The 144179-nt window shown below is 40.5% G+C and overlaps 2 protein-coding genes across 3 annotated transcripts in view; both read left to right on the top strand.

The window, feature by feature from the left end:
* heatr3 (HEAT repeat containing 3) overlaps positions 1-35708 on the top strand; it is a 59318-nt gene extending 23610 nt beyond the window's left edge. For both annotated transcript variants that reach the window (XM_072279601.1, XM_072279602.1), the window contains 10 exons: positions 6571-6711; positions 7485-7777; positions 10000-10090; positions 14613-14758; positions 21968-22050; positions 22130-22266; positions 33483-33571; positions 34183-34329; positions 34863-35039; positions 35213-35708. In XM_072279601.1, the coding sequence (XP_072135702.1) occupies positions 6571-6711; positions 7485-7777; positions 10000-10090; positions 14613-14758; positions 21968-22050; positions 22130-22266; positions 33483-33571; positions 34183-34329; positions 34863-35039; positions 35213-35326 (1418 nt within the window). In that variant the 3' untranslated portion in view covers positions 35327-35708. The remainder of the gene's footprint in view (positions 1-6570; positions 6712-7484; positions 7778-9999; positions 10091-14612; positions 14759-21967; positions 22051-22129; positions 22267-33482; positions 33572-34182; positions 34330-34862; positions 35040-35212) is intronic.
* A 42974-nt stretch (positions 35709-78682) lies between these two features.
* Positions 78683-138997, top strand: tent4b (terminal nucleotidyltransferase 4B). Its single transcript, XM_072279600.1, has 12 exons — positions 78683-79304; positions 99993-100116; positions 100550-100596; positions 106656-106776; positions 112783-112890; positions 121794-121922; positions 123950-124163; positions 126837-126963; positions 127059-127162; positions 131799-131989; positions 132701-132868; positions 134974-138997. The coding sequence occupies exons 1-12, from the start codon at positions 78841-78843 to the stop codon at positions 135151-135153; spliced, it is 1977 nt and encodes a 658-aa protein (XP_072135701.1). The 5' UTR covers positions 78683-78840; the 3' UTR covers positions 135154-138997.
* The last annotated feature ends 5182 nt before the right edge of the window (positions 138998-144179 follow it).

Raw genomic sequence — 144179 nt, 5'->3', positions numbered from 1 at the left:
GGTTATTTTCTCAATTAGTTTTTGTTCTTTAGCAGTTGTCCCAGATAAGTGGCTGCCCTGATTAACCAATGGCCCAATTAACTGAAATCTATTTTGGCTGTTTGCACTTACAGATACATACTTGAATGGCTTATTGCTAAGCCAATGATAAGCCTACGGTAAGTCAGATCATTTTTGAACTTAGGATGTTAATTCCGGTCAAATGGATCAAGTTGCTAGCAGATGTTCCATGACTTTTCTACATAGTAATATGATCCTGGAAAATATTTTTTGATGACTGCTAACCATTCATGCACTTTTAAGGCCATGTTCAAATACTGATTATGTGAGTCCAAATAATGTTCACCACTTGTAACTTCTTAAAGTGAACTGGGTGTTGCTTAAAAAGTGTTAAGGTTGGTTTCACTTTTCAAAGTTACTTTGCAAATGTATGATTTTCACTGGTGGATACAAACTTCTATTTGTATATCAGATTGTATCGCATGCTGATGCTCTCAGAAACATGAGCAAAGTGGAAAATTGGGTAGAATGCTCAATTAAGTTTTTAAAATAGCTCAAAGGACTTTATATGAAACTTGTCCAGAGTGCATATAATTCTTGAAAATCAAAAACAATCTGTTTTGCTTGTCCACTGAAGGTGGGTAAATCTGTATTGTAACTGCCTCAAGTTTTTATGGGGACAAGAAAAGTTAAATCACCACAACTATGAAGAATGAACTGAGGCACAGAGGTTGGAGTTTGAAATTTATTGCTTGTTTGAGATTTTTTAAAAACATTCTAAATTATACTGTATATTTGAAACAAGCAGAGCATGGTAGTGTTGTGGTTAGCGCAATCGCTTTACAGCGCAATTGGGATTTGATTCCTGCTGCTGTTTGTAAGGAGTTTCTATGTTCTCCCCATGATTACTGGGTTTCCTGGTGCTCCGGTTTCTTCTCACATTATACAATTGTGCAGTTAGGTTTAGTGAATTGTGGGCATGCTCTGTTGGCAGTACAAGTGTTGTGAAACTTGCTGCATGGCTGCCCCCAGCACAATCCTGGGGCTGTGATGATCATTAGCGCAAATAAGACTCATTTCGTTGTCTTAATGTACATGTGACAAATAAAGCTAATGTTTTATCAGCAACTATCAGTGACAGAAATTACTCCTATCTGAACACAGACACATGAAACTGACATTATTTTAAAACTGTTTGCTCTCGGCATGGTGTAGTATCTAATGGCCACACAAGTGCATCTGACTGACACTAGTTAGAAACTGTTCGGCAACAGTGTCCTGTTCCAATTAAGTGGCAGTATCCTAAATAATGTGAATCCCGGTTATTTTCTTAATTAGTTTTTTGTTCCTTAAAATTTGTCCCAAATAAGCGGCTGCCCTGATTGACCAATGGCCCAATTAACCTGAGTCCACTGTATTACCTTTCAAAATTTAAAATATTTTCTAATTTTATGATATTCTGCCTATTTGTTGAAAGTTATCTGGAAAGCATTCAATGTTCCCATATCCAACAACTGATGCTTGAATAATATTTTTAAAAAATGTCTGTGATGTATCATATAGATCAATCTTTGGAATTGCTTTGAAATTTTATATATTTGTGTATATTTTGTGTGTGTATGTGTGTGTGTGTTTATAATATATGCTCAATAGTTTGCTTTGATCCTATTTTTTCAATGCTCTATTATTTTCATAGATTGAAGAGAGATCCTTTGGAGTTGTTGAGTTTCTATTGTTTAGGAAGAATTAACAAGGATTTTTTTCTCTTTCTACTTCAGAGTATTTCTGAATATTTAATCTGTTGAATCATGCAGCTCAAAAGCAGGTCCACTGACAGTCAAGCATCAATCTTGCACTAATCCCACTTTATTCTTTCCACATCCCATCAACTCCCTCAGCTTCTTCAACTCAACTATACAGTAAGGGGAATTTATAGAGGTCAAATAACCTACCCATCTGTGCCACTCTGGAATGTGGAAAATGCACACTCCACAGAGACAGCACGAGAAGCCAGAATCCAACCTGGTCCATGGTGATGTGCCACTGTGCTGTCTGCAGTCAAGACCAGACTAATGAATTTACTCCAAAAGGTCATGTATAAGGTACAAGAATGGGATGAAAAGATAACAATTTACATTTTTAATGCAATTGTTTATCTTTGAGTCATAATTTATTACTGAAACCTCTGACGTGGGGAAAAACACTTTTTTTTGCAACCTCCATTGAAAGCTTTCTGCACTTTTCTGGCTTCGAGTCCAGCAGTGAAGGATGAATTTTCCTCTTTTGATCCTCATGTGGGCCCTCCATTAGTGTTCAATATGATGAAATCCCCTGACATTCTAGCCATTTCAAGTCCATGAAATATTAATCAAGCTATTAAAATCAGATTATTGAAACTTTAAATGTACCAACTGTAAAAAAAAATCTATTAAAATATAAAAATTCCTTCAGTTCATCCCTTACAATTATTCTCTGTGTTGTAAGGAGTGGATCAGGACTCCGCATACCAGTCTGACCAGGTTTTTCCAAGGAGACTTCTTTGAATTAATTCCATGAGGTCGTTGCTGCTGCTTTAGGACATGGTGGGAAATCACTGGTTCAGTGAGATTAGTCTGGCTCCTCAGTGGAAAGGAGTTCTGCTGGTTAACTGTTTGCTGGAAGCCATTTTGTCCATTATGTCAGTGAACTTCTGTTATCTTTTGTTGTCCTGTGTCTTTCTCTGTTTTTAGCAGATCATTTTGCCTCTGATATTTGAATGTCTAGTAAGGAAATTTTTTTGATCCCCTTCCTTTTAGACACCTCCCACATGCTAAAATATACCTACCTGTTTCAGTTCATTTGTAAATTGATTACTGATAGCAGGAGTGGAGTTTTCTGTTCCATTATAAAATAAGTAAAAATCTATAGATCCTGTTGTTTGTTTCTTCATGAATGCAACTAGTTTTGTTTAAATTTGGGGTTATTAAATGGTATGTAAGAAATTGAAGATACGACCTGGTCAAATTTGGAATCATGTGGTAGTATCAAGGGTCCCTGTTTGAAAAGCTAAGGGAACAACTTTTTTCATCCAATAGGTCTGGAAAATTTGGATAGGGATAAAAGTGTAACTAATGGTGGTGCGTCTCAGAAAAGAAAAAGAGAAGCACCATCAGAAATTAATAAGTGTCATATCTCAATGGTTCAAATATAAAGAATAAAATGGACACTCAAAGATTCAAGATTCCAAGTACATTTATTTTCAAAGAATGTATAAATTATACAACCTTGAGATTTGTCTGCTTATAGGCAGTCATAAAGCAAGAAACCTGAAAGAACCCAATTTAAAAAAAAAATAAAGATCAACCCATAATGGAGGAGAAGATGATGGCGCGACGCAGCTCGCAGCAGCCACTTCGGTGGTGATGTCTGTTATTTGTCAAGTACGGTGCCATGCACAATCCTGATTTGATGGAGATGGACATGAGAGCATGGAGGAACATCTGGTGAAACTTCCGAAATGCCTGCTTCGCTACTGCTGCTGCTGTGTGGTCCGGAATCTCCGGCGGAGAAGGCCCCGAGTCCTTGGCTTTACTTGTTGCTCAGTGGCCGGGGCAGGATTGAAGTGCTGGGCAGAGGATGGTGCTTGGAGAGGCTGTGTCAGAGGGTCTGGTCAGGGGCTCGAAGTTTTCGGACAGACTCAGAGTCCGCTACGGTCGGGTGCTTCCAATGGTGCTGCATCAGCGAGTTGGCGGCATTTGGATGTTCATGGCGGGGAAAGTTCCTCCCTTCTGCTGCCTGCGTGAGATGATGAGTCTATCGGGACTTTGAGACTTTTTTTTTTACCGTGTCCATAGTCTGCTCTTTATCAAGTTATGGTATTGCTTTGCATTGTTGTAACTATATGTTATAATTATGTGGTTTTGTCAGTTTTAGTCTTGGTTTGTCCTGTTTTTTTGTGATATCATTCTGGAGGAACATTGTATCATTTTTTAATGCATGCATTTCTAAATGACAATAAACGAGGACTGAGCATCCTAATAATCTATCTAATGCACATAGGAAGAGCAGACAAAACATAAATCATGCAAACAGTAGAAGCAAGCAACAACAACCACATTCAAAACCAAATTGAGTCCTTAAATCCAAATCCCCAGAGTAGGCCCAAACCCTCTGTATCAGTTCATCATATTAATGGGGCAAATCACCGCAAAGTTCACAGATATGAAGCTCAGCAGCCAGCGGCATTCTCTAAGCCTCAGTGTCGCAAAGAGAAGAGTAAACATAGTTGGAGAGTGAGCAAAATCAGCCTGACTCTCGACATCCTGCCTTTCCAGTCTGTTGTTGAAATTGTCCAAATAACAGACCATATCTCGGATTAGAACCCGGGCTCTGCCCCAGTGAATCACTCTGGGCCTAGAACATGCCATCCAGTGATTCACTTTGGACCGAGATTTCACTGCCGATAAAGCCGTTCTCAACCTCTCCAAATTGCTTGGAGTGATCCAACCTCACACTTGGGATAGTTGGACAGCTATTGAAAGTCCTTTGCCTTAATTTCTCCTGTCCGAATCGTTCACTCCAACTATATCTTTGTCAATTTTGCAGTGCACCAGCACAACTCGTCTCCCGGATTCGCTTAGCCTTTGCTCACCTCTTCATTGTTTACAGTGATAGTTTACCACAATTTACTTTAAAAAGAATTGTTATTAGTTATGTTTTTAGATGAATTTCCTTGCTTTGAACTATCAGTAAACTGTTGCACGCCTTCTGTAGCACGATCTTAAAAAAGATTGGCCCTGGTGCAGTATGCTATCATTACAAAGCATTGAAGAGGTTTGAAAAGAGTAAGTGACTTTGTTGCTTTGTGGAGATCCAGCAGGACATTGCTAACTTGAGCCTTTATTTATCCATTTGAGAACCCTCAGGCTCTGAGAAGAATTGGGAAGGCATCTCTTCCAGTTATCTGGAAACTCAGCAAAACTGCTAGGATGAAGTTGGCCACTTTTGAAGAGTAGTTTATGAAGTATTTTATTACTCAGGTAGAGGGATTCTGTGCTTCCAAGAATTACTATTCAAGATTTTATTGATTATTGATAATAACCCCGGGCATCCTGCATTTTAGTCATTATGCACGGTGTCAACCCAAGATATCAACTATCATGTTGCTAAAATCCCTGTGGGTGCTACTCAATACACTTGAGTTCCTCCACTCTTTTTCTATTTTGCTCTGCATTCAAACATCTGTATTTTCTTACGACTGAATTTTTGGTTGTGTTCCTGGCACTGAACACAATAGCAGTGTTTTCTAGCCAATGGATCAAGGTATAATTGCAGCTTTTAAAACATCTTTTTTCAACCTATTGAAATAACGAAAGCAGCAGAAGGCAAGTTTTTTTTAAAGAGAATTTTGGAAGATATTGTAGATGTTTGGGCTGCAAACAAATTCAAACATGAAATTTGCAGAAAATCCAGAGCAACACACACAAAATGCTAGAGGAACTCAGCAGGTCAGGCAGCTATGGAGAGGAATGTACAGTCAACATTTTGAGTTGAAACACTTCAGTCCTGATGAAGGGTCTTGTTCTGCAACATCAACTGTTTATTCCTCTCCATGGATGCTGCCTGACCTGCTGAGTTCCTCCATCCTTTTGTGTGTGTTTCAAACAATTATAAATAGTGTATGGAAGAAACTTTGCCCAAAATTGAATCATGTTTTCCACTATTTTTCTGATAGAAGATATGGAGGGGAAACTGGTGGTTCTTTGCAACCAACTTGAGTTGAGGAGAATCTACCACTGATTTTCTTGAATCCCATGCTGAACAGCTGAGTGATGAGGACCTTATGAAACTGTAGAAGCAGCTGTTAGATCAATGAAAATTTGTAAGGATGTCAACACGAGCTGAATACTACGAAGGAAACAGCTGTAGGTTAATCTTCAGTTTTGTGTATGCATTGGCTTATCTTGCAACCTATGGACAAAATCAACATATTCAAAGTTAAAAGTAAATGTATTATCAAAGTACAGTACGTATATGTTACCATGAGATTTATTTTCTTGAAGGCACTTACAGGAAAAAGAAATAGAGAATTTTACAGAAAGTTATTCATAAACCAATAAAGACTGACAAACACCAATATGCAAAAGAAGATAAACTATGTAAATGTAAATAATACTGAAAACATGGGTTGTAAAGGGTCCTTGGAAGTGAGCCATTTCGGAGTAGAGGTGAATGAAGTTATCCACGCTCACTCAGCAAGCCGGTTATTGTAGGGCAGTAACCGTTCCTGAACCTTGCAGTGAGGGACCTAAGACTTCTGTAGCCTCCTACCTGATGGTAGTAACGAGTGTGTTTGTAATCCAGGGTGAAAGCGTGTACGTGGAATGCATAGCTCATATACTCACTGAATGCATTTGCTTGACTAAGGATGAATGTGGTAGCTTCAGTACAGGGCTCCAATCCATGCAAGGCAACTGAAATGAGATACAAATCAGTATGATTTGTTGACACAGCACTTTCTTTTCTGTTTATATGGTAACTTGTATGCCAGGTGGAATGCAAATGAATTGGATCTATTGCTTCCTTCCCCAGCTTATTGTTTACAGACAGTTACTGAAGACAATACTGAGCTTTTGGCATCCTTAATTCCCCCGGCCCTGCAAGTATTGGAAATGGTGCTGCTATCCTCAGAAGATACCACAGAACATCTGCTCCTGAGGACCCTCGTAGCAGGTAAGAAGAGTAACTGGAAAGCGATTTGAAATCTCAGTCATTTGTTCAAGCAAAGAAAATACTCCATTTGTTTGTCAGCTACAATATACAATCTTGATATATTTGGAAGTACAAATCTGACAAAAAGCTTGTAATACATTTCTTAATCATCACAAGCCAAAATAAATCAGGACAACATTTGAGAAGTGCCTCATTGAATTACTAATTGGGGAAAATTATACTGTGTCAAAGTGAACATAAATTTTGTTAGGAATCTTTGTACAATACACAATCTTGATATATTTGGAAGTACAAATCTTTTATTACAAAGATTATCAGTTAATAACTCCTTTTACTAAAACCTGTTTCTCAGAAATGTAAAGGCACACCAGTGAGGAGAAAAGTAAGAGTTCAGTTGTAGATTAAAAGGATGCTTAATTTTTATTTGCAGGATTTATGGATTTTCCAGTGGTGAGCTGTTGATTCAATTTCTGAAAAGTGTTAAATTTGGGAAAATAGATTCTAGAAAATTACATTTATAGTGCTAAATATTGTGAAATGGAGAAAAAATATATTATTCATAGCATTTGCATGTTTTGCTGGAGTATATTTTAATTCCCCTAGTCTATGCATTATGAATTGTTATTAAACAAAAAGTGTAATTTTATGCAGTACATTGCTCCAGGCAGTGTAATCCTGAGTGATGAGGGACAATGGTGTCTGGTGGTTTGAGTCACTGAAGCATTTTGGTTTATTTCACACTTCTAACGATTGTAACTAACATTTCCCTTTAGGTACAGTATGGAATGTGAAGAACATTGTCCCTTCCAGCAGTCAAGCAGACACAATAAATGCTGTTATAAGGATTCTTGCAGAAGCCTTGGACAAGAATGCAGGCCAGATAATTCTTACACTCAGGCAGGCTGTATGTACAATCCCAAAGGCTGAGGCAGAGATTGAAATGGAAGAGGAAATGAACAATACAGATGAGAATGTTGCTCCCAAACTGGAGGATGGTACACAAAAAATATCTCATCAGACTGAAGCAGAAAATATTGCAAGTGAAGACATTTCAGATTTTCTACCAGTAAGTGAATTGTGAAGATGTACATTTGTTTAATACACCTACTGTACATATCTCCCTTCAAATATATCCCAAGTACTTTTCTGTGATCAGTAATCAAATCAGTAAATGCTGGAAATACTCAGCATGTCCAGTGGCTGCTGTGGAGAGAGGAATGGAAGTCAGAGTCAGATGGAGAAATAAAGCGATGGGTAACTAGAACCTCAGAGTCCCCTTTTGGAACAAATTGGCACCCGCATTGTTTAGCTTCTAACCTGAGCACCAAATGCAGTATGCTTTCCATTATCTTTTTTATGAGCAGAAACCCATGTTTCTTTTTGTTCATTTCATGGATAAAAGTTTTAAAGATGACAGAAATGTATTTGCTTTTATTTGACATAGTTGTAGTCTCAAGCCTTTAAGCTTCTTGATTTTCTTTTTTAAAAAAGTCATTTGTTGGAAGTTGGGCACAAAGATATTGTGCAAAGTTTTTTGGTTAAATGATTTTCGATCATTTGGTGCAAGCAACAGTGGATGAACTTCCAGACTACAAAATTCAAATAGATTCAGCTTAAAGGGTTATTCTTTTCCTGTTGAGTACACATGAATCTTTTGCAGCTTGCAGTGCTAAACATGTTATGGAGTTATTAGTTAATTTAAATTCCCTTAAGTGTGTTTATCAAAGTAGAATTTGATCATCCTGCTAGTTAGTTTAAAATTGAAGTGGTTTACTGTATATAGCAGTATCTCACTTTGGCTGTCTGCCTAAACACCAACTCTTCGAGGAAGGGAATGGAAGGGTTGAACATGTTTATTGATCTTTACCGTCCATGGAAGGCAGAATATTTTCCTTTGCTTTCCTCCTTGTGTTCTCTCCTCTATAGCAAGCTAAAACACTGACCTACGTTTAACTCATAAACACTAATTATGACCTTCGGCACTGAGACTTTAATAAAATGCTAATAACTGCTGTTATAATTAATAATAGACTGATTTACCTTGAGAGTTATTTTATTCTGTAACTAGACAGATGCTATCAAATTACCAGTAGTTGGTCGAGAATGTAACCTGATATTTTTCAATCAAATGTGCTCTTTCGGGTCATTATCAAGACAATTGATTATGCTATACTTCAAAGCTATTCAAAAAATTAGCTTTCCTTTATAAATAAGCTGAGGTTTTACTTTAATTGCATAAAGTATCTGCATGGAATCCGGTTTAATATCACTGACATATGTCGTGAAATTTGTTAACTTTGCGGCTACAATACATGATAAATAGAGAAAAAAACTGAATTAGAGAAAGGACATGTCTATTAAGTAGTTAAATTAAAATAGGTAGTGCAAAATAACAAAAAAAAAGTATGGTAGTGTTCATGGGTTCAATGTCGATTTAGAAATCAGATGGCTGAGGGGAAGAAGCTGTTCCAGAATCACTGTGTTTGTGCCTTCAGGCTTCTGTACCTCCGTCCTGATGGTATCAATGAGAAGAGGGCATGTCCCGTGTGATATGAGTCCTTAATGATGAATGCCACCTTTCTGAGCCACTGCCTCTTGAAGATGGCTTTGATACTATGGAGGCTAGTACCCATGATGAAGCTGACTAATTTCACCACTGTCTGCAGTTTACTTCAATCCTGTGCAGTAGGCCCTCCCCATACCAGACGGTGATGCAGCCGTCTGTGTGTGTGTGTGTGTGTGTGTGTCTGTCTCTCTCTCTCGCGCGCGCTCTCTCTCTCTTCCCCCCCTCCCTCCCTCCCCATTTCTGATCTTTCTTTAAGGTTTGGTTTGTGTTCCTCAATGTGAGACATGTGGTACACAATTTCATTGATAGTCTGTATAAATTTCTTACTCAGGATTTTTGCGGTGGTGTTTGGGGGAAGTGTATTCTTGGTTGTAAATACAAGTGCATCCAGGACAGGATTAGGCACTTCAAAATCGCAAAGGAAAATCCAAGCTTATTTCTCTTGACATTCATGTAGGTGCAAAGTATTTTTTTTTTGCAGACTTGCACAATTACATTTCAGATAGTTTTACATTACTACAGTACTTTGAAGATAATTTATGCCTGATGATTTTTCACTTTGATCTTCCTAATGACACCAATGGAAAAACAAAGTGCCTGCAAAGAATACAGATAGTATTGATTCAAATGATCTTTTTTTTAGTTGAGAAAGTTTTTAATATCTATGTTTTCAGTGCTAGAAATCTTTGAATCGATTTTTGTTTAAACATGTTTTTCAATAGACCCAGTGCGAGGAGTTGAGGCATGCCACTGCTCTGCTTGATGCTCAACAGACTGCCTTGGAGATCATTGTAAACATGTGTTGTTCTGAAGGTATGAAATCTACTTCCAAAATTGTTTTCATCCACTAATGTTTGGGGTGGCTCTTTGGGCGTGTTGCATTCCTCCAGTGAAGGAAGATCCTTGCTACTTTGTAGGTTAAGTGACTAGAATAACTAGTTTGAATGAGGAACTTACATACAAAAATATACATCAAGAAGTTATTAGTCATTGTAACTGAATTCACTGGTTAAATTTTCTTTTGACTCCAGGTGGCTAAATTCAGACACCTTTCCTGTCATGGTTTGCTTTGGTCAAAATGCTGCTGCTGTTTTCCTCTGAAATGATGCTGCACCCCTATGGCCAAATTGTTTATTGCATCACCACTTCGTTGTTTCTTAATGACATGTTATCAAGTTACAAAGTAATTGTTCTTTTATACTTTGGAAGATTCCGACAGTAAATAGAAGCAGATATAGGTGATTTCTGTCCCTTGTGCTTGCACTGCCATTCAAAGTTCAAAGTACATATATATCACCATATACAGCACTAATATTCATCTTCCTGTGGGCATATCCTCTGATTTGCCCTTTTAGCAACATTATATATAACATGTATTTTCCTCTTTCCTGTTGCAGCACAGTATCTGAATTTTGGATTCCAGCTTATTAGCTCCAGCATTTTGTGTGTGTGCTTTGGATTTCCAGCATCTGCAGACTGTTTTCGTGTTTGTGATACATTAACTCAGAGTTGAAGTTTGTGAGCTGTGGACATGTACTGCACGGGTCCAAGTGGTTTTCATTTACCTCACCAAAGTCTGCACTCTGTGGATCTTGCATTCACAAGATGCTGTGCTTTTAATTGGGCCATACACTTACTTCCTTGTCTCTCATAACTTTGTGTCACCTGACTTCGATTCACCAGTTCTTGCTGCTTACTCTATTACCTGGAACACTGAAGCCACCTGTTACTTATGATTTAAAACTATGAGCTCCAGGGAATTTAAATGCAAAACAAAATTGCATTTTTAAAATGGAAATAAAATTTCCCCCTCATTTGCCAAGCTCATAAAACTCTGGAGGCCACTGTCTTCTCTGCCTTTTTTAAAGCTAGTAACAGCCTCCCGTGCTGTTTTTAAACTTGTAGGCTTGACCTTTCAGGCTTGCCAAACTCCCTATCCTCTCCAGGTACTTGGTGTATTACATTTTTCTCATCATCCTCTTGACTTGTTAAATCATTGTGGAGAGAAAAACAGCTAGCATGTCACATCCGTGACCCTTCATTGTATTTATCTCTTCTCAATATTGAAAAGGAATGTGGAGCCATTGTTGGTGTCTGTTCTGATAAGAGACATTAGCCTGAAGAGTTAACAACTTCCTTTTATGCAGATACTGTTTGACCTGTGAGAATACTTTTATCCTTTCCTGATTTGAATCCATTTTTCCAATGTCTGAAGTTTCCTTTTTGATGTGTAAACCATAAATGGAGAATTTGAATGCTTTATTATGCTCCGATTTCTTTGGTCACAATGACGAAGGATAATTTTTTACAGATACTCATTTTATTTCTTTGTTTTAAAGATACCTTTGGCAGTCTATTCTTTCAATTGAAATGCAATAAGATTGTTTTTATTTGTAACTTTTCAACATGAAACTGAAACCTGAGATTGTTTTGTTGATGATAACCTCAACTTCTGTTTGATATCGGTAGTGCAAATCCTGCTTAGGGTATCACAAAGTTTGTAATTTTGCTCACCTAAGAGTTTAGTTGATGTGCTTTCCAACTGGCTGATTAACATTAAACCAGTTCTGTTGAAGTTGCAGAGTTAGGAGTTTAATACAGCTATTGTTGTACAAGTTGTCTTGAATAAACTGTATATTTTTACATCCTTATAACAACAATTTGGATTTGTATAGCACTAAGTTCTAGAGTCAGAAAGTTAATTTGCAGTTTATGAAACTGTGGTTGGGCCTCACCTGAGTACAGCATTCATTTCTGGTCACACTTTAATAAGAAGGATATGGAAGCTTGGAGAGTTTTACCAGGATGCTGCTTAGATTAGAGGGCATGTGCTTTGAGAAGAGGTTTGGACAAACGAGGCTTGTTTTTTCTGGAGCGGTGGAGGCTGAGAGAAGACAAAAGCTCAGAATTATGAGAGGGTTAGGGTAGATGGCCAGGATCTTTTCTCAGGGTAGAAATGTCTAAAACTTGAGGGTGTGCAGTTAAAGTGAAGGAAGAATGTTTGAAGAGGTGCTGGGCCAGTTTTTTTACACAGTGAGTAGTGGGTGCCTGGAATGTGCTGCCAGGGGAGGTGGTGGAGACAGGTACAATAACGTAGATTAAGGGGCTCTTAGACAGGTACAGGAATATACAGAGAATGGAGGGATATGTAAAGTTCTGGGAGAGGAGGTTAGTTTTGTACAACATCATGGGCCAAATGCCTGTTCCTGTGCTCTACTGTTGTATGTCTATATCAGTGACCAACAACAACTCAGGCAATGGATTTAAGGAGTGCCTTGAAGGAGAAGTGGAAAATTGGGTGGAGCTCTGGAAGCCAAGGTGTTGGTGTCCTGGTTGCCGAAGGTATGGCTGCCAATAGTGGCGTGAGAAAATCTGGTTGTGTATGAGGCTAAGTTACAATGCTGAGATATTACACGCAAGGTTCATGCCAGCCTCTGCCATAAGCTCCATTCTTTGACCACAATTCCATTCTTGCCAGCTACACATCCAGCTGAGCCAGGCTTTATACAACCTTTGCATTCTATTTAACCCCCCAAATGAACTTCTAATCCCTATAATCCTCTCCGATAATAGAACGCCTGCTTTTCCCTACTTAGTGTGTCTGTATCCATCCTGACTTCATTCCAAGCACCTGTCAAAGTTGGACTGCAAGCATGTTTCCCTTTGAGAGTCCACAATTCCTGCCATTAGGAAAAATACTTTCCTGATAGTACAGCTATTTGAGATAGCAAACTCCTTAAAGACCAATTTGTAGAATTACTTCAGCATCTTGCCATTAGATAATGGTTGATCTAATTAATTTCTGCATAGTAGATAGTAAGGTTATCCAACCAATGACCAAACACATTATTGAATCTTAAAAGTTAATGTGAAATGCCAGAGGAGTTCTTCACTCTATCTTGAAAAATTTCTTCCCAAGACAATTAATCTGATCAATCGTCCTAGTCAGCCACCCCCACTCCATCCATTGATTACCTCAGTCATTGTACTGTAACACTTCAAGCCACTTTCTTATATTGCTGTTGATATTGCAAATACACGCTAATATATATATATATATATATACACACACACATTTTATTCCATATCTGTATTTTAATTTTTTTATGTAATTCCTTTTTCTTTATAATTGTTGAATGATGTTTTTGTTGCGTATTGCACCAACACATCACAGCAAATTCTTAACACATGTAAGTGTATACGGTGACTAAAGCTGATCATTGATTCCTGAATGCATGGATGCAGCCAGTGAAAGTCTATTGAAAGTGAAGCCTCCTTTTCCCAGGTGTCGCTAACAGCCACTAGACTCAGCGGTGAGAAAATCACCTTTCGAAAGCTGTGTACGTCTAGGGTCGGTATGACTTTGCATCCACCAAAACTGGGAAATTGGGATGTCTGGACCACCCGAGCCCTGATCTGTGTGAATACTATGTAAATACTGCCTCCATACAATTAACTGTCGGCAATAAATAATGGATCGTACACTGCATACAATTATAAAGAAAGTATATTTACAAATTTCAGCTTTATCAAACTGTTAGTAGGAAAAAAGAAAAGAAAAAAATTAGAAGGCCCATTACAGTTAACCCAGTTCAAATGTGCACATAATTTGGAGCTCACCGTGAAGTTGTGTTTAACTCGCTTGCTGGACCTACAGTCTGTGTGAAAGCACATACCATCTTCTGAATGTTGTTTGAAATCCATCACAAACAAACAGGCTCCCCATGGAAGTATTGGTCGTTCCTCCTTGAAGCTATTCATCTGTATGAAGTACTTTGTGCAACAGCGACGGCATCTTCAGTCATCTTCCCTCCTGTGTTCTCCAAGTTCCCGCCAATAAAGACCTCGACCCACACCAGTGTACGCCATAAAAACATCTCTGCTCAGCATTCCCTAGAACCTTCTCCCAGTTCCACCATCCTGATTGCCTGAAACAACATTCCTAGGTTGAACAACATAGTCCCTTGTCTTTAGCTCAAACCCAAACATGCTGAAAGCACATCAGACTGCTCTTAACAGAACGGCTAAAATGGAATACCGACAACATAGTGGTAAAAATCTTAACCAGGGCATTACATAAGTTATCATGAAATTATCTAATGCTTAATATCTCAGAAATTTTCCCAAATGCTGTGTTGTGGGTAAAAAAAATAATCTTACATTTAATTTAATGTCATTCTTCAAGTGAATTTAATTAAACCATAAATATAGGAAATCTGTACATGACCATTACCAAAATGGTGGACAAAATATTTTGATTCGAGTATTAACTTATTCTGCTATTTCTGATTTCCATCAGAATCACCAAAGCCCCTCTTTTTCTATTTGTCCTCAGATCCTTCTGATGATGAGTGGGAGGAGATGTCAAGCAGCGATGAAAGTGATAATTGTATGGCTGAAGGGTCTGAAACACTTTTCTCTCCTCTCTGCCTGTCTGCAGAGGTTAACTCTGCACTCATTAACTACCTTATTCCAAACAAGGTAATGATCAAATCTCCTTGTCATGATTTTAGTTCTTGGGGTAGTTTCAGCTGTAAATTGAAATAGTATCTTTTTGTTGTCGATGCTTTGTGTACCTGAACACTGCACAGTTGATTTCTGACTGTTATAAGACCATAAGACATGGTGCTGACTTTCGGCCCATCGAATCTGCTCTGTCATTTGATCGTGGCTGATCCATTTCCCTCTCAACCCTAATCTGCTGCCTTCTCACTGTAACCTTTCACGCCCTGACTTAGAATCTGTCAGCCTCTGCCTTAAATACATCCAGTGACCTGCTGCAATGAATTTCACAGATTCACCACCCTCTGGCTATAGAAATTCCTCCTCATTTCTGTTCTAAAAAGACATCCCTCTATTTTGAGGCTGTGCCCTCTGGTCCCAGACTCCCCCAGTATAGAAAACATCCTCTCTAGGCCTTTCAACGTTCGATAGGGGTTCAACGAGATCCCCCCTCATTCTTCTAAATTACAGTGAGTAGAGGCCCAGAACCATCAAATGCTCCTCATATGGTAAGCCTTTCATTCCTGAAATCATTTTTGGGAGCCTTCGTTGAACCTTCTCCAATGTTAGCACACTCTTTCTTAGATATGGGGCACAAAACTGCTCACAATACTCCAAATGAGGTCCCAGCATTACATTCTTGTTTTTATATTCAAGTCCTCTCGAAACGAATGCTAACATTGCATTTGCCTTTTTCACCCACCAACTCAACCTGTAAGTTAACCTTCAGGAAATCCTGCATGAGGACTTCCAATAATTCCCTTTGTACCTTGGATTTTTAAAAATTTTCTCCACATTTAGAAAATATGCTTTTATTCCTTCTACCAAAGTGCATAACCCATGCACTTCCTGACACTACTCCATTTGGCACTTCTTTACTGATTCTCTCAATCTGTCTCAGTCCTCCTGCAGCCTCCCTGCTTCCTCAACACTACCTGCCACACCGACCCCTGCAGTCACCACGTCACCAACAGAGTCAGAGAAGGCTCCCTCTATTCCAACTCCTTCCCTCCTGCCAATCGGCCACTGCTTTTTCCATGCTAGTGTCTTTCCTGTAATACCATGGGCTCTTACCTTGCTAAGCAGCCACGTGTGAGGCACCTTGTCAAAGACCTACTGAAGTAGGCATCATCCGCCGATTCTCCTTTTGTCTATCCTGCTTGTTATTTCCTCAAAGAATTCCAACAGGTTTCTCAGGCAAGATTTACCTTAAGGAAACCATGGCTATTTTGGCCTGTTTTATCATGTGCCTCTAATTGCACTGAAACAACGTCCTTACCAATCAACTCCAACATCTTCCCAACCACTGAGGTCAAGCTAACTGGCCTACAAGTTCCTTTCTTCAGCCTCCCTCCCTTGAAGAGTGGAGTGACATTTGCAATTCTCCAGTCCTCTAGAACTATTCCAAAATCTAGTGAACTTGAAAAATCACTACTAATGCCTCCCCAAGCACCTTCTCCCTTGTAATAGCAACTGCACTCACTTCCGCCCCTGACACTTCTGAACTTCCAGCACTGTGCGAGTATCTTTCAAAGTGAAGGCTGGTGCGAAATACTCGTACCGCTTCAGCATCATTTTCCAGCGGTCCTATATCTCCTCTTGCTTCTCTTTTACTTTTAATATATCTGAAACATCTTTTGGTATCCTCTTTGATTTTTTTTTGTTTGGTTTGCTTACCTTCGTTTTGCATCTTATCCCTCCTTATGGCTTTTCTTAGTTACCTTCTGTTGTTTTTTAAACTTCCCAATCTTTTGACTTCCCACTAATTTTTGCTCTATTATATGCCCTCTCCTTTGGTTTTTTTGTCTTTCTCTTCCATTGCCAGTCACAGTTGCATCATCCTGTCTTTAAAATAGTACTACTTTGGGATGTATCTATATATTCCTTCCAGGAGCTCCAGCCATTGCTGCTGTGCCATCATTCCTGCTGGTGTCCCCTTCCAATCAGTTTCCACTCCTCTGTAGTTCCCTTTGCTCCACTGTAATACTGATACATTTGACTTTAACTTCTCAAATTGCAGAGTGAATTTGATCATGTTATGATCATTGGCTCCTAAGCTCTCCTTTACAAGCTCCCTTATTAAAACTGGTTCACTACACGACATATTAGATAAAATCCTTCATGTTTGACTATTAAAAATATTGGTAGAGATATGGAGTCAGATTTTACACCCTATCCTCATTATATGCGAGGGATGTATTCCTTGAAGTTGACGCATAATGTGAATAATTATTTAAATGGAGAAAATAGGGATGCGTTCCAGAGGGCTTCCTAAATATGTTTTATCTGTAATTTATTCACATATGACACAAAAGCAGTACTACAAGACAACATCTGTATTATATTTCATCAATTTAAGGTAATATTCAATGTAAAAAATCATAGAAAGTTAACATCTGAGGGTGTACGGTACTCACCAACAGTGGCAAGTGTGTTCACTCTGGGAAATAAGTGGTTGTTGTGGTGTCAGGCAGCTTTACATAGATAAGGTGGATGGTAGTGGTTGTCAGGATCACATCATGCACAACAAAAGGGTGAAGGAAGCCTTAGAACTGCCGGCAGCAGAAGGTGTTACCGATTTGAATAAAGTGGTGAGGGCTGTTTGCTTGGCAGCATTTCATTTTTAATTTGCTTGTAGGGAAGAAGGGTTGACGGCAGGGAACGACTGAAATGCTGACTCCATTCTAAATGTGGGTCCATGTCCATCGCCATTTGTGCCATGTGTTCCGACTTCCACCATTCCCTCATTGTTAGTAAACTCCCGGGATTTTCAAGCATTCGGGATGCTTGCAGCATCGTGGTAAAAAAAAAATACATACGCCTTGAATATGGATTATACCTTGGTCGAGTGGTTGAATCAGCGATGTTGTGTTAAGTGGCAGGAAACGTACTGTTATGTTAGGATGAATGCTGTCCAAATGTTTAGGATGGGCTGGCGCATTGTCAAGCAACAAAAGAACTTTAAAGGCAAGATTCTGTTCCCGACAGTAGCGTCCCAGAGCTGTGTTACTTTCAGCTGATGCTGCGCTGTTTATAATTTCCAACTTCTTTTCAAGTGTTAAAGCGGTTCTCTGCTGCTCGGCTGACGGCCCAGGGCATGACATCGGATGCTTAGGAGGCATAGTTAAATATTTCAAGTGCAAAATCACTGCACCATAGGTAAAACCAACAGAAGTTTAAGATCGCGCATCCACACCTTGCCAAAACCAATGCGAGAATAGCGGGAGAGAGATTGTGAGGCGCGCGCACCTAACTTGTATTGGCGGGAAAGCAGTGCTCCTCGCATAACTGTGAGTTTTGGATGCATATAACGAGACATTGGTAGAAATAGGTTCCTCGCATAGCTGTGAATCCGCATTGTCTGAAGACGCATATAACAAGGATAGGGTGTATTTGAATCCAGTGAGCTAAATTAATGTATGTAAAGCATAATTGAAATATTTTTGGTACCAATAATGCTCCCGGAAGTGACTTTTCTGAATTGTATTGGATCATATTTGTATTTATAGCTATGAAAAAACTGTTAAAATTTCTTGATCTTCAAGTGGAGCTGAAATAAATAGCTTCATCCAGCAGTTTGTGAATTGATTTGAAAGTATAAAACAGCCTTTGACGGGTAGTTGACTTCAGAGCAGTAGATTGTTCCCTTTCCTTTTTTTATAAGCAGGAAAATGTGCAATAGATTAGATTTAGATTAGATTAGAGTATGAGAACATGCAGTCCTCTTTTATTGTCATTTATTAATGCATGCATTAAGAAATGATACAATATTCCTCCGGTGCGATATCACAGAAACAGAGGACAGACCAAGACTGAAAAACTAACAAGAACCACATAATTATAACATATAGTTACAACAGTGCAACAATACCATAACTTGATGAAGAACAGTCCATGAGCACAGTAAAAAAAGTTCAAAGTCTCTCGAATGTCCCACATCTCACGCAGAGGGGAGAAGGAAGAAAACTCTCCCTGCCATGCCCGACCACAGTCCGACTCTGAGTTGCCTGAAAACTTTGAGCTCTGATCAGCCCTCCAACACCGAGTACCGAGCACCATCTCTATCCGAATGCTTCAACCTCAGCCTCAGTCGCCAGCAGCAGGCAAAACCGAGGATTTTGGGGCCTTCCCTCCGGAGATTCTTGATCGCACAGTAGCAGCGGCAGCGAACCGGGCATTTCAGAAATTTCTCCAGATATTCCTCTGTGCTTCTCACGGCTGTCCCCATCAAATCAGAATTGTCCACGGCCCCTATTTAACAGATACAATATCATTTCACCGGAGAGCTGCGCGTGCTGTGTTGCGTTGCCATCTTCTCCTCCCGCCCGAGCTACTTATCAGACTTTCCTTTTGGTGTGCGTACAGAAAACTACCCTGTCTGTTTCAAATCCTGAAGTTGCTGGGAAATGTTGGCAGCTGCACTTGCCAGCAGTGTTCTGATACTGGACGCTTCCAGCAGTCCATGCTGAAGGTTAAAGACTGCAATTCTGCACTAACTTGGGGACACTATCTGCTCATCCCAAGGATCCCTTTATTTAGAAGGATAGCTGCAAGGGACAGTTTAAACCTCCATGAATTACATGACTGTCTTTGCCTGGTGTTTTAGCTGTTAAAAATTTAATTGTTGAAATGTTTCACCAATATTTAATAGATTTTGAATGTTGTGAATATCAGAGCCATTTGAAATAGTTAACTGGATTGATCCAGCAATTGAATTTAGCTGGCCATCAGTGTTTTTTGCTGCTTTCTTGGCAAGATTTGGCATTTAGACTTGCTTTTACAACTTTGCCATTTGGGATAGGGACTAATGAACGGGAGGTGTCTTGTCACTGGCTGCATGTTCTTACCCAATCATTTCAATATTTAGTCTTGCAGTTCCTGCAAAGTTTTTGGCATTGACAAGTCAACGTGAGAAAAATGTTTAGCAATTTAAACTTCTAGAAAAAAGGTTTAGTAATTTTCCATTATGGACAATATGGCACATCCTCTCCATGACTGACTGAATAAGCAGCAGAGCACCCTTTCGAATGGATTCGTTCTGTTCCGCTTGCACAGTACCGTTTTTGTCAACGTGGAGCAGGGAGCGAATTTGTAAATCTGACAGGAGTATGGATGTTGAGAATGGCGTGGGTGGAGCGCCGTGGGAGGGGTGTGGGACACGTGGCAGAGAAGGATTGCTGGGGTGGGGTTGCTGTGGGTGCAGACACACTCAGCCCTGAGACACCAGGTAAGGTAATTTGATTCCAAACAATTGGTTTATTGATCATTACAGAATATCGCTCTGGTGCTTCCCACTCCCTCCCCATTCCCTTTTCCTTTTCCTGACTGTGATATCTCCTCTCCCTGCCCCCTTCTTCTCACTCCCAGTTCGTAGTAGAGACTCATATCACTCACATAGGTCATGAACTTTGATTTTTTTTGAGGCAGGAGTACAGTGCAATAATAAAATTACTCCAGTCCTGTACAAAAGTCTTGGATATCCTTACTATATATAGGTGCATAAGACTTTTGCACAGTACAGTAGTATTGAAAAATATTTCTGAAAATCAAAGCTTGGAAATTGGAAGATTAGGAGAATTGCACAAGATCTCTGTGTGTAACTGCTGTATGTCAGGAAGTCAGACTAACTGACAATAATGAAGCTATTAACAAGGAGCATTTATTAGTTTGGCAGCACCATCTGTCAGCTTTAGTCGCCTTCATTGTTTGCTGATTGATTCAGGAAAAATTTAAGTAAGGATCAAGTTCATGCTGAAGGCTTTTAATGCATCCTCTTTGGTGCCCCAAACATTGCCCTGAATTGTTCAACCTTACCCTGTGTGTAACCCCACATTAGTTATTGTGCATAACTATGTAGTTGGCATGGGCTGATGTGTTTTTCTTCCCTGGGGTGTATATTCTAGCAGCACAAAAATCAAACTGTTACCTTGTTAGTGTTTCTCACTTACTGTTCAAGTGTGAATCTCCAAAATATTCACATGGAGAAGTTGTAGAGTTGATGAAGCAAAACTTTCTACTTTAAGATTTTGCAGAATGTGTAAGTGTATTTTATATATGAGTTAAATATCTGATACAGTAATGAACCAAGGTCTGGAGCTCTGTCCTTAAAGAAAAATCTATTTGATTAGAACCAATGGAGAATTTCATTCTTTGATTAGCTGTGATGCAGAACAGCCAGGTAAGACACCTGGGAAATGGCCTGGTCTGTTTAAAAAGGTCCAGAAACCATCCGTTGTGTTTATCAATGCATCCAGCCAGTTGAAACTAAATGACTGGATTGGTTTGGAGAGTTTCTGGGATGTCAGAGGAAGAAAGTTTCTGGAGGGAGAAGCCCAGCGTTTTCCACAAAAATTATAACTGATTGAATCTCCCAGCATCTCGTTTATAGAGAAAAGCATTCCAGAATCAGGCTGAATATCACTGCCATATGTCATGAGGTTTATTGCAGCAGCAGTACAGTGCACTACATAAAAAAAATACTGTGTATATGTACGTGTGTGTCCCTCTTCCCTGAGAGTAGCGATAAGCTGAGGGCATGTCCTGGGTGATGGGGGTCGTTAGTGATAGACGTCACCTTTCTGATGCAGGGAAGGCTCGTGCCCCTAATGGAGCTGGCTGAATTTGCAACCCTCTGCAGCTTTTTCTGATCCTGTGCAATGTCCCTTCCATACCAGATGGCGACGGAACCAGCTAGAATGCTCTTCCACGGTACATCTGTAGAAATTTGCTCATCTTTGGTGACATACCAAATCTCCTTAGACTCTTAATGAAATACAGTCATTGACATGTTTTCTTTGTGATTGCATCAACATGTTGAGCCCAGGATACTCAGAGATGTTGGCCCTCAGAAATTTGAAACTGCTCACCCTTTCCACTGCTGATCTCTGGATGAGGACTGGTGCTTGTTCTCTTGTCTTTCCCTTCCTGAAATCCACAATCAATCCCTTGGTCTTAATGATGTTGAGTGCAATGTTGTTGTTCCAACACCATTCAACCAGCTGATCTGTCTCATCCCTGTGCACCTCCTTGTCCCCATATGAGATTCTGCGGTGTAAACTAAGAGTGCTGTGCAAAGATTGGACTGTTCTTTAGTTGCCATTGTTCGTTTCTTGGGGTTTGACAGCACTCTGGGCACTGACAGTTTGCTCTGCTTTTGGATAATGTTTGTTCTAATTGATAAATCCATAGGTTTTGGAGAAGACAAAATTCACGGACAAAGTTACAGTAGATGCATGTATGGAAAGTCCATCTTGGCGATATTTGATTGAAAAGTAAGTAGAAACCTTGCACGTGGGTTAATGCATACAACTGTATTTAGTTAGAAACTTGAACACTGCATTGTTTTTGTAGATTACAGCGAATACAATGTAGAGCCCTGACCTGCCTGCATAATCTTTTATCGGTATTGGATGTGGAGGGGTTTGGCGGACCATCTGCACTTCATTCTCTTTCACAGCATCTTGGAAAACTTGTTTTCTGTCAATCAGGTAAGTTAATTGGGTTATAATGGTTATAAATACTTCAATTTTCATCCTTTCTGTTCTCTATTTTATTACGTGCTGCAAGAACCCCGAGACCTCATCCTTAGTAATATGTTGGAGTCCATTATTAACCACTGAAGTCAGGCTAACTATGTCTATTATAATTTTCTGTCTTTTGCCTCTGGTCCCTTCGTAAAGTATGGATGACGTTTGCAATTAACTAGTCCTGTGGAAGCATTCCAGAATCCAGTGATTCTTGAAAGAGCACTACTAATGCTTCCACCCTCTCTTCAGCTATCTCTTTCAGAATGTTGGTGTGTAGTCTATTTGATCCAGGTGACTTACCTACCTTCAAATCTTTCATCTCCCCAAAGACTTTCTTCTTAGTTAGAGCTACTACACTGACTTCTGCTCCCTGATGCACTCAAATTTCTGGCATGCTGTTGGTCTCTTCCACAGGGAAAATTGGTGCAAAATATTTGTTCAGTTTTTTCATTCTTGCCTCTTATGGCTGTGGAGCGGGAGATCACAGAGAGTGTTGGAGATTGTTCTCTGCTGTGCTGTGACTGTTTTAAAAAGGGGTACCTGTCAGGACTTGTCTGTGGAATGGGAGATCACAGAGAGTGTTGGAGACAGTTCCTTGTGGAGTTTACACGCCAGTTTTTTAAAAGCAAGTGGGGCATGTGGAGTGGGAGATTGCTTGGGTAATTCGTAACTTAGAAAGGGCTAATAAAAAGAAGCGACACATAAGCGAAGCAGCCATTGTATGAGTGGGCCAGTGTTAGTGGTCAGGCTGTGGCTCAACAGGCTTCATTGAGAACATGCAAAGGCCAAGGGTGCTGGGACTTCTGAAGTTGTTTATTTGATTGTACAACTTAAGCTTGAGAATCTAGAACCAAATGTGTAACAAGTGTTGGCAGGATGGTAGCTAGCGGTCTCCCTGATAATTACATCTGCAGGAAGTGCACCCAGTTTCATCTCCTGACTGACAAGGTCAACTCCTCATCGATTAAACAAACACGCGGACACTGCCAGAGAGCGGGCTTCAGGTTGTAGATGGGTGACCACCAGGAGAAGTAAGGGAAGTAAGCAGTCAGTGCAGGGTTCCTTTGTGGCCATTCCCCTCATCAACAAGTATATCGCTTTGGATACTGCTGGGGAGGATGAGCTATCAGGATGCAGCAGCAGCCAGGCCAGAGGCAGTATGGCTGAATCTGAGGCTCAGGAGGGAGGGCAGAGCAATATTGATAGGAGACTTGATAGTTAAGGGGACAGGCAGTGATGCTATTGCTGTGAAAGAGAAGCCAGGATGGTATGTTGCCTCCCCAGTGCTAAGGTCTGGGATGTCTCAGAACAGTTGCAGAATATTCAGTGGATGTTGCTTACTTAGATTTTCAGAAGGCCTTTGAAAAGGAGCCATGCATAAGAACATAGAAATTTACAGCGCATTATAGGACCTTCGGTTCAATGTAGTGCCGACCATGTAACCTACTCTAGAAACTGCCTAGAATTTCCCCAGCGCATAGCCCTCTATTTTTCTAAGCTCCATGTACCTATCTAAGAAGCTCTTAAAAGACCCTATTGTATCTGCTTCGACCACCGCCTCCGGCAGTGCATTCCTCGCACCCACCACTCTCTGTGTGGAAAAACTTACCCCTGACATCCCCTTGGTCCCTATTTCCAAGCACCTTAAAGCTGTGCCTTCTTGTGTTAGCCATTTCAGCCCTGAGAAAAAGTCTCTGGCTATCCACATAATCAGTACCCCTCATTATCTTATACACCTCTATCAGGTTACCTCTCATCCTCTGTCACTCCAAGGAGAAAAGGCCAAGTACACTCAACCCATTTTCATAAGGTACATCCTCCAATCCAGGCTACATCCTTGTAACATTTCTTCTGCACTCTCTCTATAGTATCCACATCCTTCGTGTAGTGAGGTGACCAGATCTGAACACAGCACTCCAAGTGCAGTCTGACCAAGGTCTTGTATAGCTGTAACATTACCTCACGGCTCTTGAACTCAGTCCTACAGTTGATGAATGCCAACACAGCATACGCCGCCTTAACAACACTGTCAACTTGCACAGCAGCTTTGAGTGCCCTATCGACACAGACCCCCAAGATCTCTCAGATCCTCTACACTGGAAGGGGAGCTGGGGGGGACTTTGGGGTTCTAACATTTAACTGTCATTCATTCTTTGGGTCACTCCTCTGTTTACATGAATGGTTGCAAAGAAAAAGCATTTCAGGATGTATATTGCATACATTTCTCTGACATTAAATGTACCTTTGAAACTGCCAAGAATCTTACCATTTATAATATATTCTGTCTTCAAATTGGACCGACCAAAATGAACCACTTCACACTTACTTGTGTGAAGATTGGCTGACTGACAGGAAACAGAGGTGGAAGAAAGAGGGCCTGTTTTGGTTGACTGCTGGTGACTAGTGGTGTTTCGCCGTGGTTGGTATTAGAGTCAGTTCTTTTCACGTTATGTCAACTATATGGATGACAATTGATGGCTTTGTGGCCAAATGTGCAGCATGATACAAAGGTAGGTAGAGGGGCAGGAAGAGTTCAGGAAGCGCGGAGTCTGCAGAAGGACTTGACAGTTTGAGGGAACTAGCAGATGGAATATAGTGTTGGGAAATGTACGGTCATACAACTTGGTAGAAGGAATAAAGGCATAAGTTATTTTCTAAACGGAGAAAATTTGAAAATCAGTGGTCCAAAGGGACTTGGGAGTTGTTGTGCAGGATTCCCTAAAGGTTAACTTGCAGGTTGAGTTGGTGCAAAGGAAGGCGAAATGCAATGTTAGAAACGTAGAAAACATACAGCACAGTACAGGCCTCTCAGCCCACAAAGCTGTGCGGAACATGTCCCTACCTCAGAACTACCTAGGCTTTACCCATGCTCTCTATTTTTCTAAGCTCCATGTAGCAATCCAGGAAACCCTATCGTTTCTGCCTCCACCACCACCACCGGCTGCCCATTCCACGCACTCACCACTCTCTGCGTAAAAAAATTTACGTTAGCATTCATTCTGAGAGAACTAGAACTTAAGAGCAAGGATGTGATGCTGAGGCTTTATAGGGCATTGGTCAGACTGCTGGAGTATTGTGAACAGTTTTTGCACCCTCATCTAAGAAAATATGTGCTGGCTTTGAATCTCCACAGGAGATTCCCAAGAATGATTCTGGAAATGTAAGTGTTAACATGTGAGCAGTGTTTGATGCTTCTGGGCCTGTACTTGCTGGAGTTTAGAAGAATGAGGGGGGGATCTCATTGAAACCTATTGAATATTGAAAGGCCTAAGTAGTGTGGATGTGGAGAGGATGTTTCCTATTGTGGGTCCGTCTAGGACCAGCGTGCGCAGCCTCAGAATCCATTTAGAACAGAGATAAGAAGGAATTTCTTTGGCCAGAAGGTGGTGAATCTGTAAAATTCATTACCACAGCTGGCTGTGGAGGCCAAGTCATTGTGTATATATAAAGCGGAGGTTATAGATTCTTGGTTAGTGAGGGTGTTGAAGGTTATGGAGAGAAGGCAGGAGAATAGGGTTGAGAGGGATAATAAATCAGCCATGATGGAATGACAAAGCAGGCTTAATGGACCAAGTAGCCTAATTCTGCTCCTATATCTTATGGTCTTGTATTCTCAAGGGGGAGGGGAGCAGCTGTGTCGTGCACGATGGCAACAATGACATTGGTAGAAAGCAGGAAGAGGTCCTGTGCAGTGAGTATGGGGATTTAGGAAAGAGGCTGCAGGATTTGAAGCTGTTCGGTGTTAGCAGAGCAAGACCTCCAAGATGGTAATCTCTGGATTGCTCCCAGTGCCACTTGCTAGTCAGGGTAGGAAAAGGTTGTTAGTACAGATGAATGAGTGGCTGAGGAACTGGCACAGGAGGCAGGATTTCAGGTTCTTAGATCATTGGAACCTCTTCTGCGGCAGGGGTGACCTGTACAAAGTTACCAAAGCTAGAGGGGAACCAATATCCAGGTCAGGAGGTTCGCTACTGCTTCTCAGGAGGGTTTGAGCTGGTTTGGCGGGGGGGGGGTTGCGGGGATGGGAACCATAGCACCAGGTTAGATTGTGGAGGGATGGAAAGGAAGGTCAATGTCAGGGTCAGTAAAAAAAAACAACAGACAGGGAAAAATAATATATAAGATGGATCATTTGACGGGCATATATTTTAATTCATGGAGTGTTATGGGTAAAGATGATGAACTTGGAGAATGGGTCAGTGCATGGAACTATGCTGTCGTGGCCATTACAGAGACTTGCTTGAGAAAGGAACAGGAGTGGGTGCTTAATGTCCCAGGATTTCAATGTTTCAGAAAAAATAGAGAGGGAGGTAAAAGAGGTGGGGGAGTTGTGCTATAAATTAGGGACAATGTCCCAGCTGCACACAAGTAAGACATAATGGAAGGTTCATCCACTGGCTCTGTATGAGTAGAATCAAAAAAGGGAAGGATGCAAATCACTCTGATAGGATTGTAGTGCAGACTATCCCTGCCCCCAATAGCCACCAGGACATTAAGGAACAGATATGCAGGCAGATTAAGGAAATGTGTAAAAACAAAAGCATTGTTGTTTTAGGGGACTTCAACTTCCCTGATATAAACTAGGACCTTAGTGCAAGAAGTTTAGATGGGTGCATCCAAGTTCCTTTTTTTAAATGAATACGTAGATAGTCCAACAAGAGGAGGGGTTTTACTGGAGCTGGTGTTGGCTAATGAGCCTGGCTAGGTGACTGACCTTTCAGTGGGTGAGCAGTTGGGGAACAGTGACCATAACTCCTTAAGTTTTAAGATAACTTTAAATGAGGATAAATATGGACCTTGTGGGAGAGTATAAAACTGAACCAGGGTCAATTCAAAGTTCAGAGTAAATTTATTATCAAAGTACGCATATGTCACGATATACAACACTGAGATTCATTTTCTTGTGGGCATACTCAATAAATCCATAATAGAATAATAACCATAATAAGATCAATGAAAGACCAGACCAACTTAGGTGTTTAAGCAGAGTACAAAAGTCGCAAACTGTGCAAATACAAAAGAAAGAAATAATAAATAAATATCAAGAACATGAGATGAAGAGTCCTTGAAAGTGAGTCCTTGGGTTGTGGGAACATTTCAATGATGGGCAAAATGAAGTTGAGTGAAGTTATCCGTTTTGGTTTAAGAGCTTGATGGTTGAAGGGTAGTAACTGTTCCTGAACCCGGTGGTGTGAGTCCTGAGGCTCTTGTACCTTTTTCTGTCTGGCAGCAGCGATAAGAGAGCATGGCCTGGGCGACAGGATTCCCTGATGATGGATCCTGCTTTCCTGCAACAATGCTTTGTGTAGATGTGCTCAATGGTGGGGAGGGCTTTACCCGTGTGGACTGGGCAGTATCACTACTTTTTGTAGGATTATCTGTTCAAGGGCATTGGAGTTTCCATTCCAGGCTGTGATGCAACGGGTCTCTCCACCACACAGCTATAGAAGTTTGCCACAGTTTTAGATGTCATTCTGACTCTTTGCAGACTCCTAAGGAAGTAGAGGTGCTGCTGCCATGCTTTCTTCGTAATTGCACTTGCATGCTAGGCCCATGACGGGCCCTCCAAAATGATAACACTGAGGAATCCAAAGTTGCTGACCCCCTCCACCTCTAATCCTCTGGTGAGGACTGGCTCATGGTCCACTTATTTCCTCCTGTTGGTCAATAATCAGCTTGTAGGTCTTCCTGACATTGAGTAAGAGGTTGTTGTGGTGGCGCCACTCAGCCAGATGTTCAATCTCTGTCCTATATACTGATTCATCACCAACTTTGATTTGGCCTACAACAGTGGTGTCATTAGCAAACAAATATGGCATTGGATCTGTGCTTATCCACAGTCTTAAGTGTAAAGTGAGTAGAGCAGGGGACTAAGCACACAGCCCTGTGTTGCACCTGTGCTGATGGAGATTGTGGAGGAGATGTTGCTAATCTGAACTGACTGGTGTCTGCAGGCGTGACTTCCGGATGCAGCGATACAGCTTGATGGGTTCACAATACACCGCCAAGATAGGACTGCTGAGTCTTTTAAAGGCAGAGGAGGGTGGAGTATGTTTTGTGGTCAACTCCTTGTGGTGTGCAGACATTGCAGTGCTGTCCTAATCCTGCTCATCCAATCTCAAACATCTAACGACAAAGTGTTGTCCTGCCATGGGAGATTCCAGCGATCATCTTGGTGTACATCCACCTCAGGTCAGTGTCAAACAGGCTCTGGACAAACTGAGGCATGAAACAGTGCTTCCTGATGTCTTCCCTATCATTTTGGGGGATTTTAACCAGGCCAGCTTGACAAAGTCCCTAAATAATTATTAACAAAGATCACTTATAGTATCAGAGGAACCAACACACTGGACCACTGTTGCCCCACCGTCAAGAGTGTATACCCTCACTTTGGGAAGTCTGATCTTCTGTACTTGTAGTCCCTGAGAGACTGAATGAGGACTAAGAAGGTATGGGCAGGTGAGGTGCAGGAGTATTTGAATTGGTGGACTGGACAGTATTCAGGGATTCATCTTCAGGTCCGAATGAGTATGCTACAGCTGTCACTGACTTAATTTAAAACCTGTATGGATGAGTGTGTGCCTATGAGAATATACTGTACATACCCAAATTAAAAGCTATAGATGAACCAGGAGATTTGTAGTCTACTGAGGGATAGATCTGTGACATTCAAGTCTGGTGACCCAAGTCTGTATAAGAAAACCAAGTATAACGAGAGCAAAGGAACAATTCTGAATGGGGTTGGAGGCAGAATCAAATGCACGTCAACTCTGGCAGGGATTGCAGGCCATTACTTCCTTCAAAGTGAAGCTTAGCATCATGAATGACAGTGATGCTTCACTCCCAGATAAGCTCAATGCCTTTTATGCACACTTTGAAAGAGAGAATAAAACTACAGCTACAAGGATCCATGCAGCACCTGGTGATCCTGTGATCTCTCTCACAGAGACCAGTGCCAGGCTGTCTTTCAAGAGGGTGAACCCTTGCGAGGAGATAGGCCCCAAAGGAGTACCTTGTAGGGCTCTGAAAACCTGTGCCAGCCAACTGGCTGGAGTGTTCAAAGACATTTTCAATTTCCCATTATTGCAATAGGAAGTCCCCACCTGCTTCAAAGGGGCAACGATTATACCCGTGTCTAAGAAGAGCAGGGTGAGCTGCCTTAAAGACTATCATCCAGTAGCGCTCACATCCGTGTTGAAGTGCTTTAAGAGTTGGTTATGGCTAGAATTAACTCCTGTCTCAGCAAGGACTTAGGCCCACTGCAATTTGCTTATCGCCGCAATAATGTTTATTGTGATGCAATCTCATTGGTTCTTCATGCAGCTTTGGGTCAAATACCTCCGTCTGAATGCTTTCTATTGTCTACAGTTCAGTGTTTAATGCAATCATTCCTACAGTTCTGATCAAAAAGCTTCAGAACCTGGGCTTCTCTCTGCAACTAGATCCTGGACTTAACCGGAAGGCCACAATCTATGCAGATTGAAAACAACATCTCCACCTTGCCAACAATCAACACTGGCTGTGTGGCTACGCACAGCTCAAATGCCATTTATAAATTTGCTGACAATACATATATTGTTGGCAGAATTTCAGATGGTGATGAAAGGGTGTACAGGAGTGACATGTATAAGCTAGCTGAGTGGTGTCGCAGCAACAAATGTAGACTTCAGAAAGGGTAAGATGAGGGAACACACACCGGTCCTCATAGAGGGATCGGAAGTGGAAAGAGTGAGCAATTTCAAGTTCCTGGGTGTCAATATTTCTGAGGATCTATCTTGGACACAACGTATCGCTGCATTTACAAAGAAGGCACGACAGTGGCTATATTTCATTTGATGTTTGAGGAGATTTGGTATATACTGACAGTAATACAGTTTTATTTTTCTATTATTATGTATTGCATTGTACTGCTGCCACAAACTCTACAAATCTCATGACATATGTCGGTGATATTAAACCTGATTTGCATTCTGAAAATCGAGGATCCAATTGCACAAGGAGGTATTGAGGCCAAGGTCTTGAAGCTTATTGTTTAGTTTTGAGGAGATGATTGTACTAAATGCTAAGTTGAAGTCAATAAAGAGAATCCTGGTGTATGCATCTTTGCTGTCCAGATGTTCCAGGGTTGAGTGAAGAGCCAATGAGACGGCAGTTGCTAAGGACCTGTTGCTCCAGTAGGCAAATTGTGTTTCATCACCATCATCCTCTCAAAACACTTCATCACTGTGGATGCAGGGGCTACTGGATGATAGCCATTGAGGCAGGTTGCCGTGTCCTCCTTCGGCACCAGTATAGGAGAAGTCTGCTTGAAGTAATTGGGTACCTTAGAATGCTGAAGCAAGAGGTTAAAATCCTCAGTGAACACTCCAGCCAGTTAATCAACACAGGTCTTTAGTACTTAGCCATGAGAGCATTAGGTAGGAACTGTACAGAGTTAATTGGGAACAGCTGGCTTTGGGCAAGTCCACATCCAACATTTGGAGGTGTTTAAAGACAGAACTCAGGACAGGTATGTTCTGATCAGAACGAAGGACAAGGATGGCAATTTAAGAGAAGCTTGGATGTCGGAAGAGGTGATGAATTTAGTCAAGAAGGAAAAGGATAAATATGTAAAGCTAAGGAAGCTAGAATCAAACAGAACCCTTGAGGATTCTAAAGAAACCAGAAAAGACCTCAAGAAGAGAATTAGGAAAGCCAGGAGTGGCCATAAAAAGTCCTTGGCAAGTAGGATTAAAAAGAATCGCAGGCATTTTGTACATTCATTGTGCAAGAGGATAATTAGGAAGAGGGTAGGACCACTCAAGGATTAAGGGGGGAGCATTTGCTTGAATATGCAGGATGTGGGTGAGGTTCTTGATGAGTATTTTAGAATTCGTTACCCTTAACGAGTACATCAATATTTACCAAGGAGAAGGACGTGGAGGATCGGGAGATCAGTGCCAAGTATATTGATATGCTAGGGCATTTCGAGGTAAAAGAGGAGTTTGTGTTGGGTCTCTTCAAGAGTATTAAGGTGTTTAAGTCCTCAGGGCCTGATGGGATATACACTAGATCATTAAGAAAGGCAAAAGAAGAGATTGTCGGGTTCTTGACTGATATCTTCATGGCCTCTGTAGCCACAGGTGAGGTAATTGGTGTTTAGTTAGGCATATGCATGAGAGGAAAATGGAAGGTATGGACATATCATCCCGGCTAGTGTCCACTTCCAATCAACTTTGGCCAGCTCCTTTCTCGTACCTCACTAGTTCCATTTACTCCACATCTGGTTTTTAGCTTCTCCCTTTCAAACTGAAGGGTGAATTCTATCATGTTATGATCACTAGCTCCTAACGTTTCTTTTACCTTAAGCTCCCTAATCAAACCTGGTTCATTACACAACACCCAATCCAGAATTGCCTTTTTCCTAGTGGGCTCGACCACAAGCTGCTCAAAAGAGCCATGTTTAGGGATTTAACTAATTCCTTCTCTTGGGATCCAGCACCAAACTGCATTTTGAATTCCCCCATGATCATGCAAACGCGAGGAAATCTGCAGATGCTGGAAATTCAAGCAACCCACACAAAATGCTGGTGGAACACAGCAGGCCAGGCAGCATCTATAAGAAGAAGTACAGTCGACGTTTCGGCCAAGACCATTGTATCTTTGCTCTTTTTACATGTGTTCTCTACCTCCTGTTGTAATTTGTACCTAGCATCCTGGCTAGTACTGGAAAGCTTGTATCTAACTCTTTTCAGAATCTTTATACACTTGCAGTTTCCTAACTCTTTTCATAAGGATTCTACAATTTGTAATCCTGTGTCAGTTCTTTCAAAGGATTTGATTTAATTGTATTTACTAACAAAGCTACACACCCTTCTCTGCCTACCTGCCTTTCAATACTTAGCGTATCTTTGGATGTCAAGCTCTTAGCTATGATCTTCTTTCAACCATCTCTCTGTGATGCCCTACCAATTTCTAACTGCACTACAGGATCATCTAACTTATTACATATACTGTGTGCATTTAAATATAACACCTTCTATTCTATATTCACCATCCTTCTTTTCAATTTTTGCCTCCATGTTGCCTGAAGTTAAATTTTAATTCCTTTCTAGTCTTATTCTTTATTCTGGGGATTTCAGTAACCTCTCTTGTACTCTCCTTTCTTTTTACATTATCCATAATTTTCCAAGCTGTTGAACTCAACCCTCTCACAAACAAGAGAAAATCTGCAGTTGCTGGAAATCCAACCAACACACAAAATGCTGGAGGAACTCAGCAGGCCAGGCAACAGCTATGGAAAAAAAATTACAGTCGACGTTTCGGGTTAAGATGTCGGCTGTACTTTTTTCCATAGTTGCTGCCTGGCCTGCCGTGTTCCTCCAGCATTTTGTGTATGGTGCTTGAACTCAACCCTCTACTATTTATTTTAAAGCCCTAGTTATGCAATTTGCCAGGGCACTGGTCATGGCGTTGTTACATCACTGTTCGTGCACCTCTAGTCAGAATAACATCCTCCACCACTACCTTCTCCTCTGTGCCCAAGCCAATTTTAAACCCGTTCTACGAAGATTCCATGGATCCAATGAGCTTTAATTTTTTGGACCAACCTACCATGAGGGACCTTGTTGGAAAGCCTAGTAAAATACATGTATATATCCACTGCCTCACCTTCCATCAATCATCTTTGTCACCTCCTCAAAAGTTGGGTACAATCACCTCGGCACACATCCACGCTGACTATCCCTAGATCCCACCTCAAAGAAATGTCTCCAGTAGTTTCCTTTCCATTATACAAGGCTCACAGACTTTTTTCCTTGTTTGTCCCTACTTTTCTTAAACATAGGAACAATGTTGTCTATTTTCCAGCTCTCTGTGTCCTTGCCTTTGATAACAAAAGGTACGCAGATATTTGTCAAAACCGCAGCAATCTCCTCTCTTGCCTCTCTCAATAACCTGGAATAGATTCCATCAGGCTCTGAGAACTTAACCACCTTATTGTTCTTCAAGAGCCAAAACAGCTCTCTCCTGTTATCAACCTGCCTGGGAAGCAAACAAATTCTTGGCCCTAATGTATCTTACTGTATAGCATGAGGTCCATGCTGTAGTGAACTTGAATAGCTCAAATCAATATGTTTAATGTAATTATATTTGTGTCATGTAGTACTGGTTTTGATTTTGTTTAATTTTATTTGCAGAGATCACAAAAGACTCAGAATTCTTAGAGGCTGTGACAAGTGCTATTAGATCATCGATGCAGATAATGTCTTCCCATAATCTTCCTCAAGTAAGACAGTAGATTTTTGAACAACACTTGAAATTTTAAAGGCAGTCTTCAAAAATTTGTTTCAAAAAATCTGCAAGAGGTTGCAGTTGCCATAAATAGGTGATTGATGTGTGGGTTCTAAACACCCTTTATGATTTTAAACTGATGAATTTTTCATGTCTAAGGTCAGTCCAAAGTGAGGTTTGTCCAAATGAGTATGGACTCTGTTTTCCTTTATTCAAACATTCCTAAAATTTGTATAGGTATGTTCAAATGGAGACAAAAATGATTCTCTGTCATAGTTGGCAAATAAAAGAAAATCTTGGTGCTGAGGTAAAAATCCTGTCCACTGGAATTTGACCAGCTCACACAATGTTATCCAAATCTGTAATGATGAAGCACCAAAGGCTACTATAATAAAGAAATGCACTAAGTTAAGGTGGAAAGATATAGTATATTGTGATGATGTTCGTGAGCTTGTCTCATCTTGGCCAGTAACATTATAGTTGCAGATTAGGCTTTTCAGGTTGAGCACAACTGATAACTCAGAAACATTGATATCCCAGTTAATATTTTGCCTAACTACTTCTCAACAACAGATCTCATTTTAACCTTTCTTTTCCATCATAAAGCAATGTATGAGTGCTGAGCAGCTGATGATGATATGTGAAGCAGGAGCCCAATGCGAAAACATCAGTACTCGAGTCAATGTGGTTGCCATGATGGGAATTAGTGGCAATGTACTTTCCAAGGTGGATAACACAGCTGAAACTCTCAAGGTATCAGAAAATAATATACCCTATAAAATATCCTGTTTACATAATTCTGTTCCTGATTTTAAACCAAATTATTAAGGCATCCGTTAGTCTTGTGAGACCATGGATCTGCACCTGGAAAGTCTTCACTCTCCAGGGCGCAGGCCTGGGCAAGGTTGTATGGAAGACCAGCAGTTGCCCATGCTACAAGTCTCCCCTCTCCACGACACCAATGTTGTCCAAGGGAAGGGCATTAGGACCCGTACAGCTTGGCACCAGTGTCGTTGCAGAGCAATGTGTGCTCAAGGACACAACATGTTCCCTCGGCTGGGGCTCGAACTCACGACCTTCAGGTCGCTAGTCCAATGCCTTAACTACTTGGCCACGTGCCCACAAACCAAATTGTATTGACTTAGTTAATTATATAAGCATACAAACACGTAGATCTCTGTTATAGAAGCCATGCACCCACTGTACAGCCGAGTGAAAAATGTCAGTTGTCAACATCATTGATAAATACTTTATCTTGTTTCATACCAAGTGTTTGTAAATTGCAGATAATGGGTAATTTTTTGCTCGAAGTAGTCACCAAGGATTCTTCACTCGTAGTCGTAGGTGAAGCCCTGGATGCCATCATTGATGTCTTTGCTGATGGAAAAGAGGCAGATAAAGCAGCAGATGAGATGAAACTGGTCCATATTCTGAAGTCTTTCCAGCCAGTCTTCAAATTGAGGGTAATTGTTGTAAAATACATTGCATTAGCTGTAATTATATACACATAGTATTGAAGGTCTTGTGTTTTTCAGTGAGACTTTGATCCTGATTTGTAAAGTGACAGTTCACCAAATTTTCATATAAAAATTACTTTACATGATCATGTTTCTCTAATAGTAAACTTTTGTTTTAGATCCAAAAGGAAGTGAAAGATAACCTCACCCCAGATCAACGATTGGTCCTTGACAACGTGAAGCTCAATCTGCGGCGATTTATTGCCTACCGTGAAGCTTTAACGAAAAAATAAGCAGAGATTCATGAAAGCTGGTTTGAAGTTGAGCCACTATTCATATTTTTCACTTGAGAACTTGTTCCAACCTTCAGATGTAAAATGGTTATATCTGGTGATCAGTTTATAAAAACAATTTTTATGCATGAAGTATTTTTATTAAATATTCAGTATAGTTTTTAAAAACTGTTTAAATTGGTGATAATAGTTTATGATTACTTAGAAAACAAACTTTTTAATTCTCTTACATTGGTCAAGTTTAAAAGCTCTTTTTGAGTACATAAATTAAATCACAAGTGGTTTTGTAACATGACAAGTATTGCATATAGTGCAAACAACTAACGTCAATCTCAAAGGAATCAACTGGAAGAAGATTGATTTTAATAAAGTTTAAATTTTATGTATAAGCATTTATCTTCAACTCTTTCTCAGAACCAGTGGGTTAGCAAATACTCTCGGTGGGAAAATCGTCGGGTAACTGCACATCTTGAGTAGTTAAGTTGCAACTACACTCTCCCATTATGAATTGGAGTGCCCTTCTGACCCTTGAGGGTGTAGAGTACTTCAGTCTTTCTGAACCACGTGGCATCTTTCTCATCAATGATGTCAGAATCCCAAAGTAATGGAGAGAAGAATAAAGCTTAAACTGTACCAAGAATCAACCCTTATACGGTGCACAAGTCTGAAAGCTGTTTACAGATCAAATTATCTGGCTTTCGTCCACTACTGTCACTTGCTGTAATGGAAGGATTTTTGTAATCTTTTATAATTGCTGCATTTTTGTGCCTGAAGTGATTCATCACTGAAAATTCGCAGTCCTTTGAAGTTGGTAATAATTTTGCTCTACGGAATACAAACTGATTTGTAGAAGGACACTCTACTTTGTATCCTCAGCAAAGATAAAGTATTATTCCAAGACCTTAATACACATTAGGTGCATCAATATCCTAGAATCCTGGCCGTATTTGGATCCTGGGATCTAATCCAGATGGCTGTTTGCCAGCCTGTCAAAGTAGTTGATGGTCTCCAGTCAGGTGCATGGCTAGATTAGGAAATGTCATCAACCAGACTTTGAGGCAAAGTTCTCATAATTACTTATATTGAATGCTTTGCAAAAACAAATCATAGTTGTTACTTCCATCTGTCTGCTCAAGAGCTTTGGATGTAGGAGTGTTTTGAATGAAGAGGGCAAATTATGAATATAGCAAAATAGTGATGAGCTGTTATGCCTTTCAGCCACTATCTTTATTCAAAGTTGAGCAGATGTGATGAGCAGAGTGACCTATTCCTATTTCTATTTATCTTTGTGTGTTCACTTTAAGAAGTTATTTTCATGTCAGCTTGGTAGAATTTTCACAAGCTTCATTTCAAAGTGATGAAAAGTGGCAGCTATTACATCTTGCCTCCATTCTTCTGTGGACGTTTGTAGTCAATGCACATATATTTAAGCATTCAAAGATCCTCTTTATTAAAGTACAAGTACATGTCAACAGATTATATTGAATTAGATGGGTTCATGGAAGCAGTTTCCAGTGGTACTTGATGGATTAAACCAGGTCCAGCTTGATTGGTTGTAAATAGACACTGAATATGATTAGAAGCATAAGATAGTTGGAACTGTGCTTCTGAGTAATATAAAATGGAACTTGAGTAGTAGCCCATTTGCCATGTACAGAATATTCAGATACCGGGGAAAGGATCTTGCAGATCAGTTTAATAATTGTGCTAACCTAACTTGGAGGAAGAGGTGCAACTTAAACTTGTTTATGCTTCAAATTCCAAATAACTATTTGCCTGAAATATTTTTTATCATAACTGTAGTAGGATGCTTTGCTGAAAAGGAAGATTGTGGCTTCTACATTTTTTGCTTCACAACCCCTAGGGATGCCATGCTGATAAGACATGGGAGCAGAATTAGGCTATTTGGCCCACTAAGTCTTCTCTGCCATTTGATCATAGCTGATTTATTTTCTCTCCTAACCTGTTCACACACAATTTTAGGAACTGGAGATGAAAGAAATAAGGGAATGAATGGTAATTTTAAAGCACTAATCAATTTAGGGTTGTAAAGAAAGATTTTGGCACATTAGCCTTCATAAATCAATGTACTGAGTACAGGAGTTGGGATGTTATGTTTAAATTGTATAAGATGATGGTGAGGCCTAATTTGGAGTATTGGAAAGATGTAAATAAGATTGAAAGAGTGCAGAGACAATTTATATAGATGTTGCTGAGACTTGAGGACCTGAGTTGTAGGGAAAGGTTGAATAGGTTAGGACTTTTTTTCCCTGGAGCATAGGAGATTGAGGTATACAAAATTATGAGACATATAGATTGTGTAAATGCAAGCAGATTTTTTCCACTGATGTTGTTGAGACTAAAACTAGAGGTCATGGGTTAAGGGTGAAAGGTGAAAATGTTTAAGGGGGACATGAGGATGAACTTCATTCAGAGGGTGGTGAGAGTGTGAAACGAGCTGCTGGCACAAGTGGTGGATGTAGGGTTGAGGTTGATTTCAACATTTAAGAGGAACTTGTATAGGTACATGGATGGGCGGGGGGGTTGTGGGGGTGTAGGCTGGGTGCAGGTCAATGGAACTATCTAGTTTGGAACAGACTAGATAGGCCAAAGGGCCTGTTTCTGTTCTGTAGTGTTCTATGACTGACTGATTCAGTACTTGAGAAATATAAGCAACACTTATCTTAAAAAAACAATGCCCAGGGCTCCAGGTCTACTACTGAGTGCCTTAATTCCTCCTTCTGTCCCCGCCACCACTTTCAACATGGGTCTGGTGGTGAAGCCCCTCTGTAAGTTGTGAAGTGGTTGTGTTTGCCCTCAATTACCTCATTCCTTGCACAAACAGATTCTCCTTCCCACAGGTTGCCAGTGCCACTGTGCCCTGGCAAAGTTCAGGGGGTCAAGTGAGTTACTGCAGCAGCTGCTCAGGATGTCATCCTTTGTTTGGCTTTAAGTTTTACCCTACCGTACACAACCCCATTCAACACACACAAAATGCTGGAGGAACGCAGCAGGACAGGCAGCATCTAAGGAAATGAATAAACAGTCGATTTTTCAGGCCAAGACCCTTCTTCAGGACTTGAAAGGAAGGGGGAAGATGACAGAACCCCATTCTCTTGCCTTCTCCCTGTAAACTTTGATGCTTTAACTGATCAAGAACCTATCATCTCTGCTTTAAATATACCGACTGGATTGGCTTTCACAGCTATTTCTGGCAGTGAATTCTACAGGTTCCCCACCCTCTGGTTAAAGAAAATCCTCTTCATTTCTGTTCTAATATGATGTCCTTCAGAAGCTGTGCACTCTGATCCCAGATACTCCCATGATTGAATACTTCTTCTGCATGTCCACTCTATCCAGACCTTTCAATGTTTGATGGATTTCAGTGAGATCTCTTGTCTATCCTGTCTGCTATTTCTTCAAAGAATTCCAACAGATTTGTCAGACAAGATTTCCCCTTAAAGAAACCATACTGTCTGTGGCCTATTTTATTGTGTGCCTCCAGGTACACTTTCAATATCTTGCCCACCACTGAAGTTACGCTAAATAGCTCATAATTTCCAGTCATTTGTCTCCCTCCCTTCTTAAAGAGTGGAGTGACATTTGCAATTTTCCAGTCCTCTGGAACCATTCCAGAATCTAGTGATTCCTGAAAGACCATTAATATTACTACATCTCTTCAGCTACCTCTTTCAGAACCCTGGGGTGTAGTCCAACAGGTCTACTTTCAGATTTTTCAACTTCCCAGGTGTGTTGTCCTTAGTAATAGTGACTACACTCACTTCTGCCCCCTAACATTTGAATTTCTGGCATGCTGCTGGCATCTTCCACAATGAAGATTGATGTAAAGTTCACCCACACTTTCATTATTCCCCATTACTACTACCACTACTACGGCATCATTTTCCAGTAGTTTGGTAGCCACTCTTGCATCTCTTTTACTCTCTATATACCTGAAATAACCTTGGTACCTCCTTTTAAACTGTTGTCTAGCTTACCTTTATATTTCATCTTTTTTCTCCTTGCTTTTTCAAACTTCCATCATTGGTTTTTAAAAGCTTCCCAATCCTCCAGCATCCCACAAATTTTTGCTATACTGTATGCCTTCTCTTTTGCTTGTATGCTATTTTTGGTTTCCCTTGTTCAGCCATGGTTGCTTCATCCTCCGTTTAGAATACTGCATCTTCTTTGGAATGAATTAATGCTGTGGCTTCCAAATTGCTTCCAGAATCTTCAGCTGTTGCTGCTCTACTGTAATCCATGCTAATATCCTCTTGGCCAGCTCATGCCTTTTAACTGACCTTTATTCATCTATAATAGCGATCCATCTGATTTTAGCCTCTCCCTCTCAAACTGCAGGATGAATTCTATCATATTATGATCACTCTCTCCTAAAGGTTCCTTTACCTCAAGCTCCCTTATTAAATCTGGCTCAGAACACAACACCCAATCCAGAATTGCCTTTTCCCTAGTGGGCTCAACCACAATCTTCTCCAAAGAGGTTTTTGTTTGTGATTGTTATTGTCTTGAATACAAATAATTCCTGTTAATTGGTATAGTTTTCGGAGATATCTTAGTACATTTCCTTATTTTTCAGCTAAAACAAAATGTACAGGACTGATTTTGCTGGCACTCCTTCTACCTTAGCGCTAAATGGAGCAGTGCTGCTAGAGTTATATAGCACTGAAAATGTATTCCCAGATTGAAGACTGTGCCAGGAGGCATCATTGTACACCACACTACCTGGCAGAGTCTTGTGCCAACATAAAAGAAGAGAAATCTGAATATAGCTACAGGGCTTCTGGCTACTGAGTTTGGAGGTGGTGGAAGGAAGGACATTGCTGGGTGTTTTTGGACTGTCCACAGGCCTGTCTGAGGTCGCCAGTGTTACCTACCCCGTAACTGGGTTGCCAAACCAGCAGAAATGGAACGCTCGTTGGAATCTGTGATTACTAGGAACTAATAGAGTTTTATTAAAGAAATAAGTAATACAGTACACTAATCGTAAGGATATAAATGTAACAGGTTAGCAATGATAATACACATATATACACAGAAATAGGGTAATAGGAATCAACCAAGCTCTATCGCAGTCTAGGGGTAAAATGATCAGTCTTAAGTGAAGCAGAGTTCAGTTCAGTTTAGTGCAGTTCGAAGTAATTGCTGTTGTTGTACCGTTGGAGAGAGAGTGAGAGATGCAGTTGGTTTCGGGCAGACCATTTGATGTCTTCTGATCCACTGTGGTCACCGACTGTGACCCCTCCATTCCGGATACGATCGTTCTTCCGTGGTGAACCTGGCACCCAGGGAAGGGCAGACACACACCCCAGGTTCCCACCGATCGTACCTTTACACCCTGTGAGTCTCTGACCGATTCCTGCGAACTGATCCTCCAAACTCCCACCAACTCATGGGGGCACACTGCTCTTTCCAGGGTCTCATGGCGTGTCGTGCCTTAGCAAGCCTGTTCTTTTTATCCCCCTGCTGGGGTATCACCTGTCCATCAAACTTCAAACAGTTCAGGTTCAAAGCAAACGGTCTGTCAATATCTGAATTGTGTTTCTTTCTTGTTAATCTCTCTCTTCTCTCTTATTAGCATTTTGAATGTTTCTCCATTGTCTTCTGTTATCTCTCTCATTAGTATCATCCGTCCGGTAGCTCTGCTTGGCGTCACACATAACACCAGGAATCCAGATGCAGACCAGTTCCACTCAGAGCATAGCAAACTTTATCAGGTACTTAAAGAACGGAGTTTCTTCTTGCATCTTTTTTTGCATATCTATGATAAATCTCAGCCTATGTCAACACAAGTCTAGTCTCTGAGGAATGACCCAGCATTTTCTGGTGCTTTATATAAAAAAAATCAAAGACCTTGTAAAATGAACATTTTGGGTCACAGAGGAAAAATCAACAGTGTTTTATCACAGCATTTCTAACTGCCTTCTATAATGACAGGATAGCTTACTGATGCCAGATTTATTGTAACCCATCTGTACCACAATGTAAAGCAAGTTATGCATGTAATAGCATAATGTGGCCATTTTTTAAAAAATAGTAACAGACAGAAAATAGCTTTTTGATGTTTTTACTTGAAACTCAAATGGAAAAAAAAACAGGGCAAACAATTCTTCTGACCTAACTTTGAAGCACTGACGTGGTACTGCAGTGGGAACTCAGATTTATTTCCTGCAGTCCAGTTGAAAGATAATTTTCAGTTGTGCTTCTTGCACAAAGCCTGACCTGAAACAGTACTGGGAGATTCCTGCCAGAGAGAGCCAGGGGTTACAGTGAACCTGAGGCTAATGGAAGAGAATATTACATAACCTCATTTGTTTGCTGAAACTCTCAAATACTGGATGCCAGTTCTGGCCTTGAAACACTCATTATTTATGCAACACACAACTCTCACAGCTCACACACACATTAGGCACTTCCATCACAAAAGTGGAATTCTGTTTCTTTTCTCTGAGTCCATTAACACAAGTATTCTATTTTTCTTCTTTTCCCAAACATTTTCCCTCTGTACAGCTCTTTTTCTTTTGTATATCTAACTTTACCTTTCCTATCATCTCCCATTGAAAACCCAAAGGCAAAGTTCAAGATTCATTGCTCAACAGCAACAGAAGTGATCCTTTTGTTCCCTGGTGATGAAGCAACAGCTGCACTCCCTGGCATCAGCTTTGCTCAAAATTTCTACTGGGAAAAACATACCCAACACAGAAACATTTGATTCAAACTATAAACTAGGAATCTTCCATCTGCAGTACTACCTGGCTGGCTTTATTTCATGGGTGAGGGAACACTATTAATGAAAAACTGAAGGAGAGCTTGTATCCATCTTATTCCAGATCCTGTTATCTTTGCTGAAATTTATGGTAGGAAAAGGCAATGGCAACCAGTTGTATAGTGGTTAACAGTGGCCAATGTGACAGTTTAAAGAAGCTATTTGTAGTTGTTATAGAATCACGGTTGGTTGTTGTAAAGATCATCTAAACAATTTGATTTATGATTCTGTGATTCAGGATCAGAGTCGGTAAAGTAGCTATTGCTACTACTATAACTTTATACACCTCTACTTCCAATGAGGATAATTGACAAAATGTATTCTTACCAAATAGATCTACTCCTGTTGTGTCAGGATTGGCTACCAGCATAAATCAGATATTAAATGTCAGAGATTCTTTATATGTAAATTTCCAATTTACAGCTTGTAGGTAATGAGAACGCATAATGGCATATATTGCATCAAAGTGTGGATTATGTTGGTAATTTTGAAATAAGATGATAAGGGATTTGAACTAAAATATGCTCCCAGAAAATGTAAATATAATTACTAAGTACGTTGGTATATGTTGTAGTAAGAATCTTAACTCACCTGCTCATCAAAAGCCACTCCCCTGTGGGAGGCAGGGACAGGCCTGTGGGCTTTCGTGAGTAAAAGGGCAGAGACATTTTAAATTTAAGAGAAATTGTAGCAACAAACTTTATTGTCAAACAAAACAGAGAAACCTCAATCAACCATCACATCACTACGTCATCATGCCAGACAGCTTCCTGAAATGAACTGCAGCTGAATGTTGGTTGTTGTGAATTATGCATATGTATCCACCCATTACATTACCCTACACAGGACCCCAGGATTGACCAAAACCAGCATAGTGAGCCTGGCCGGAGCTTGGATGAGCCACCCGGCTCGGGTCCTATGTTCCATGGGTGGAGTAACAGCAGGTGCCTCTGGCTCGTCCAGAAGGGTGTTGACAGGCTCATGGTCATGTTGTGACACCAGGGACACAGTCATGAAATCCTCCAAATCCTGGTGGGCTGGTTTAAGGTGATCTACCAAACAGACCATCATAAGGGGGCCTGTGGGGATGACGGTGTACATGGCGGCAGAGGAAAATGAATGAGGCTGAATGTAGGTCAACAGGAACCCAAGAGTGCTGTATGCCGTGACGTGAGATTGGAACAGGTGCAAAGGAATTGAGTTTACTGAAGAGGGCAGAATGAGGCTGAGCGGGTGGTTGTGGCATCAGAAATAAAACCACCAGGCACTCGTAACGGCTGCCATATACCAACTCAGCTGCAGATGACTGCAGGTCCCCCTTTGGAGCCATTCTGAGCCCCTGCAGTACCCATGGGAGATGATCATGCCAACACTCATTCGTCAGGAAAGCCCTCAGAGCGGCCTTTAAGGAGTGGCGAGACTGCTCGCAAAGGCCATTGGACTGCGAGTGTTACACCAAGGTGTGATGTAGCCTAACTGCCCAAGGCTCTGGGCTCTCACAGCCCAGAGGTTTGATGTGAACTGGGGACCGCAGTCAGGGGAAATAGTGGATGGAGTGCCAAACTGATCAACCCAAGTGCTGATGAACGACCGAGCCACATCTGTGGCCATCATTGATGCTAGAGGGACAATCCCTGGCTATCTGGTGATATGGTCCATGATTGCAATCAAGTGCAGGAAACCAAGCGAGGGAGGAAGAGATTCCACCAGATCCATATTGTCACAGTCAAGCCATTGCCCAGGGATCTCAAAAGGTGCCAGTGGTTTCACTCCAGTCATGCACATCCTTTCTAAAGCCGTGCCACACAAATTTTCATACGACCAGTTTCTGTGAGGCCTTCCAGGCCAGATGCAAGAGGCCATGAATGGAGTTAAAAACAGTACACCTCCAGTTTTTGGGTACTTTGGGGCGAGGGCAACTGCTTGGGACACCACACAGGAAAGAAACCCCAGCTTCCCCAAACTTAATGTTCAGTAAGCCTGGACCACTGGGTCAGCCGCTTGGTTGGCTGTCATGTCATGTAATGCTCAACGGCTGACCGCGAGAGTCAATCAGCCACAGCAGTATTTCCCCCCTTCATGTGCTGTATGTCAGTCTTGAACTCTGATACATGGGCCAGTGATGTTGCAGCTGTGCAGACCAAGGGTTTGATATTTTGGCCATTGTGTGCACAAGGGGTTTGTGGTCAATGAATGCGATGAGACGGTAACCCTCTAGTCAAAAATGAAAATGGCAGGCAGCCACATCGAGACCAAGAAGCTTGCAGTCAAACATACTGAAGCTGGGGAACAGCGCTGCCAACTGAAGAAGGTGAGTGGCTGCCACACGTCCCTGACCAGCCGTGGGTGCGCAGTCTGAAGCATCAGTAGTGACGGCTGTAGTTTTGATGAGGAGCAGGTGTGCCAGTAGGATCATGTTGGAAAGAGTTCATTTGATGTCATCGTATGCCCTGGTCATGTCCGCTGATCAGTCAGACACGCGATTAGGGGCATTGCCTTTAAGGGCACTGTACAGGGGGAGCATAAGTTCAGCAGCTCACAGAATGAAGTGGTGACAGAAAACTCATGTAGTTTTTTAGTAGTGAAGGGTGGTGGGAAATCCATAATAGCAGCAACTTCTGATGAAGGTTTTGCACCTTCCGCAAAGATGTGATAGCCAAGAAAGTCAATGGCTGACAACCCAAACTGGTATTTAGCAGGATTAATAATCAACCCGTGTTGGCTTAAGTGCTAGGGAAGTGTGAGGATCTGGACACACTGATGACAGCTGTGTAATCCAAGTAAACAAAAAGAGAATCTAAGTCTATTAATACAGAGTCCATCAGCTGTTGGAAAGTCTGTGCTGCATTTTTCAGTCCAAACGGGATGCGCAGAAACTCAAAAAGGTCAAACGGAGTTATCACGGCTGTTTTGAAAATGTCTTCTGAGCACTCGGGCACCTAATGGTAGCCTCTAACTAAGTCAACTTCAGAAAAAAATTAACTTTCCAGCTAACTACCAAAAATTTGAATGTGTGGGACCAGATAATGATCGGGGTTGGTGGCATTGTTAAGGCATTGGTAATCGCCACATGGTGCAACCACCATTGGACTTGGCGACCACATGGAGGAGTGAAGCCCATGGACTATTTGACCGGTGTACAATGCCAAGCCTTTCCATTTTGGCAAACTAAGCCTTCATGGTTGCCAGCTTTTCTGGCTCCAATCTGCACACGCGGGCATGGACCGGTGGAGCAGTTGTGGAAATGTGGTACTCAACTTCATGTTTTGTGACTGTAGTAGAGAATGTGGGCTTGGTGAGGTTTGGGAATTTGCCCAGTAGCTGAGTAAGCTCACACGTAGTGGTGCATGCATTTGATAGAGTTGTTGTGGGGAACTTACTGAGGGAGCAGGGTAAGGACCCAAAGACCTTGACATCCACAAGCCAGCAGTTCTTAAGATCCACTAACAGTTCTTGGGCACACAAGAAATCTGCACTGAGCAGAGGTCTATCCACAAAAGCCGGAACGAAGTCCCATGTATGATATTGCCCACTGAAGCAGAGAGTCACTCATTGTGTCCAGTAAGTCTGGATCCTGCTGCCATTGGCAGCCTCCAGCAAGATTTTGTCGCTCTCTGCCTTATGATCAATAGGCAAGGCTGGCAGCACACTCACTTGATCACCTGTGTCACACAAGAAGCGTCTTTTGGAAAGGGAGTCCGTAATGAACGGTAGACGACCTTAGCAGCTGGAACCCACATTGTTCACAGATCTCTGATGTCCCAAGCACTGGCACTGTTGAAGCTGCAAGGCGGTTGGCACTTTCTAGCGCTCGTAGCAAAGCGAGTATGATAAAAACACCAGACCTGCAGTTGTCTGCATAGCGGTCGCGGGCGTGCACGCGTTGAAGGCCTTGCTGACCGGGCTATTGAGGCAGGGAAAAGAGGAGGACTGATGTACCTCTGCCTGGCTGAGTGCAGGCTATCAGCCATTGTAGCAAGCTCCCTATATTCCTTCATGGGTGTATCAGCAGGGGTTGTGTGAACTTGATCAGGCATTTGCTGCATGAAGAGTTCTTTAAAAATAAAACAAGAATGGTGATTTTCCAGGAGAGATAGCATAGGCCTAGCATCACCGAGGCTGGGCAAGAAAACCAACTGTTTTGCACACTCAGCCTCTGGTAGTCCAGAAGTCTGTAATAGGTGAGTCTTCAGCACGCCATATTTATCACATTCTGGCGGGCGTTCAAGTAGACTCACCACTTTTGCTGCCATGGAACTCCTGAGTGACACTACTACGTAGTAATATCTAGTTTCATCCATGGAGATTTCCCCCAGTGCAAATTGTGCTTTGGCTTATACAAAACAAGCAATGGCATTTTGCTCCCGAAACTCTGGCAGTTTCAAAGCAACTGCATTGGCAAACATATTGAATAACTCCAGAATCATCCTAGAGCGTCGGGATCACCAGAGTAGGTTTTCGTAAATAAAATGACAGAGGCATTTTAAGTTTAAGGGAAACCGTAGCAACAAACTTTGTCAATCAAAGCACAAAGCATAAAGCTTGGTAGACTTTCATGTCATTACATCATCATGTCAGCCTCTTCGAGTGAACCCCAACTCCACCTGCTTCTGTTTAGCCGATGGCATCACGGTGCTGGTAGGCTTTAAACCTAGTGTGCAGTAACCATGCTGAAGAAATGTGCCCTGATGATGTACTTTCTGTGATTTGTTCTCGGTCTTTGACAGCAATGAAAATGGGCATTTCAAATTGTAGGCCAGACATTCTCCTTGAGGCTGGACAACATCTACTGAGGCTGAAGGGTCCAGGCTTGTGTATACATTTCTTATGGGTCTCTGCCCATGTTTGGATTGAAGGAAATGAGATGACGGACATCTTAGCCAAACAACCATTTAAAATTAAGGATATATATGGAGTGGTGGCTTTGCATAAGAGGGAGATGGAAGCCATAATTAAAAAGTTTATTTCATCACTGTGGCAAACAAAGTTGGGATAAGGAAAAGAAAAGGGCATCACCTATATAAAATTCAGAGGACAGTGGGAACTCAACTGGGAGATGGGTATAAAACGAGGGAAGAAGTTATGCTTATATGTTTACATATTGAACATACTAGACTTTTTGATCTTATTTGAGTTCTTTTTGGTGGGGTGGGGAGGAATTTAGGGGGGAATACCCTGTCTCTTTGCTCCTCATTCCAACTCAGTAGGCACCTCATCTTGGTCTGCCAACTGCCAGTAAACAAGAAGAAGAACATGAGCTCTTTTTTCCTCTTGGATTGCCATGGACCAGGGAGACTGGGGTGCTGCAGAAACGGTAAACAGTGGAGGTGTGCTGCAGTGTAGAGGGCCTGGGCGCACACTCTGATAAGTACATGCCACTGAGTGTACGTTTAGTATCTGTTTTGTCCTGTTACTTTGGGCGCTCAGTTCAGATAAGTATCTGTAACCGAGCTTAGCTTGAAGGGGTAACTGAATGTTTTGTGTCTGTTTTGTCTTGTAAGTAAATAGCTAACCTACTTACTGTCAGTGGGTGTTTTCTGCCATCACCCACCAAACTCTTGAACCTTATCTTCTACAACAGCATGCTAAGATTGAAAAGACGGCAAACTTCTCAGCAAAATGTCCGGCTGTGGCACCTCTGTTCACCACGCTGAAAGCAAGATCTAACTTGAGTGCACATGCAAAATGAACAGTAGTGGTTGCTTTGAAGATGGATGATGTGATAGTGATGTCACTTTAAAAACTATTGTGGTCCGGGATGTTGTGGAAGCATTAGGAGGGTATTGTGGTGCTCCAGATACTACAGCTATTTCACAGTTCCAGTAACCCACATTCAGCCCTGACCTCTAACACTGTTTGTGTGGAGTTTTCTTTGTGAAGTTTTGCCCAAGTGTTTCGATTTCCTCCCACATCCCTGATATGCTGGTTGATAGCTTAACAGTCCAGTGAAATGATTCCTAGGCACCTAGTATAGGTGCCTAGTTGGAATCAGAGAGGTTTGAATGGTCATGTGAAAGAGAATTGGTTACAGAGAAATAAGAGGAGGAATAAGATTGCTCTGGAAGTGAACAGACTCGATGTGTCAAATAGCCTCCAATGTCATAAGAATATTTGGAAAATATATGATGAAATGCTTGAAATGCTAATGTACACGCGAGCATTTTGACTTTAACTCAGCTCAAGAAAACTTTACATGACATGTTTATATCCAGGGCAAGTAACTCAATCTGCTGTAAAAAAAAATCAACGAAGATCAAATCTTTGAAGGGATTCTCTAAGCTTGCAGAATACTTAGCATATTTGCACAGTAAGTAAGAAAAAATCAAGCCACAACTACAGGTAAAACAATAGAGCAAATGGGTAGCTTAAGGAATGTCCCATAATTTTATATGTATTTGGATACCTCTCAAATACACTGATATCTTGAGGTTCTTGGAAATAACTATTATTTAAAACCATTTAAGAGGCATTTTAGTAACTAGATATTAAAAGTACCTTAGTCATATCATTTTTTTTCATCCAAAAGAAACAACACAATTATTCAGTTAGTTTTTTATATTTAATGGATCATTGCCTGCAATATTGCTTCCTATAATTGTAGTCTGAAGTTCACTTGTAATATCTGAATATTAATTTAACCTGCTCCATACACTTTTCACAACCAATCAAGGGCTAAATTGGAATTTTTTCTAAATACTTAACTGCTGAGAGAAGATTTTATAGGGTAGGATCTACTTGCAATTCCTGGCTTTTGCAGCCCTCTGGATAGAAGAAGAAGAGACTAGCTGTTGTAAAACAATGAAGCTGATGGATTTCTCTGCCATGTGCACCAATCAAGAGAAAGTGCTCTTCAATTCAGCACCAAGTGAAAAGATCTGCTAGTGTGAGACCCACACAGCTCAGCTTTATTTTCTGAGCTCATGAAGCAAAACACAATATTAGTCAGTAAAATGCTCAGCTGTGAGGAAAGGAAAAATTATTGTCAAGGGAAAAAGGCAGGTATTGTTAAATGTGAGGAAAGGAAGAGGAAATATACAGTTCCAGTTTTACTGAGGGGGACGATTGCTTTTCATTGGACCCTGTTCATTCATAACTGATGAACAGAACAAATGTGCAGAAGTTAATCACTTTGCTGTATTAGTGGCAAAGTTTAACTCATCACTGTGATTTCAACAAATCACAAAAAACCCCCCACAGAATTTATGAACACACACAAAATGCTGGAAGAACTTAGCAGATCAAGCTGCATCTATGGAGGGGAATAAACAGTCAACATTTCAAGCTGAGACCCTTCTCCAGGACTGGGAAAAGGGAGGAGGAGAAATCTGAATTTCTCTTACTCCCCTTCTCTCTTTTTTTAAAAAAAATGTCCCCATTCTAGCTATCCTCTTACACTTTCTCTTCTCTTCACCTGTCTATTATCTCCCTCTGGTGCCACTCTTCCCTCATTTTCTTCCATGGTCCACTCTTCTCTCCTATCCAATTTCTTCATCTTCAGCCCTATTATCTTTTCCACATCATTTCCAAACTTCTCATTTCACCCCCTCCCCCACATATCCACCTTGCCCTTGACCTGGTTTCACCTGTCACCAACCAGATTGTGCTGCTTCCTCCCCACCCCACCCCACAATCCTTATTCTGGCTTCTTTCCCCTTCCCTTCCAGCTCAGTCTTCTGAACCAGACATTTGTTTGAAAATGCAATAAATAGAATTCAATTACTTCAGGATTACATTTTTATAACTTGATGAAACAGTGATCAAATTCATTAGAATTTTTGCACAATGTATGCGTGCTGAATGATAGAAATGTTACAAAACTAATTTTTAGAAAGCATTTTGTAAACTCCTTCCGAGGAGACCTTTGACTCTGAGATATTGCTTATTACAGAGCAAAAAAGAAATTGTTGGATAATAATCACACTGACATGATCAGGAATTGTCATTATCATTGGTTGAATCGAGCAGCAAGGTCCATTGGGTGTCAGTCCTGAGAATCCTTCTACAGTATCCGCAATATTTATTAACCCTGTTTATAAGTGGATTAGACCTTGAATTTTAAAATTTGAAGGTAGCTCTAAAATGCCTGGGAAAACATGGTGTTTTGAGGAAAGGAATACAAATAAAAGATGTGTAAATCTAGCAATTAGGAAGCAAATTACAGATGGAACATTGAACAGTGCAACACAGAATGGGCACTTTTTGTCCGTGGAATGTCATACCGACCTACATAAACCTACACTGCGAACCAATCTAACCCTTCCCTCCCATGTAATCCATATCCCTCCATATTTCTGCATCCTTGTGCTTTTCTAAGAATCTGTTAAATGTCCCTTTCAGACTTCATTACCACCTCCAGCAGTGCGTCCCAGCCACCTATCACAGTTTGTATATTAAAAAAACCTGCCTCTGACATCTTTCTTAAACTTTTCTCCACACATCTTAAACTGATGTCTTCTATTATTGGCTGTCGCTGCCCTGAGAGAAAGATGCTGGATGTCCACTACATCTAGTGCTCTGCAGGGGTTGGTGTTGGGACAGCTTCTTTTTATGCTGTATATCAATGATTTAGATGATGGCATTGCCAAGTTTACAGATGATATGAAGATTGGTGGAAGGGCAGGTATTATTGAGGAACAGGTAGGCTGCAGAAGAACTTAGACTGTCATGGTCTGGTCCGTAAAGTCTGCATTCCAGTTCATGGTCCAGTCCATCGTTCCTTATTCCAGGTTTTCCAGTTTTCCCTTGTCCTGTTGTGTGCCTTAATTGAGACACATGATTCCCATTTTGGGCTGGCTACATAAACAGCTCCTAGATTCAGCTTCAGGTGCTGGACTGTTCCCTTCCCTTCCCCTTCCTTCTTAAGCCCTTGCCTGAAGCCTCGCCTGCTACCTTTGCCTGTGTCCTCACCTGTAACGCCATCAGGTTCATCCGCCGGAGTGAGACCAGGGCCTTGCTGTGTCAAGATAAGGAACAGTCTGTTGTTGTTTGGAATTGTCTCTTTGCGTCCTCGCCTTCGCTAGGTAGGTCCGGCTGTTTGCTGTCACCTTGAGTTGGGAACTGTCTCTGTGTCCACGCCTTCGCTAGGTAGGTCCAGCGATTTGCTGCTACCTTGTGTTGGCAACTGTCTCTTTGTGCCCTCGCCTCCACTCGGTAGGTCTGGCCGTTTGCCACTACCTTGAGTGAGGATCTGTCTCTCAGTGTTCTGTGTATGAGTCCCGGCCGTACGTCCTGCTCCCTAGGAGGGGTCCTGACTCTGTGTAGAGCCCTAGCCCCATGTCCTGTTCCCAAGGAGGGGTCCCGGCTCTGTGTTCCATGTTCCTGTTCTCCCTCGACCAAGGCTCTGCGTTCCTGTCTCCCTTGACCAAGGCTCTGCATTCCTGTTTCCTTTGACCAAGTCAAGGCTTCGTGTTCTTGTCCTGTCCTCGCCCAGCCCAGGAGTACCTCACCCAGCCTGGTGCTGGGGTTCCCTCATCCTGTCCAGGAGTCTCTTGTCCAGTCCTGTTGTCACTTCTCGTCCTGTAGCCACGTCTTGTCCTAACCTAGATCTGGGGTCCGAGCCTGAGTCAAGACCCTGGCTCCGGGTCCCTGTCCAGTCTCTAGCTCGGAGTCCTTGTCCAGGTTCCAAGTTCCTAGTTCCTCATCCAGGTCCCGCTTTCCTAGTCTAGTCCTAGCCCAGACCTTGTATCCTAGCCTCGTCCAGGGCCTGTGTCTTGTCCAGCATCATTTTTTTCCCTCTTCCCTTGCTCTCTTGACACACTTAGTCCTGTTCCTAGTACTTCAGTGTCTGTGTCTTCCATTTGGGTCCGCCCACCAATACCCCCCTTATGACATAGACAGATTTGGAGAATGGGCAAGAAAGTGGCAAATGAAATACAAGTTGGAAAATGCATGGTCATGCACTTTGACAGAAGAAATAAATGTGCAGACTATTTTCTAAATGGGGAGAAAATCCAAAAACCTGAGATGCAAAAGGATTTGGGAGTCCTTGTGCAGAACATCCTACAAGTTAAATTCCAGGTAGTCGGTGGTGAGGAAGGCCAATACAATGTTAGCATTCATTTCAAGAGGTCTAGAATACAAGAGCAGGGATGTGATGCTGAGGCTTTATAAGGCACTGGTGAGGCCTCACTTTGAGTATTGTGAACTGTTTTGGGCCCCTCATTTAAGAAAAGATGTGCCGACATTGGAGAGGATTCAGAGGAGATTCACAAAGATGATTTCAGGAATGGAAGGGTTATCATATGAGGAATGTTTGATAGCACTGGGTCTGTACTTGCTGGAATTTAGAAGGATGAAGGGGGATCTCATTGGAACCTTTCAAACATTTGGACACGGCATCAAAGGTTACGGGGAGAAGGCTGGGAGTGCGGCTGAGGAGGGAAAAGAAGGATCAGCCATGATTGAATGGTGGAGCAGACTCGATGGGCCAGATGCACTCATTCTGCTCCTATGTCTTATGGTCTTATCTCTGACTCTCATAATCTTATACATCTCTATTAAGTCATCTCTTATCTTCCTTCACTCCAAAGGGAAAAACCCTAGCTTGCTCAACATTTCCTCTTAAGGCATATTCTCTAATCCAGGCAGCATCCTGGGAAATCTCCTCCATACCCTCTCTCAAGTTTCCACATTCTTCCCATGATGAGGTGACCAGAACTGAACATAATACTCCCAACTGTGGTCAAACCAGGGTGTTTCGGAGCTGCAACATTACTTTGTAGCTCCTGAAACAACACACATAAAAAATGCTGGTGATTGCAGCAGGCCAGGCAGCATCTCTAGGAAGAGGTACAGTGGACGTTTTGGGCCAAGACCCTTCATCAGGACTAACTGAAAGAAGAGATAGTAAGAGATTTGAAAGTGGGAGGGGGACTGGAGATCCAAAATGATAGGAGGAGACAAGAGGGGGAGGGATGGAGCTAAGAGCTGGAAAGTTGATTGACAAAAGGGATATGAGGCTGGAGAAGGGAGAGGATGATGGGATGGGAGGCCTAGGGAGAAAGAAAGGGGGAGGGGGGCCCAGAGAATGGGCATGGAGTTATAGTGAGAGGGACAGAGGGAGAAGAGAGAGAGAGAGAGAGAGAGAAAGAATAATAATAGATAAATAAATACATACATACATAAATAAGGGATAGGGTACGAAGGGGAGGTTGGGCATTAACGGAAGTTAGAGAAGTCAATGTTCATGCCGTCAGGTTGGAGGCTACCCAGACGGAATATAAGGTGTTGTTCCTCCAACCTGAGTGTGGCTTCATCTTTGCAGTAGAGGAGGCCGTGGATAAACATATCAGAATGGGAATGGGACGTGGAATTAAAATGTGTGGCCACTGGGAGATCCTGCTCTCTCTGGCGGAAAGAGCATAAGTGTTCCCACTGGGAGATCCTGCTTTCTCTGGCGGACAGAGCATAAGTGTTCAGTGAAAAGGTCTCCCAGCCTGCGTTGGGTCTCGCCAATATATAGAAGTCCACACTGGGAACACCGGACGCTGTATATCACCCCAGCTGACTCACAGGTGAAGTGTTGCCTCACCTGGAAGGACTGTCTGGGGCCCTGAATGGTGGTGAGGGAGGAAGTGTAAAGGCATGTGTAGCACTTGTTCCGCTTACGAGGATAAGTGCCGGGAGGGAGATCGGTAGGAAGGGATGGGGGCAATGAATGGACAAGGGAGTTGCGTAGGGAACGATCCCTGCGGAAAGCAGAGAGAGAGAGGGAGGGAGGGAAAGATGTGCTTAGTGGTGGGATCCCGTTGGAGATGACGGAAGTTATGGAGAATTATATGTTGGACCCGGAGGCTGGTGGGGTGGTAGGTGAGGACAAGGGGAACCCTATTCCTAGTGGGGTGGCGGGAAGATGGGGTGAGAGCAGATGTGCGTGAAATGGGGGAGATGCGTTTGAGAGCAGAGTTGATGGTGGAGGAAGGGAAGCCTCTTTCTTTAAAGTAGGAGGACATCTCCTTCGTCCTGGAATGAAAAGCCTCATCCTGAGAGCAGGTGTGGCGGAGACGGAGGAATTGCAAGAAGGGGATGGCATTTTTGCAAGAGACAAGGTGGGAAGAGGAATAGTTCAGGCAGCTGTGAGAGTCCAGAGATAGAGACAGAAAGATCAAGAAAGGGGAGGGAGGTGTCGGAAGTGGACCAGGTAAACTTGGGGGCAGGGTGAAAGTTGGAGGCAAAGTTAATGAAGTCAACGAGCTCAGCATGCACACAGGAAGCAGCACCAATGTAGCCATCGATGTAACAAAGAAAAAGTGTCCTCCTTTTTTAAAGAAAGAGGCTTCCCTTCCTCCACCATCAACTCTGCTCTCAAACGCATCTCCCCCATTTCACGCACATCTGCTCTCACCCCATCCTCCCGCCACCCCACTATTAATAGGGTTCCCCTTGTCCTCACCTACCACCCCACCAGCCTCCGGATCCAACATATAATTTTCCGTAACTTCCGCCACCTCCAACTAGATCCCACCACTAAGCACATCTTTCCCTCCTCCCCCATCTGCCTTCCACAGGGATCGCTCCCTACGCGACTCCCTTGTCCATTCGTGCCCCCCATCCCTTCCCACTGATCTCCCTCCTGGCACTTATCCTTGTAAGCGGAACAAGTGCTACACATACGCTTACACTTCCTCCCTTACTACCACTCAGGGCCCCAGACAGTCCTTCCAGGTGAGGCGACACTTCACCTGTGAGTCGGCTGAGGTGATATACTCCGTCTGGTGCTCCCGATGCGGCCTTCTATATATTGGCGAGACCCAATACAGGCTGGGAGAACGTTTCGCTGAACACCTATGCTCTGTCTGTCAGAGAAAGCAGGATCTCCCAGTGGCCACACATTTTAATTCCATGTCCCATTCCCATTCTGATATGTTTATCCATGGCCTCCTCTACTGTCAAGATGAAGCCACACTTAGGTTGGAGGAACAACACGTTATATTCCATCTGGGTAGCCTCCAACTTGATGGCATCAACACTGACTTCTCTAACTTCCGCTAATGCCCCACCTCTCCTTCATACCCCATCCCTTTTTTATTTATTATTTTTTTCTCTTTCTCTTTTTTCTCCCTCTGTCCCTCTCACTGTAGCTCCTTGCCCATCCTCTTGGCTCCCCTCCCCCTTTCTTTCTCACTAGGCCTCCCGTACCATGATCCTCTCCCTTCTCCAGCCTCATGTCCCTTTTGCCAATCAACTTTCCAACTTTTAGCTCCATCCCTCCCCCTCCTGTCTTCTCCTATCATTTCAGATCTCCCCCTCCCCCTCCTACTTTCAAATCTCTTACTAACTCTTCTTTCAGTTAGTCCTGACCAAGGGTCTCAGCCCAAAACATCGACTGTACCTCTTCGTATAGATGCTGCCTGGCCTGCTGCGTTCACCAGCATTTTTTATGTGTGTTGTTTGAATTTACAGCATCTGCAGATTTCCTCGTGTTTGTGGCTCTTGAACTCATTTCCCCCAACTAATGGCAGCTAACACATTATCGGCCTTCTTAACCATTCTATCAACTTGCATAGGAACTTTGAGGGATCTGTGGACTTGGAACCTAAGATCACTCTGTTCATCTACACTGTTAAGAATTCCGCCATTAATATTGTACTCCACCTTCAAGTTCAATTTTCCAAAATATATCATCTCACATTTTCCTGGACTACAGTCAATCTGTCACTTCTCCATCCAACTCTATATCCTGTTTATACCCTATTGTAACCTATGACACTATCCACAACATCACGAACCTTCGTGTCAGCTCCAAACTTACCAACCCATCATTCCACTTCCTTATCCAAGCTATTTACAAAAATTATGAAGAGTAGGGGTCAACCAACAGATCCCTGCAGAATACCACTAATCACCAACCTCCAGGAAGAATGCATTCCATCTAATACCATCCTCTACCTTCTGTAAACAAGCCAGTTTTGAATCCATGCAACCAAGTCTCCATGGGCCCCGTGCCTAATGACTTTTTAGATGTGTCTACCATGAAGAACTTTGTCAAATGCTTTACTAAAATCCATATACGCCACATCCACTACTCCACCTTCATTAATTTGTTTCATCACTTCCTCAAACAAGTCAATCAGGCTTTTGAGTCACAACCTGCCCCTCACAAATCCAATCCAAATCAGACTATGCTGCTCCAAATCCTTGTAAGTCCTGTCCATTAGTTTACTCACCACTGACGTAAGACTCACTGGTCTGTAATTCCCAGGATTATCCCTATTACCTTTCTTGAACAACGTTTGTCATTCTCTAATCCCCTGGTGCTACTCTAGTGGCCAGGAAAGACACGAAGATCATTGTCAACATCTCAGCAATCTCTTCCTTCACTTCCTGTAGTAACCTGGGACATATCCCATCAGGCCTGGGGATATCCATCCTAATGTTTTTCAGAAGCTCTAGTGCTGCCTCTTTCTTAACCTTGACATGCTCCCACACATTAGCCTCCTGTACCCTAAACTCACATTCATCAAAGTCCCTCTCCCTGGTACACACTGAAGCAAAGTATTCATTAAGAGCATCCCCTACCTCCTCTGCCTCCAGGCATGTTTCCCCCCTTTATACCTGAGTAGTCATCGTCCTGTTCTTCAAGTACATGGAGAGTTCTTTGCAGTCTTTCTTAATCCTGTTCATCAAAGCCTTCTAAAGCCCCCCTTCTCACTCTCCTAAATCCTTTCTTAAACTCCTTCCCAAGTACCTTATAATTCTCTCTGGTTTTTACCTTTTAAACCTCAAGTGTGATTCATTTTCCCTCTTGATTAAATGTTCCACATCTCTTAATAATCATGGTTCCTTCACCCTACCATCAATTCCCTGTCTCAGTGGGGCAAACCTATTTAGAACCCATGTAAGCAGTCTCTAAACAACCTCCACAGACTTTTTTTCTCTCGGGATTTACCCCTGAAGCCTTCCCCATGAGTTGGTATAGCTGCAAGGCAGCAGAGGTTTGAAGTCAGAGTTTTCCTTCTCCTAGATAAGTTGCCAAACTCAGCTGACAATTCCCATCCATCTGAAACAACTGGATTTAAAGTACCAGTAACCTGGCTTTGCCCCTTCTCCAGTCAGCAGAAATAGTTTTGCCGGGCTTAGTCGCTAAGCCACACGTGAAAGCCAGGAGCTGGACTTGGTTGTCAGAGGCTATTTGTGTCACACTTCATTGGGAATATGCAGTAATTGGGAGAAATGTTCTTAATTCACAACCACTGACATAGTTTCGCTTGAAAGGCTGGTCTGACATGATGATGTTATTACATAAGATTTTTAGCATGCTTTTGAGTTTAGGTTTTCTAGTTCAACAAAACATATTATCAGTTTCATTAAACATGAAATGCCTTACTTTGTTTTATTTGTGAAAACCTACCTTGGTGACACTGATGCTCTAGGACGATTCCGGAGTTATTGCACAGGTCTCCAATGCAGTCACTTTGAAACTGCTAGAGTTTTGGGAGCAAAATGGTGTCAGTTGGTTTGTACAAGCTGAGGCTCAGTTCACTCAGTGAGAAACCCAAATTCTATGTGGTAATATTGTTTGGAAACTTCACGGCTCTGAGAGTGGTGAGTCTGCTTGAACACCCAACTGAACGTGATTAATACTGGTCACTGAAAACTCACCTTTTATAGACTTTTGGACTATCAGAGTCTGAGTGCGCCAAACAGTGGCTCTCCTTGCCTGGTCTTGGCGATGGGAAGTCTTCAGAGCTAATGGAGCACATGCTGCCTCTCCTGGGAAATCACCATGCTTGTTTTATTTTTAAAGAACTCTAAATGCTGCAAATGCCTGCTCAAGTTCATATAGCCCTCGCCAATGCACCCATGATGGACCATAGGGAGTTTGTTAAGATGGCTGATAGTCTACACTCAGCCGGGCAGCAATGTATCTTTCCTCCTCCTTTCTCTACCTCAATAAGCCTGGTCAGAAAGGCCGCCAACATACAGACACCCGTGACTAAGAAACAGATGACACCAGCCATGTGTTTTTAACATGCTTGCTTTGGCAGGGACACTAGGAAGTGCAGACCGTCTTGCAGCTTCGACAGTGCCAGTGCATCAGGACATCGGAGGTCTGTGAACAAATATGGGTTCCAGCTGCCGTGGTTGCCTCTGGACACCCTTTCAGGGCAATGCTTCCTGTGGGACGTGGGTGCTCAAGTGAGCGTGCTTACCATCGCTTATTGAAAAAGTGAGGAAACCTCACTGGAGGCCACTAATGGCAGCAGTATCTAGACTTACAGGACACGACAGGTGACACTTGGCTTCAGTGGGTGACGTTACTCATGGAACTTTGTCCTGGCTAAATTGGTTTGACCTCTGCTCAATCCAGATTTCCTGTGTGCCCAAGGACTGTTAATCGATTTTAAGAACTGCTGGCTTGTGGATGTCAAGAACTTTGGGTCATTACCCTGCTCCCCCAGTAAGTTCCCCCAACGACTCTGTCAAGTGCATGCACCAGCGCATGTGAGTTTACTCCACGGCTGGGAAAGTCACCAAACCTCACCAAGCCCACACTCTCCACTACAGTTGCAAATCACGGGGTCGATCACCACTTTCCCACAACTGGCCCATTCCTCCATACCCACGTACATTGACTGGACCCAGATCAGCTGGCAACCACAAAGGCTGAGTTTGCCAACATGGAGAGGCTCGGCATTGAACGCCGGTCAAATAGACCCTGGGCTTCACCACTCCATGCGGTCCATAAGTCCGATGGTGGTTGCTGATACCAAGACTTTTTAGCATGTACAGCCGGAATGTTAATTTTTTTCCGAAGTTGATCTACGTTTGTAGTTAGGGGCTACCATCAGGTGGCTGTGTGCTTGGAGGGCATTCCCAAAACAGCTGTGATAACCCTGTTTGGCCTTTTTGAGTTTCTGTGCATGTTGTTTGGACTGAAAAATGCAGCACAGACTTTCCAACAGCTGATGAACTCTATTAAAAAACATAGATTTTCATTTTGTTTACCTGGATGACATACTTGTTGCCAGTACATCCAAATCTAAACACATATCTCATCTCCGCACACTTTCAGCACTTCAACATGTGTTGATCATTAACCTTACTAAATGCCTGTTTGCGTTGTCGATCGTTGACTTTCTCGGCCATCACATCTCCGCAGAAAGTGCAAAACCCCTCTCATCAAACATAGCCGCTATTATGGATTTCCCACCACCCCGCACTACTAAAAAATTACAGGAGTTTTTAGGTATGGTGAATTTCTATCACCACTTCACTCAGCGAGCTGCTACACTTATGCTTCCCCTAAATAGTGCGCTTAAAGGCAATACCCCTAATCATGTGACTGGTCAGTGGCGATGATACCAAGTGAGCTCTTTCTAATGAGACCCTACTGTCACACTTATTCCCAAGCATTACTACTAACGCTTCAGACTGTGCTGCGGTTGCTGTGAGCAAAAAGCTGGTCGGAGCCAGTCGCCTTCTTCAGCCAGCAGCTCCATGGAAGTACAGCACACCTGACTGGAGCTTCTTGGCCCCTATCTGGCAATCTGCATTTTTGTTTTCTTCTAGAGGGTCGCCATTTCACAGCGTTCATTGACCACAAAACCCCTGTGCACGCAGTGGCCAAAATATCACCCTTGGTCTGCACAGCACAATGCCAAGTGGCCTACATATCTGAGTTCACAACTAATATACAACATATCAAGGGGACAAATAATGCTGTGACTGATTGCCTCTCACAGCCAGTCGCTGAGACCATACACATAGGGGTTGACTATGCCGACCAAGTTACTGACCCCAGAGGTCCAAGCTTACCGATTAGTAGTCATGGGCCTGCGGTTGGCTGACATTAGGTTCAGGAAAGCTGGGGTTACTCACCTGTGTGTATCTCAACTGGTGGCCCTCGTCCCATCGTGCCCGCAAACTGGAGACAGATCTTTTCATATATGGCCTTTCACATCCGGACAGAAACTGGTTGTACCAAGGTTTCTTTGGCACGGCCTGTGTGGAGTGCCGGTGGGCAAAAATTAACTGTTATGTTCAGGCACCATTGGCACCTTTTGAAGTCCCTGAGTGAAAGTTTGACCATGTCAATGTGGACCTTGTTGGTCCTCTTCACCCCTCCCTTAGTTTTTTGCACCTTCTTACCACGGTGAATCATACCACCAGGTGGCCAGAGGTCATCCCTCCAGCATCAATGACAGCCAGAGACCTTGGTTGCTTGGTTTGGCACCCCATCTGTTATTTCCTCTGACCGCAGTCACCAATTCATTTCAGACCTTTGGGCCGTAATGGCCAGAACCTCGGTATTAGGCTACATCACACCGTGGCGTACCACCGACCTCCCAATGGCCTATGTGAGTGGTTTCACCATTCCTTAAAGACTGCTCCGAGGGCTTCGCTGACTAACAAGTGTTGGCACAATCATTTCCTGTGGGTCCTGCTGGGGTTCAGAATAACTCCAAAAGAGGACCCGCAGCTGAATTGGTCTATAGACAGACGTTATGAGTGCCAGGTGATTTTATTCATGATGCCACAACCACCTGATTGACCTCTCAACAGTGTTCCACCCGCTTCAGTAAATTCAATTCCTTTGCACCTATTCCTACCTCCCATCATGATGTACAGCACTCTTGGGTTCTTGTTGACCTACATTCTGCTTCATCCACCATGATGCACACCAGAATCCTCTTAGGCCCCCTGTTCCACATTTTGGAATGGTGAGAAAAGACTTTTATCATAGATAAGAGTGGTAAACCTGAATGTATTTCGGTAGATTGCCTTAAACTGGTCCACCAAGGTTTGGAGTATTCTGCTGCTATCACAATATGACTATAGGCATTTCAACACACCTCTGGACAAGCCGGAAGCACCTGCTGTTCCTCCATCCATGGAAAATAGGACCCGAGCCAGGCGGCTCATCCGAAATCCAGACAGGCTCACTATGCTGGTTTTAGTGAATTCTGGGATGGTGGGGGGCACGCTGTGTAGGGTAACGCAATTGAGAGAAATATAGATAGGTAATTCACAACCACCAACACTGAGTTGGGGTTTTACTTTAAGAGGCTAGTCTGATGTGACGACGTTATTACTTAAAGATTTTTAGCGTGTTTTTGTGTTTAGGTTTTGGAGTTCAATGAATTGCGTTAAGGGTTTCATTAAACATAAAGTGCCTCACTTCATTTTATTTGTGAAAATCTGCAGGAGCATTTAATAGATGGTGGGAGCCTATACCCACTACTACCCCTGGTTATTACAACCTTAAGGAACCAATTATATGGTTAGATAAAAAGCAGGGGAGGAGCTTTTTGATAGTTCTGACTTTTTTTTACCTTGATTATTGAACCTGATTTTTCTTAAGTAAATGTTGAAATATGTCAGTAAAGTGCATTTCATTACATTGTGTGAGTGCATTTGTAGTATTCTATATTTATTCTTGTGCATGTGGATATGTGCCATAGCTCATCTGTAGCCATTCAAAATGTTTTATTAACTAAAATTAATACAGCATCATGAGCAAAACCAATTAGGGAGATCAATCATGAATGAAATCAGTTTGGGAGATCGATGTCTTTGTAGAAGTTAATTTGCTGTTCACTTGAGAAATACTCTTCAAACATTTATATATATTTTTAATATAAGGAATCCTCCAAGTTGCTTCATGCTTCATGAATATTTGTAATCATTAGGAGTCATGCTTCATGAAGGGGTGCAAAGCTCATTCCTTTGCCTGCTCTGTTCTTTCAATCAAAGTTAAGTTCATTTTCTTCTTCTTCAACTTCCATTTCTCCAGATCTTTCCAAGCAACATTGGCTGACCTGTATCTCACAGGAACTTCAAACTTAAGGAAAAGGGAATTCTTCTACCTTCACTCTATCAGATAACATAAGCCTGCATAGGTTCACAAACATGCCAGCATCGTGGGTTTCCTGTGGGTTGAAGTGTTGATAGATTGCAGTCATATTGTGCTTGAGGCTTCCCTATTCACAATGCTCTTTGTTCATCATAAGGACAATCATTCACTCAATATTCAATTGTGGTTTAATGTCAGATCTAATGATTAATTCTGGGTAATTAGGGAGCTTACAATCATTCATTTTGGCAGTCTATTTGATCTATTGTATTTAAGGTGCTCCACAGCACTGAATATTTGATCTTAAGGGTTTCTAGATCATCCCTTTGTTCCTGTCAATTCTTCAGCCACAGCAGCTCAATCCCACCAGAATGAAAACTACATGATCTAGTAGAAAAAGGCACAGATCTCCTTAAAATGTAGCTCCCTGGGGAAGGCTTACCCAACTCTCCATCTACTCCATCCTTCACAATTGAGCTGAGAACACATCTCTTATCCAACATCATGAAGAAGATGAGTAGAAGGAAATGAAGATGAAGAAAATAAAAGAAAGCAGCTACAGAAAGAGCATCAATGGGAAGATCAGGTGCTACAGTAATGCAGAAGACAGGCCCTAACAGGATCATCAGTCAGGAGCCATTTAATGATCCATATATTCACGTGAAGACTACAGGCCACAGGTTCTCAGCTCATTTATCCGCCAGTGTGGGTATAATGAATCAGGAATACAGCTGGAGGCAATTAATTTAATTTGACCAAGATTTATGATATTAAGTCATACAGAAAAGGCCATACATTAATGGATCTTGGATATGGATGCTACTTCATTCCAGTATTTAGAGAAGCATTCAGCAGCAAAGTGAAAGGGTGGACATGAGCCTTGAGGAGTTTCCAATGTGAGATTAAGAAGCAGTAGGTCATACAGTGCCTTAAACCAGCTCCATTATTATTATATTAGATCTGATCATTGGCTTCAGCTCAATTTGCCTCCTCGATCCCATAACCCTCGAGTTTCTTACAGCCCAAAAAATGTAGCTTTCTCATGACTCAGCATTCACAATTCTCCTAGGTAGTGAATTTTTAAAAAACTGTTTGCAACCTTTGGTGTTGGTTTTGGTTAGTACTGGTTTATTATTGTCACACATTCACGATACAGTGAAAAGCTTTTGTTTTGTATGCTACCCAGACAGATCATGCTGTACTAAAGTAGTAAAAAGAAGACAATGCAGAATATAGTGTTGTAATTAATAGAGAAGGTGCAGTCCGGGAAGACAAAGCAATGCAGAATATAGTGTTGTAATTAATAGAGAAGGTGCAGTCCGGGAAGACAAAGCAATGCAGAATATAGTGTTGTAATTAATAGAGAAGGTGCAGTCCAGGAAGACAAAGCAATGCAGAATATAGTGTTGTAATTAATAGAGAAGGTGCAGTCCAGGAAGACAATGTGCAAAGCCACGATAGGGTAAATTGGAAAATCATGAATTCATCTGAATTTAAAGTTTAGCAGAAGTGGGCTCGATGATGTTGCCCTGCCTTTATGTTGGTTCTGGGGTGGTGGTGATAGACTTCACCAGCGAACCTGTCGATGACAATCTAAAGCAGGGCTTCTCAACTGGGGTTCACAGACCTCTCGGTTAATGGTTAAGGCTCCATGGCTTAAAAAAGATTGGGAACCTCTGATCAAAAGTATGTGGCTACATGCATTGATACACCTAGTTATGTAAATTTAGTAGTGATCATGAAAATCCCTAAGATATATGCATATTAGGTAAATTCAACAGCTGCTTTCCCTTAAGTGGGTCACGCGATTTGGCTGCTCAATATCCATGAGGAGGTGCACTCTTCCTCCATTCAAATCAGATTGTGAGCTTGAGAGTAATACTATTCCTCAGTACCCTTCCACTCTTTGCCAGTTGGCGAATGGGGAAAGACTGAGAGGCATGGAGGAGGCTCTTTTATTTTGTACATTAATGACATAATTTTCTTATTTGATCTACTCTCAGCGGCCACTTTATTATGTAGCTCCTGTACCTAATAAAGTGGCTACTGAATGTGTATTTGTGGGTCTTCTGCTGCTGTAGCCCATCCACTTTAAGGTTTGACATGTTGGGTGCTCAGGGACGTTCTTCTGCACATCACTGTTGTAACACGTGATTATTTGAGTTACTGTCACCTTCCTGTCAGCTTAAACCTGTCAGGCCATTCTCTTCTGACCTCTCTCATTAATAAGACACTTTTGCCCACAGACCTGCTGCTCACTGGATGTTTTGTTTTTGTTTTTCACTCTATTCTCTGAAAACTCTAGAGACTGTTGTGCTTGACAATCCCAGGAAATAAGGACTTTCTGAGATACTCAAACCACCCTGTCTGGCACCAACAATCATTCCACAAAGACAGTTAGATGACATTTCTTCCCCATTCTGATGTTTGGTTTGAACCAAACTTCAGAAACTCTTGACCATATCTGCATGCTTTTATACATTGAGTGCTGGCATATGATTGGCTGATTAGGTAATTGTATTAGTGAGCAGGTGTACCTAATAAAGTGACCACTGAGTGTGTATACCTCTGTCTCAGTGGCCATCTGCAGATGTTTTTGTCTACCTCATTGCAGGAAAGTATGTGTACCCGTGTTTGTCTAAATGTAGCAGCATGTGTGTATGCTGGTGGTGGTGGTGGTGGTGGTGGGAGGGGGTGAGTTTTGCAGATGAAAGCTCAAAGGACATTTGATGTGCAGTTTGAAATATTTGGGTACCCACCTCGACACATTTAGTCAAGTCATGGTACTCTTTCGTATCGCGAGCCAAAAGGCTGTGGTCTTTGAAAGCCTCCTAATTCCTTCCATGGAACACCTCCCTCTCAGATAAGGGCAGTGTATAGTGGAAGGCCAGTGCAGTGGAAACGTTCCATTCCCTCTTCAGAATTTCTTTCCATAATTGCATAAGCATATCATTTGCAATAATTTTTGTAGAGGATCCCTTTAAATGCTGGAGTTCTGACGTATTAGCTACACAGCAAAGTGCTGGCAGCTGCATAAAATTCAATGACAAAGTATCATCACCCATACTGTTTCCCTTATTAGGAATTATAGCCTAATGAAAATGTCTCTGCACTGCTGCATTAGGACTGTTATTAAAAACCATAACCCAAATGATCCAATGTGTATCGGCATAGATGAACAAGTCAGCGTGATGTTAATGCTCTTACTAAGCAGCAAATTAATTTTTAAGCCATTGTTCTTTATAAACGAGTTTATAATTTTGAGACATTAGTCACAAACTTGAAATGTATCTAACAAAGAGATGCATGATTTTATTTATTATAGTGAATTTCAGAATCACTTTTTCATGTTGCTATATGATAGCTAAAAGTACAGAATTCTTTTTTCCTTTAGTGAAATTTCAGTTATGAATTAATATAAATGTTATTAGTAAATTGCTGCCAGCTGTGAATGTGGACTGGTGCAGAGCATAAAGCTTTCTGTTTTGTTCCCAGTTATTTAATTTCAGCCACCATATAAAATCGGCTGTGGAAAACGCAAAGGGAGTCACTCAAGTTCCTGATTGGAGGCACTCATACACTTTACTTATGCCTTGCAGCTCTTTTGAGAACCAGGTGAATTATCTACCACACTATAATGACTTCTTGTACCCTTAGTACCAATATCCGGGATATCAAGGATTTAATGTCGTATTGCAAACAAAAGTTCTGTGAAGGTACTCAGTCCATCAAAGGAGATGTCATTACCCACTATTGATGTGAAATGAAATTTATTAGTATTGCTATTCGGATCCTCCTAATTGTCCATGTCTTGCTACGAACAGGTAGAGATTGTTTTATTATTTGAAAAAAAAACTGAGTGGAACGTTGTTCAATCATCTATCAACATCTCAACTTCTGACGCAAAGCATGGAATCATCAAAGGAGCAGCTGACGATGCTTAGGACAAGAACACGGCTCTGGAAAATGTCCTTTTGCTAAGATAATTGCAACAAACTTGCTTTTTTTTATAGAAATAAAAATCACAACCTCCTTCTTTCGTGCTATGACTGTTCTTAAGATTCTGGACAATTACGTCTTTGTCCCCAATTCCTAATGATTTAATTTTTGCTAATGATCTTCAGTATAACATGTGATCAACTGCTGCCTTGAGATAAATTGATGGATTCTGAAGTATAATCATTGGAGTGTTTCTGTCAGGCACAACAACCAACTTTTGAAGGCCGCAGGTAAAATTGTAAAAAAAAATGCAGATTGCTGTAAAGAGCATATCCCAGATAAAGAAATTTCTATTAAAAATCTCTTGAATTTTAAAATTCAAAATCTTCTTGCATCTACCATTTCAAGCAGGAAGATGCTTATTACATCTTTGTTTCAGCAATTTATCATAATCTAATGTGTACACAGGAAACTCATTACCTCATAATAATATATCCATTAATATAATTTATCAAGATCAGGCAAGGGAGTAGCAAAGAAAAACGATCAAGCGATTTTTTTTGGGGTGCGTTTGCTGGGTAGAGAAATTACCCCTCCAGAATTATAAATGCTAATGGAGTGAAAGTGTTGAAGATACTCACAATTCTAATGATTTTAAAAGATTTATACATATTGTAAGTAACAATTGATTTTTACTGATTTTCCAACTAGGAAAAGTAGGTTTGATCATGATTCTATAGCAAGCACAGAGTAACAAAGATATTCCACTAGATTAAATATTTGGATAAAGTTGAGATAAATGGATTTCTAGGAATCTATAACAACACACCCATCATCAAGTATATGGCAATCAGGCACTTAAAAAATCATAATATGACTAGACAAAGTTAACATAATTATAGGGTGCTTATAAAACTATTTTTCTGAGGAGCTACACTAGAATTAAGAAGAGGGAAGTAGTGGATGCAATATGTCTGGATTCTCAAAAAAATTTGATTAGCTGTCTTATTAAAGCCTATTATGTGAGTAAGGGCTTGTGGGCTTTGTGGTAAGTGTCGGCATGTTTAGGAGTCTTGCTCAAGTGTGCAGGAAATTCAGAATTGGTTTATTATTGTTACATATACAAAGGTACAGTGAAAAGCTTGTCTTGCATACTGTTTATACAGATCAAATCATTATACAGTGTATTGAGGTAGAACAAGTAAAACAGTAACAGAATAAAGTGGAACAGCTACAGAGGAAGTGGGAAAGTGGTAGAGAGTGAGATCAGCATTGCTATTGGCATTAAACCTGGTTTATTACATGTACCAAGATACAGTGAAAATCTTGTTGATACAATGAGATCATTACATAGTGCACTGAGGTAAAACAATAATAATGCAAAATGAAGTGTCAAAGCTACGGGAAAGTGCAGGTAACCGATAGAGTTCAAGGTCATAACAAACTAGATTGTAAGGCTGCGAGTCCATTTTTATCATGTAAGAGCTCTGTTCAAGTGTGATAAAAGTGGGATTGAAGCTATTTTTCAGCCAGGTGCTGTATGCTTTCAGGCTTTTGTATCTACTGTCTGATGGGAGACGGGAAAGACAGAATGTCGGAAGTGTCTTTGAATATTCCGGCTGGTTTACCAAGGCAGCGAGAAGTATAGATGGAGTGCAAGGAGGGGAGGCTCGTTTCTGTAATGTACTGAGCTACATCCACAGCACTCTGCAGTTTCTTGGCAATTTTTATTTTAACAAAATCAATTTTATTCATAATAAATATTATTTCCAAGAATGAACTGTTCAATGCCTATCAAAGTTGCTGGTGAACGCAGCAGGCCAGGCAGCATCTCTAGGAAGAGGTACAGTTGACATTTCGGGCCGAGACCCTTCGTCAGGACTAACTGAAGGAAGAGCTAGTAAGAGATTTGAAAGTGGGAGGGGGAAGGGGAGATCCAAAATGATAGGAGAAGACAGGAGGGGGAGGGATGGAGCCAAGAGCTGGACAGGTGATTGGCAAAGGAGATATGAGAGGATCATGGGACAGGAGGCCCAGGGAGAAAGACAAGGTGGGGGGGACCCCAGAGGATGGGCAAGGGGTATAGTGAGAGGGACAGAGGGAGAAAAAGGAGAGTGAGAGAAAAAATGTGTGTATAAAAATAAATAACAGATGGGCAACGAGGGGGAGGTGGGGCATTAGCGGAAGTTAGAAAAGTTAATGTTCATGCCATCAGGTTGGAGGCTAACCAGATGGAATATAAGGTGTTGTTCCTCCAACCTGAGCGTGGCTTCATCTTTACAGTAGAGGAGGCTGTGGATAGACATGTCAGAAAGCGAATGGGATGTGGAATTAAAATGTGTGGCCACTGGGAGATCCTGCTTTCTCTGGCGGACAGAGCGTAGGTGTTCAGCAAAGTGTTCTCCCAGTCTGCGTTGGGTCTCGCCAATATATAGAAGGCCACATCGGGAGCACCGGACGCAGTATATCACCCCAGCCGACTCACAGGTGAAGTATCGCCTCACCTGGAAGGACTGTCTGGGGCCCTGAATGGTGGTAAGGGAGGAAGTGTAAGGGCATGTGTAGCACTTGTTCCGCTTACACGAATAAGTGCCAGGAGGGAGATCAGTGGGGAGGGATGGGGGGGACGAATGGACAAGGGAGTCATGTAGGGAGCGATCCCTATGGAAAGCAGAGAGAGGGGGGGAGGGAAAGATGTATCCTTCCAGGTGAGGCGACACTTCACCTGTGACTCCCCCAGACAGTCCTTCCAGGTGAGGCGACACTTCACCTGTGAGTCGGCTGGGGTGATATACTGCGTCCGGTGCTCCCCATGTGGCCTTCTATATATTGGCGAGACCCAAAGCAGACTGCGAGACCGTCTGCTGAACACCTATGCTCTGTCCGCCAGAGAATGCAGGATCTCCCAGTGGCCGCACATTTTAATTCCACATCTCATTCCCATTCTGACATGTCTATCCACGGCCTCCTCTACTGTAAAGATGAAGCCACACTCAGGTTGGAGGAACAACACCTTATATTCCGTCTGGGTACCCTCCAACCTGATGGCATGAACATTGACTTCTCTAACTTCCACTAATGACCCACCTCCCCCTCGTACCCCATCCATTATTTATTTTTATACACACATTCTTTCTCTCACTCTCCTTTTTCTCCCTCTGTCCCTGTCACTATACCCCTTGCCCATCCTCTGGGTTCCCCCCCTTTGTCTTTCTCCCTGGGCCTCCTGTCCCATGATCCTCTCATATCCCCTTTGCCAATCACCTGTCCAGCTCTTGGCTCCATCCCTCCCCCTCATGTCTTCTCCTATCATTTCGGATCTCCCCCTCCCCCTCCCACTTTCAGATCTCTGACTAACTCTTCCTTCAGTTAGTCCTTACGAAGGGTCCCGGCCTGAAACGTTGACTGTACCTCTTCCTAGAGATGCTGCCTGGCCTGCTGCGTTCACCAGCAACTTTGATGTGTGTTGCTTGAATTTCCAGCATCTGCAGAATTCCTGTTGTTCAATGCCTTTTTGTTCTTTCCATTCATAGTCGATGCTTTCTGTACTGTTCTGTTACGTTCCTACACATCAATAGCTCTGCTGCCTCTCACGTGGCCCTCTGGGGTGGTATAGTACTACAATAACTGAGGGGCTTCCTCCTCCAGCCCCATCCCTCACTCTTCAGTAGAAGAACCCCACTGTGTGGTCTTTTCCCACTAGGCCCTTATGGTGGCTGCACCCTCAGCATGTACACCTGTGGTCTGGAATGTACCAGTTGCCAGCATTCCTCCACAGACATCTTGATGCGCTGCTAGACCAACAACTTTCGAACAGACCGAAGGGCATCTTTCACTGATTTGGTGATCTGTTCGTCTCTAGGAACAGTCCATAGATTAGTGTCTTCTGTCATGCAGCTGCTCAGTGCAAACCACGACACAGGCCCTTGCATCTTTCTCCACACCCTCTCCACAAACTCCCAGTCTGCAAAGAGGTGAGCTCCCATCTTTTCCCCACTCGAGTCATCCTGCGGACAGTATGTGGGGTGGGGGGGGGGGCGATGCTCTGGACACATGGGGAGGATCTGACTGGAAGAGCTCCTCTCACCGCCAGCCCGGCGAGGTCCTGGGGCATGTTGGTGAGGGCTGGCGATCAGGCATTCTGCCAGATGGTCTGGACAGTCTGCTTAGAGGACCACCCACTGTGTTCATCCGGTCCTTCTCCTGCAGTGCCTGCAGAATGTTCCGTGCCGACTACTGCCTGATGGATTTGTGGTCAAAGGTGTGGAAGAACTTTTCTATAAGGGACAGGTGGTATGGCAACATCCAGCTGACAGCGATGTTGTGCGGCAAAGGGGCTAGACTATTCACTACACTGTGGACAGACAGACCTCATCACCTGGTGGTCTGCTCCACCATTCAATCAAGACTGATATATCTCCCCTCTCAACACCTTCCTCCTGCCTTTTCCCCATAACCTTATGAAGCAAAAACCATTAAACCTCCACTTTAAATACGCTAAAATGAATTGGCCGCCACAGCCGTCTGTGGCAATGAATTCTATGGAATCACCACCCTCTGGCTGAAGAAGTTCCTCCTCATCTCTGTTCTAAAGGGACATCTACAGTTGTTGGTTAACTTGCTGAGTTTCTCGCGCAGGTTGTTGCTCCAGATTCTCGTACCTGTTGTCTTTTGTGTCTTCAGGGAAGTAGAAATTGTATTTCAGCTGAACAAGGGCTTGGTTAGATAGCACCACGAGCACTACAACTTAGGAAGGAGCTTTCTGACATGGGAGGAGTTTGATATAGATGTATTAGGATAATAGTTAGATTTCAACAATTAGTTTATGTGCATTGTGTACACTGGGATTGCATTCACTGGAATTTAGAATGATTGGTAATTGTTTGAAACTTTAAAGATATGAAAATCACAATAAGTCTAGCATCAGAGAACACTGTTTGAAAGAAAAGTTGGAGCAGATTTTTCTGTGACTGAATTTAGTAAATACTTAAATATGCGGGGTGATAGAATTGTGTAATATTATTTTCCAAACAGGAATTGATACAAGTTTTAATACAACTGATAGTAAATGGAGTTTGATGGTACAAAAATACAGTGGACATGGCCCAGTCCCATCACGTGTAAAGCCCTTCTCACCACTGAGCACGGCTACACGAGGCACGACTGTGGAGATGTGTGGACGTCAGTGAGTTATACTGGCGGGAAGAGTATAAAAGGAGATCATTTTTTTCTTCAGCGGTTCGGTCGAGGCACGATTGCACTGCTGCATGGCTGTCAGCAAGTTAGAATGGCGGGAAGAGTTTAAAAGGAGATCATTTTTTTCTTCAGCAGTTTGATGGAGGGATGACTGCAGAGGAGCGTGGACATCAGCGAGCTAGACCGGCGGGAAGAATTTTTTAAAAAGACAGCTTTATCGAGCTGGCTTCAGAGGAGTGGGCATCAGAGTAGAGGGAGTCAGAGTAAGAGGGTTTTGGCTCAACGGGGCATCGGCAATAATGCATCAAGGCGAGATAAGTTACTTGTAAAGAATAGGAATAGGAAGTATGACTGCTAGGCTGGTGTTCTGTACTGGGTGTCAGATGTGGGATGTCTGGGAGACTCCCAGCCTCCTGGACAGCCACATCTGCGCAAGATGCGTCAAGCTGCAGCTCCTTAGGGACCAGGTTAGGAAATTGGAGATGCAGCTCTACGACCTTTGTCTGGTCAGGGAAAGTGAAGAGGTGATAGATAGGGGCTATAGGCAAGAGGTCACACCAGGGCCTGGGGAGACAGATAAGTGGACAACTGTCAGGAGAGGGAAGGGCAAGAGTCAGATACTAGAAAGTACCCCTGTGGCTGTCCCCCTTAGTACTGTTGGGGGGGGGGGGGGGAGAACAACTTACCTGGGGGAAGCACAGAATCTGGCCCTGTGCTCAGAAGGGTAGGAAAAGGAAGAGGATGGCAGCAGTGATAGGGGACTCTATAGTCAGGGAGTCAGACAGTGACTCTATGGACGCAGGAAAGAAACACTGATGGTAGTTTGCCTCCCAGGTGCCAGGGTCCAGGATGTTTCTGATCGCAACAATGATACCCTGAAGTGGGAAGGTGAACAGCCAGAGTAAGTGGTACATATTGGTATCAACGACATAGGTAGGAAAAGGGAGGAGGTCCTGAAAGCAGACTATAGGGAGTTAGGAAAGTAGCTGAGAAGCAGGACCTCAAAGGTGGTAATCTCAGGATTACTGCTTGTGCCATACAACAGAGAGTATAGGAATAGAGTGAGGTGGAGGATAAGTGAGTGGCTGTGGGATTGGAGCAGGGGACAGGGCTCAGATTTTTGGATCATTGGGACCTCTTTTGGGGCAGGCATGACCTGTACAATAAGGGTGGGTTGCATTTGAATCTGAGGGGGACCAATATCCTGGCAGGGAGGTTTGCTAAGGCTACTGGAGAGAATTTAAACTAGAATTGTTGGGGGGTGGGACCGAACTGAAGGGATAGAGGAAGGAGCAGTTGGCTCACAAATAGAGAAAGTTTGTAGGCAGTGTGAGAGGGAGGATAGGCAAATCATAGAGAAGGGACGCGCTCAGACCGATGGTTTGAGATGTATCTATTTTAATGCAAGGAGTATTATGAACAAAGCAGATGAGCTTAGAGCGTGGATCAGTACTTGAAGCTATGATGTGGTGGCCATTACAGAGACTTGGATGGCTCAGGGGCAGGAATGGCTACTTACAGTGCCAGGTTTTAGATATTTCAGAAAGGACAGGGAGGGAGGCAAAAGAGGTGGGGGTGTGGCACTGCTGATCAGAGGTAGTGTCACGGCTGCAGAAGAGAAGGAAGTCACAGAGGGATTGTCTACTGAGTCTCTGTGGGTGGAAGTTAGAAACAGGAAGGGGTCAATAACTCTACTGGGTGTTTTTCATAGACCACCCATAGTAATAGGGACATCGAGAAGCAGATAGGGAGACAGATTCAGGGACGGTGCAATAATAACAGGGTTGTCATGATGTGAAATTTTAATTTCCCCAATATTGATTGGCATGTCCCTGCAGTGAGGGATTTAGATGGGGTGGAGTTTGTTAGCAGTGTTCCAGGAAATTTTTCTGACACAATATGTAGATAAGCCAACAAGAGGAGAGGCTGTACTTGATCTGGTATTGGGAAATGAACCTGGTCAGGTGTCAGGTCTCTCAGTGGGAGAGCATTTTGGAGATAGTGATCACAATTCTATCTCCTTTACCATAGCATTGGAGAGGGATAGGAACAGACAAGTTAGGAAATTGTTTAATTGGAGTAAGGGGAAATATAAGACTATCAGGCAGGAACTTTGAAGCATAAATTGGAAGCAGATGTTCTCAGGGAAATGTATGGCAGAAATGTGGCAAATGTTCAGGGGATATTTGCATGGAGTTCTGCATAAGTACGTTCCAAGGAGACAGGGGAAGGATGGTAAGGTACAGGAACCATGGCGTACAAAGGCTGTAGAAAATCTAGTCAAGAAGAAAAGCTTACAAAAGGTTCAAAAAACTATGTAATAATAGAGATGGAGAAAATTATAAGGCTAGCAGGAAGGAGCTTGAGAATGAAATTAGGAGAGCTGGAGGGGCCATGAGAAGGCCTCGGTGAGCAGGATTAAGGAAAACCCCAAGGCAATCTACAAGTATGTGAAGAGCAAGAGGATAAGATGTGAGAGAATAGGGCCAATCAAGTGTGGAAGTGGAAAAGTGTGTATGGAACCAGAGGAGACAGCAGAGGTACTTAATGAATACTTTGCTTCAGTATTCACTACAGAAAAGGATCTTGGTGATTGTAGGGCTGACTTGCAGCAGACAGAAAAGCTTGAGCATATAGACATTAAGAAAGAGGATGTGTTGGAGTTTTTGGAAAGTATCAAATTGAATCGGTCACTGGGACCGGACGAGATATACCCCAGGCTACTGTGGGTGGCGAGAGAGGAGATTGCTGAGCCTATAGCAATGATCTTTGCATCATCAATGGGGATGAGAGAGGTTCCAGAGGATTGGAGGGTTACAGATGTTGTTCCCTTATTCAAGAAAGGGAGTAGAGATAATCCAGAAAATTATAGAGCAGTGAGTCTTACTTCAGTGGTTGGTAAGTTGATGAAGAAGATCCTGAGAGGCAGGATTTATGAACATTTGGAGAGGCATGGCTTTGCCAAAGGAGGTCGTGGCTTACAAGCCTGATTGAATTTTTTGAGAATGTGACTAAACACATTGATGAAGGTAGAGCAATAGATGTAGTGTATTTGGATTTCAGCAAGGCATTTGATAGGGTACCCCATGCAAGGCTTATTGAGAATGTAAGGAGGCATGGGATCGAAGGGGACTTTGCTTTGTGGATCCAGAATTGGCTTGCCCACAGAAGGCAAAGAGTGGTTCTCATATTCTGCATGGAGGTCAGTGACCAGTGGTGTGTCTCAGGAACCCCTTTTCTTTGTGATTTTTTATAAATGACCTGGATGAGGAAGTGGAGGGATGGGTTAGTAAATCTGCTGATGACACAAAGGTTGGGCGTGTTGTGGATTGCATGGAGGGCTGTCAGAGGTTACAGCGGGACAGTGATAGGATGCAAAACTGGGCTGAGGAGTGGCAGATGGAGTTCAATCCAGATAAGTGTGAGGTGGTTCATTTTGGTAGGTCTAATATCATGGCAGAATATAGTATTAATGGTAAGACTCTTGGCAGCGTGGGGGATCAGAGGGATCTTGGGGTCTGAGTCCATAGGACACTCAAAGCTGCTGCGCAAGTTGACCCTGTGGTTAAGATGGCATATGGTGTATTGGCCTTCATGAACTGTGGGATTGAGTTCAAGAGCCAAGAGGTAATGTTACAGCTATATAGGACCCTGGTCAGACCCCACTTGGAGTACTGTGCTCAGTTCTGGTCACCTCACTACAGCAAGGAAGTGGAAACTATAGAAAGGGTGCAGAGGAGATTTACAAGGATGTTGCCTGGATTGGGAAGCATGCCTTATGAGAATAGGTTGAGTGGACTTGGCCTTTTCTCCTTGGAGCGACGAAGGATGAGAGGTGACTTGATAGACGTGTATAAGATGATGACAGGCATTGATTGTGTGGATAGTCAGAGGCTTTTTCCCAGGACTGAAATGGCTAACACGAGAAGGCAGCTTTAAGGTGCTTGGAAGAAGATACAGAGGAGATGTCAGGGGTAGAGGTTGTAGATTAAAGGTGGAGTGTGAACATGAGAGGGAGCATATTCACTCAGAGGGTGATGCGCGTGCAGAACCAGCTGCCAGTGGAAGTGGTGGATGAGAGTTTGAATGCAACATTTAAGAGAGGTTTGGAGAGGTACACGGACAAGACTCAGCAGAAAAACAATTTGGCAAGAACTAGATATGCTGAAGGGCCTATTTGTATGCAGTTGTGCTCTTTGACAATGATTCATTATTAAATAGGACTACTCTTGGGAAACCTAAACATGAGAAGATCTGCAGATGCTGGAATCGCACTACTCTTGGGAATGCCACTGGGATCAACCAGTAACAGAATGCTGCTTTCATGCTTCTGATGCACAGGTTCTTTATTTTTCCTCAGTGTTTAATTCCCACAGCTGCATTATTACACAGATACCAGTCCAGCTTTAAGCTTCACATGGCCAGTTCGTACTTAACCCACCAAAAGGGCATTGAATTGCAAAATCTAATGAAGAGCATTGCAAATAAAGAAACAGATATAACCTTGCTCTGCTTTGTTTTCTGATCATCCTCTGGCTGCTACGTGGACAGGTGATCAGAAGGCTTGAGGATTCACTTTTCAAAATAACCTGAAAAAGACTTTGACCTTGAAGATCATGGCCATGAACCCCAATCACAGTGATGCAAAGGGGAAAAGGACATTCCTTAACATAGGATGACCAGAATGCTACCTTTTTTTTTTTAAAAAAACATATCTGAATGCAGGACCTCCAGCTTCAGAAGACTAAGACCATTTGGGAAACAGAATAATGTTTGAACTGCACAGACTACTGATGTAATTTATCTTTCCCTGATTTAGGGAAGTGCAAATACACAAACTTAGCAGATGATTCTGAAGTCAAATCTAAAGAGGTACTTTAGCTCATTATGCCACTTCTAGCAAAACACTTCTGGGACAATTCTGAACTACTGCTTTTATTTTTGCGTGATCGATATCCATGTTAACACTCAGAATAAAGATTCTAAGCAAGCTGAAAATCTAATTATTGAGAACATTATTAAGCTTGTCAGGCAACACCTGGTGCAGGAGAAACAGTCTTAATAATTTAGTTATTTACAGTAGCCACCTGGTGAATGAAGACAGGTCACAGGCCAGGAGGCTGCTTGCAGATGGACATACCCAAATTATACACGAGTTACTTTCAACAGATGGCATGACCAGTGCCATCCATTGAAGTTGAATTTCTTTCTCACTGGACCAAGACATGACGCTTTGCAGTTAACCTTGATATCAGCACAATATTTTTGTCACTGGTTCCCTACAAGCTGCAAAAGGATCTTCCAGTAAATCCCTCTGGGATTTACCTTAGTAACTGGATTCTTTGTGCTGGTGGCATAATCAACAGGTCTCTTGTGGTTGGCAGAGTATCAGAAAGCAAAAATATAATGAAATGCAAATGTAAAAAAATGATATATTAAAATTGACTCCATCAATTTTGAAGTGGTGTATGATTGTCTTAGGAAAATAACACTAGACTGTGCCAGCTTTACTGGTTACTGTCATAATGCGTCCATTTATGAATTACCTGAGGAAAAGAATGTTCCCACAAATGTAATTGATGACGTCCTTCCACAATCCCAATAGATTGTTGGGATAGACAGGCAAAGAATCCATAAGGAACATCGAATATAGAAAATGTTGTGTCAATCTCTTAACCTACTCTAAGATCAACCTAACTTCCTTCTGACATAGCCCTCCATTTTTCATTCAACCATGTGACCTAAGTCTTTTAAACGTCTCTAATGTATCTGCTTCTACCACCATTCATGGCAGCGCATTAAACACACCTAGGACTGCGTAGAAAACCTGCCTCTGACATCACTCATATACTTTCCTCCAATCATCTTAAAATTATGGTTCCTTGTATTAGCCATTCTGACCTTGGAAAGAGTCTCTGGCTGCCCACTAGGCCTATGCCTCTCATCATCTTCTACATCTCTATCAAACCACTTCTCATTCTACTCTGGTTCAAAGAGAAAAGCCCTAACCCACTCAACTCTAATCCAGACAGCAACCTCTCCAAAGCTTCCACATCCTTCCTGTATAATGAGGGGATCATAACTGAAACTAGCTCTGAAGTCTATCAGAGTAATTGTATGTCTGCTTCTACTCCCTTATCTGAAAAACTGGAACTGGAATTTAAAATTGCTGTTGTGGTGGGATTTGAGCTGGACTCCTTTCTGATCATTAGCCAAATGCTGGATTTCAAATTTAACCATTGTGCTTTCAAGTACCATTTTTCGAGGTTGCAACCGTGAAATTATCAAGAGGCTAAACAATCATTCACACTGAAGAATTTTCATAGGCATCAAACTTGTAAGGAAAATGCTAATTTTGTTGTAGCTTTCTTTTTAAAAGTTTTAGAGAATGTGTAAACTTGAAATATAAACAAATGGCTAAGATGGAAGTTGAAATATTCAAAGTAACTTCTCACAAACAAGATCAATTTTATGTTTTAGTATTTATTTTGAGGTTTACAATCCTCACGTCAAATTTCTTTTCTTTTCCCAGGGCCAGAGCCTGTTAAGTAGTAATCAACAACAATGCATAACATTGTCAAGCTACTCTATAATTCGTCTGTTCTCATTTTTGTTCTCAGCATTGAGTTAACTCGGTTGATACAAAGACTACAAAAAAGCGCAATTTGCCCTGAAACAAAATGAAAACAACTTGTTGATTGGGATACTAATGCGAATTTCTCAAAATTGCCGCCTGCTTCATGGTTCAACTTAAGGAAGGTGGATGACGCATTATTTGGAAGCAATATTTTTATAATTCCAAAATCCAGTAGCAAAACCATTTGTTTTCTTAATGGTCAAACTACAATGCTCTTCTGAAAAGAGCTTCCTAAGTGTACCATCGCTCCAATGTCCTTATGCCAGAGTAAAGTAAATGATGAAAGAAGCATCTTTGCAAATGCGAGTTGTTACTGCGGGATGCTCACCAAGCTTCTGAAACTAGTCTTTCGAAAGAAAGGTAAAGCAGCAATGTGCATACCATGTAAATTGGGAATGCAAATACGCAGGCAGGGTGAGAAACCTCTCAGGTGTGTTTTTAAAAGTTCAAGAGAAAATACCACGGGATAGTTTTCACAGGCTGAAGACACGCCACTTCAGAGTTATAATGTGGACAGTGCTATTACCTCCACACTTTCTCAAGCTAAAATACAACTGTTCCGCAATGTTTGAGACAAGTTGAGCTACACACTGAGAGTTAAAAGTGCTAAGTATTAAAAAAAATTAGAGCCAACGTAAATGAAAATAGTTACCAGTTGCATTTGTAAATGGAAATGAAATCTCCAATTTACTACAAACTGGGCGATTTCCTGCCATTGTACGGGAGAGCTCGGTTTGGTGCTGTCTGCAAAGCTCACCCAGCGTGCAGCCCTGGATTCGGCACACCACGGCTCCGCCCGCTGGGTCCGACATCCCAGTTTCGCTTCTCCTAAAACGCGACTAAGCAGCTCGAAAGTAAACTGAAAAGGAAAGACGTTCTCGAGCCAATTTTACGTGTAATATTCGCGTAGAAGTTACGTAAGAGGCGGCCAATTGTTGCGCGTGAAGTTTGCAGCTTCCATGCCCCGCGGCGCACGGCACTTGGAGTACGCAAGGCGCATGCGCAGTGGAGCGCCCGTCGCCATTGCTGTTGGGCTCCTCGTTACGGCCCAGTGACAGGCGGACGGCTCGGACAGGGGTGGCAGGCGAACGGGTGGCTGGCTGGGGGGGTCGGAGACAGCGCACGGACCGTCTGTTTTCGCCGTGGAAATCCGTCTCCGTTTGATGGATCCGAGGATAGCCTGGTTTCAGCCAGAACAGCTCGGACCTGCCAACATTCTGTGGATGCAAATTTGGGAAACTACGCAAGGGCTGAGGAATCTGTTCTTTAATAATAACTGTGCGGCGGCGGCGGCGACCACGACACCGGCAGCGAGTGTGGGCAGCGACGGCATGTTGAGAGAGAGGGGCAGTCAAGGAGGAGGGGACTTCGGTGTCCAGAGAGACTTCCTCCCACTGGAGCCCAGCGCCACTAACACCAACAACAGCAACTTCCAAGCCGGCCCGGGAGAAGGTGGCTGGAGGAAGAACTACCCCGACAACAGCAACAGGAACAGCGTCCCGGGAAACAAGAGGAAACGGGACAACAAGGCCAGCACGTTTGGATTAAACTACAGCCTCCTGTCTGGCAGTGGCCATTACAACGGAACTCCTTGGAAAAACCGGAACTACAGTGAGGGAGTCGTAGGGTAAGGCTGCATTTCTCTTTTTTTTCAATCGCAGCCTCGGGCTTTAGAGCACCTCTTTTGGATGCCCAGTGAAAGCTAATTTGGGTGTTGGTTATGTTGTAGAGGACTTCATAAATCCTGTTTAAGGATAGCTGTGCTGATGCCATAGTTAAAATGTGGCCAAACTGTACATGTCAGGACAGCCCACGATTTAAAGTGTCACTGTCAAAGAGCGACTGGGACACTTCATATACTGTAATGGGAAATGATTTAGCGCTGTGCCTTTTTTTAAATGCCACAATAGAAATATTATGTAATTTGTCATTTCTTGATATGCGACATAGAAGCAAATCGGCGAAGTCTCAAGACAGAATGTTTAAAAATGATGGAAATAAGCTTTTAAAGCTCATCAGTTTTTATAGGTGCACATTTTGTTTTTAAGATGTTGGTAATCATTGATCAAATTTTAGTATGGTTTCTGCCCATGTTGCTTGAGCAAGAATTAATAATTGAATGTAAATGAAAGAAATGTGACCAGTTAAAGCTGTCTACGAGCAAATATTTTTTCATCCTTTTCAAAGTTTAAAAAAACGCAGGACTGTAATGGTAGCATATAAACTCGTTTTTGAAGAACTGTAATATAAATCACTTAATTCTCTGACGAATACTATTTAAGGATGAGGAAATATCAGGTGTAAAATATTAACTACTATGAAGAGGCCTGCTTGTTTAATCACTAAAGTGAGAGTATAGTACGTGTGCTGTACTTATTAAACTCTGCCAATTTTACTTGAGAGCTGGAATGGGTAATATTGCAAAATGCATGTACTTACTATTTTTTTCAGATTTTGCACAGGTATGGTTTATGTATTTTAGTCCTAATGGCACTTGTAAAATTATATAAGATTTATGTAAGAATTTGATAGATTTCACTTAAAAACTATTCAAAATTGTTTGTAGGAAACCATTTAATTTTTTAAACTATCATAGTAATAGTGTTGATTTTGGCGCATATTTTAAGGAAATTTTCCATTCACATTGAAAGTCAACTCACTTCTGAACTTCATTCAATCCACGTGGTAGCAGTGCTATCAGCTTATGTAAAAATGAGAAAGTCTAATGTCTCTGAACAAACGCAGTTTTTCCACATGTGGACTTTAGGAGTGAAAAGAGAAAGTTAGGGCCTTGAAAGAACATTACTTGGGTGGAGTTATTCTTTCATAAAATATGGAAAAATCTGTTTATTTATTTATTATTCAGTGATTCAGTGTGGAGTTGGCCATTCGAGCTGCACTGCTCCAGCAACCCCTGACAAACCCAATTAACTCTATTCTATTTCCAATGACCAATTAACCTACCTGGTAGGTCTTTGGACTGTGGGAGGAAACCGGAGCACCCAGGGGAGACGCACCCATTCCATGGGGAGGACATACAGACCCCTTACAGAATGGCGCCGGAATTGAACTCCGGAATACTCTGAGCTGTAATAGTGATATATACCGTTACAGTACTGTGGATCATCGTGGTTAAATAAGCTTTCTAAATTTTCACTGTCAGTTTCATGAGTTTGTATTTAAGCTAAAATTACATTGAGCATTTAACGTGCAGAAAGGAAAGGTCTTGTGAATGAAGCAGTTAAAAAAAAATTAAGTGGGTGCTGGAGAATGTGACTTTGTTTCTTGGCAAAACTGAATAATTATGATACTTGAGTATTCATTTTTTTTGAGTCCCATCCAGTGGTTGTTCTCGATGTATATGCAACTATTCTATTAGTGTTAATGATACTGATGTCTTTTGTCTCTGATCATATTTTCTTTTGAGATCATTTGACCCATTGAGTCCATGCTGATTCTGAGAGCAATCCCATTTTTTTTCACTTATTTCTCTCTCATAGGCTTATCAACTCCTCTTCCCCCACCCATTAAGTTACAATTGTCATTTAAATTACCAACCACCCTGTCTTTTGGATGTGGGAAGAAATAGCATATTAGTGAAACTTATATAATTGTAGTGAAAATGTAATCTCCATGCAAGTGACACTGGAGATCAGGGTCAATCCCTGGTTGCAGTGGTAATGAGGCCTTTTCCTCAATTGACCAAAAGCTGTGCAGTTCATAAGGAGGTAGTGAATTTCATCACTGATGTCCGGCTTTGCTGAGAGTTAGCTCCTGAAACATGAGAAGTGGCCTACTTTTCAGAGGTCTCATTGTAAACTTCTATTGTCCTGAGGTCAGTATGTTGCATGAGCAGTAAGCTTGTGGAGGACCTTTGATTTGCAGATGTTGAGTATGTTTCTTTGAAAGCCTTGTCTGCTCTATGTTGAGGTTTGGATAACCTTGATTCTAGAATATAATTGCTAGATGTTGAATGTTTCCCTGTCATTTCTGAAATGTTTTAATCCCTCAAAGTTTCTTAGGGATTCAAGATTGTAACAGCAAAGATTTGAGCAATAATGCAATGTAGTTTGACACCATCCTTCAAAGAGAATGATTCTGTTCTAGACTGGCAGATCAATACAGCATGTATGCCATCATAGAGCAAGCATAAGTTAGATAATAGTTTATGCGGGTAGATGGATTTGAAAGTATTCCACAGTCCCTTCTGACCGATTTTTTTAAAAAAAAAGTGAAAGGTCCAAAGAGGCCATGAATAGAGATACTGCATTCAGAATCAGACTTATTATCACTGATGTATGTCATGAAATTTGTTTTGTACAGCGGTAAAGTACAACAAAAATTACTACAAGTTACAATAAAAATAGAGCAAAAGAGGAATAGTGAGGACTGTTCATAAATCTGAAGGCTCGGGTAAGAAGCTGTTCCTTAAATGTTGAGTATGGGTTTTCAAGCTCTTGTACCTTTTCTGTGATGGTAGTAATGAAAAGAGGGCATGTCCCAGATGCTGCCTTCTTGAGGCAGCGCCTTTTGAATTTGTTCTGTATGGTGACCTGTGATGGAGCTGGCTGAGCCTTCAACCCTCTGCAGCCTCGTTCGACCCTTTGTATTGGTGCCTCCATAGCAGAGACTGACGCAACCAGTCAGAATGCTCTTCACAGTACTTCTGTAGAAATTTGCAAGACTCTTTGGTGACACACCAAATTTCTTCAAACTCCTCATAAGTTTAGCTACTGGTGTGTCTCCTTTGTTGCATCAATATCCAGGATAAGTTCTCAAGAGATGATGTTGGGAACTTGAAGCTGCTCAACCTTTCCACGGCAGTCCTTCAATGAGGATTGGTGTGTGTTCTCCTGACTTCCCCTTCCTGAAGTCTACAATCAGTTCCTTGGTCATACTGACCTTGTGTGCAAGGTTATTGTGTCACCACACAACCAGCCGATCTTGCTCCTGTAATGCTCTTCATTGTACCCTTTTTTTGTGGTTAATTAGCTGTTCAATCATCTTGTTGTTTCCATCTAATCAGTCCTGTTGTACTTAGCTAAGAAGCTAGAGTCTCCTTTGTGTCTATAATAATGGACACAGGGCAGCCATAAACTGTGGGCACATTAAGATGGTTGGCTGCTCTGACACAGCGACCATTCTGGGTCCAATCAAATGTGTAATTGTTCATCCTGTACATCTCTCTTATGATATCAAGCCACTGCTTTGTACTAAGAACATAACGTACCACAAGACTTTTCCATCAGCGGGTTGCTTGATCACGATGGAGCTGAACTTGCATACTGTTGCGCTGAGACGGTGTGCATGGTCCCAAAGAAATGGGTGCAAGTGATTTGTCTTAGATGTTTTTATTGTGATGGCAAGACCCTGCGGGTCATTGCTAATGTAGAATAATACAAATGTAGTTCACTAATTCATTGGTGAGACTGGCGACGAGCCAGCTGCGTTGCTTCAGTTGTCAAAGTCTTCCTGCCTCCAAGTTGCGAATTGTGGTTGTTGGCGAAGGAGACGGCAGAGCTGGCTTTGTGCCGCTGGTTTTGTACTGAGTTGGGGACTGGCCCCTCCCACTGCTGCTGCCCTCCGGTGCTCATTCAGTGGAAGAACAAGCTGGACTAGGACAACTCTGTAGCTGCTGCTATATATTTTTTCTCTTTCTTTGTGACTGTATGTGTTTCTGAGATTGTAACCGTATCGGTTGTTTGTTCTATGTGCAGTGTGCTGTTAGTAATGTTTTGCACATTGTCCCTGGAGTAATGTTGTTTCCTTTAGCTATATTCATATATGGTTGAATGATAAGTAAATTTGAAATATTGTGCTTTTTGGGTGGAAGTTGACTGGTTTATTAAAGATGTGCTTGTTCATGCTCCAAGCTTTTTGTCAAGCGAAAGACCCCATTAGAGTTGGCCTTCCCCATTGCATCCTTTCCAATCATGTCTTGCCAGGGGATTGAACCCTTTCACACTGGCATTCTTCTTCATAACCACTTCAGAACACAGTTGAAGGTTTCTTTTTCCCCCAAGAGTGGAACAGAAATGCTGTCCTGTCCAAAGCTTCAAGAATTGTGTCTGTAGGGAAGATAATATATTGCTTCCATGTTGGATCAGCTGAAGGGTATCTCAAGGATTCATCACCTCTACAGTGCGAGGTGCTGAGATGCTGGACCAGTCCATCCTGCAAAATTCAGCTTAGCAATATTGATGTTAGTGTTTATTCCAGTGCTATAAAAGTAGAGTGACATTTAGCTCCATTGTTAGGATTGCTCACTATGGTCCTCAACTTTGGACCGTGGAGTGGATGTTACCTGCCCACATGTTCTTTTAGCATGGAATGACTGTTTCACCATCAATCATGTCAGCTTCACAGGGCAATGTCTTAATCCAGTGGCAATAGAGTCCAAAATGTCTGGAAACTATGCTTTGCTAATGAATATTAATACTCTCAAAGATTGGCTCACATGAAGCAATCTTGTGAGATGTGCAAGCTCTGGCTCAGGCGTTCTTCCCACTGCCTTCTTGCCTATAGTCATGACTGCACTCCTGTCACCTGCAAGCTCCTGAACTTGTAAGCTTGCTGAACTCCATCCCTGGTCCATGTTTCTGCTTACACATCGAACTGCATCTCTATCTCCCAATTATAACTGTACAATTAAACATGGTCTATTTTCAGTCTTGCCACCACAAACATTTGGTGTATGGTGGCAAGATGTTCAAATAGGTTCAAGTCATGATGTGCATGAATCAGTAATTTTTTTTTAAATACAGTTTGTCTTGGGTCTGACCAACATTTTAATTACAGCTTTGGATAAAAGGAAAAGGCAAAGATATGCATGTAATTAAGTAGCATTAAAGTATGTGCATATGCTCATGTTTCCTCCCACATTCCAGAAGTGTATGGCTAGGATGAATGAGTTGTGGGCATGTTATGTTGACACCAGAAGCGTGGCGACACTTGTAAGCTGCCCAGCACAATCCTCACTGATTTGATTTGACGCAAATGATGCATTTCCCTGTATGTTTTGATGTACGTGTGACAAATAAAGCTAATCTTATCTTAAAAATTTCAAGTGCAAGTTCATAAATTGATTTAAGCTTTACAGCTTATTCTCAAGGTGGTTAACATCCAAATCTTTCTTTTTTTGTTTATGTGTTGTACTCTGCCAGTCTGTCCATGTGATTTGCTGCTTGCTGCAGAGGAGTTTGAGAATCAAATATTTTAACTGAATTTGTGGTTGGTGGCTAATGAATTATGTTCACCTTGAAACTCTGATCAGTTGTTAGTGGTATCTTGAACGTAACTATTTGTAAAATATTGCTTATCTTGTAAGTCAATTTTTAACTTGGCTGTGGCTTAGTAACAAAGGATCTAAGCGCCTTGCTTGTGGTGCATGTCCAAGGTAACTTGTATACTTAATGTATTTTGAGAACTTGGGGTAAAAAAAGGCATTTTGATCTTTTTCTCTCTGTGTTTCTCAGTTGTGTTGCTGAATGGAAGCACTATTTGTGTGTTTAACTCCATTTCAGGGTTAGGTTAAAAACATGTTCGTTTTATGCTGTACAAACATTTTCCTTAATTTTGCACAATTTGAAGAGCATTTGCTTTATGCTATGCCCTTGATTCAAACTATTCTAACTCAAAAATGGATGACCGAGGATGAAAATCTGTGGAGGATGACATGAAATCAAAATTAGCTGCAAGTCTATGGAGTGTTAGTTTAAAGAAAACTTTGCCCTTTCCATCAATTGCTGTACTGAGTAGTTTACAAAATAGTGACTGTACTCCATTGGTATATGTCCTAGAATTCTTTATAAATAAATTTTTTTTACCTGTGTATTGATTTAACTTGGGTATATAGCTGTGAAATGTTTTTCAAGCCACTTTAATCCAAAATTATTTAAAATTATTTTTATTTTGCTTCAGGAACTAGCACTTTTGCTCCACAAGTCTGAAACAACTGCGGTTGAAGTACATGTATAGCAATGTGACTTAAATGCCAGCAATTCAAGTCAAAGTTCAGTTTGCAAAATACACATTAGGTTGATTTGAACTGATTATCAGCTGCTGGTTTTTCAGTTCGTTTTGGATTTCTATACATGCATGGTATAAAATGGAGGCCCAAGGTGACAAGCTGGTCTTTAGATGGTGGCCATCCTACCTCCCACTGTTGGACTTGTTCCTGAGCCCAGTGGCAGAGCATTGGTGTTCTTAGAACAGGTCTGGATGTACTTTTGCATCTAGCTGCTCAGCATTTTGACAAGGAAATGTTGTCAAAACTGGATGTGGGGAGGTAAGTGCAAGGAAGTGTGAAACTCTTTTAATTTTCATGTGTTTAAGTTATTCCAAATTATTTGTTATACTTTGCTCCTCCCCATCCTCTCCTTGAGATTTCAGTTTTAAGAATAAAATATACCAAATATGAACAAACTTCAGATATTGAAAAATAGTGACTTAAATTCCACCAAGTTTGTTTTTTTAACTTCTCAGATGAGTATTTTTGTGTACAAATTGCTTAATTTACCTTGTTTTCAGCCTTTTAGAAATAATACCCAAAAAGTTGACTTGTATTCCAGTTTTACTATGAGCTTATTTAAATTTTTAAAATTAAATCTATTTGAAAAATGTTTTAATGATTAAAAGGTAGGAAGATAATTTGTCAACAGGTGACAAAGGGATATAGCTATGTGAATGGGCTACACTTTGGCAAATGGAGTGCGATCAATCAGAATCAAGTTCATTGTGATTGACGTGTTATGAAATTTGTTGTTTTGCGGCAGCAGTACAATGCTGTACACAAAAGTTGCAATAAAAATATCAAAAATAATTAGTGCAGGAAGAGAGCAGAAGTAATGAGATCATGTTCATGGACTATTCAGAAATCTGATGGCAAAGGGGAAGAAGCTGTTCCTAAAACGTGTCCTCAGGCTCCCATACCACTTCCCTGATGATAGCAATGAGAAGAGGGCATGTTCTGGAGGGTGAGAGTCCTTAATGATGGATGCCACCTTCTTGAGGCATTGTCTTTTGATTATATCCTTGATGGTAGGTAGGCTAGTGTCCTTGATGGAGCTGGCTGGCTAATGTGTGAATGTGGTGGTGGAGAGAGGTGGTCTGAAATTATCTCAATGATAGTTTGCAAGATTTTTAAAATTTGGTGTGATTTAAATAAATTTGTTGGGGTTGGGTGCAGTGCTTTTGGTGTCCTAGTGAATATTTTGTAAAAGACTCATGTGCAAGTAATTTGGAGAGCTAACAATATTTTTTTTAGAGCAAAGATGGAGGTTACTCCTCAGATATATTGGGCTTTGGTGAGAATACATATGGTATTCATTATCACCTTCCTTGTACTTGGAATATAGTTGGTTACAATTCATAAAGATTTACTGGACTGACACCTGGAATGGGAAAGTTGCACGTGAAAAGATTGGGTACATGAACCTTCTTTTTGTTTTAAAGATAGAAAAGTGTGATTGAAAATTTTTATTATCTTGACTGGGTAGATATGCTAAAATTGTTTGCGTGTTTGAAAATGAGTTGCCCATTTAAGACTGATGAAGCAAACAATTTTTTTCTGACAGGATCATGAGTTTTCATCCTTAAAAGGCATAGAAATAGACTTGAACATCTTTAAAGTAGAGTTAGATGAATTCTTGATAAGCAAACAGTGGAAGTGTTAGTAGAATGATATGGGAATGTGTAGTTACCGTCAGTTCAACCATGATATTATTAAATGGCTCATCTTTCTGAGAGCATTTCCTCTTGTGTCAGTTCCCCGATATTTTTCTTTAAAATGACCTAGTCCCAGTTTTAAGTAGCCCCACATGATTTGGCCATCACTCTGTGAGTAGTAGCTTATATATAAAATCACAAAATAATCTGCAGATGCTGGGGTCAAAGCAACACTCACAACACACTGGAGGAACTCAGCAGGTCGGGCAGCATCCGTGGAAACGATCAGTCAACGTTTCGGGCCAGAATCCTTCGTCAGGACTGTAGAGGGAAGGGGCAGAGGCCCTATAAAGAAGGTGGGGGGAGGGTGGGAAGGAGAAGGCTGGTAGGTTCCAGGTGAAAAACCAGTAAGGGGAAAGATAAAGGGGTGGGGGAGGGGAAGCAGGGAGGTGATAGGCAGGAAAAGTGAAGAAGGAATAGGGGGAAAACACAATGGGTAGTAGGAGGAGGCGGAACTATGAGGGAGGTGATAGGCAGCTGGGGGAGGGGGCAGAGTGACATAGGGATAGGGGAAGGGAGGGGGAGGGAATTACCGGAAGTTGGAGAATTCTATGTTCATACCAAGGGGCTGGAGACTACCTAGACGGTATATGAGGTGTTGCTCCTCCAACCTGAGTTTAGCCTCATCATGGCAGTAGAGGAGGCCATGTGTGGACGTATCTGAATGGGAGTGGGAAGCAGAGTTGAAGTGGGTGGCTACCGGGAGATCCTGTCTGTTGTGGCGGATGGAGTGGAGGTGCTCGACGGATTGGCCCCCCAATCTGCGTCGGGTTTCACCGATGTAGAGGAGGCTGCACCAGGAGCACCGGATGCAATAGATGACCCCAACAGACTCACAAGTGAAGTGTTGCCTCACCTGGAAGGATTGTTTGGGTCCCTGAATGGTGATGAGAAGAGGTGTAGGGACAGGTGTAGCACTTGCGCTTACAGGCATAAGTGCTGGGTGGGAGATCTGTGGGGAGGGACCAATCCCTGCGGAAACCGGAGAAGGGTGGAGAGGGAAAGATGTGCTAAGTGGTGTGGTCCTGTTGAAGGTGGCGGAAGTTGCAGAGGATAATGTGTTGGATCCGGAGGCTGGTGGGGTGGTAGGTGAGGACAAGGGGAACTCTGTCCCTGTTGTGGTGGCGGGAGAATGGGGTGAGGGCCGAAGTGCGGGAAATGGAGGCGATGCGGGTGAGGGCACCATTGATGACAGCAGAAGGGAAATTCTCCCCGTGTTTCAGGGGCGTAACATTTTGGAGGCACTGCTGAGATTGCTCCTGTATTCACCTATTCCTTCACCTTTCCTGCCTATCACCTCCTTGCTTCCCCTCCCCCACCCCTTTATCTTTCCCCTTACTGGTTTTTCACCTGGCACCTACCAGCCTTCTCCTTCCCACCCTCCCCCCACCTTCTTTATAGGGCCTCTGCCCTTTCCCTCTACAGTTCTGACCAAGGGTTCCGGCCTGAAACATTGACTGATTGTTTCCACGGATGCTGCCCGACCTGCTGAGTTCCTCCAGCGTGTTGTGAGAGTAGTTTATATATGATTGGTTAAAATAACCTCCCCTAACCTTATAACTATATCCTCTTGTTTGAGATTCTACTATGAGTTCAGATGTCCTGACGACTACCCTGCCATGGCCCCACAAGGTCTCATGTGTTTCAGAAGAATCATCCCTGAGTCTAACAAAACTGCAAAGAATATATATCTGATATCTTACGCTGCTTTTGATAAGTCAACCCTCTCATTCCAGGAATTAGCTTAGTGAATGATATTTGAACAGCTTCCAGTCCTGTTGCAGTATGCCTTTTTTCTTAAGTAAAGAGACCAAATTGGTGCAGAGCACACCAGGTGTGGCCTCATCAGTATCCTGTACAGCTATAGTCATACAACTCTAAAGTAAGTAACTCCAGTCTTACTTTAAATGCCATATGCAATTGTCTTCCTAACTTTTTACTGCACCTGCCTGCTAACTTTTGTAAGATTGGTGTATTTGGTGAGATCACATATGGCATATGTTGTTTATTATTGGCTTCCTTGTGTAAGGAAAACCATTGAGTGCAATTCTCAAGTACATAAGAACTCCTCGATTCATTGTCTGCAATCTTTCTCCATTTAGATAATGGTTTGCCATTAGAATTTTCTTAATAAAGTGTATAAATTCACACTTTTTGCATGTTAGACTCCATTTGCCAAGTATTTCCTCACTCTCTCAACTTGTTTATCCAGTGGCACTCTTAGCTAATTGTTAGTTTGAAGATGGGAAAATGGCGGCGCAACGCAGCTCGCAGCGGCCACTCCGGTGGTGATGTCTGTTATTTGTCAAGTAGGGTGCCGTGCACGATCCTGATTTGATGGAGACAGATGTGAGAGCACGGAGGTGGCAGTGTTAGCTGTGAGGAGGGTGCTAAGAGGATGCAGGGTGACTTGGATAGGTTGGGTGAGTGGGCAAATTCATGGCAGATGCAAATTAATGTGGATAAATGTGAAGTTATCCACTTTGGTGGCAAAAATAGGAAAACAGATTATCTGAATGGTGGCCGATTAGGAAAAGGGGAGGTGCAACGAGACCTGGGTGTCATTATACACCAGTCATTGAAAGTGAGCATGCAGGTACAGCAGGCGGTGAAAAAGGCGAATGGTATGCTGGCATTTATAGCGAGAGGATTCGAGTACAGGAGCAGGGAGGTACTACTGCAGTTGTACAAGGCCTTGGTGAGACCACACCTGGAGTATTGTGTGCAGTTTTGGTCCCCTAATCTGAGGAAAGACATCCTTGCCATAGAGGGAGCACAAAGAAGGTTCACCAGATTGATTCCTGGGATGGCAGGACTTTCATATGAAGAAAGACTGGGTGAACTGGGCTTGTACTCGTTGGAATTTAGAAGATTGAGGGGGGATCTGATTGAAACGTATAAGATCCTAAAGGGATTGGACAGACTAGATGCAGGAAGATTGTTCCCGATGTTGGGGAAGTCCAGAACGAGGGGCCACAGTTTGAGGATAGAGGGGAAGCCTTTTAGGACCGAGATTAGGAAAAACTTCTTCACACAGAGAGTGGTGAATCTGTGGAATTCTCTGCCACAGGAAACAGTTGAGGCCAGTTCATTGGCTATATTTAAGAGGGAGTTAGATATGGCCCTTGTGGCTACGGGGGTCAGGGGGTATGGAGGGAAGGCTGGGGCGGGGTTCTGAGTTGGATGATCAGCCATGATCATAATAAATGGCGGTGCAGGCTCAAAGGGCCGAATGGCCTACTCCTGCACCTATTTTCTATGTATGTTTCTATGTATGAAACTTCTGAAATGGCTGCTTCGCTGCTGCTGCTACTACTGTGTGATCCAGAATCTCTGGAGAAGAAGGCCCCGAGACCTCGGCTTTGCTTGTTGCTTGGCGGCCGGGGCAGGGTCGAAGCACTTGGCAGAGGATGGTGCTCAGAGGGGCTGGTCAGAGGCTCGACGTTTTCGGACGGACTCAGAGTCCGCTGCGGTCGGGTGCTTCCAATGGTGCTGCATCGGCGAGTAGGCGGCGCTTGGAGAGAGTTTCTGTCTTCTGCCGCCTGCTTGGGATGATGAGTCTATCGGGACTTTGAGACTTTTATTTTACCGTGCCCATGGTCTGCTGTTTATCAGATTATGGTATTGCTTTGCACTGTTGTAACTATATTATAATTATGTGGTTTTGTCAGTTTTAGTCTTGGTTTGTCCTGTGTTTTCTTGTGATATAATTCTGGAGGAACATTGTATCATTTTGTAATGCATGCATTTCTAAATGACAATAAACAAAACTGAATCTCTTCATTCCAGCATGCCATCCCTTCTTTACCCATTGTCACTACCCTTTCTAGTCATTAATATAAAACACACAACATTGCAGCGCAAGAACAAACCCACTGATAACCTTTTAAAGTTCTCTCCATATTTTTTATTTTCCAAAATGTCTGTTCTCATCTTCATAACCTATGTATGCCTCCTCTTTCCTTTTGACTACATTTGTACATAGATATAGTAAATAATCGAGTTATCCATGACACTCTACTAGTTGTATTTTTCTAGCTTTAAAAAATACCTATTTATTTTCAATTTGTCATCTATGTGATGATTGATCTTCACTCCATGCTAATACAGCACCTTTTTATGGCATCTTGTCACATGCCTTCTGAACATGTACATACCTTGCATCAGAAAGTTGATTTCTATTGCTTCTGCTGTATGAAGGAGCAACCTGTTTGGTCTTCTGCATCTCGGACAAGTAGCTACCATGGCAACAGATCTGACTTTTGGGCTGGGTCCAAGAAGACCTTGGAATTGTACAGAATAGGAACAGTCTCTTTGGCCCATTCTATCTCTGATGGCCATCAAGTACCTATTTGTGTCATCTCAGTTAGGTTCATCTCCTAAAGAGATTGTGCCATCTCAGTGAATGATTATTTGCTTGCTGGTAACACTGCGTTCATCTCCTGAAGAGTATTTGACTTGGAATTGCTGCCTTGCTGTTCTCAGACTTTCTCAATTATCACATGTAATTGAACACTATGAACTAACTTGCATAAGACTTTTTTTGTTCCAGCTAGAGGCAGTATCCACAACCATAACAGCTAAAGTTTCCATGCTTTGGAGCAATATTAGTGTCAATACTATCTTGTGAATATTGAAAATCAATGTGAGCTTCATATTTTCTGGTGGTAGCAACATTTAGCTCTCTTCATGGTGGAATAAATTTAATATTGTGCTCTTACTCTTTGTAAATAGGTCACTTCCAGAATTTCCTAAATAAATGACAGTATGGTATAGACAGTGGTCATATCAAATATACTGTTCCATGGCATAAACAGTGTTTCAGATTTGGTAGAATTATTATGCTAAAAATACTTTATACTTTATTGTCGCCAAACAATTGATACTAGAACGTACAATTATCACAGCGATATTTGATTCTGCGCTTCCCGCTCCCTGGATTACAAATCGATAGTAAATATTAAAAATTTATATTATAAATCATAAATAGAAAATAGGAAAATGGGAAGTAAGGAAGTGCAAAAAAACCGCGAGGCAGGTCCGGATATTTGGAGGGTATGGCCCAGATCCAGGTCAGGATCCGTTCAGCAGTCTTATCACAGTTGGAAAGAAGCTGTTCCCAAATCTGGCAAAAATTATTGCACTTTTACTGCTTATAAGCCTCTCAGTTATTAACTGTCCAAGGTGACTTGTTTACTCTTAACATTCTTTGGTCCAAATATTTCAGCTGTTTCTGTTAAGTTGCTGGTAGTAACTATTTGTTATTTCTGTACTTAAGGGCAAAGTGACACTATTGGAATTCTTAGTTTCTGTCAATTGATTAAAATGCAAAAATCTTTCTATAACTCAATGATTTTAATTGCAAACTATTGCCTCACCAGTTGTAATCAAGCAGAAACAGTTCCATTGAGGGGGCAGGTCATAGACATGGGCAGCACATAAGTGATCCTCTGGCCCACTGAATCTGCACAGCTCTGAGCACCCCATTTTTACAATAATCCTATCTTAGCTCACCACTGAGTTCCAGACTGGATCGTTTCTGACCAAGAGGGCCAGATGAACTCTGTATCTGACCTCAGCTTTAGCTTGGGCAAATTCATTTGGAATTGGGTCTGATCTTATGGATAAGGAAAGTAGAGTTTTTTTTTAATAAAAACAACAGGAATTCTGCAGATGCTGGAAATTCAAGCAACACACATCAAAGTTGCGGGTGAACGCAGCAGGCCAGGCAGCATCTGTAGGAAGAGGTGCAGTTGACGTTTCAGGCCGAGACCCTTCGTCAGGACTGTCTCGGCCTGAAACGTCGACTGCACCTCTTCCTACAGATGCTGCCTGGCCTGCTGCGTTCACCAGCAACTTTGATGTGTGTTGCTTTTTTTTTAATAATGTGTTATGCTAATTTGCATTAAAATAATTTGAGCCAACATGCTTATTGCAGTATTGAAGCTCAGTTACCACATCCCACCCACCCTTCTAATTGCAAAAACAGATTAAATTTTTTTGCTGAATTAAATCTGTGTTATTTGCAGCTTGAAGAGAATTTGAAAGTATGTGGAAATCAGTAAGTTTTATCTCAAAGGTGATTCAGGTAATGCCAAAAGAACACTTTCAAGTTGTTGATGGGATTATTGGGGTCAGAGGTTATATTTTGACCTTGTCATGACTAATTGTTCCCTGGTGACATCAAATATATCTAGTGAAGTTACAGTTCAGGATTTGGTTATTTGCTAATCAGGAGAAACAGCAAAGCCATCTCACAAACAGTGGATCAGATCAAGACTTTGAGGTCTTGATGCACCATGTCATAAATCCTGATAGACAATAAAAATAGAAAGAGAATAGGATGTTTGGAGAAAATCTCCATCCTTAATAAGTGTTGAGCTCAGCATGTGTGACAAAGGAAGCCTGAACATTTGCCACCATGTTCATATAGAAGTGTCAAGTGGATGATAACATTTCACTTTTCTTTGATGTTGCCGTGTTCACTGAGCTTGGCAATTAGCTCTCAGACATTTCATCACCAGTCGAGGTGACATCCACAGTGCGCAGTTGTTGGTGTTTCTTCCTGGGAGTGCTCATGTTTATGTAGCTTGCCTCAGTTCCAATTGGCTACCCTTTCATTTGACCTTTGAATTCTGTTAGCTCGCATTTCTTTGACTCTTAGGGGTTTGTAAATGGCGCCTATTTCGATGTGTTTGTTCACTGAGTTATCGGAAGAGAACCATGCTTCGAATTTTTGTTCCTGCTTCATGTTTTCCTGTGCCAGAACTTCCATGGTATCCTTCTTGGTCTTCGTGTACTGAGATCAGCAATAGTGGATCATGTCTCCATACTGCTAGTTTGTGTTCCCATAAATAAGTGGAGAGTTTGTGGTGGACATTCTTGTTGCAGTCTCCACAGACAATCCTGTACACCACATAGCTTTTTTTCAGTTGTTTTGGTTCTTGAGACAAGCTTCCTTAAAGTAGCCGATGGTTTGTGAACAATTGTGATGCCGTGAGGTTTGAGCAGTCAAGCTATCATTTCTGATATATTCTTTATGTAGGACAGGGTTGCTTGTTTCCATGCACATTGAGTAAGGTCTATGTTTTTTTCCTGCTTAGTAAGCATCTCCTGATGAAATTCTGTGGGTAACCATTGTTCTGGAGAACTTTGAATAAGTGCTCACCTTCCTTGGCCCAAGCTTAGTGGTGCTGTAGTGTGTTTGTGCTCTCTTAAATAAGGTGCGAATGCAGCTTTTCTTGTGGCAGGCTGGGTGGTTGCTATGGTAGTTCAGTACTTGGCCTGCATGTGTACCCTTCCGGTAGACATGTCTCTAATGCACTGTCTGTCCTCCTTGTGACACGTATATCCAAGTCACTTGTTACTTTCTCTTTCCATTATAAACTTGATTATGTTGTTAACTTGTTTAAAGGTATCCTCTATCTCATTTGGCTTAAGTATGACAAAGATATCATCTACGTATCATCTCCAGAGTTTGGGTTTGAGGACTGGAAGTGCCATCTTTTCTGCCTTTGCATAATGGCCTCACTTGAATTCTTGATCTCACTTTCACTCTGATTTCTGACTTTTGCCTCTGAATGTTCCGGCATAGCTCAGGAAACAATATCTTGTCTTCCATTTAAGCAAACCATAGTTTTGTTGAATTCAACAATTTCAGAGAATTTGCTTTTTCAGAATGTTCAGAACTCCTTTGTAGATTACTAATAACCGTTGTATTCTATAGCTGTTACAGTCAGCATTGCTGTTACTTCTATCTTCATTCTTATCCCTTCGCTCACCTCTTATAAACAGATTGGCAGTCATCATTATGCCCTCCTCTTCTCCTTGCCCCCCCCACCCCCGCAGAAGCAAATATGTGCGATTCACTTTCTTATTATCATATTATAGCATTTCCTTTGTTTTTGCTATTCCTCCCTGTTTTTTGCAACATAAAACTTTTCCCAATTGTTATAACAGGTCATTGATCTGAAATATTCTTTCCTCTTTACAGATGCTGCCTGACCTCCTGAATATCTGAGTATTCCCACATTTGCTGATTTAATTGTTGATGTACTTGTAGAGTTTCCAGTTTCTGGTGGACTTTGGAACCAGTCGTATCTTTGCTGGTTTTATCTATGCTTTACACACTTTCACTAAAGATTTCAGTGTACATTTTATCAGTTTTCCTTGTTGAAAAGATGACCTTACAACCTCTGTTCCAGATCTATTATCATTGACTGCATGTTGAACATTGAGAAGGATTTTAATGAGGAATTGTTCACAGCTTGTGCTGCATTGCTCAGACCCAACAATTAAATATGTAACTATTTAATGAATGAACATATCTAAACAGGTAGTTTTGGTTGACAATAAGGAGCTGCTATTTTACCTACTTCCCACATTGTTATTATGTACAGAAATTCATAATTTATCATACTGTATATGTTTGTCACTGAAAGGAAAAGTTTAAAAAAACATGTAAATAAATAAAACCTTACACTGGGGAATTTTTTTTGTTAGCTAGTAAGGATGGTGACTGAAAATTGAAATGTCATATTGGTAGATTAGGCCTTGTTAACAACAGAATTGCATGCATGTGCTATCTAGCTTTGCTTTAGATTTCATTTACTGGGCAATTTTGTGGCATGAAGCAGTCAGCCCACACTCTGTATCTTGTCTGAATTCAAGGCTGATCATCCAAATCCACTACTTTGCCATTACCATTTGCTACTTTTTCCATGTTTTGTTCATTGTTTTAGATCCCTTGATAACTTAACTTGGAATTAGAAATCAAAGAACTACAAAGATTTGAAATCAACCAATTGTAAAGTGCAAACAACAGGAATTCTGCAGATGCTGGAAATTCAAGCAACACACATAAAAGTTGCTGGTGAACGCAGCAGGCCAGGCAGCATCTCTAGGAAGAGGTGCAGTCAATGTTTCAGGCCGAGACCCTTCATCAGGACTAACTGAAGGAAGGTTAGTCCTTTAGTTAGTCCTGACGAAGGGTCTCGGCCTGAAACGTCGACTGCACCTCTTCCTAGAGATGCTGCCTGGCCTGCTGCAATTGTAAAGTGCATTTGTGACTCTGAATTGTGTCAAAAGGTGAACAGTATAACACTTCACACAAAAGAAAATCTGCAGATGCTAGAAATCTCAGCAACACAGAGAATGCTGGAGGAACTCAGCAGCCCAGGCAGCATCTATGGAAAGGAGTACAGTTGACGTTTTGGGCCAAGATCCTTTATCAGGACTGGAATAAAAGATGAGGAGTCAGAGTAAGAAAATGGAGAGAGGCCATCCTGAGAGTGGCCTCACTGTGACAGTAGAGAAGGCCATGGACTGGGATGTTGGAACGGGAATGGGAACAACACCTTGAATTTTGTCTGGGTAGCCTCCAACCTGATGGCATGAACATTGATTTCTCAAACTTCCAGTAATGCCCCCCCACCAGCCCCATCCCCATTTCCTCCTCTCAGTTTATCTCCTTGCCTGCCCTTCGCCTCCTCTGGTGCTCCTTCCTCTTTTCTTTCTTTCATGGCCTTCTGTCTGCTCCTATCAGATTCCTCCTTCTCCAGCCCTGTATCTCTTTCACCAAACAACTTCCTAGCTTCTTTACTTCACCCCTCCTTCCTCCCAGTTTCACCTATCACCTTGCATTTCTCCCTCCCCCCTGGCACCTTTTACATCTACTCCTCAACTTTTATTTTCCTCCAGTCCTGCTGAAGGGTCTCAGTCTGAAATGTCGATTGTTCTTTTTTCCATGGATGCTGCCTGGCCTGCTGAGTTCCTCCAGCACTTTGTGTGTGTTGCATGGATTTCCAGCATCTGCAGATTTTCTCTTGTTTGTAATATTTCAAGTCAGTGACTTAAAGTGTCTTCACAGATACTGCCTGGTACATTTTTCAACTTCCAGCAACAATGGAGCAAATTTCAGCAACGGGAACTATAATTTTAGAGTTTGTGTGCTTTCCCGGTTATTTTTGGCTGATTATGAAGACATAGTAAATACTTAGTTACATGGCAGACACACAAATTCCTTTTACTAATTTCTGTCAGAAAAAGCATGGTGTGTATCTTGAACATGTTGGAAGTGTTTAAACGTGTAGGTATACCATCATTGCCCCTTTTGTGCCAAAGATGCTTCTTAATGTTCAGTTCATTTCTCAGTACGAGGGGTGATTGATAAGTTCATGGCTTAATGTAGAAGGAGTCAATTTTAGAAAACCTAGCACATTTATTTTTCAACACAGTCCCCTCCTACATTTACACACTTAGTCCAGCTGTCATGGAGCATAAGGATTTTGGACCTCCAGAAGGTTCCCACGGCAGGGGTGAATGATAAGTTCATGGCCTAAGGTAGAAGGAGATGAGTTATAGAGCTCTTGTTACATGCACATGTAGTTCAACTCTTTGAGTGATTATGCAGAAGGTTTGAAGTTAATAACTCATCTCCTTCTACCTTAGGCCATGAACTTATCAATCACCCTCGTATCTTTTGAGGCTTGATGTTAAATTTTGCATGATTACACACTCATGGAACAGGTTGACATGGTTTGCTGCATTGAAGATGCTATGTCCATGCAAGTAGTCATTGAGTGTGGTGCCCTAATCAAAAAAGGGGGAGGAGTCTAAAACCATAAGACAAAGAAGCAGAATTAGGCCATTCAACCTACTGAGTCCAGCTTGCCATTTCATCATGGTCCCATTCAACCCCATCCACTTGCCCTCTCACCATATCTCTTGATGCCTCAACCAATCAGGAATTTACCAACTTCCACTTTGAATATACCCATAGACAGCCTCCGGCACATTCTGTGGCAGAGTATTCCACAGATTCAGCACTCTTTGGCTAAAATAATTCCTCCTTACTTCTGTTCTAAAAGGTCACTCCTTAATTTTGAGGCTGTACCCTCTAGTACAAGATACTCCCACCAGAGGAAACATCCTTTCCACATCCACCTTATCTAGTCCTTTCAACATTCCGCAGGTTTCAATGAGATCCCCATGCATTCTTCTAAATTCCAGTAAGCACAAGCCCAAAGCTGCCAAATGCTCCTCATATGTTAACCCCTTCATTCCAGGAATCATCCTTGTGAAACTCTGGACTCTCTCCAATGACAATACAGTACATCCTTTCTGAGATAAGTGGCCCAGAACTGTTGCCAATACTCCTAAGTGCGGTCTGACTAGTGTCTTATAAAGTTTCAGCACTATCTCTTCATTTTAATTTTATATTCCCCTTGAAATGAATGCCAACATTGCATTTGTGGTCTTTACCACAGACTCAACCTATGAATTAACATTCTCAGAGTCTTGCATGAGGACTGCTAAGTCCCCTTGCACCTCTGATGTTTGAATTTTTTCTCCATATAGATAATAGTCTGCGCTATTGATCCATTTACCAAAATGCATTATTATACATTTCCCACACTGTATTCCATTTGCCACTTTTTTTGCCCATTCTTCTAATTTGTCTAAGTCCTGCTGCAATCACTTTGGTTTCTCAGCACTATCTACCCCTCCACCTATCTTCGTATCATCCGCAAACTTTGCCACAAAGGTATCAATTCCACTATCTCAGTAATTGACAAACAATGTAAAAAGTAAGTGTTCCCAATACTGACCCCGAGGAACACCACTCGTCTAAAAAGAGTAAAGAATTAACTTTGTTTTATTTCAGTGCATTTGCTGTGGTCTGTTTAAAGTAGACACAGAAGATGTGGTCTAGCATTTTAAGATTGTCTCCAAGTAGAAATGCAACTCCTGTTCATCCATATTGTGCCTGCATTTAACAGTATGGATGAACAGGAATATATGTATTGATACCAGTACAGAAATGTGTCAGATTTAGAAGTTTCATCTCAATGTTTTGATTGCTCCCTCCCCCCATCCCCCACCCTATTGACCTGTTCCCATTTCTACAACTATCTTATCACTTTATATTCTTCAAAACTGCCCTCTTAATAACTCATCGTTTCTGTGTATTGTTAGTTGCTAGCCCATATGAAGAATTTCAGGCAAAAGAGATTATACTGATTTGGAAATGAATATTAGGTGTGATGAAATCTGAAGATAGGAAATTGTGGCTGATATTTTTATAAAGTAGAAGCTTGAGGGTTGATTTGATATTTGTCTTGAACTGTGATGAATGTTTAAAGTTTTTGTAAGTTGGTGTATGTTTTGTAGTCCAAGTTTAAAAGTGTAACCAAAATGTTAAGGACGCAGCAACGAAATATTTTTTGAATTTTAAAAGCCATGGAACATTCTGATACTGTTGGTTAGATTAGAGGTAATCTTGACATTTAAGAGAAGTTTACTTGGCTACCATAAGGAAGGGAGGTATCAGATACAAGGATTTGGGATCAGGATAGATTAGTGACTTGGACTTGATCTAACCTGGAGGAGTTTGGGTTTCTCTTTCAGACCAAATGTATTTCTACTTCCTTATTGTAACCCTGTGCCTTCAACCCCAACATGCCCTTCTCCCAAACACGTAGAATTAGTCAATATTGTTCTTGGATTGCTAAACACACTTTATGGTTATTAGAGTATATTATTAATGTATTCATTGCTGCATCTCTAATTTTTAAAAAAAATATTTCAGACTTCATGAAGAGATTATTGACTTCTACAACTACATGTCACCAAGACACGAAGAAGCAAAAATGCGGATGGAGGTGGTTGAAAGAATAGAAAATGTCATCAAAGAGCTATGGCCTAGTGCAGATGTAAGTACTGGTGAGAGATGTGCTTCTATTAAGGATTGCTAAATTAAATCATATATAAAAAGATTAATTTTGTTGGACCCTTAATGTACTATTAAAGAAGGCTCTGGAATTTATTTCTTAGAAATTGTTTCTACCTTTGCTTTTTATCTGAAAATATTTTGTTTTTCATGGCAAAACTTGAATGGTTATGTTTTGTTCACACTCTTGTGCTCATTTATATTCTCTGTATTTTGCTCTTTAGTAAGCAGTTCCTGCGTCCACTTAGAAATTACAGTTTGATGTTGAGTTACTTGCCGTCTTAGATTTATTGTGTTGCTTTATTCTATTTTGTAGCCACTAGTGGGCAGTAAATGTTAAGCTGTTGTCACAACTGCTTGTATGGTTGGAAATAAGCTTCTAATATATCTGAGTTAATTGTAACATTGTATTTCAGGTGCAGATATTTGGAAGCTTTAGCACAGGCCTGTACTTGCCAACAAGGTAACATTTAGCAAGTCTTAATAACAATACTTGGGTAAATTTGCAGTTAATCTTAACTTGCATTCAATACCAATACTTGATCATTGTGTAAACTATAACACGAAGAATAATAGTTCAGATTTTGGGAAGCATCAACTTTAAATTTATTTTGATGCTTTTGAGTTGGCACTGACGTCAATTTGATAAGTTTCTTTCAAATGTTAGAATGATGTCCTCTTGTGTCTATAATATCTTGTAATTTCTTATTTCATGTAATCTCAGGTAAATTTGCTACTTGTATACTTCACAATTTAATTCATTTTACTTCTTTCTGCCTTCTAAACTTGCCTCAATCTATATCTGCTTGTTTGGACTGTCCATCAGTATTCGGCCCAAATTACCACTGTCTGTCAAATCTAGGGAGTTATCAGCCTCTGAATGCAGTGAGTTCATGGAACACTACACCCAGTCTGATATTGCCACTGTTTACTGTTGGCTAGGAAGTTAAGAAGGCAATATAGAAATTATTATCCCATTAACTTTTTGATCTCTCCTTCATGCCTTGACATTTCAGCATTTGTCCAACTTTATAATCAGCATCACCCAGCAGTTTAAGGCACGGGTGTATGTGGTGAGATGTATAAGTGAATAAGATCGAATTTTAAGTTGTGTGGTGCCATGTTAGGATCATACAGTCATTTCATTGTGACTGCATTGAGGTAGTACAAGGGAAAGATAAAACAGTGTAGAATGGTGTTAGAATTAAAGAGAGTGCAAGCAGACAAAAAGGTGCCAGGCTATAATAAGGTGGATTGAGAGATAATGAATCTATTTTATTGTACATTGAAGTCTTTTAATTGTAGGATTGAAGCTGTTCTTGAGCCTGACAGAACATACTTTCAATCTTTTTTATCTTCTGCCTGATGGGAGGTAGGAGAAGAGAGAAAGTCTGGGATGGATGGTGGTCTTTGATAATGCTATGTTTTGTACTGAGACAGTGAGAAGTGTTGACAGTCCACGGAGGGAAGGCTGGTTGTCATTCTGACCTGTCCACAATTTTTTGTAGATTCTTGTGGTCTTGGGCATTTCCCCTACCAAGCTATGATGTGTCTGTATAGAACGCTAAGTAAATGGGTGAGGGACAGATAGGACATGCCCAATCGCTTTAGCTGCCTGAGGAAGTAGAGATGCTGTTGTGCTTTCGTGGCCTTGGCCTCTCTGTGTTTGGACCAAGACAAGTTGTTGGTGATGTTCAGTCCTTGGAATTTCAAGTTTCAACCCTCTCAGTTTCAGCACCTTTGCAAACATCATTTACACTGCTGCCCATCCTAAGTCAATAGTTCGCTCTTTTGTTGCGCTCCTTCATTGAAAGAAAGGTTGTTGTCATGAGACCATGTTACTAGGCTCTCAATCTCCTGCCCCTACTCTCATCCTTATTTGAGATTTAGTATGATCTGCAAAATTATAGATGGAATTGGTACAGAATCTGTCCACATAATCATGACTGCACAAGGAGTAGAGTTGGCTGAGGCACAGCCTCGTGGAGCACCAGTGTTGAGGATAATCATGGTGGAGGTATTGTTGTCTACCCTTTACTAGGAGCAGTCTGTTGGTCAGGCAATCAAATGTTGAGTCCCAGGTCTAGGAGTTTGGAGATGAATTTGCTTGGAGTTATAGAACTGAAGGCTGGGTTTTTATCAATATACAATAGTATAATGTAGCTATCTTTACTTTTCAGATTCTCCAGAGATGAGTGTAGGGCCAGAGAGCTACACTCATCTGTGGACCTTTATCAGTGTCAGGTGTGGTTATCTGCAGGGCTGGAGTTGATGTGTGCCATAATCAGCTACCACCATGTTCAGGAGCAGTTAATACCCTACACTCATCAGGCTTCTGGAACGGCGTGGTAACTTAACTCACCACAACTCTGATCTGATTCCACAACCTGCAGACCTGCTTTCAAGGACTCTACAGCTCATCTTCTCAGTATTTCAAATTATTTTTTAGAGGCACTTTTTCTTATTTTGCACATTGGTTGTGTGTAAGTCTGTGTTTATGTACAGGTTTTCATAAGTTCTGTTGTATTTCTTTATATTCCTGTAAATGCCTGCAAGAAAGTGAATCCTAAGGTAGTATATGGTAACATGTATGTACTTCGATAATGAGTTTGACTGTCAAAACACTTCATGATGGGTGGACATCCAAAGTTGAATTCCAAAACTGAGGACAAAATGATAGTCCTTGACAATGTATCATCAAGATTGCTTAAAAAAAGTAAGTGGGATTGGTATCCAGTGCTGTGGAATATGAATATGATTATAGTTGATGGAGGTTAATTGTCTCAGCTTAAGGATATTATAGCAACAGTTTTGCATTGCAGTGTCATGGATTCAAATATATTCAGCTGTTTTATTGTCAGTCACCTTCCTGTAACCTTAAGGTTAGAAAAAAAGATGTTTGGTTTATAAAGGAATAATTTTTTGTATGCATACAATGAGGCAATCCATGTCTATATGAATTAAGATCTTCCATCATTCAGGCAGGAAATGACAAGTGAATCCTACAAAATTTTCAAGTATTGTACATCTCTGGAAAGTGAACACCTAACCACCTAGCCTTGACATTTAGGGACAACCACATCTTTCACCATTAGTATTCTGCAGATCATTGTTGTAAGTTAAATATCTTACCAGAAGATTCTGGATATCTTTCCACTATCTGCATGAGACAAAGATCAGGATTATTTTGTAATACTTCGTACTTACTATGACGGGAAACTTGGAAGATTTATGACACAGATGGCAGGGACGAAGAATTAAATCAGTGCATCTTCCTTTCTGTCTGAATTAGCTATAGGGCTGATATAAAAATATTTCTTTAGTGGTACATGGGTGAATGGAGAGGCTTGAAGAATTATGTAGGAATCGGAGTTGATGTTCAGCAGCAAGACTCCACACAAGTTTCTTTTCAAGTAGTCAGCCTTTTGGTCTTCAGTATGCAGCGAGAAGAATCATTTAAGTCAATAAAATGGATGACCATTAACATTAAGGAAATTAGGCTTACTTTTTACTTCAAGCAATAGCTTGCTTATATCCATGTGTTGTCACGAAATAGAGACCAATTTGGTGATGATTTTTATGAATGTGAGCAGAGGGAGTTAAGGCATTAGTGACAGTTGGGTTGTGTGTTACAATACTGGACTGTCAGTTTAGAGCATTGTCTGAAAGACAGTCTGACATTGCAGCGCTTGCAGTCATGCGTTAATTGTCTAGATATTATGCTGACTTGTCTGGTGAATGGCTTGTACTTGCGAATCTCTGACTAATCCACTTTGCCAAGAACGAGACTGCTGAGTGTGTTGACTTTAGGGGCTGTCAGAGTGAAGCATGTTTAGTCTGTTGCACTCCAGATGTTGTGAAAATCAGAAATTCATAAAGGTAAATAGTAGTTTGACCTTTATGGTGATATAGGCCTACAAATTTAACCAACCAACTATGTGCTTAGCTGAAATGCAAGATTCTCAGTGGCAAGTGTTATGAATTTTAAGTAAGAATTGCTTTCATCACAGTAAGTTGTGTGCAGACAGGTGACATGGCAACATCCTTTTGAAGAGCTGAGCTCTTTAACTTGTAGGGCAGCTTAGTCTTCTGTTACAGGTATTCAGAAGTCCTATGTTGCATGCCTCTTTTCTATGTATTCCTTTTCATATAATTAATTACAAAGACAGGCTACTAGGGAAAGCTGAGGAAACAAAATGGTGATAATGGTCATTTCAATTGACATTATCCCGTAATCAGCATAGCAGAGCCAGCAAAGGGATAGCCTTTTCATTGACATTAGGATGGTGTTAAGGGAGCTCCTGGGCTGATATTAGAATGTGCACTAAGGGAGCAACCGTTAATTTGGCGCTGAGGAATCTTCAGGCTCATATTGAGCCAATCAGCAACAGTCTAGTCCAGTGCATAAGGCTGTATACCATAAGAGCAAATTAGGCCATTCAGCCCATCGAGTCTGCTTCACCAGTTCATCATGGTCGATTTATTTTTCCCTCTCAACCCTTTTCTCCTATCTTCTCCCCATAACCTTTGGCACTCTTATTAATCAAGAACCTATTAACCTCCACTTAAAGTATACGCAATGACTTCCAGAGATTCACTAGCCTCTGGGTAAAGATATTCTTTCTCATGTTCATTATAAAGGAACATCATTCTATTCTGAGGGTGTGCCCTCTGGTCCTAGACTCTCCCACTGTTGGAAACATCCTCTCTATGACCACTCTATCCAGGCCTTTCAGTATTCAGCAGGTTTCAGTGAGATCCCCCCCCCCCCCCGCCCCGAGAGTGACTAGTTAGTTAGATTTTAAAGTATTAAAAAACACTGGTTCTGTTTTGAAGTCAATAAATCATTATTTAATGAAAATCTTTAAGAAAATTAATGATTAATGATGCTAGTTCCTTCACCTTATTTCACATAATTTTTTTTTGTGGATGTTGGAATTGGATGCAAGGCAGAGGATGTTGGAAAAATTCAGCAAGTCTGAAAGCATCTGTGGTCTTTAATTCAGATGATGTATCTCTTGATCTGGTTAAAGTTGTCATTCAGGCAAAATTCAAAAAGCAAGTAAAATTATTGTCAACATTTGCATGTTTATATAAAATATTCAATTGTATTAATTTGAGTGAATGTGAATATTGAAGTAGCAAACAAATGTTGTTTGGTTTTTGCTACATGATGAAATTTGTGTGTACTTCCTATACAGACAATTCTATAAGGTTTGATGCTCGTAGGTGTCATTTTAATTTAAGAATGGTTGGGCTAATTCAGTATTGAACAGTGTTTCTTCCTATTTGTTTCTGAGCCAATTTCGGTTAATTGGGTTACATTGAAACCAGTACATTTTGGCCCAATTAAATGGCTGCCCAAATTAACTGAAGTTTCATGGAGATAGTTTAAAAGGTATAAAAAAAAAGGCAAACCATTTAACTGAGTAACACGTTGTGTATTGAAATAAAATACAGAACAAATTAGAACATTACCAATACTACTGGTGGTTGTCCATCATATCAAAGGATGACTGAAAACTTGTACGGGAGAATTTTTAAAGTGGAAAGGCCATTGCACTGGGGCAGTTCCACTCAACCTCAGATGTCCGGGTCCATTGGGATGAATAGATGTCACAATTGGGGTCTTCTCTGGTTGTAGTGGGTGACCATGACTTCTGTGACTTGTCATGCCCTTCACGTAGTGTTGCAGATCCGCTTTCCTGGCCATTGTGTCTCACTGTAGAACCCATCTGCCTAGTCTGTTGGAGCTGACTTCTAAGACTGGCATGTCTCTTATTTCACTAGAGTATGAGACCGTCAGTTACCCTCACTTGGTTTAGCCTACCTGTCAAAGCGGTGTACCTGGGTGTGGACGCTGTTGCATGCAATCAGCTACTTGAAGCCATAGTGAGGGCTGAGTGTCCGGTGGGAACCAAAAGTAAAATCAAGATGGTTGTCATTACTTTCAAATTATTGCTTCCTAACTTGTTAAAGTACTGATAATTTCATTTTCACTCAGCTGTTTGTGGCATTTCCAAGTCTGAATGCTTGAAATTGCAATGAGCAAAATAGTTCTGAATTGTTTTGCTGTTTATTTCTTACCAATTAATCAGTGACAAAGATCGCTGCTTCTCGAACAAAGAAAAGCAACTGACGCTATTTAAAAACTGTTCACCCTGAGTACGGTGTAAGTGTCTATAACAGCCACATGACATGCATACAACCTGCTAGTTAGAAAATGTTATGCAACGGTCTCCTTTCCCAGTTAAGTGGCATCGTGTCCCAAATAAACACAGGGAATCCCAGCTGTTTTCTCAATTAGATTTTGTTCTTTAAGAGTTGTCCCAAATAAGTGGCTGTCCCGATTAACTGATGGCCTAATTAACCGGAATCCACTGTACTTGAAATGCCTTCATTTTGCACTTTATTCTTCTTCAAATTTATACATCATAATAATTGTAGAGTACATTTTTCCAATAATTTAAATATTTGATAGAATTAATGATTTACTAATATTCATCATTCTTTACTGTTCAGTGATATTGACTTAGTAGTATTTGGGAAATGGGAGACTTTACCATTGTGGACTTTGGAGGAAGCACTGAGGAAACACCATGTAGCTGATGAGAGTTCTGTGAAAGTATTGGACAAAGCAACTGTAAGTACCTGAAAGATTTTTTTAAATTGAAACTTTTGCTTTTGTGCTTGTTTAAAAAGGCTGTAGAATAACAAGACACGGTATTTGTTGTTGCTTAGGAACCAGTCCAGTTGTACATTAATTAAAAGGGATGTTGGTATTAACAATGGGCTGAGTTTTAAAGCAGGCTACACACCTGAATGAAATCACTGGAACAAGCCTAGTGGAACTGAGCTAAGAGTTAGCCATCTACCAACATTTTTCACATAATGAGGTATTGCCTTTACAGCAGGTAGACTTAATGCAAAGAGATGCGGTTCACTGAACTTAAACACATTTTTTTGTTTCTGACCTTGCTACTTCAAGCCACTGGACATAACTAGAATAAGGGGGAAGGTTGCATCTAATTTTCAAGTGTGTCTCTAGCTATATTGTTGATAGAGGTCAGGACATTTGGCAAGTGCTTTTCAAACAAGGTCACGAGGATATCAAGCAGCTTTACTGAGGTTTTAAGGTTTCAGACGAAGAGTTGCAGGAATGTCAATCCAGGAATAAAGACTTGATGTAGAACAGAACATGATTCTGATCACATAGAGCAGCAATGGTGAGTCCAGCTCTCCCTTTCTTTTTCATTGCATGTGATCCCAGTCTGTCTGTTCAGATGTCATGTCGTTTACTGCATCCATTAATGCCAATCACTGTGGCATAAATTACCTTTCTCATTCTTGTTCCCAACTCTAAATTTCATTCTGAAACTCAACGTTTGCTCGCTGCCTTCATTACTTCCAGAAGCAGGTGCATTCCCCATCTCATAATCTGTTGCAAAATCAGCAACTCTCCTCATGGTTCCTTTATCTGTTTATACTTGCCCCACTTAAAAATCAATGGCTTCAGTACATCAGAATGTATATGAAAAGAAGACAAATGTGTTTGCAGCCCTTTAAGCATGCTCTACAGTTGACAAACATCATTGTTGTACTTGAATTTCATTCCATTTTTTCAGCCATTTTCTTTTGATTTCCTTTATTATCAAAAATTATTGATTGTTGTTTTCACTATGAAAATCTTTTGCCTTCTGAGAGCAAAGAATTCCAAGGATGTTTTGAGGAATTTTTTCCCCTCAACTGAGTCATATAATTTATCTTGAAACTGGTTTGCAGTTCCCCTTGCACCTTTCTGTCCTTTATTGAAGAATGAGGTTCTTTTGGATGCCATTCAGTCCACCAAGGCCATTTCAGAATCCAGTGAATACTGAAAGGAATACTGAAAGATCCTTGATAAAGTATGCATCATCTCTACAGCCACCTCTTGAAATCATAGGCCAAGTAGGAATTTGTAGAAACTGGTATACTTTAATCCAATAAATTTTTCCACCATTCATTTTAGCAGCCTCTATAAACTGTACTTTCTTAAGTTATAGGGCTATATATCAGACCGCTGTATCACATATAAAGATTTCAAATTACACAAAAGCAATAGCAGAATTTAAATTCAAATAATTAAGTAAATTTTCATTTTTTTTAAAACCTTGACGACTTTTATTTTAAAAAGAGCTTGTTACTAATATAATTCAGCAAGAGTTTGCTGCCCTGACCTGATTTGGCCTACTTATGACTCCAGATCCAGTAATATAGTTACTCTTTAAAAACAAATTGATCTCTCTGTTCAGGAAAAATTTAACAGTTGAAAATAACTACCATGTTGCTATTATATGCAGATCTGGCGAATGAATGCATGGAAGGAAACAGATGATTTACTATTTCGTAGAGCTTTTATTTCTCAATGCAAATCACATCTGTTACGTATTGTAATTTTCAAACATATTTCTAGTCATTCTTTTAAACAAACCTCGATCTATCTTGGCTGCCTCGTTCTTTGTACCTTTACTACTGATGGTTCTTTATTATATGATACTCTACGTGGGGCTTTTGTCAGTGTTTCTTTTGTTCTCACGTTTGGCTCTTGTTTGTATTCTACTTCTGCTCATTCCTCACTGCTATCCTGGTCATTTTTGCTTTTCCACAAGACTACCCATTTTTCTACCTTCTGAGTCATGTTGAAATGTGAAGTATTCTGGAATATTCATTTCTCAATTTTGTGTACCATTGTATAACCACACATTCAGTGGCTATTAACCAAATCTGCTTGTCTGTGTCATTAATTTAGTCTTTTAAGTTTGAGTTTCACTCAAAGGATTTTAAGTTATTAAAAGATTCCAAAAATCAAGATACCCAATACCAAAGAGTGAAACAACAGAGATCACACAACTTCACACCCACTTAAACAAGAAGCACAATGTACAGTAGACCAAGAGGTATCAAATGAAGATGTCAGGCACTCCCTCTGAGCAGAGTGACTGCTAATTACACGTATCATGTTATATTTCAGTCAATCTCATCATCAGCTAGTGCTGTTTGGTCAAAAATTTCTTGTCAAGTCTCTGTGCCGTCTTAACTCTCGTTCTTTCTAGCAGTAAAAATCTACTCAAGGGACACTTGGAAGAAGACTTGCCAGAGAATGCCAACTTCCCTGGGGAAATGTAGTGAAATGTTCATCCCTGCCAAACACCAGCACAAGATTTGTACCACATGTGAGGTAGCTAGTATTAGGAGTGCTTGCACCAGGTGGGGTTAAAAAGGAAATGGTAGTAGATGCTGATAGGAGGGACCTGTAAGGGAGTCAGCATTGCTGAACGAGTCATGATTGTAAATCTTTAGACTCCTGTCACTAAAAGAAAAATTCTAATGGGACACCAGTGATTGTGTGCATTTGAACACTTCATCAGAACGTGGAGTCTACATTAATTGTGTGTCAGGTTTTGTTGTATCACACTTCAATTTCGCAATCTCTGTTGGAGCATATGGCCTTTCCAGATCACGGTAACTGGACCATTCAAGCCTCTATCATGCTGCTTTGGTAGACATTTCAGAGGCTCCCATGTAGATAATGGACACAATCTGTTTAACCATGGAATACTGATGCTCCAGATGGTAGAGGCTCTGCCAGGTACCACTCATTTCGTGCATTCCATTCTTTCTGAAGCACCAGGGGAATGCTGACAGTGCTACAGAGCAGGTGAGTATGTTTCTTTCAGGCTACAGCACATCAGCTCACTCAGTTCCACTCAACCAGTACTTTCATAGTGCTTCAGAAGAGTTAGACTACGATTAGGAACTGCAGTCTGTAGCCTTTGAAAGCTAGAGTTCTTTGTCCACAAGCAGTTTGAGGAATTGACATCATCAGTAACAACAGCTCGACTGCAGGCCCACCAGAGGAGTATCTATTGGAAATAGAAAGTATGACATTCTTCTTTCTGTGAAGTTGACACTTCATTAATGTTTTGAAGCATTACTTTTTGACAGATTGGTCAGTTGCGTGTTTATCAGAAGGCTTGAGTATCAGCAGATAATTGAAACAAGGTGTGAAAGATTGTAATGTATCCTGCAGGTTACAAAGACTGCTAAATACAGAAGGTGTTGGTTTCAGTGTTTGGGGCAGGGAGCTGAACAGTTCACCTGAACCATTTAATTTATCCAGTGCATGAATGGCTGCAAGGTCTCCCAACTTTTCTGCTTTTCCTTTGTCTCCTTCTAACTGATTTGTTGCTGCTGTGCTTTTCCCAATTGCCATTTTCACTGGAAATCAGCCATATACAGAACGCAACAAACCACTATACTATAGAAAACTATCAAAGGACCATTTTGTAAAGAACTCCTCAGGTATTGTGGAATTGCAAAAGAATATCACAGGTATTAATTCGTCATTCTTGTTCTCAAATGTTTCAAGTATCTCTGACCGGTGAGAAAGGCAGGGGAAGTGTTTGATTTCTATAAAATGTATGTATCATTAGAACTGCCTTGCATGGACATGCATGATCTTTTTATTGTAATCTGATTTGTGTTGCATATTAATTGAGTGAATAGTTGTTATTGAATATTCCTGATTGTTTCTGAGGATCCCTGTTAGCAAATGAATATGATCAATTACACTCTGTACTCAAGGAAACCCCACCATTGCTGTGAATTTGAAGGCAGTTTCATTTTGGCTGTTGACATCATTCATCTGAAAATAGAAGTACAGATTTACTTTGGTAAATACGTCATTGCCCAACTCTCATGGTCTTGCATTAGTGCTATACAGCGCCTTGTAAATGTATTCTGCCCTCAAACCTTTGTTCACATAAGTGAATATTACAACCAGGGATTTTGATCAATTTATCTGAGAATTTTTATTTGTGAATCACACACTCCTTTTTTCCCACAGAAAAGCCCAAAAACAGGGAAAATTATAAAGCATGTAAAATAAAAAATGCGAAAACTGAAATGTTAGCAGTTCAAAAGTATTTATCCCCCTTTGCTCAGTACTTAGTTGAACCACCTCTTGCAGCTGTTACAGCAAATAGTCTTTTTGATAAGTCTCTATTAGCTTTGAACAATGTGTTGGAGCAAGATTTGGCCACTTCTCCTTGCAAAATTGCTCAAGCTGTGTCAGGTTAGTTGGGGAGTGGCTGTGGACAGCAGTCTTGAGGTCTTCCCTGAGATGTTCGATCGGATTAAGGTTAGGACTCTGTCCGGGCAACTCAAGGATATCAATTTTCTTCATCTGAAGCCACTCCATGATTGCTGTGTTGGTGTGCTTTGGGTTGTTGTCCTGCTGAAAGAGGAACTTCCTTCCCAGTCTAAACTTTCTGGCAGAGGCAAGCAGGTTTTTATCTGGGATCTCTCTGTATTTAGCAGCATTCCAATTTCCCATCAGTCCTCACCAGATTTCCAGTCCCTGCTGCTGAAAAGCATCCCCAGAGCACAGTAGGGATGGTGTTACCTGGTTGATGCACGGTATTAGATTTACACCACATAGGCCACTTAAAGCACGTTTTTGCCTGTAAAGACTTTGCAAAGCATCACTTAGAAGATACTGTAAAGAAGTGGAAGATGGGCTTGTGGTCAGATGAGACTAAAGTGGAAATTTTTAGCCTCAACACTAAGTGATATGTGAACAAAGGCACTGTATACAAGGCACTGTATATATTATTTGTAATAACATCCTGCGGTGATGAAATTAGGGCAGATGGCCAAAAGGTCCCTCCCTTGTTGCTGCTGAGGTCAGCAGTAATCTTATTTGGATTCAAAGCCACTTTGTTTTATGTTCCTCAAACGTATTTAAAAATGTGGCTGTTCCTATAGTCACTGTTGGACAAATCACATCTTGCATAAAGGTACTGCATTATATACTGTCTTGGAGACTTGCCTGCTGCCATTCCTTGGATGATTGAGATTCAGCTTCTCCTCTTTATCCTTCTGTCCTTCCTAAGCAACAGTAGCACCTACAATAAAATGTCACTGCTTATTAATAGCAGGTATACAAAATAATTAATCATATAAAATAATATACAAAATTTTAAAAAGTTGCAAACTCCAGCCAGCTTATAGAAACTAATTATACAAGTCCATAGCTTTAGCTGAAAAAGCAACCCTGCTAGATTTTACCTCAATTTTTACCTAGATTTTTCTATATTGTGTGATCCTCATTTCATGGGATCTTGTTTTATATGTCATTCATGAATTCCTTCTTGCTTCTTGTGAAATACATGACTTTTTCTGAAGTGGTGATTGTTAAATTGGCACTGTCGTGCAAGATTAACAGCAATGTATCAGTAGGTACACTGCTAATTTTACCCCATGCAGGCCCTATTCCAAACTTGATTAGCTACAATATTCTAACTAAAGCTAGTAAGTAAGCATTAATGAGTAATTTGGACCACTCAAGTGTTGGCTGGAATTTGTGGAGTGGCTGATGTCTAAAATTTGGATATCCTTACCTTGAATGTTGACTAATTTGGGGATGGAGAGTGATTATGCATTTTTTGATTACAAATTTGTGATGTGCTCTGTATTTTAATTTAAGTAAGCAGCATGTCAATCTTACAGGACCTTTGGAAAGAAACAAATTATGTTCTTCAGAAACGTAATCCACTATTTTAAAGATTTGTTGAGTAAACAAATTTGTAACTTTTGGTGTAACTTGTAGGTGCCTATTATTAAACTCATGGATTCTTACACTGAAGTAAAAGTAGACATCAGCTTCAATGTACAAAATGGAGTGAAAGCTGCTCAGCTTATCCGTGAATTTATCAAGGTATGAAAACCTACATTTTACTTGCTATAGATTTATAAACAAACCATAGGGCACAACAGTAGATTCCTCCAGTGTTTGAAACTATCATAATCTCTTGTACTAAAACTAGGGGAGGTGAGCCCTCAGTTTGTTAATCTCTCACATTAAAGCATTAATTCCTCAATTTGTCATTTCAGTTTATATCTGTCCCCACCAGCTGATTGAATCAAATCATTTATTGCTTCTTCCAATAAGAAAAAGGCAGTAAACAATTTTAAAGCAGTTTTGTATTAATTTAAATTGAGTGTCATTATTTGTCTTCAGACTTGCATTGAAAGTATTGGCTTGAATTTTCTCTTCCCTATTTACATCATGCACAGCTTTCATCAGGCTTTCTTTGGGCTTGTCAGAAGTTTCCACTAACCTGATGTATTTTATTGTGATGTTCTTGTTAGGGGATTTGTGCATTTCATTTGGAAAAATGTTAGTTATGTTCCTCAACTAATTAGATCAAATATCCCCAGAAAATTGCAGGAGGGTTTGTTGTAGAAAATTGAAATGTCTATTTATTCACAAAATGTGCAAGAAGCAAAATGTGGGTGGGTTTAGAGAACAAACAGAAGGAAAAAAAATTTGGAAGAATAGCCAATGTTTTAATACATAAAGTTCCAGGACTATACAACTCTTTTTTTCGAGAATACAGTTCAATAAATATTACTTATTACACCTTTTTAAACCTGTCACAATAAAGGGTTGCATGCTTTGACAGAAGGCAAAAGTAAAGAAAAGGAATGCAGATCCTGAATCTTGGTGGTGAGCTGCCTTCAGCACATATTGGCTGCTTACTGTAAAAGTACTAGGTCCGAAACATCGACTGTACTCTTTCCCATAGATGCTGCCTGGCCTGCTGAGTTGCTGCAGCATTTTGTGTGTCTTGGATTTCCAGCTTCTGTAGATTTGCTCTTGTAAGACATAAATAAGGGTTATACAAAATGACATCTGTACTATTGAAATTAAAATTAATTTCTAAATTTAATCTGAATTATGAAAGCATCTATCAAGTAAAGTTAGAGGTCAGGTTAGATTTCAAAAAAATGCTTGACAAACCATATTGAATTCTCTGAAAGAAGAAACAAAAGTAGACAAGAACTGTAGTAAATCTATTGGAGTTTGAAAAGGGCTTTGGTTACTGAATCGCAAACGAGAAAATTTGCAGATGTTGGAAATCCAAGCAACACACACAAAATGCTGGAGGAACTCAGCAGCCCAGGCAGCATCCATGGAAAAGAGTACAGTCAGGCTGAGACTCTTCAGCAGGGCTAGAGAAAAAAAAGATGAGTAGAGTTAAAAGGTCTGGGGAGGGAGAAACACAAGATGATAGGTGAAACCAGGAGGGAGGGAGAGGTGAAGTGAAGTAAAGAGCTGGGAATTTGATTGGTTAAAGAGATACAGGGCTGGAGAAGGGGGAATCTGCTGGAGGACAGAAGGCAATGGAAGAAAGAAAAGGTGGGAGGAATACCAGAGTGAGACGATAGGCAGAGAAAGAGATGAGGTGAGAGAGGGAAAAGGAGATGGTACTGGAATCATGATAAAGGTGCGTCATGACCCTGGGGATGGATAACAAACTATGTATAATTTGTACATAGATTGTTATTCATGTTGCTACTTCCCCAGACTCGTAACACGTCGTAATTATTCAGCCTTTATAATTATTTCCTTTACTCAGTCAAAAGGTGGGAAATGTTTTCATAGAAGTTGTTTTCATAGTGTTGAAGACATTGCTTTCTAGTACTTGCATAAATGATTGGTAGTTGGGATTATAACTATATTGGATTTGGTGAATGATTCCAAATTGAGGGTTTCACAATATTGAGAAAGAACAGGGGAATTGCAAAATGGGTTTATAATTGAAAGCAGTTTCAACATGGGTAAAATATGAATGATCTAATTCATTTGGAGTAATTAGAGGCTGCATATTTATTGGAAAGAATCTAAATGAAGTACACTAAAGGAAGAATGCAGTCTAGAGATATATCTACAAATCTCTGCGTATGCAGGGCTCTTAGCATTGTCTATGATCCCTCCCATCCATCCAACACTCTCTTTGACCCCCTACCATTTATGGAGAGGTACTGTAACATTAGGACAAAAATGTTTAAGATGGGAAAGAGCTTCTTTCCCCAGGTTGTAAGACTACTGAAATTACTGCCATCACCCAGGGCTCATGAATGAAGTTTAATTTGTATATGCACCTTATTATTTGTTAATTTATTTGTGGTAATAATACTTGGTGTTATGACAATAAATTGAACTTGAAATCATGAAACATATCCTAACTAATTGAATTTATAGAGGGGTTCATTGCTGAAAGGAAGGAATTGGAAAAATGCTGGTTATTGTTAAAAGTGGAATTTTTAGTTTATCTTGAAATTTTGTGTGCAAACTATTCTCTATTTTAAGTTAGGATAAAATGCACTACAAACAGTGAATAAAAAAAGTTTATAATACCAGAACTGAGAAATTGCTGGTGCTGCAACTTTTATTTCCATATTAATTCTGACTTGTATATTAATCCTGCCTGTAGATCCTTCTTTCTCAGAAGGGTGACTCAAATGGATATCTTCAACATTTTTTTAAATCTTTTTATTGAATAAGTATACAAAGGGTAAACCGTAAAGGCACTAATACACTGTTAGAAATTACAGGAGATATTAATACAGAAGAAAAAATTGATACAAACAGTGCAATTTAAACATAAAATAATATGGTAAAATAATAGTATACTAATTTTTATATATATATCAATAGAGAAAAGGAAAAAAAAAACCCAAAAAAACCCCCCCAAAAAAAACCCACTGTGCAACTAAACTAAAAGCAAAGCAAAGCAATGGGCTAACTTGGAAGCAGGTAGAGTTAAAGAACTTAAAATCACGTCCTCAAACCCGACCTCCATTAAAAACAGTTAAAAAAAAAAGGCAAGAAGGGAATATAAATATGGAACAAAAGAGAAAAAAAATTACATTAAATGAAAATATTGAATAAAAGATCTCCAGGTCTGTTCAAATTTAAGTGAGGAATCATAAAGATTACTTCTAATTTTCTCCAAATTTAAACATAATATCATCTGGAAAAACCAAAAAAAGGTAGTTGGAGCATTAGGCTCTTTCCAATGTTGTAAGATACATCTTTTCGCCATTAAAGTAAGAAATGCAATCATTCTACGGGCTGAAGGGGAAAGATTACTGGAAATTTTAGGTAATCCAAAGATAGCAGTAATAGGATGAGGAGAGATATCTATATTCAATACCTTTGAGATAATATTAAAAATGTCTCTCCAAAAAGTTTCCAGATTAGGACAAGACCAAAACATATGAATTAAAGAGGCTATCTGCCCCGGACATCTATCACAAAAAGGATTAATATGAGAATAGAAACGAGCTAATTTATCTTTGGACATATGTGCTCTATGAACAACTTTAAATTGAATTAGGGAATGTTTAGCACAGATAGAGGAAGTATTGACTAATTGTAAAATCTGCCCCCAGTCATCCACGGAAATAATAGAACCCAATTCTTGTTCCCAATCTGACCTAATCTTATCAAATGGAGCTTTCCTAAGTTTCATAATAATATTATAAATAATAGCCATTACACCTTTCTGACATGGATTAAGGTTAATTATAGTATCTAAAATATATGTAGGAGGTAGCGTCGGAAAGGAAGGGAGTATAGTACTTAGGAAATTTCTAACTTGGAGATATCTAAAAAAATGTATTCTTGGTAAATTATATTTATTAGATAATTGTTCAAAAGACATAAGGGAACCATCTAAAAATAAATCCAAAAACCGTGAAATACCCTTAGTCTTCCAAATTTGAAATGCACGATCCGTGAAAGAGGGAGGAAAAAATGTTACCTAAAATAGGGATCGCTAGCCCAAATTGGTTGAGATCAAAAAATTTTCTGAATTGAAACCAAATACGCAAGGTATATTTAACTATCGGGTTAGAGACCAGTTTGAGGTGTTTCAAATCAAAAGGAAGAGAGGAACCTAAAATAGAGCCAAGTGCATAGCCCTGAGCAGATTGTAATTCCAATACTACCCATTTAGGAATGGATAGTGTATCTTGGTTAAGTAACCAAAATTTCATATGTCGAATATTAATTGCCCAATAATAGAATCTAAAGTTAGGTAATGCTAGACCTCCATCTCTCTTGGCTTTCTGTAAATGTATTTTACCCAATCTCGGGTTTTTATTTTGCCAAATAAATGAAGACATTTTAGAGTCAACTTTATCAAAAAAAGATTTTGGAACAAAAATCGGTAATGCCTGAAATATATATAAAAATTTTGGCAGAATAAGCATCTTAACTGCATTAATACGACTAATCAAAGTTAAATATAATGGAAACCATTTAGATGAAAGTTGAGTAATATGATCAATTAAGGGTAAAAAATTAGTCTTAAATAAATCTTTGTATTTACAAGTAATTTTAATCCCAAGATATGAGAAATAATTATTAATCAATTTAAACGGAAGGTTATGATACAAGGGAAGTTGTTTATTAATCGGAAAAAGTTCACTCTTACTAAGGTTTAATTTATAACCTGAAAAAAGACTAAATTGTGCTAATAAATCTAAAGCAGCAGGGATAGATTTTTGAGGATTAGAAATATATAAAAGTAAGTCATCAGCATAGAGTGATATTTTATGGGACTTTAAGCCCCGAGTTATCCCAATAATATTTGGAGATTCTCGAATGGCAATTGCAAGAGGTTCTAATGCAATATCAAATAATAAAGGACTAAGAGGACAACCTTGTCGAGTACCTCAAAAAAGAGGGAAAAAAGGTGAGCTTAAAGAGTTAGTCCGGACCGAGGCCATAGGAAAATGATATAACAGTTTAATCCAGGATATAAATTTCGAGCTAAAATTAAACATTTCAAGCACCTTAAATAAGTAAGGCCATTCTACTCTATCAAAAACTTTTTCAGCATCTAAAGAGATAACACACTCAGGAACATTTTGTGAGGGGGTATAAACAATATTTAACAGTGTGCGAATGTAATAGAAAGAGTAACGACCTATAATAAAACCCATTTGGTCTTCCGAAATAATAAAAGGGAGTACTTTTTCTAATCTGTTTGCTAATAATTTAGAAAAAAATTTAGAATCAACATTTAATAAAGATATTGGTCTATAAGATGCACATTGAGCAGGATCTTTATCCTTCTTTAATATTAGAGAGATTGACGCTCTATAAAAGGATTCGGGAAGTTTACCAAGTTTTAATGAAGCCTCCAAAACCCTACAGAACCAAGGGATTAATGAAGGTGCAAAAAACTTATAAAATTCCACGGTAAACCCATCAGGGCCAGGAGCTTTCTCCAGGTTCATAGAGGAAATAACATTCTTAATCTCATCAGTAGTAATGGGAGTATCTAGCATAGAAGACATATCCTGTGAAATCTCAGGGAAATCTAGGTTATCTAAAATGTCATTCATATATTTAGAGTCTTGTAAAGACTCATTGATATAAGGAAGAATAAAAATCAAAGAAGGTTTGATTGATCTTCGCATGATCAAATATCAGTCGATCATTTTGATTATAAATCTGATTAATTTGAGATTTAGTATAATTAGACTTCAGTTGGTTAGCCAACAGTTTACCAACTTTATCACTGTGTACATAAAATTCACTTCTTGTTTTCTTTAATTGGTTTACAATCGAGGACGAAAGTAATAAGCTGTGCTCCATTTGAAGTTCAGTTCTTTGTTTATACAGCTCCTCAGAGGGAGCTGTAACATATTTCTTATCAATTTCCTTAATTTTGTCCACAATTACCAACTCCTGCTTCAACTTCTTCCTCAAAGCAGCAGAATATGAGATAATCTGACCACGAATATAAGCTTTAAAAGTATCCCAAAGAATGTTCACAGAAATATCCTCTGTGTAGTTGATTGTAAAAAAGAAATCAATCTGTTCATTCATAAAGTTAACAAAATCCGAGTCCTGAAGCAGCAACGAATTAAAACGCCATTGTCTATTATTTTGTGTATTGACCTGAATTTTAATAGAAAGCTTAAGTGGAGCATGATCCGAAATGGTTATAGAGTCATAATCACATTTAATCACTGAAGAGATAAGCCGAGAGTCAATAAAAAAAATAATCAATTCTTGAATAGGAATGGTGAACATGTGAAAAAAAAGAAAAATCTTTTTCCTGAGGATGCAAAAAATGCCAAATGTCTGTCGACCCAGAATCAGAGAGGAATGAGTTAATCAAAGTTGCAGATTTATTGGGTAAGGTCCGTAGAGGAGCCGAACGGTCCAAAACTGGAGATAAGCAAGTATTAAGATCTCCGCCCCAGCTCAATGAAAACTTATTCAAATTCGGGAACCGATTAAATAATGATTTATAAAATTCTGGACAGTCCATATTGGGAGCATAAACGTTAACCAAAACTACTTTTTTATTGAATAGTAGACCACTAACCAGTAGAAATCTACCATTCGGATCAGAGATAATAGCATCTTGTACAAAAGTAACTGAGGAGTCTATAAAAATAGAGACGCCTCGAATCTTAGCATTAGAATTTGAATGAAACTGTTGTTCCTTCCAGAATTTAAAAAAACGTAGTCTGTCCCCCCTCCGCACATGGGTCTCTTGTAAAAATAGAACATGTGCTTTAAGTCTCCGGAATACTTTAAAAACTTTTTTCCTTTTAATAGGATGATTAAGACTGTTAGTATTCCAGGAGACAAAATTAATAATAGACTCCATAAACCCTAAAGTCAACCCGCAAAAAAGAGGATTGACGATAGGTTCGACCCACGAACCGGGAAAGGGAACAGAACGAACCAGAGATAACGGGTAGGAGAACGCAACCAATGCTTCAGTAATGTAAATAGCCCAAGAAGAAAAAAGCTAAAACATGAAGCCCCTCCCACCACCCCCACCCCATGACCCCAAGGCTAAATCTAAAGCAGACCCGCCAGAAAGAAGCAAGCACTAGAACTGTCCCCATGACTTCAGATAGATGCTCACTAAAAAAAGTGTAAATATAAAAAAAGATCGGCTAGTTATAAAACAGTAAAAGAATAAAAAAAGTAGAACAGTTAAGACAAACATGATATAAAACAGAGAAAAAGCCAGAAAATATAAAGAAAACTGTAACAGACCATAGACCCTATGATAACCAAAAAAAAAAAGAAACGAAATTATTAATATAAACTAGTTAGGAAAACCTACAGAAAAAAGTACATTTAAGGACTACGAAATTTAAGGCCTCAAAGGAAATACACGAAATGATGCTGAGGGAATAACCACCCAGAATCCCCAAGGAAAAAGAAAGGAATGACGCAGTTAGAAGGAAAGTTTGGCAACCATATTAATTAATCAAAAATAAAGTTTTCTGCCCATATAAAGCAACCAAAAATTAAACCCGTCAGATTCACAACCTCCGATCAAACGGAGATAATTAAAAATTACGATTAAGATGTTGAAGGTGAAAATTGATCCAGATAACTCTGGGCATCCGATGGAGATTCAAAAAAACGAAGGGCTCCGTCAGGCGTACGAATCCTTAAACGCGCAGGGTAAAGCAGCGCTGGTTTTAAATCCATTTTGTAGAGTTCCGACATCACAGATCTGTAACGAACCCGTTGATCCCGAATCTGTTTGCTGAAGTCCTCCATGAATCGGAACTGAAGATCCAAAAAAATCAATATAACCTTTAGATCGAGCAAATCGAAGCAGTTTCTCCTTGTCTTGAAAGTAATGAAAACGTAAAATGACATGTCAAGGTTTATCTGACTTAGACGAATATGATGGAACTCTGTGAGCCCGATCCAATAACGGTGGTTGGTCAGGAAATACGGTAGGAAATGCGTCTTTTAAAAGTTGAGAAAAAAAACTTTATAGGGTTGTCAGATTCAGCAGCTTCACGAACACCAATAATTCGAATATTCTGCCGTCGCATTCTGGATTCTAAGTCAGAGTTTTTAAAAGTCAGAAAGTCCAGTTCTTTCTTCATTGAAGTAATTTCTTCAATTTTCTCCATCTTGAGTTCATTTTGTTGCGTGGATTTTTGAAGATTAGATATAGCCGACTGATGTTCCGTGATAGATGTTTGCATTTTATCGACTGAATCCGCAATTTTCTGGAAATTAATTGAAATTTCCGCACGAATCAGCTCCGTTATAGAGGTTGAAATTTCCCTTTGAATTAGATCTGATATAGCTTTCAGAGTCAACGGTGGTTCAGTTGGAGGAAGATCGGTACCTTTCGGTCTAACCGGAGGTTTGCCGTCTTTCCCATTTTTTCCGTTCTTGGACATAGCAGACCTTAAAAGCATCCGAATATCAAAAAGCCCAATTTGTTTCAGATTATTGTAAAAGTCGATGCCTTAATGGTTAGTTAAATATAGCTGATCATAAGAAAAAAAACTCAGGTAATGGAGCGAGTCAAGAGCACGACTTCACTCCATGAGCTCTATCGGAAGTCTCTCAACATGTTTTTACTTGATTAGCAATATCTAAAAAATGTATTAGAAGTTTGGGGACAATCAAGTTTGGTTTTTTAATGCAAGATGACTAAATCCAACAGTAAGTTTGAGAGAAACCGTTTACCGTAAGAGTGCTGAGAATGAGAAACATGCCACCAAAATACGACATCAAATTAAATAAATAGTTATAAGGCAAAATTAAATGAGCACTGGAAGAATGGAAAAGAAAATTATAATAGATTCTTTTGGAGCAAAACTTTGACTTTGACCATTTCATCAGAAGGCTGGACAATGTTTCTTTCTGTATTCTTTGTTTTATTTCAGATTTCTTAAAGTACTCTGTAAAGGGTGATCATCATTTTGATCAGATGAAATTTTCCAGTTGATTCGAATAAACCTCTGATTTATTTGTAGAAGTTTCCAGTGCTGCCATATCTCGTTCTGGTGCTGAAGCAATTCTTGCTACAGAGAGATCTAAATGAAGTGTTCACAGGCGGGATTGGTTCCTACAGTCTGTTCCTAATGGCTGTTAGTTTTCTACAGGTAAAAAAACTCTGCACTTTTGCTTACTGTCACTTTTGATTTGCTGTATATCTTTTCATTTGTTTTCTTAACTTTCAACTTCTCTAAATGCCTTTTCCTTCTCTGCATTCCCATTTCTTCAAGTGATATGTCATTATTAGGATACTCCATATTAAATGCTAATGTTACCCGGCATGTATGTTATTCTTCTTCTGCTGAACATGGTTTAAAAAGGGTTCAAGAAGGAAATAATGTTTGAGTAATCTTGCTGGATATGAGATTGTTAAATCACAGATAAGGGAGCATCTACAGATGGTGGCTGTATGGAAGTTTTGAATCATTTGTTTAGGCAGTATGTAAGTTGTATTGTTTTCGTGCCTGGATACTTGGATCGATTTGTTCTCAAGCTTTTAATTCCAAATTAAAAGCTATTTCCTTTTTTGGATTGCTAGTGGATAACCTTGAATATTCCTTGCATTGAGTTCCATTTAACAGCATCTTGCCCACTCATTTAATTTGTCATTATCCAGTTGTTGCAGCTTAAAATATCCATCAATGTAGCTTGTTGTGCTTTTTAATTTAGTATTTTCTGTTGAACTCTATATCGCTGTCTATTCATTTGTTTAATTTGGTGTTCCCTTAAGAACTGCACCTGTCACGTTCTGCCAGTTACAAAATGAATCACTCGAACAAATACTAACCAGTGTTTTAAGAGTATGCGTCTTCATTAATTATGGTCCCATTTTCTCTTTGACATTCTTGGACGTCCGTATAGACAGCATCTGTGGATTGTCTCTTCTAAAATTTAGGACCTCCAAACATTCTTTTCCAACTCTTACTTTTTTTAAACCTTTATTTTTACTGAGTCCCTCAACCTGATTTATTTATTACATTCTCTTGTATCACAAGTATTTTGTCCTTTTCCTCAACTATTCATAAAAATTCAGTTTTATTCAATTTGACAGTAGAGGAGGCCAGGGACATACATGTCAGAATGGGAAGTCAAATTCAAATGGGTAGCGATTGAAGATGGTCTCCTCTACGGTCAAGATGAGCCCAAATTCAGATTAGGGGAGCAAGAAAATTGATCTTTCTAACTTCTGGCAATTACTCCTCTTGCCCACTTTTGTCTTTTTCCATTTCCCATGCTGGTTATCATCTTGCCTCCTTTGTTCTCCTCACCTGCTCAGCACCTTCCTCTGTTTCCTTTCCTCTCCACTCGTATCAGATTCCTTATTCACCCCTTTACTTCTTCCACATATTCCCTTCCAGCTTCTTGCCTCTTCCTCTCCCTGTCACTCAGTCTCATTTAATTACCTGGCAGCTTGTACTCCTCCCTTCACCCATCTTTTTCTGGTTTTTGCCCCATTTTCTAGTCCTGATGAAGGGTGTCAGCTCAAAATGTTGACTGTTTATTCCCCTTCATAGATACTGCCTGACTTGCTGAGTTCCTCCAGTATCTAGTGTGTGTTGCTCAAGATTTCCAGCATCTACAGAATCTTTTGTGTTGAATGTAATCCTATTTTGCCTGCATTTTCTCAAGGGTGATAATATGTTCACGTGATAACAATATAGCAGTTGTGCATAATGCTAGAACTCCAAAGTTCAATTCCACTGATGCCGCAATATCATTCATTTACTACAAATGATCAAGGATAAATGTCTTATCTGAATAAAGTTTAGCCTGAGTGTCAATGAGTAGGTACATTATTTTATCAGTCATAAAAGCACTGAATAATAATCTGCTGGCCTTGTCTTTATGCTTCACTTCAATGCAGAGATTGTATTGTGCATAACTACTCATATTTGGACTATGATTTGTTCTTCCTCATTTAAGATCCCAGATGAGATGCTTTTATTTAACATGTTTTGCAGAGTTCAATAAGTCCTATCCTACTTTAAGTCTTTCCATTCAATAAATCTTGGTATTCTTGTGCAACTTGTAGTTAAATCTGTAGCTCACGTTCTTAGAATTAGTAACTGAAAGAAGACTCTGGTTACAAAATTTAATCTATCTAAATTAATCCATATTGTTTCCTTGCTTGTAGTTGCATTCTCGAGATGATGTCTACAGCTGTGATGCTAATCTTGGAGTGCTCCTAATTGAATTTTTTGAACTCTATGGAAGGCATTTTAATTACCTGAAGACTGGTATACGGATAAATGATGGTGGTTCCTATGTTGCTAAAGATGAAGTGCAAAAGAATATGACTGATGGATACAGGCCATCAATGTTGTATATTGAGGATCCACTTCAGCAAGGTACACTCAATTCTTGTTTTTATTGTTTAAGAACTAAAACTTGCTGCTTATTAGCTTCATGTATTTTGCAGCAACGCACTTGAAGGTTATCCAATCCTTATCAATAATTACATGCAGATGATTACCAAGTAATGGTAATGGATTTGTAGCCCTTTGAATGTTAATGAAGCAAAAATCATGCGGACACAAGTCTGCAGGTATTGCAATCTGGAGTAAAAAAATGAACTGCTAAGAGGGACTGGGCATGCCAGGCAAGATCACTGGAGGAAAATTGATAGTCTATGTTCTGGTTGAGAACCTTCATCTGGACTGAGAGGTGTAGTGTGCAGGCAGACCTGTTGGTTGGAATCACGGCATTTGTTCTCAGGTAGCACACTTTGATTGGTATTTCCTTCAATCATGAAATTTAAGGATTGTCCACAGTTGTACGCCATACATTGATGTTGCTCCTTGAACATCTTAAGAGTTTTGGTGCAGTGAAAATGGTATCTATTGTGCCATTACTTTTGTGGAATGCATGCTGTGATTTGGGGAACAGCTCACCAAGTCATGGCAGATGATTTGGGAAGACCCTTGCAATTATTTTCTTTGTGGCAGTGGGCAGCGGAGTTCTGTATTTATTGCAGTCAAGTTTGTTTCATCAATTCCGAGAAATGACGTGGAAGTAGGCCCACTGAATCTGTGCCAAAGGTCAGATACCCATTCTTTTTGTGAAATGATGCTATAATTAAAGCATCTTTTGAGAACATCTGGCATGCCCACCTCTTTCTAGATGTTGGAGATGAGGCTGCTCGTCACCAAGTTTTTGAACGTTAGGTATGTCATCTTCTCCAAAGGCCTTGTTGTTTTCTAGTTGACAATTGCAGTAATGCAGATAGTGATAACCAAATTCACCATCTACCTCTATAGTCTTTATCCAACAGAGAAAGAACATGCCAAGATCAGAACCTCTTCCTTAAGTCAACTAAGTAAGTAATCTATGCCATTTAGAGGCATTGACTGCTGGCAGCATGTTCCTCAAAGCTCTGGAGAGTTACTGCACTGAACTGACTCCAAAGGGCACACAACATCACTCACACACCTGATCCAGGTGACCCTTGAAACAAATGCTCCCAAGTTCCTACAGGAGGACCAAAACAAGATTCAAAGATGTTTTTAAAAATATGTAATTTCTTTATATCCTGATTAACTCGAGGAATTAGAATCAGGTTTAATATTTGTTGTCTTTGCAGCAACAGTACAATGCAATACATAACAAAAAAGCGAATTACAGTAATGTACACTATAATGCGAATTACAGTGTACGATCGCCTGCACATGAAAGTAGTGAGGTAGTGTTCATGGGTTCAATGTCCATTTAGAAATTGGGTGGCAGAGGGGAAGAAGCTGTTCCTGAATCATTGAGTGTGTGCCTTCAGGCTCTATGCTTCCTGCCTGATGGTATCAATGACAACAAGGCATGACCTGGGTGATAGATGTCCTTAATGATGCATGCCACCTTTTTGAGGCATTACTCTTTGAAGATGTCCTGGACTCTATGGAGACTATTGCCCATGATGTAGCTAACTAAGTTTACAACTCTCTGCAGCTTATTTCAATCCTGTGCAGTAGCCTCTCCTCTCTTCTTCCCTCTCTCCCCACCCCCCAATACCAAATGGTGATGCAGCCAGTTAGAATGCTGTCCATGGTCTATTTGTAGAAATTTGCAAATGTCTTTGGTGACATATCAAAGCTCTTCAAATGATAGCCACTGTTGTGCCTTCTTCGTAGCTGCATTGATATGTTGGGTCCAGGATAGATCTTCAGAGATATTGACACTCGGGAACTTGAAATTGCTCACTGTATCCACTTCTAAATCCCTCAGTGATGACTAGTGTGTGTGTACCCTGGTCTTGCCTTTTCTGATGTCGGCAGTCAGTACTTTGGTCTTACTGACACTGAGTGCAAGGTTGTTGCTGCGACGCCACTCAACTAGCTGATCTATCTTGCTCTTGTTCGGCGTCTTATCACCATCTGAAATTCTGCCTGTCATCAGCAGATTTATAGATGGCATTAGAGCTGTGCCTAGCCACACAATCTCAGTGTAGAGAGAATCCCTGGCCTGTGACCACATAATAGGGAGGGGCCACTGAGTACTTCAAATCTTTTCCTCACAGAAAGCCAGTAGAAAAAGGCAGAAAGAGCACACCATTCTACTCAGAAGCCTCCCTAGTCAGGAATTTCCTATAACATTAGTAGCAAAATCTGCAAAGTCAACACTGGTCTGTTGAACCATCACAGCACCCATAGAACTAAGGTGGAAAGACATCATCCTTGATATTGGAAGAGTGCTGAAAAGGTTGTGTTATCCAATATAATCATGCAGCTTGTGGCTGCCCCCAGCATACCTCCAAATGTGTTGATTGGTAACACCAATTACATCTTTCACTGTATGTTTCAATGTACATGTGACAAATAAATGAGTAAGGCTCCCTTCTTACTTAGCCTTATATTGTCAGTATAATTTCTATTCCATTCTTCATTTGTTTATCTAGCTTCACACAAATTTTATTTTGCTTCACCTCAATTCTTACGTGGTAGCAAGCAACCTGTATCTTGGTGAAAGGAAGTTGTCTGTATTTTGAAATTATGCATGTGTACAATGTGTAATGTTTTTTTTCTTTCTTTCTAAAGGAAATGATGTTGGTAGGAGTTCATATGGTGCCATGCAGGTAAAGCAAGCCTTTGATTATGCCTATGTTGTTCTCAGTCACGCTGTGTCTCCAATTGCAAAGTTTTATCCAAACAAAGAATGTGAGAGGTAAGAGGCTATTGTTATGCAATTTAATGTCAATTGTAAGATATAACAATTCATCTTGACTTGATTATCTATTAAATACAAATATATTTTATCAGTATATTGGGTCGAATAATCCGAGTAACTCAAGAAGTTGCTGACTACAGGACCTGGATACAGGAGCACTGGGGATCACAAAACAGCGATGATGTTTCATTTAATGGTAGGTGTGTTCCTGAGCAAATCATCCTTGTATATTAAAAAAATCCTTTGAGGATCATAAATTTAATGAAATATTGTTTACCTTTGCCTTTTATTCCTTTCACATACTTTTTTCATTTTTTAATCACATTGACAAGCTCTTCATGTGCATGCATGTGAGAAAGGGCAGAACAAGTTTGGCACTTAACTGAAATTTAAGTTGAATGTCCTGATGGCATCTAAATGTGCATGTTTTCTGAACAGCCTTCCCTAATTTTTAACAGGGGTGTCTAAAGTAACATTACAAATTTCGTTTAGATCAGCACCCCAGCAGAATCATCGGGCTTTGCATTAGCAGAATGCCACTGACAGACAGCACATTCATGCTGTCTGCCAATGAGAGCTATGCTTTACTCCTCTCAGGTCTTGATGTCCTGGTTCCCAGATTACACCTATCATAGGTGAGATTTCACTCATTCCATGGTGTGCAGAGAACTGAGTCTCTGTCTGAATGGGCCCAGACCAGCAGTAAACCATTTTACCATCCCGATAATTGTGTGTGTGTGGTGGAATTGTGGTTTTCCTGGAAACTAAGTTTTTTTTTGCTCTTTTCTAAACAAAAAACTGCCTCAAACTTAGATTGGTACAAGATTGGGTAATCTGCTTATTTAAGCATAGCAATGTTTATGAATTTACATTAATTGTCCTTAAATAATGTATCACTATATAGGATTGACAATTGAATGCTTCAATAATACTTCGTTTACAAATAAACTAAGAACTACGTGCTTGAAGCTTAATGTTGATGTTGTGCAGTTGACGAGCTTGGGTAACTGCTGATCGTTGAAAGGTCTGGCTTGTTAGCTGCATTTGTATCTTGAATATTGCAGCAAATTTTCCTGGTTGTGTCTATGGTTGTAATCATGCACTTTGAGCACACATAACCCAGCATAAACTGAAGAAAAGATACTTGCTCGTAAATTATGCACCTGGGTTTACCCCACTGGAAAATGTGTTTATGGTGAAAAGTTGTGAAGCAATTTGGGAGATTTTGAGGACGTGGAAGGTCCCTTCATTTTCCTGGCTTTGATCACAAATACTTGTTCCCAACAACCAGTGTATTTCCTATCTTAATATACAATTATTTTGTTCATAATGAACATGTATTAAGTATTTTCATAGAGATCAGCAGCCTGTCCTTTGCATTTATATTATTGAGTACGACTAATTATATTGTGATATGCTTGTCTGGTCTCTGCATTGCTTTCATCTGTTATTCTGCCTGGATTCCCATCTCACTGCCATATGAATCTAAACCTTCCCCAACAGCTCTTGCAAACAAAACCCCAAGGATATTGTTGCCAATCCTGCCCAGGTATAGACCATCCAGTTTGTACTCGTTCTACCTTCACAAGAACTGGTTTCAATGCTGAGGATTCTGAAACCCTCCGTCCTACACCACTGATCAAGCCACATATCGTAACTATGTTGCTGTTCCTAGTCTGAATAGCTTGGGGCACAGGTTGCAATCCAGAGATTACTTCCTTTGAGAGTCTACTTTTTAATCTAACTCCCTAAATCCGTCTTGAGTATCTCCTCTGCTTTTTTTTCCTAAGTTGTTGGGGCACCAGGACACCTGGGTCTACACCCTTGCCTTCCAAATTGCCCTGCAGCCATTCTGAAACATACCTAACTCTTGCACCTGGAGGAACACACAAACTTGGAGTGCTCTTTGTGGTCATAGAAGCTGCTGCATATTCCCCTACCATGGAATCCCCTACCATGATAGCTATGCCACACTTTTTTCTTGCTTTTGAGCACTTAGGATATTTCAGACATTTAAGCTCCACTTCATTAATAACAATTTGTCTAGTTTCTCCTCATAATCTACTTTTTCTTGACTTAACTAAATTATATTCTTTCATCACAATTATTACTTGGTTCAATTTGAACTTGGTGTTGGCCATTAAATATCCCCTTTCCCTGACTGATTCAAATCTATTCTACTAGGTATTACTTGGTCAATCAACTAAAGAATTTAATTTTTAATAATGAACTCTGACCCTTTCATACTAGTATTTGGGTTTCACGTGGTACCATTTTGTATTTTCTAATAATTTGGAATCAGATAAGACCATTCAAATGTATTAATTATGTTGTCATATTTAGAAATTGATTTTTCAAAAATATCTTCAGAATATGTTTGATTTTTGAATGGTGTACCTATCTGTCCCTAAAATACTGCACTGTGAAGAATTTCAATTTAATTTTGACATTTAATGTAAAAATTATGTTTATTGTTTCTGAATTAAATCTTGTACCTCTGAATTCTTCTTTCCAGACTGAAACTCAGGTTTCCTGTTTTCCTCATAAACATTAAGAAATGGTCCTAACAGGTTCTGTTAGTACTGGCACTTGTTATACAGACATATTTCTCAAGTATGTGACTAAAATAATCTTGGCATACTGTATATTTCAACAAATGAGATGTCTTAAGGTTAATGTGAGTAATGCCAGTACACTTTCACTGTGTGTGTGTTTAAAATCAAACAATAGTCTTGGTACAAGAAAAGGCCATTCAGCCTACTAAATCTGTTTTATCTCCTATTGGATCAATTCTTTTAGTCCTATTTTTCCATTCCTTTAAGCATTGCCCTGCAAATTATTTGTTTTTTTAGGTAGCTGTCAAGTTCTTTCCACTGTCTTTTCAGTGTACATCTTAAATAATTCTGATTTTCCCCTGTATTCCCTGTGATTCTTTCATAATCTGCCCTCCCTGACCCTTGAATCATTTGCTAATAGGTGCAAATTTCCTCTGTTTGTTCTCTCTAAATTTATCATGGCTTCGGGCACCTGTATTAAATCTCAGTTTTGGCAAGGTTTTTGATAGCTCTTTAAGGGACACGACATCCATCCAGGCGACCTACAGTTGGATGGCTGGCTGAAATCTGTGGACAAGTCTGGCCTACCTGGGAAATTTAAAGCCTGGGTGTATCAGCATGGCATTCTTCCCAGAATCCTGTGGCCCCTCCTTGTCTATGCAGTTCCAATCTCGACAATCGAAACCTTAGAGAGGAGGGTTAGCAACCACCTCAGGAGATGGCTGGGGCTGCCAAAGAGCGCGAGCAGCGTCACACTCTGTGGACACCATAACAAACTGCAACTGCCCTTCAAATCCTTGGAGGAGGAATTCAAGGTGTAACAAGAGCCAGAGAAGTGCTACAGAATAGGGACTCGAGTGATCCAAAGGTGGCTACAGCAGGGATCCAAGTGAGGACTGGCAGGAAGTGGAGGGCAGAGGGAGCTGTTCAGGAGGCAGAGTAAAGGCTGCGTCACAGGAGGCTGGTGGGGGTGGTCACACGAGGCCGAGCTGGGCTAGGATCCTTTCCAACTCCCCCGATGGACACCAGAGGGAAGGAAAGGTGTCGCCTAGTTCAGGAGGAGGTGAGAGCAGTAGTGGAGGAGACGAGAACCTGCAAGGTGGTGGGAATGAAGCAACAGGGAACTTGGACAAGATGGGAGAATGCGGTTAAGAGGAAAATGACTTGGGCTGATCTTTGGAAAGCTGAACCACACCACATTCAATTTCTCATCCAGGCAGTGTATGATGTGCTTCCAAGCCCATCACACCTGCACACATGGGGCAAGGCAGAGTCATCTGCGTGCCCACTGTGCTCCAAGCGAGGAACCCTGGAGCACATCCTCAGCGACTGCGCAAGGGCACTTGGTGAGGGACGGTACTGATGGAGGCATGATCAGGTCCTGAAGACCATCGCTGAAGCCATCAGCGTAGGAGTTGAGTGGGTGAAGTGGTCCCGACCCTCCAAGCAGACCATTGCCTTTCAGAGCTGGGGAGCAGCCAATATCCGCCAAAAGAACATCTGCAAACATCCTGACCTCTGTAAGGGACTAGCAGCTGTTCGTAGACCTCGAAAGGCAGCTGAAGTTCCCCAACCATATTGCAGCCACCACCCTGCGACCAGATATTTTCCTTGTGTCTGAGTCTACTACGCAAGTGGTGCTGCTGGAGCTGACAGTCCCATGGGAAGATTGCTTGGAAGAGACCTTTGAAAGGAAGCTCTGCAAGTACGCAGGACTGGTCAGCAACTGTCAGCAGGCTGGATGGAGAGCGAGGTGTCTCCCAGTGGAGGTTGGTTGTAGGGGATTCGCAGCCCGTTCCTTAGCTGGAGCCTTCAGCAATTTGGGCATGGAGGGAGAGAGGAAAAGGAGAGCCATCCACAGTACCACCGATGCAGCAGAAAGGGCCTCAAGGTAGCTGTGGCTCAAAAGAGGGGAGTCATGGTAAGTAGCTAGCCATCTGGACACAAGCTGGGGTCTGATCAGCCCCGGCTGGGTCAGCTGGAGGAGGTTGTATGATGTTGAAAGACCCGAAACATCCGATGATTCCAGGAACATCACTGAAGATGTGTCCAGAAGCATCAGTAGATGTATGTACACAGGTCAACCTTTTTTGCTCCATGAGAATATTCCTTTCTTAGCCATTCTTATGGTTTATTAGATTTCTGTTTAGATAAATTTGTGGCTAGTGTTCAATGAATCAGGCTTGGTGAATAACTATGCCGCTTTCCATAACAATGAAATAATCATTAAGAGAATGACTGTTACTGCAGTAAGCTAACTTTTCCCTCCTTCCTCAGGAAATGATGTAACTTTGCTAGTTGGCCCACAACAACTGGATAAATGCAACAACAATGTTTCTGAAGAATGCACAGTAATAAGCCAACCCAGAAGTAGAACCTCTGAGACTTGTCTGAGTAAACATTCTTCAAATTCTTCATCTGGTCCCTTATCCTCTGCATCTTCTACCTTATCCAGTTCAAGTGATGTTGTAAGTAACCATCCTGTTAGCCACAGTTACATACTGTATCTTGTGGTTAATAATATTCTTCTTTCTCTTAATATTTTCTCTTTAGTTTATTGATGTTTAACCATATACATATATACCATCAAACGAGACAATGTTACTCCAGACCAGCAGTATATGTTAACACACAATAACTTGGGAAAGTAAGAATTAAATCTACAAATGAATTGTGCATATTTAAAGTGCATAAATTAAATGTGGTGGGGTACAGAACAAATTAACCAGTGGCACTTCAAATGTGGTGCGGTGGGGAATTCATGTTACAGTACCGTGTTTGAATTAAAAAACGTTGTTAAAACAATAAAATTCAGATAATCTATCAGTCTATTTGGAAAATCCTAATGGTTTGGAATCAAGCTCACCAGGCCATGTTTCCTCTGATCAGCGGGGCCCCAAATTCCATATTTCTCTTGCAGGCATCTGGTTTGATGGAAAATTTACCACTTCAATTTTATTTCTCTTTTCACAACTGCTTCCTGATCTGATGAAAGTTTCCAGCATTTTCTGTTTCTATTTCATCAGCTGGTTTTATTAGCATTTCAAGATTATTTATTCTTTCGCACACACTAATGCTGTAGTTGTAAGATTATTCTCTGTGATTCTTTTGGAATGCGATGCATCTTCAGTGCATTCCAGCCCAATTCTATATGTATTTTTCATGTTTTTTACATCTAGGATTCTGATGGAACATCTTGCAAAAGCTCCAAACAATCTAGCAGTCATCAGTCGAATATTAACAGATCAGTGCCACAAGGATCAATAACAGAATCATCTTTATCGCCAAGTTTGAAAACGCAACATAGCCCATCAAACAATTCAACAAGCAACAATACTAAAGCCCAGGTTTGAAGTTTTTGTTTTGCTATCGGGTTTAGGTTTAGATAGCTAAAGATTTTTTGGCCTTAATTCTTATTGCCATAATTAATATTGGATGAAACTTTTATGACACCCAAATTGATCCCTTTCCTCTTCCTCTTCCCTGTTCCATCTGTTAACAAGATCAATGATCTCTAAAATTTTAAGAGCTGAATCTCTACCAACACTTTTATTACAAAAACATGTTTTGGCTATTTGTCATATTCCACAATGGAGCCGAGGGAAATGAAAATGTGTCGTCCCTGCATAAGACGTCGTCCCTTTATTCTCTGATGATTTGACTCATTACTGTGCAATTTGACACGTCTATATTTTCCCATGGTAAAGTAATCTGAAGCATCTCATAACCCTGTTTAAAAGTTGCTACTTGCTATAATGCATTTTGACATCCCACACTGTTTTCTCGATTCAGTGAATAGAAAGATCTGAAGTGATAGATTTCTATTGGGATAAGATACTTGAAAGATTTTTAAATGTTTTTGACATACCAACTTGTCATATTTTAATAACTTTTAACTTTCATGCAATGGACAGTTTGGCCCAGTCAAACTCTGTATTGGCTTTCCATGAAACCAAATTCAAAACACATATTTTGTTCTAATGTCACATCACTCTTCACATGTATATCACCTGATTACTACACCCATTTAACCACTTATCTTCATGTTGGCCACTTAAATATATCAGTTATGAAGGAAAGCTTCAGTTATATCTTGAAATAAACGTTTCACATCTTACTATGGTGCCCATCTTCTAAATCATTGCGTACAGCGCAAGTTACATACTTGTGAAATGAATATTAAGGAGTGCTGTACTTTGTTGCCAATGGGTATTAATGTACTTAGGGGGAAGAAATGAAAGGCAAAAAAACAGTTGGCCTTCAAATCTGCCCCCAAAAACATCTTAGTATAAGAGAATCATGACCAGATCTTTTGCCATATGGTGGGGAATCTATGGAATTCATTACCCCAGGGGGCTATGCAGACCATCATTGGTATACTTAAAGTGTAAGTTTAACAGATTCTTGATTTAGTAAGAACATCAAAGATTCTGGGGAGAAAGCAGGAGAATGGGGTTGAAAGGGATAATAAATTAGCCATGATCAAATGGCTGAGCAGACCTGATGGACTGAAAGGCCTAATCTTGCTCTTTTATGTTATGATCTATGTCTTATAGTCTATGCACACATTCCTAATCTGCCCCTTCCCATCAACCAGAAATCATTCACAGAATGGTGAAAAAATTCTACTCTTCCTCTTTATTTAGAAAATCAGCTAGACTGGTTGTGGAGCTTCTCAATCTATTCTTCATCATGCACCCCTGAACTAGTTTTCAACTGCTATATTACAGTTTCTTAGATGAGAAATGTGCAGCCAACTATTCAAAATCTCCCCCAGTGACCCAATATAGAGGGAGCTCTCATACTGGATGAAGTGAAGTTAGTTCTCCACATACAGAAAGAACTAGAATGAAAGCTAGATCTTTAAATTTTTAAAATGTTTATTGAAGGTCAAGCATTCTCCAAACCCCAAAAGCTCTATTTCCAGTTTCATTTTGTATCCTTATAAGAGATTTGATTTTTGCTGTGATAACATTGTATAGTGTCTTTGAACACAAAATAGTAGAAAACTGGAGTACAATTTTGAAGAGTGCTTGGTGAAATAATCACTGTAGTTATGTAGATTTTTAAGAATTTCCGATAAGCTGTTAGATGCAGTTAGCCTGACAGTTTAGTTGTTGGTGTGTGCACTGCAGATCATGAAAGCACACTGACTAGATTTGTACCATTAGTGTGCAGTAGACCAGCTTTGCTAAAGTTGAAACACATGTTCAACAGTTTCTGGTAATTGCTATCTGTTGCTGTCAGAATTACACAGGCAGCACAGGAACATTTTTATTATAGTGAAGAAAAAATTTAGAAACTTAGACTTCTATTTGCAAAAGATTAAATACCAAGTGGAGATGTGCACATTTTGCAACATTATTTACAAATTTCTGTCCACTGAATAATAGACTGATAAGATTGCCAATGATCAATTTCAGATCGTGCTCATTATATGATTGTGTTCCAGCTCAGTGCAGCAAGACTCTTCCGTTCATCTATCAAAGGCGTCCAAGGACAACAGAACTCCAGCCAAGTTGGAAGCATATCGAACAAGCAGAATTCAATAAACAAGCCACATCAACAATCATTTCCTAGCAAAAAGAAGAAGCCCAAGAGAGAGACAGCCTCAGCAGACTTGTGTCGATAGTCTGTTTTTGACTTGGTTAACAAAAATTCCTGCAGCGATCTCATAAGCCACATGAAATGGGCAGTGCTAGATGGGATCTGCTGAAGCTTTTCCAAGAGTCTGGATTTTGATTTTTTTTTTCCAGATTGCTGTTAAATGATCATGGGCTGCAGCGGTTGTCACAAACATTGCTTCCCTATTTAGATGGGCCATAAGCTGCAGTGAAGCAGAACTTTGACAAAGATGGAATCGTTGCACAAGAATTCCCCTCTCCGGGTTTAAGATGTTATGGGAGTTGATCAAACAAGAAAGGATCTTAAAATTATTGAAAAAGAAAATTTCTGTTGCTTCCTTTGCAAGGAAAATTTAAATGTTACAACAAATGTATACATTGTGCACGATTTTAAAATTATTTTTGCATATACTGACATTTTTATTGTGTATATACAGAAAAGATTGTATCAGTACAGTATTTGCATTGGTAATCTTTGTGTGTTTTTGGGGTAACAGGTTTTACATGTCATTGCAGTTTAAATTTGAAATTTTCAGTATTAGTAATTTAACAGATCCCAATGATGTTCTCTTACACTTTATATATTAGAGAGAAGGCAATTTGGTAAGCTCGAAAGTGTTATACTAATGCTTATCCATGTAGCAACTTCCAGATTCATTTGGATTCTGAAATAGAAGATATCATTGATCCAGCAGTTGTTGAAGTACACTAGGTTTAAGGCTTTAAGTAGCACGTGGCATCTGGAAAAGTGAGACAACATTTTAATACTGTTTAATTCTGTGTGCAGCATGTAGATATTTGTACAACTGTTAAAGATGCTGTATGAACAGAATTGTTCCTCTGAAATATTTTAAAGGAAGTTTTAATATTTCCTTGTCTCAGGTGTAATAGTAAATATTCATATTGTATTTTACCAAATGGAATGATCACAAATTTCCTTCTAAATACATCCTTATAGATATGACAGCATAAGTCTGTGTTGTCCCAATTTCTGGCTTTTCTATGTTGTATTAGTACAAGTTTTAAGTACAGGCAAAACCATATTTAATTTCTGTAGAGAGTAATCTCACAGCATTCTGCTCTAATAGATACTGCTTTTGTTTCTTGAACTTTTATGTATGTGTATCTGTTTGTTGAACCCTTCAATCCTAGTGCATCTCCAACTTGCTTTCTTGTACATAAAATCATGACCAAATATCGTTTAACAAACTTGTGTTATATAGTTACATTTGTGTTCACATACTTTGTAAACAAACATTACTGGAAAAGTTCACACTACAATTTTCCTATTAACTGCGGATACATCTTAGTTATTAAAATCAATGCCAGAAGCGTCAAGCTTCCCTCAGTAAAAATGGGAACTACGGGGGGGGAAAAAAAAACATGGACTTGGTTGAAATTGCTGTTGAGAAAAAAAGTCCTTAAAGTGCAAACTGAATAAAATCATTAGGAGTGGAGTGGAAAAATCAAATGTTCTTTGATTTATTTCTTTAAAAAATTGCAATTGGTATATATCCACAAGATAATTAGAGAAAAATGAATAATTGCAGTGTAAATGAGCAGTGAAAATTAAATTCATGTAGCTTACTCATTCAAGAATTTTAATCTTAATGTGGAGTGGTAGAAATCTACTTATTCACTACAATGGGTGTTATTAGAATGGGACATGGATCCTTTCAAAAGTCCATGATTGTTGTTCCACCAATGAACTCGCTGCTGTTCCGGACATTTAGTTAACTGTATTTGATTGAAGAACAACTTTTCCTGTTGGAATGCTTTGAAGCATTTGTCCAGCTGAGCAATATAAGGCTTTTTTACAGCAAATTTTGCAATCAGTCTGATTCACAAGTAGGTATCTTTTTCAACTGACTTCATTATTGCATATTATCACCATCAAGGTAATTAAAATAATTCTATTTATTGAATGGACTCCCATTCAATCTCTGAAATATACAATGGAAAGTAAAGATTGTAATTAACATTGATTCTTCCACAAAAACTCATTATTTACATTTTTTAAAGTTCATGATTGCTTCAGATTTTCTATGAAGGCATGAATTGATGCAGAAATTTTACTGTAAAATCCACATGCTGAATCATTACCAGTGATCAAAAAATTGTTTAATATGGTGCTAGTTGATATTGATCTCAAAGCTGTAATAAATACTTTCAGATTTAAAATAATAATTTGTGTTAGAAAATATATAGCAGTATAAGAAACCTACTGTCTGGTAACTTTATTACAGTAGTACTAGTCAGATAGATGTTCCATGCCAAATTTATATTCCAAGTTAATCTTTATTTTATTGATTAGATACATTTATGATGGAAGAATGCATTTTTATTATCTTAATGGTTTACTGTATGTAGTGAATAAATTGTGTTGCTTCAGTATATGCTGCTAATCCATTCTTAACCAAATCGATGCTGCATTACACAGATGGAGGTAAACCAAAAACTATTTAGGAATGGATGAAAGTTTAGATTTACATTGCAGATACTTATCATTTTTCTTTGTCATTTGTGAATGTATTTCAGTTTTCAGATAAGATTTGATTTAATGCTTGATTGTTAGGATATTCTGTAGTAGTTTGTAAATCCATAACTTATAACCTGACAAGTATAAAAGGGATCTTAAAATAGTTATATAATGAATAACAAGAATTACAATGGTGAAATGCCATAATAAATGGGGCAATAGTTAAAATGATATTGGTTCCATTGAGAATCTTTGCCACCATTTTAGGAATGTTGCTAGTTATATTTAATGACTTGTTTTGTTAATTGATAAATAAACCTCCTCTTCTAAGACAGCACAACATCCTTGAAGCAATGTAGACAAATTTTTGTAAATGAAATAATGAGTATGGTTTGCCTTAAAACTTTTTTATAATAATTCATACAAGGAATAAAACCTTGGAAAGTTTAAAACACCAGTGACATTTGAGAACAGTTCACCTGTTCCGCTTGGCAATTTGTGATTTCTTATCTGTATGCTGTATTAGGTGTGCTTTGTCATTTCACTCACTCACACAAAAAAAAACAATAGTTTCCAGTTTGTTTTCCAGATATGAGACTGATAAATTGTGATGGCAAAATGAACTTACAATATGTACTGTAAATTTAGCATGTATATCATTTTTGTAATATGAACTGTGCTGCCTCTGCAGTAAATGCAAGAAATTAATGGTAAATTTGATAGCATTTCTGAAGAGAAAAGATGAGTTAATATATTTGATGTAAATCCTCCATCAGAACTGAAGTTCTGATTAAGGCTCTACACGAAAGAATTGATTCATCTTTCCACTTTATGGATGTTGACCAATTAGCTTTGTATTGGCAGTATTTGATTATATATTTTTGGAATTGTCATTTATGGCATACTTCTAGAAAAAAATGTATTTTGTTTTCTCTCCCCCCCCCCCACCCAATTCACTTCATGGCATTGGATGCTCTTTCCTCTTCTCAACATCTCCCACCCATCTCTTCTTGTCTCTGTCACTCAGACATCTTTTTACTGATTGATTTTTTTTTTGCTTCTGGTTCAATTCTTTATTTCAATCCCAACAGCTAGTGCACATTACTTACAATAAGAAGGATCCAGCATATTGAATACCTCCTATCTCAGCTGTTGGAAATTGACTCATCATAAGTTTGAAACAGATGATTTAACTTTTTTATTCTTGTTGCATTTTTAGGTTTGAATTCATAAATGTCTGTTTTCGCACATTTTGGTTTGATTTATTTTCCAATGGGTTGCAGTTTGTAATTGATTCTCCTGGGATACCATCTGTTAATTCAGAAGATTACATGTAATTGCTAATACAATAAATTGTCTTCCCATCGCCATGACATGCTGTCTTTAAGCATTTTTTAAACTAGCCCATTGGGGATTTTGTCAAGCAATTTAAGTACACGATTATCAACACAAACCCTTACAAATTCAAATGGATACTCTGTCACAAATAAAACATTGGTTCAACTTAAGTGTGGAGATGTGCAGTTGGAAATTGATACAAGAAATATTTAAATAGTGATTCAGTCACATCTGTTTTATTTGTTTAAAGTTAGAGGATGAATAAATTGGAAAATTAATTTTGAACATAGACGTACTCTCGATCACATACTGAGAGTAATGAACGCATCATTTTGTTGCTCATAGCTTCAAGTACAACTTATAAGTATTTTTTGCCATGTTGTTTTTCTTTTTTTTAAAAAAAAGTGAACGCCAAATAAATTTGCTTTGCCTGAGTGAGTCAAAAATATTAAAGAAAGCACCTTTTTGGAGAATATATTAAGGAAAGGCTTAAAATAGTATAAAGTTTGGTCTTGGACCACAATTTTGGAGAAAATTACACGTTACAGTGATTTCGATGTTCCTGAAGGTGCTAAAACTATATATTGAACACCCTGATACTGCTGAGGAGCAATTTTTAGAAGTGGCATGATGTTATTTCCCTGCTAGTCCATTACTGAAGTGTAAGGTCTGCAGACTGACTTATGGCATACATCTGAATGGCTCAACAACTGAGGGAGAGTTGCATCAGATCTTGATAGGGTTGTCTTACTAAAGATAGACTGGACCTGTGTGCATATGGGAGAGGCAAGATTGGGAAGGAGCCCATGGATTAATTAATTCAGCATGTACAAAACAATCACCAAATTTGTTACAACTTGAAGAATTGACTTAGATCAGTGGTCCAAGATACAGCTGCGCAGGCAACACCACCATGACTTCTTATGTAAATACATTACATTTTCACTAAATACATGATTGCATCCTTCAAGTTACTACTGCATTTTGAACACATTTTATTGACTTGATTCAAGCAGTAGAGATACCATTCTTTCTCTTCCAGGACAAAACATCATTTCAGGATGTTTTTCAGTAAAGTTATGCCCATATAAGATGAGATTTCTTGAATATCACGGTGCTAATACTAATGAAGAAGGAATGGCAGGTATTGTGATTAATGAACCAGGCAATGAGCACTTCCCTAGCTTCCTAATCAATCCACAACTATCCTTGGTCTCCCAAAATCCAAGGGTTCCCTTTGTGTTAACAACCTATTAATCTCAGCCTAGAACATAATTAGGCATCCACAGCCTAATGAGATAGATGACCGAAAAATCTGCAACCAGCAATATAAAGAAAACCTCATTACCAATCCTAAGTGGTCAATGTCCCTGTATAATCTAAGCAAGACATCCATATTTTTCACTTAATCTGCCTGCAATAGAGATGAATATATCATCTGCTTTCCTATCCCCTTACAGTACCAATATGTGTAGAAACCTTGTAAACTGATGTAACCCTGTCTGCTAATATTTACCAGCTTCTCACCATTTACTGAGTATTTTTTTCTACTTTTGAAATTGCATAATCTCATTTTAGTTATTTTGCTTCATCCTTGTCCAATTGCTCATTCTATCTTTATCCCTTTACAGATTCTTTCATTCCTTTCCCATCTAGCTTTGTTTCATTTGCAAACTTGGATATGCCTTTTCACTTGTCTGCATTTATATCTGGCTTTCTTCAGGACTGCAGCAGGCATTTTGTTACAACCAACATGAAAATTCTAACTGTGCTGAGGAAACTACCCCTGAACTTTTCTCGTTAATGTGATCACACTCTTACTCCTTGAACCCAACCATCTTGGTTTTTTATCAGTGTTGCACATGTCAAAGACTGACCTATTGTTTTGGATCTATTGCCCCATGAACATTATAGACCAATGTTACACAAACTTGCTCATTTGGCCACAGCTTAGCTTATATAGGCAGGAGTACAAAGCAAAGTTGCTTGAGGGGAATACAGAAATGGATCACTTTTTTTAAACCCACCTCTATACCATTCCTTGTGCTGGGTCAGTGAATGGTTCACAACCTTGTATGCAGAAAATTCACCAGAATGAAAATCAAAACTCTATTTTGTTAATTAATTTTTTTATTTGGAGATGAACACCACTTGCAATTTATCCTGCCATGCTATCATGGCCTGTCGTTGCAGCTCCATTGCCGAGTCATTGAATTTTAATTCATGCAGTATGCTCTCTATGCTACATTTCATTGATTTCTTGGTTTATGATTGCAAAAAAATAATTTTGTTGCCCCTATGTTTTCTCCTTAAGACATTAAAATGCACATCTATGAATTATGTTATTGTTTAAAGCTGTATCAAACACTGGTCTAAATGTATTTAGCACAAATACTGTTGTCTCATCAGGCATAGAAATCAGGTTTTACTGCATGCAGGGAAGTCACCAATCTCAAAATATTGCTAAGTACTGCTGACTCTGGTATATTATTTATCAGCTTCCGTCTTTTTCTGTTGCTATAAAGCAGTGACATTAGGGGTCAATTTCAAATCAGAGACTCAGAGATAGGACTATGGAAAATACTTTATCAGTAAAAAGCATCTAAGAGCCAAGTCAGAAGTAGTTAAAAACAAGTTCAAGGGCTTAAGAATAGATTTGCTAGACAACCTATGTGTTTTTTTAAATTATCATCATTGGTATGTGTTGTAGTGGTGCAGCTGATGGAGCTGCTGCTCCAGAGTTCCACCAGCCTGGGTTCAATGATGATTCAGGTGCTACAGTATCTGTATGGATTGCACGTTCTCCTTGTGACCACACTGGTTTCTTAGTATATTCCTAACATGTGCAAGTTGGTAGGTTAAAGGGGCCATGATAAATTGCCCCTCATATAGGTAAAGTAACCAGGGGGGTGGAGGTAGAATTAATGACAATGTGGGTTAAATAGGTCTGGTGTAGAATTAGTGTCAATAGCTACATGATGTTCAGTGTGGACTGTAGGGCCTGTACCATATTGTTTGATGTAATAAATATTGGAATCATTACAATAGCTAATATTTGTGAGCCAATTAGAACAATTTTATTCCTTTACTCTGAGTAATTTATGATCTTTAGGTTTAAAAAAATATAGACGAGAGGCTTAAAGGTTTCGGGCAGATAGAGATGAGATGCAGATGAATGAAGATATACATGAAGGCCACAGTGACCCTTGGCCCACTGGTTATTATACTAACCAAAGTGAAAATAGTTAATGGAGACTCGAGATGCTGTCATCTGGACCTGAACTGTTGGTACATCCCTCTGCCTCCACAGATGTTAATGACCTAATGAGCTCTTCCTGCAGTTGATTTTGTGCTGGAAATAGGTAATCTTTGTTATGGAAAGCCTGAACCTAAAATCAGGAATAAATAGTATGCCAAATTGTGAGGTACAGGTTTAGCTTCAAACAGTGGTCACAGAGGGCAGTAGATCACATCCTTATGCAAGCACCAGTCAGCTGGAGCACTATGTGCAGATCTGGTTACTGTATTGTCAGGACATAATTGAACTACAGAGGATGCTGAGGAGATTCACCAGGATATTGCTATGAGGAAGGGCTGGGTGAACTAGGTTTGTTTACTTCGGAATGGATAAAGCTGAATGGGGACCTGTTAGAGGTCTACAATTTATTAGAGACATACAGTAGGCTAGATAATGAGAAACATTTCCCCTTTGCTGAGGTGCCAATGGCCACTGCATTTTGGAGTATTTGAGGAAGAATTTTTTTTACCAGGGGTTGTTGAGATTTGAAATACATTAACTTAAGGGTGACAAGTACTTTCACAATGGTTTAGGAAGAATTTAGATGCTAATGTCAATGATGTAAGTGTCCAGGCCAAATACTTGGAACTCTGATTAGTATGGATGGCAACTGTGATTAGCATAGATGGGTACTTGATGCCTGGCATGGGTGTGATGGATCTGTTTCCATTGTTTGACTCTATGCCTGTGTTTATAATTGCAGTTCCTCCGATACTGAATTCACATCAATATGTTGTAAGTACTGATACAAACAATTTGGTCTGTAATTAGGCTGTTAACAAGTTCCAGCATGTGCCTTTCAATACACAACTAAGTATTTCAATATCTGCTTAACTATGGATTAAATTAAATAAAGCGTGTTTCATATCACTGGCTCTTAGAAATAATTAAGATTGTCAATCCCTGCCGAAAACACTGCCTCATTTATCAAAGTTGCGATTATAAACTCTTACTACCTTATTTCTCACTACTGCTCCCTGTGAGGCCCCAGCATTTCATCCGTCAATCAGAAAAAGACCCTATTTATTTCCATGCTTAATTTTATAACCATTAATTAATCATCTACAGGATAGTTATGAAACATTGTCACCCGCAATTAATAACTTAAGAAAAATTGCTTTGACTGCATATTTTCCCTAATGCAGATAAGAGAGAATTGTACTTTATTATTCAAAGCAAGAAGCAAAAAGTAATCATTTTATTAACATTGCATGCTTCTGAGATAACCTCCTGCGAAATGTGAACTCTCTGGTATTGATTGAGAATTACTGGTATCAACCATTTTAATGACCCTGAATACTTATTTGTAATTCGCCAGTCTTCAGGGCAACCAGCCTGAATTGATAGAATTGTATTCAGGGTGGAATTGATTCTGGAACTGTCAGAGCCTGTGTTTTGCTGTACGGAGAAGGTTGATGTGCCTGATCCATTTTGCTCGGTTTTTGTTCGGGGGGGGGTGGATTTGGGGGTTGATGTGCCTGTTACTTTTTGTTCGTTCTTGTTTGTGGGAGGTGGGATTTGGGGGTTGATAATTGTGCTGCCTTTCTTTTCTTTCATGGTTTCATAGGTACAATAGAGAATTGAAGAATACTTTGATAATAAATGAACCTTTGAATTAAATATTTGCAGCTCATGAATCAATGTCTGGCTGATGCAGCTGCATCTGCCAATGTGTTGAGTGAACAAACCCCGAATGATCCTCACTAATCTAACCTCAATCGATGTCAAAAGGCCAAGGTATTTCTTTACAATAGTATTACAATGTTGATGGTTCTGAGAATGCCTTTGTCACAGATGATGCCCTAATCCAAGAATGTCAATATGGCATTCTATTTAAACTTGGGTAACTGTGATACTCTTCTGAGCTTCCACACTGTTAGGTTTTCATGTTGTAGTGAAAGGAATGACAGTCAAATATC

This window comes from Mobula birostris, chromosome 15, assembly GCF_030028105.1.
Source record: "Mobula birostris isolate sMobBir1 chromosome 15, sMobBir1.hap1, whole genome shotgun sequence".
NCBI classification, from domain to species: domain Eukaryota; kingdom Metazoa; phylum Chordata; class Chondrichthyes; order Myliobatiformes; family Myliobatidae; genus Mobula; species Mobula birostris.
The sequence above is the reverse complement of the archived record's forward strand: the minus strand, read 5'-3'. Positions and strand labels throughout refer to the sequence as shown.

What these genes read in the sequence shown, in the direction of transcription:
- tent4b (XM_072279600.1), top strand. Translation starts at nt 78,841, where the DNA reads ATGGATCCGAGGATAGCCTGGTTTCAGCCAGAACAGCTCGGACCTGCC. An exon ending in AAGTATTGGACAAAGCAACT is followed by an intron (nt 106,777 to 112,782) that starts GTAAGTACCTGA and finishes TGTAACTTGTAG; the next exon opens with GTGCCTATTATTAAACTCAT. An exon ending in TATCCAGTTCAAGTGATGTT is followed by an intron (nt 131,990 to 132,700) that starts GTAAGTAACCAT and finishes TTTTACATCTAG; the next exon opens with GATTCTGATGGAACATCTTG.